Consider the following 139,036-nt stretch of genomic DNA (forward strand, 5'->3'; position numbering starts at 1 on the left):
AATTGAAAATGGCAATCCTGGGCATTTAGCTAAAGAACTTTCCAAAGTAAACCCGGAGAATGCGGCTTGGCTTCTGCTTGCAGCATTTAGCAAAATGCTAGATGAGCGAGATAAGCTGAGAACCGAATTGTTGGGCACAAAGAAAATAGAAACTGATTCTGAAAATTCCAAGCATCTGGAAATCAGGCTCCCAGATGAAAGTGCCCCATTGGAGGACTTAACTAAACTTGGAACTTGTACATCAGGACTGAAGATGCAGTTATGTCGGAAAGACTTGCGGAAAGTCTTGCTGTCTGATGGCTTGGACCCCTGCTTCCTGCATGCTAAACCAAGACTTTTTGAGAGAGCTGTATGAACAAAACCACTGTCAGCCTGGAATAAGAAGGACATGGAAAGGAGGTATTGAAGGAGAAACAGATTTAAGAGAAAAACCAAAGAAGCTGAGATCTGGAATTAAGACATCACCTTGGGCCAAGAGAGGAGCCCCACCCATGTGTACAGAGAGGGTGAGTTTGCCCCAGCAGTTGAAGAGGGTGGATGTTCCCACCTGATGTTCTGGGAGAATTTTGCTGCCCCAGGGTACAGAGAGAGCACAGCACATTCCCCAAGGATTGGGGCAGTAAGGTCAGCACCCCACAGGTCTGAGAGGGGTGGACCTGTCCCCCAAAGGTTACAGAAGGCCAGGTGGTCAACTCGTTGCTCTGAGACGGTTGAGCCTGTATGCCAAAGGTTAGGGGGAATGCTGTCATCATGTCTGTGCTAGCGGGGCTAAGACTTTAACGCAAAGATTGGGTAAGGTGTGGCAATCACCCCAACACTCTTTAAGGGAGAGGTCTCGAGCTTGGTTGACACCCAAGTGCTTGATGAGGGTGGAATCAAGAAAATGGCCATTGGGCAAGCATGTGGAAAGGGTGGGTCCCCATATGGCACCAAGGAGAAAAAACCATCTTCTTAAGAATGACTCTCAGACTTTGAAATCGAATGGAGGATGCCCTGCAGGTTTACTGAACTGTAGAGGACTCATGACTCATGTTTCCTTCCCAATTTCTCCTTATTGTAATGAAAATGTTTATCCTATGTCTGTCCATTTGTGAATTGGAAACAGATAAATGGTTTTGTAAGTTTCAGAGGTCTATAGCGGACAGGACTTTGCACTAAGACAAACTGTATTTCTTTAAACCGATTATAATATGATTTAGTACTTGAACTGATTACAGTATTCAAAAAAGCCTTAAATAACTTTTTGGAATTCAGAGGGTGGAGTGTAGCAGTTTGATATAATTGATGAATTCCAAAAAGAAATACTGGATTATGTTTGCAATCTGATCTGTGCCTGGACGTGACTGAGTTATCATTAGGGCGTGAAGTCCCTGCCTAGCCCCACCCCTTGGTGGGTGGAGACTCACAGATAAAAGGCATGGCAAAGGACAGAGTTGGAGCTTTTGATGCAAGGGTTTCTGATGTTGGAGTTTTGGTATTGGAGTTTGATGCTGAAGCCTTAAGCTGGAGCCCCGGGAAGTAAGCCCATCGAGGAAAAAGAAGCCAGGCCCAGGAAGAGAGGTACACTGAGCCCAGGAAGAAGCAAGCCCTGGGAAGAAAGGAACCTTGAAGGCAGAGAAAAGCAAGCCCCAGGAACGTAGGAACCCGGGAAGCCTGAACCCTCACAGACGTCGGCAGCCATCTTGCTCTAAATAGGCTTTGGTGAGGGAAGTAACTTATGCTTTATGGCCTGGTATCTGTAAGCTCCTACCCCAAATAAATACCCTTTATAAAACCCAACCAATTTCTGGCATTTTGCATCAGCACCACTTTGGCACCTTGCAATGGCCAGGCTCCAAGGGAAAGAGAAGGCATCACCCGTAGGAGTGTAAACTGGTACAGTCTCTGGTGGATAGTTCGTGATGTGTCAGAATTAGAAATGCATCTTGGGAAGCAGACTTGGCCCAATGGATGGGGCATCCGCCTACCACATGGGAGGTCTGCGGTTCAAACCCTGGGCCTCCTTGACCCGTGTGGAGCTGGCCCGTGTGCAGTGCTGATGCGCGCAAGGAATGCCATGCCATGTGGAGTGTCCCCCACGTAGGGGAGCCCCACGTGCAAGAGTGCGCCCCATAAGGAGAGCCGCCCAGCGCAAAAGAAAGTGCAGCCTGCCCAAGAATAGCGCTGCACACACAGAGAGCTGACATAGCAAAATGACGCAACAAAGAGAAACACAGATTCCTGGTGCTACTGATAAAGATAGAAGCGGTCACAGAAGAACACACAGCGAACAGACACAGAGAGCAGACAACTGGGGTAAGGGGGGAAATAAACAAAAAAATAAAAAGAAATGCATCTACTCTCAGACCCAGAAATTCATGCCTAGGAGAACGGCACATGTATGGAGTAGGAAAAAACAGCTGAATGTTTCGTTGTAGTCCTGTTTGAAATAGCAAAAGATGGGGAAGAATCCAAAAGTCCATCAATGGGGGCTGGTTGAAAAAGTCACGATACTTCCAAATACAACATAAGGTGCAGCCGCGAGGAGCAAATCCATCGGCAGTTCAGCAAGGTCACCTGTAGCCTCCATGCTGCTAAACCCAGAGCTCCATCCTCATTCCCAACATCTTGCCCTCGCAGCAGCGTGCAACGTGGTGAGGCTCTGCATCCTTCCTTTCCTCTTGGCTCCTTCCCAGTCTCCAGGGGCCGGCCCTGGGTCCCCTCCTCCTCCCATCCATACCCCCTGCCGTGGTGCTCTCAAGGGGTCTCATGGCTCCCAAATCTCTCTCCCCAGCCTAACCTCTCCCCTGAACTCCAGACTCCTTAACCAACTGCTTCTTTGACATTTGACATCTCCTTTTGGTGAAAAATAGAATTCCTGATGTTCTTGACCAAGTCTTTTCCATTTCCTATCTTAGTAGGCAACTTATCCTTCCTTTCAGTCCAAAGCCTCGATGGTGCCTTGGCATCTTCTGGCAATTTGACATCACATTCTGGCATCTCTACCTCTAAAATCTTTCTAAAATGTGATCACCTCTCCCCACCTCTGTGCTGCTCACCTAGTTCCGTCCACTCCCACCTCTTGCCTGGACCAGGCCGCAGCCTCCTCCCTGGTCTCCCAGCTCCTGCCCCGTCCCCCTCCCTGTACACTCCTGTGCCCACTACAGTTGATAAAAATAGACCCTTCCCAAGACACTTCATTGTAAAATTTCAGAACCCTGGGGACAAAAAGATTCAACAGGCTTCGAGTAGGGGAGAAGGAGACAGATAATAATAACGTACAAAGAATCAAGAATCAGCATGGTTTCAGACTTCTCAAAAAACAATACTGCTAAGAAGAAGACAAGGGAGCAATGCCTTTGAAATTCGGAAGGAAACTGCTGGCCCTGAATTCGATCACGAGTCAACCTATCAACCAAGAGGGGAGGTTAAAGACATTGCCAGATGTGTAAGGTCTCAAAAATTTACCTTCCTTGACCCCTTCTCAAGAAGCTACAGGATGTAGCGCCACCCAAACGACAGCATCGCCAAGAAAGAGGAAGAAATGGGATCCAGCAGCCGGGGGGGGGGGGGGGGCCACCACAGGTGAGAAGGGAGGGGGCTCAGCATGACGGTGGAGGGCAATCCCAGCATGCAGCTGGGTGTCACAGGTGGAAGGCAACCTGTCCAGAGGACCGCGTGACCCAAGGGACAGATATCTTGGGGTCAGCAGCAGCCTGCCCACTGCCATTGTTCTTTTCCTCCTTTCTTTTTTTTGTGTTTTAACCTGAGGAGAAAACAGCTGGATGAACATGAACCACAATCTTGTCTCTTCTTGACTTGCTTCTGTAACTGAGAAGTTAAGAATGAACAAATGACTGTGATTACTCAGTCATTATATAGATGCCTTTTTACTTTCCAGTATACTGTGGAATAGCCAAAAGTAAATACCTGAAATCACTAACCCAGATACCTTGCTCTTTGATAATGACTGTAAAACTATATAACCTTTATCTTGTGATGGCAAAAACCCAGTGACTGGTTCCCCTTGTATCCATTATCCTGTTTTACAACTTTGGATTCTCGTGATCACTAGACAGCCCCCTAATGCTTATGAGTGAAGGAACTTGAGGTAGCCCGGTACTAAACTATCTTACTGTTCAAGATAGATCTAACCAAAATTGGCCTGCCTGTTTTAAACCTTAACCTATAAATGACTGATACCTCATTTTAATACTAAAAATCACACAATAATTATCATATTAAGGTTGCCATTTTCTTACATACATTCTGTGACTAGGCACATAATTAATCAGCCTGTGTGTGCTCAATAATTAGATCGTCTCCAACTTTGTCATCTCAAGCCATTATACTCATTACCTAAAACCTGTCTGTCCTTGGATACTATAAAACTGCCAGAGTTACTGCAGATTTTAGACCGATAGGCCATCTGATCTCCTTGCTTTGCATTTGGCAATAAAATCTTTCTTCCTTTGAATCCCCAGTTTCTCAGGAATTGGTCATTTGGGTGCATCAGGCAGAGAACCCCCTGCTTTGATGGTACCATATCCAGATGGAGATCCTAGCTCTCCCTCCATGTCTTACTGCTGGATCACTGAGGATCCTCACTCCCCACCCACCCCCCAGCAGCTGGCCCACTCCTGGCAGCTCGGGGAAGGCTGGGGTGTTCTTGGAAGCAGACCCGGCCCACATTCAGCCTATCAGATGCCTTGCGTGTGGGGAGCCATGTGCTTTCTAGGGCCCGCTCACACCCCTGCCCACTGAATTCTCCAGAAGGGGCTTGTGTAGACTCTCGGGGAAGCTGAAAGCAAATCTTGACCCAGACATGCTCCAGCACACATGAGAGCCGCCAGACTGCCTTTTCCTTATACATCTGAATGGCCCTTGCTCTCTAATCATTTTTTTAAAAATTCAGTCAGATAATGGAAAATCATAAAATCCAAATAGTCTGTAGCCTAGTTAATACTATTGTACCAACATACATTTCTTAGTTTTGACCATGGTTCTATTCTATAAGATGCAGAACTGGGCAAGGGGTACATTGGAACACTCTGTACTATCTATGCAACATTTCTGTAAATCTAAAATTATTTCAGATTAAAAGGTTTTTAAAATCTCTTCAACAGTATACTATCAGGGAAGCCATGCATGGGTGATAAAATATTAAAAAAATAAGAGAATGATTAACAATGAAGTCATGACAATGATCCCAGAGGACTTGGGAGGGGTGCAAAGGCAGTGTCTAATACATATGGATTTTATATTCTGTTCAGAATACAACAGAAAAAATTAGGGGCAATATCTTCCTCAATGCCCAGAGTGAGTACGCAGCATCACAAGTACTCACTTCTGGGTGCTTGGGGAAAAAATCCTTCCTTCTAAAACAAAACCAACTCTCAACAGGCATTCCATTCAGTAAGCATGTGTTCCATGATTTTGTCTTTCCTTCATAGGACCTGTGGTCCTAATATATCATGGTATGTTTAAGATACCATGGCTCCTAAAGGCAAGCCAACCACAATCATTGTCATTCCATCATTGTTCTCAGAATTTTTTAATAGAGAAGTTGTAGGTTTACAGAAAAATCATGTATAAAACAGAGTTCCCATAAACCATCCTATTATTAACTTCTCCAATTATTGTGTTACACTTGTAGCAAATGATGGGAGCACCTTCTTATAATTGTACCATTAATTATAGTCCATGGTTCACTTTAGAGGTCACTGTTCTGTTGTACAGTCCCACGGATTTTCTTTTTTTTTACAATTTTATTCTAGTAACTTATACAATCCCAAATTTCCCACATTTAAACACATTCAAATCTATATTTCAGTGTTATTAAGTACATATACAATATTGCGTACCATTGTGTTCTCAGATTCTTAACCCCAACTCTAGCTTCATCCAAACCACCATTCTGTGATCAATTCCAACCCTTGAGGAAAAACAGATCTCTGTGTGCAGCCTACCCAGAAATGGGAACTTTCTGCATGGCTTTCTTTGCCTGTGAAATGGGTGTAATAAAATCCCTACCTCACAGCCTTGTTATGAGGATGCATAAAGCATTTAAAACAGCACCTGACACTCACTGAATACTCTAGAAATGTTTATTTTTCTAAAAAAGACATTTAATGGAATTTTTTCCCAAAGGTAATTTTTAATAACATCAGCTTTTATCCCTTATATATTGACTTCAAAATCCTCTCCCACCCCTCCACATGACTCCAATGGAAAATACAGCCAAAACAGTACAATAAACAGTTGGGCACATAAGGAGAGCTCACGTTTGTTTAGGGTTTGTCCTTCCCAAGGCCTCAATTCCGGATCTTATGGAACCTTCACACCCACCCCACGATAGGACAGTGCTGGGTGATGTCACGGGGGGCAATCAAGGATGTGACGGCAGATGTCCCTGGGCAGGGGGATGAATTAGAGGCAGTGGAGCCCAGCGGTTAAGGCCCCAGGGGCATAGGGTCCTGGGAGTGAAGCCCAATTCCTCTTCCAACAGTGTCATCTCAGGGAAGTGAGTTCACTTCTCTGAGCCTCGGTTTCCTCTTCCTGAAAATGGGATAAGGGATCCACACAATCCTGTGTGTCATTCCTGACACACAGTGAGCACCCAACTGGCTGGGGCCCTGACACCGACAAGGAGGTCCCAGGAGGGCGGAAGACTGAGTGTTGGTGGGGGCTGCCCTGGGTCTGTCACTGGGAGCTTCCGTCTCTGAGAAGGTGAGTCAGTCTTCCTCCCAGGACGACGTGAGGCAGGGTGGCATCACTCTCCCAGGAGGTGAGCTGTGCCCTGGGCACGCCCCTCACCTCCGGTGGCTCATGGGTCCCCTGATGTGTGACATCACAGACAGTCAGGACAAAGCCATGGAGCCCAAAGGTTGGGATGAGAGAAAATTGTTCTCTGCTTCCCTCTTCCTCCTTCGTCTATTTTAGGAACCAGCGCTTGGCAAGGCTCCTCCGGAAGTAGAGGGGCTCTGGGGTGTGGGCCCTGGCCGCAGAGACCCCTGGCAAAGAAGGTGGTATAAAGGGGCAGTAAATCAAGAGTGAGACCATGTTTCTCATAATTATTAGGATTCATTCATTTATTCAATCATTTAATAAATCTTTATTACACACCTATGGCGTGCCAGACACAATCGCTGCCTTGCTGAAGCTGACAGTCTAGTAGGGAAGTTGGGTAATAAACATAATAAATAAGTGAATATTATAGTCTGTAAGAAGGTGATGAGTGCCATGGAAAAATATTGAGCAGGGTAAGCTTTGGGCAGCGGCTAGCAAACTTGAGCCTGGGCATCTAATCTGGCCATTATCTGTTTCTGTAGAGCCCGCAAGCTAAGGATGGTTTTCACCGTTTTTTTTTTCTAACGGTTGGGGAAGAAAATCAAAAGAAGAAGAATATTTTGTGACTCGTGAAAATTACATGAAATTCAAATTTCGGTCTCCATCAATAAAGTTTTGTTGGAACACAGCCACGCCCATTTGTTTACGTGCTGTCTGTGGCTGCTTTTGTGTGATACAGGCAGCGGCGAACACCTGTGCCAGACAGTCTGGCCGGCAAAACCTAAACCAGCTAATCTTTATGGAAAAGGCTTGCCTGGCTTAGGGCGTCAGGAGAGGGGAGGGGAGGCAGCTGCAATTGTATGTTAGGTAGGGAGGGCCTAACTGAAGGGAGAGCATTTGAGTAGTCTTAAGGAGGGAGGCAGGGTTTGTTGCTACTAAATGTTGGACTTGGGGCCGACCCTGGGCCACCTGACTCCAGAGGCCTGGCTTTTACCCATGAATGCCACTTCTCTCACGCGAATGGATGGTGTAGACCGCACAATGGGAGGTCATGATAAAAAAATGTGCAGGAGAGTCCAGTAAAAATCAGGTCAACCACAAATAAAATTGGGCTATAGTATGATCATGATATGATCATCCAAATCCCATATTTGGGAAAAAATGCTCCAAGAAGGGGTATCCACTATTACCAAAGGTACATGTACACTGAGTGGTTGAGTAAAATCCTTTGTTAGAATAAGTGCAGCTACCATTTTTGAGCCCTTTCTTTGCACCTCGTCCTGCACTAACCATTTTACATGTTGCATCTTTCCAAACCCTTACGGGGCAGGCACTGCTATGCCCATTTTAAAGATTAGGATACTAGAGCTAAGAGAAAGGGAGGCACTCATGCAATAAATGGGAGAACCAGGACTCAAACCCAAGCTTGTCAATTCCCTGAGCCATTAAACCTCCATGGCTCCTTCTACTTTTTATTTTTTCGATAATGGGGTGATATTTCTTTTGTTAGGGAAAAATGCTTCAAAAAAGAGGTCTCCTTAAGAAAGTAGGCTCATTTATCTACAGTTTATTAATTACTTTGATAAAACTCAAAGCTCTACCTCATACCATATTAAAAAAATCAGTTCCAGTTAGACTGCCAACCTAAATGTATTGCAAAATAATAAAGTTTTTGGAAAATAATACAAGAGAAAGCCAGCATATTTTTGAGGTATGGAAATATTTCCATAAGACATAATTTTTACTTCAATAAGATGTAAAAATAATTTTCTATTCAAGAAAAGCTTGATAAATTGGACTACACGAAGGCCCTCTGCTCATTAAAAAATACCATTAAGAGGGTGAAAAGGCAAACTAGAGAGTAGGAAAAAATATTTGCAGGATATACAACTGTTGAATGGTTCATGTCTTGAATATATAAAGAACAAATCCATTCTAAAAAATGGACAGCCCAACAGAAAACTGAGCAAGACACCTGAACATACACATCACAGAGACAGACACACGTAAGACCAATATACAAATGAAAAAAGGCTCAATTTAATTATATCAGAGAAATGGACATTAAAACCACAATGAAATATCACTACACATCCACCAGAATGATTAAAAGTAAACTCCTGACAATGCCAGACATTGGTAAAGATGTGAAACAATGGAAATACCCAAACATGGTAAGTGGGAGGAGAAGAAATTTTTATATCCACTTTGGAAAACTCTTTGGCAGTATCTATAAATAAATAAATAATTCTCCTTTGACCTAGCCATTCTACCCGTGGGTTTATTACCCCCAAAAAAACGTGTGCTAGAAAGTTAAGGGCATCACTATGCGTAAGAGTCAAAAAAAACCAGAAGCAACCAAAACTTCTAAAACAACAATTGGTATATAAATGAACTGCGGTGTATTCACACAATGGAGTAGTACTCATCAGTGAGTAGGAATGGGTTGCATTTACATGCCCAGCCTGGATGAATTTTGCAATCATGACATTGAGCAAAGAAGCTAGACACAAGAGTGCACGCTAATTCTATTTACATCACGTACAAAAATCGGCAAAATGAAATTACTGCGCAGAGGGAGGCACACGTAAGTGGTAAAACCTGTCAGGTAAAACTCAGGATGGCGGTTACATTCTGAAGGAGGGAGAAAGTGCTCCCGGGAGGGGCCTGAGGGACTTGCGGGGAGCTGGCAATATTTTGTTTCTTCACCTGGGTGGGGATTACACAGGCGTGTTCACTTTGTTGTAATTTGTTAAGCTGTACCTTTAGGTTTTTATGTACTTTTTGGTACGGATGCCCTATTCACAATAAGAGAGGTTGAAATAATTTTGAAAAAGCTATAAAGAGTAGGGTCATCATAGTTTTAGCTCACAGACTATGGATAGACCAGATGTTTTGGATATTGTAATAATTCGCAGTGACATGTTTGGCACGTGCCTTGCACTAGGCACTGCTGTCAGTGGTTTTTTATCTATCACCTTATTTAATCTTCACAGCCACCCTCGAGGTAGTTACTATCATTATCCCCATTTTATAGATGGGAACAGAGGCAGTGAGGTTAAGGAACGTGCCTGAAGGAACAGGCCATCTGGCCCCAGAGTAGAGCCTTTGTTCACCACAAGATTATTTTCTCTAGAGAGTAGAATAAAAATAGGGAAATGGAAGTATATTTCTTAAAACGCAAAGGTATCCAAAAACGAGAAACTAGAAATAGTGCTACAGCTGCCCTGAGAGTAGGGAAAGGTGTGTGTGTGTGAGCTGGGGTGGATCCTGCGGATTCCAAGATCTTTTCTCAAAGCCTTTTTCAGATCTGTTTTCATGTATGTGTCCTTTTCACACTCCAGAAGCTGCCTGTGTGATGGCATCACCACTCTGATGACTAATGGACTACATCCGCGTGTGTTCTTGTGCTTTAAAACTTCAGTTTTATTTCTTCCATGGCAAATATTAATAGATCTAACCCATGGATATAAAAGCTCTTTGGGTTCCTCAATAATTTTTGAGAGCATAAGGTTTAAGGACCACAGCTGTAACTGAAATTTACCATTTCCTTCTGACACTAACAAGGACAACAAACAATCTTATTAGCAAAGCCTGAGGCTTTGTAAACACAAGAAACCACAGATGTTTTTAAATCCCATTAGAGTTGCTTCAGGAATCTCCAATATCTTCTGCATGCTTATGGAAACTTCTAAATTCCCGTCATTTTTGGACTTGCTGCTAGATCTTGAAACTTAATGCACTAATAAAGAAGCACATGTATTACTGTAGCACAAATTTGTTCCTAAAAATACTTTTATCTCTGTCTTTCAGTATAAATGGTTTCTTTTGCAATCCTGTGTATTTATTTAACGCATGTAAAAACATATTTCTGAGAAGTGTGTCACCAGCCTGCCATAAGGCATCTTTAAGCACAAAAAAAGGTCAAGAACCCCTGATTCTGGAACACCTCCGGAAAAGCTACAAATAAGGGGCGGTTACAATCGGTGGCCGCTGGGGCTGGAGATGGGCAGTCCTTGAGTGTGGTTAAGAGTTGCTTTTTATTACCTTTTAAGCTGTAATGGAGATTTCTAGGAGGTGGAAAAAAGTCTCATCTTGAATCCCCCCTCCTGCCTGCCGCACCCAGTGCCAAGCTGTGAAATCAGGGTCCCCAACCCACAGACTCCCCTAAACTGTGAGTTCACAAAGTCAAACATTTGGACCCTTGCCTCTGCCAGCATCCCCGCCCCACGGGCTCTGGACCCCGGAGCATATCCAGGCACAGGCCGTTCTGGAGTCCTCAGCGCTGGAAGGGCTCACCGAGGCTCACACAGGAAACATTCCCGCTCGCTCCCACCCAGGCCCCTTGCCCCAGTAGCTTCTGGAGTTGACGCATTAATAATAACAGCTGATTCTTATCCAGCCCCTGCTCTGGGCCAGGCCGTGTTCTCAGACACGAATGTGTCCCCCTGTTAATCCTCGCAGCTGCCTAAGGGGTCTGCACCATTGTGTCCATTTTACAGACGAGGAAACCGCGGCCAGGCAGGTGCAGCAGCGCGCTTAGGCACGTCGCTGGTAAGCCGCCTGTCATCCGTGGATTTTGATTTTGTGTTTCCAGGATGCCCCGGGGGAACCTCGGGAGGGGTCCCTGGGGCCGGCTTGGAAAGCGAGGAAGCCAGAGGCCGGGCGAGGAGGACGCCGGCGCGCGGGAAGGCACGGGGACTCCCCGACCGCACACCTGGCAACCCGGGGTCCGGGAGGTGGGGGCTGGTGTCCCTGTCCTGAGGGCCCTGCAGCTGCGGGTGGGGCGCCTGGGGCACAAAGCCCGGCCTTACCTGTCCTCGCGCTCACCTGGTGGCCGGCGTGGAGGCGACGGCGGCGGCGGACTGAGCCTTCCTGAGTCCCCCTTGCCGCGCCCCGCCCTCGGGGTGGCGGGCGGGTGGGCGTGGGGCGCCCGGGACCGGCCGGACCTGTGGGACCCGGGGCCCTGGCTGTCTGGGGAGCCCGTCACCCCGAGGCGCCCCGCTCTTCCGGGGTTGGGACTGCTGTGGGCGGCGGGAGCCTGGGCGCCCTTGAACTCATAAATACCGCGGCGGCGCCGGCGGCGGGAGACGCGTGCCGGGCAGCCGGCGCCCCAGAGGGTGAGCCCGGGTCGCGGAGGGCGGCCCCCGCCCCAGCTCCCGGCCTCGGGGCTCTCGGCAGGTCGGCGGGGAGCTGGAGCCGGCGGGGAAGGGATGGGCGGGGAGGCGGGGTGCAGGCGCGGGAGGGGGCGCGGAGAGGGGGCTGCAGGAGACGAGCCGCGGCGGGCAGGACGCGGGGCGGGCTGCGCGCAGGAAAGGGGGGGGTTGGCTTAGTGGGGGCGGGGGAGGCGGGGAGGGCGCCCCTCGGGGCAGGGCGGGGTGCTGGGACTGTGGGGATGGAGCGGGGCTGCGCGTGGAGAGAAGCGAGGGCCCTGCGGCGGGCGCGAAGGCGGGAATCTGGGGAACAGGGTCAAAGCCACCGGGTCACCGCGCCGGTCTGGGAGGCAACTTCCTCCGCGGCCACTCCCCCTCCACCCCCAAACCTCTTTCCTGGCCGAGTGACCTGTGGTTGGAGCTCGGGAGCCAGGGCGCCCCGGCTTGGGCTCCTGCGCACCCCCTCTTGTGCACATGACTCTGCCGGTCCTCAGTTTCCTCGCCCGTGAGGTGGGGGTGACGAGGGCGGCAGCGCCCGCCTGGCGGGGCCTGGAGAGGCTTCCCCGAGTTCGTCCACGTGAGGCTCAGGGAGGGTCTGGCGCCGCGGAGGGTGCTGAGTGCGGTCTTCTCCCTCAGCCTCTGGATATCCAGCACCCTACGGGAGCTTCCCATCGCCCTGCCGCCCTTCCCGGGACGTCGCCGGCCCCCTCCCTTCTCCATCCTCCCGGGCCCGCCAGCGGCCCCTGACCCCATCTGCTCTTCCCCAGACCCTTCCCACTCTTTGCCACGCCCCCCCACACCCCCCCTCCCCCCGCTCCAGCCCCCAGCCTCCCTACCATGCGCCCCCTCGGTCCCTGCGCGTGCTGCTGCTGCCTGCTCTTCTTCCTGGGAGTCCAGGGGGGCCCAGGCTCCCCCAGCGCCGCCCCTGAGCAAGTCCATCTGTCCTACCCAGGTGAGTGTCTGTGAACCCCTCCCCACACCCCCCAGAGAGAGCCAAGGGTGCTTCCTTGGTCGAGGAATCACACGTAGATTGCAGGGGGCCCTAGGCAGGTGGCCTGCCCTGCCCGAGCCTCAGTGGTCTGCCTCTGGTAAATGGGGATTACAGTGGGGCCTCTGGCTCTGCGAGAAATGATTATGGTGCCCAGTCTTAGAGTAAGTGCTCCCCACTGGGGTCTGCTTGGTCCTTGCCCGTTGTGTCACCGACTTATCTCTAGGACCTGACATATTTGCTCTCAGTATGCCCAAAATCAGTTGTGGAGGAAACCAGTGAGCAAATGGTTACAGCCTAGCCTTTCCACCATCTCTCCTCACTTCCTTCCACCAAGCATGCTTTTGGTGCTTGATCAAGAGGCAGTGGTGGAGGAGCATGGCCTCTGGACCCTCTGGACCCAAACTGCCTGAGTTTGAATCCCAGCTTTGCTATTTACCTCCTGCATGACCTTGGGCAAATGACTTAACGTCTCTGGCCTCTTTATCTGGACAATAGGCTAATATTAGCCTGATCTTACAGTGGTGTGGGGAGAATTAGGTGGCAGAACAGTGCTTGGCATGTGGCAGCAGTCTCAGGACCTCTGCTAAAAATATTGAGACCCTCAAAAAGCTTTTGTTTATGTGAGTTATATCTATCAATATTTGCAAATTAAACTAAAACATTAAAAAATATTCACTAAAAAGTCATTTTAAATTAGCATTAATAAACCCATTATGTATTCTTATATGTGATATTTTTAATGAAAAGCAACTATGACTTACAAAACAAAAGAAATTTTGTGAGACGTGTTGCCGTCAATTTCCATTTTAGCAAATCTCTTTCTTGGCTGGCTTAGGAGGAAACTGCTGGATTCTCTAATCTGCATCTGCATTGGTTTTGTTGTGATGATGAGGCTTAGGTGCTTTAGAAAATGTGTATGAAGAAAATTTCTCCATCGTTGAAATGGAGAAATATTTTAATAGCAGTTTCAGATAATTGTGGATATTCTTTGATACTACACTAAAACTTGACAAGCGGTAATTCCTCCTTCTTCTTTAAAAAATTATTTTGCCTTTTTATTCGGGAATAACTTTAGGCTTACAGAAGGGTTGTAGAGATAGTACAGGATTGCCATACTCCCTCACCCTGCTTGGCCTGATGCAAATCTCTTTTGGAACTTAGTGGTCAAAACTAAGAAATTAACCTGGATGTGAGGTTATTGGCCAAATGGCGACATAATTCCAACTCCACCCGTGCTTCCCCTGATACCTTTATTCTGGTCCGGGAGCCCAAGCAGGAGCCCATGTTGCGTTTAGTTACCCAGTGTCCAGTGTCCTCCCGGCTGCGACGGGCCCTCCGTCTTTCCCTGCCTTTCACGTCGCTGCTCCTTTTAGAGGTCATTTCTCGAAGGTTAGCTGCAATGTGGAATCCGAAAGCCCAGCCAGGAGCTGCTCTTGCCATTTGCCAGCCAACTGACCTCGGACAAGGCCCTTGGCCCAGAGGCCTCTGCAAAATGGAAAAGACAATAAAACCCACAGCAGCGGCTGCTGTGAAAGTCTGGTGCGATCACAGCTGTCCTTTGTTTGGCCTGGGCAACCACAATAGCAACTACACTCCTGCCAAGTGCTTTCTATGGGTAACTCTTTTAACCTCATATCCACCTCAAGCTGTAGGTGCTACCGTTAATCCTATTTTACAAAAGAGACAACGGAGGCCCCTTCAGGTGGAGAGACCTACCCCAGTCGCACAGCCAGGCAGAATTTGAACCCAGGTAGGCTGCCTCGGCATGCCGTGGCCTGTTTTCAACTTTTTAATTTTGTTCTAATTTTAGATTTAGCAGAAAAGTTGCTCAAATATTACAGAGAGTTCCTAATGCTAATGCTCTACCTATCCATGTGGCGTGATTAGTAAAGCCAGGACGTGAGCATGAGCACGTTACCGCCAACAGAACTACAGACCTCATTCGAATTTCACCACTTTTCCCACGGATATCCTTTTTCGGCTCCAGGAGCCAATCCTGGGTTCCCTAAGGCATTGAGTTAGCAATCCCTAATCTCCTTCAAACTGTCATTTTCTCAGTCTTTCATTGTCTTTCATGACCTTGACATTTTTGAAGAGTACTAATGAGTTGTTTTGTACAAGATCCCTCAGTTTGGGTTTGTCTGATGCTTTCTTGTAATTGTGTGTTTCGGACAAGACCTTCTCAGTCCGTTGTATCAGGGGGTTCACCATGTGGACAATGGATTTTTACTGTTCCTGGTGATGTTGAACTTGATCGCCCGGGTTAAGCTGTTGCCTGCTGGGTTTGTCCACAGTAAAGTCACTCTTCTTTCCTTTTAGTTAATAAATGTCTTGGGAGAGATTCCTTGAGACTATATAAATTCTGTTTCTCCTCAAACTTTCGTCCACTAATTTTAGCATCCCTTGTGGATCTCGTCTGCAACAGTTATTATTGGGGTGTTGGCCTCATTGTGATTTTCTAATTTTCGAATTTCATCTTTCCATATAGTTGAAGTTTTATTGTAAGGAAGTGCTGACCTTCCCCTTTCCATTTATCCATGTAATTAATTTTTATCTCAGTGGGGACTTATGGGTATTTATCTTATTCTATGGGTTAAAGTCTGGTACTACTGTTATTTAGTTTATTGCTCAAATTTACCCAGATTTGGTCTTTGGGAGCTCCTTCAGGGTGGCTCCTGTGTCTTTCGACAAGTCTCCATCATTTTTGAACCACTTCCTTACTTTCTGACACCACAATTTTTTCCCTGCCCCAGCCCTGCAATCAACCACTTCTCCAAGGATTTTTTATTCCCTTTATTAGAGAATAGATATTTAGAAGTGAAGATATGAGCACTAGGTGTGCTAATTGCTGCTAAGGTGTCATTGCTTCTAGGCCCCCTCGGCTATCAGAGCCAAGCCATCACCACGTGTATGATTGCCGACAGCCACAGACGCAAGTCTGTGTTTCCACAGCTATCCATATATTAAATACTGTGAACGCTCGCTGCTCCCTCTGGTTTCAATCCAACACCAAGGGTTTATTTTAGGCTTCCTCTTTTTTTATTTGTAACTGCTTTCCCAACACTGAGAAACCTGGCTCTCGTTTCTCCTTTGTCTGTTCAATGCTAGTAAAGCAGTTTCAGAATTGTTTATGCGTCTTCCTGCGAGAAACGCTTTCTGGCTAGTGACAGAATTTGTGTCCAGTCTTTTAATCTCTAGCCTCAGAGTCCCCAGGTGAGACACTCTTCCCCACAGCCCCCTTCAGTGTGGTTGTGGTATTCTTTTTTTTTTTAAGATTTATTTCTTTATTTCTGTCTCCCCTCCTCCTGTCCCCAGGTGTCTGCTCTCTGTGTCCATTCGCTGTGTGTTCTTCTGTGTCCGCTTGTATTCCTGTCAGCAGCACCAGGAATCTGTGTCTCATTTTGTTGTGTCGTCTTTCTGCATCAGCCCTCCGTGTATGCGGCCCCACTCCTGGACAGGCTGCGCTTTTTTCACACGGGGCAGCTCTCCTTATGGGGTGCACTCCTTGCTCCCCTACGCTGGGGGCACCCCTGCGTGGCACAGCACTCCTTGCACGCATCAGCACTGCACGTGGGCCAGCTCACCACACGGGTCAAGGAGGCCCTGGGTTTGAACCCTGGACCTCCCATGTGGTAGGCGGATGCTCTATCCATTGAGCCAAATCCACTTCCCATGGTATTCATTTTTAATAGAGGTATACCCACCTTTTAGTGTTTGTATTCCAATTTTGGGATTCCCTCACAACCTAGTTGAAATTTTTTCTTGTTGTTGCTAATTTCAATTTTTTAAAATATATTTTTTGTTTATTTTTCAAAGATACATAGATTACATAAAATGTTACATTAAAAATATAGAGAGGATTCCCATATGCCCCCCCCTCCACACCTCCCACCTTTCCCACATCAACAACTTTTTGTTGATGTATGGTATATTCATTGCAATTGATGAACACATTTTGGAGCATTGGCCACCCAGCATGGATTATAGTTTACATCGGAGTTTGTACTCTCTCCTACTCCATTCGGTAGGTTATGGCTGGATATATAATGTCCTGTATCTGTCTTTGCAGTGTCATTCAGAACAATTCCGAGTCCAGAAAATGCCCCCATATTACACCTCTTTTTCCCTCTCCCTACCTTCAGCAACTCCAGCGGTCACTGTCTCCATATCAATGATAAAATTTCTTCCGTTGCTCAAATCACAATAATTCTATAGTAGAATACCAGTAAGTCCACTCTAGTCCGTATTGTATCCCTCAGTCCTGAGGACTCTGGGATGGTGATGCCCACCCACGTCTAACTGGGAGGTGGCTTCAGCCCCTGTGGCCGATGCATGGGACTCTCTTGCTGCAGCTGTCGGCTCTCTCAGTCCCTTGGTGTGGTGGTGGTCCATCCTCACCGCCTTGGCAGTTGTCCTGGGAACCTGGTTGATTAATTGTTCGTTTGCTTTGGGGTACATGAGGGAAATGTGAAGGCTGACTGTGGTTCGACGCGTCAGACCTCTTCCCCCTTCCCTTTTACTCACCCTTTCTCAGCCCCCACCTCCCGTAAGTAATCTATCTCCTTAATGTCTGGTATGTCCTTCCCGTATGTCCATGAACAAGTGAGCAGACCCCTGTGTAGTTTCTTAAATCCCCTTACATGAAGGGCAGCTGATTATAGACACTCTTTTCCACTTTGCTTTTTTTTTTTTAATAACATGTCCTGGAAATCGCTCCTGATCCATTTTCCTCAGGCTTGTCATCATTCTTTTTCACAACGGCATAGCGGCCCACTGTGCGGCTGTAACACTCTTCTATGTCTGGGCGTTTAGATTGTTTCTGATATTTTACAGTTCCAAGTAATGCTGCAAAAATTACCTTGTGCAATATGAGACGCGCATATTTTCATATTGCTGGAGGAAGAATCCATGGTCTTAGAATCACATATCCCGCGTGGCATTTTCACAACCTTGATTTGGTTGCTCACATTGAAGAATTTGGAGATACCACTTAAAAACCTGGGATATAAAGTGACTGTGTAAAGATTTACTCTAGAAAAGTTGGCAGATTTGGCAGCTCTGGGCCTCTTGCTACACGACAGCTTCCAGCAGCGCTGAGCGAGAGCCACTGCTTTTAGACAGGGCAGGGGCTACCATTTGCCATACTCTCCGCAACTGCCTGCTGCCTTATAGCTGGCCCTTGTCCCTCTTTATATCACCCAGCTGACCTCCAGACTTCTGAGAGTGCGACCCCTAAATGTGTAAAGTATTTGCCACAAGATCTGCACACAGTAAATAGTGATATTTGTGATGATTTTGAGCACTCATATAACCCTCACTATGTACCAGACACCGTTTCAAGGGCTTTACTTACATTTATTCATTTAAGCCTCAGAGCAACCTTATGAGTTTGGTACTATGATTCCATTTTACAGATGAGGAACCTGAGGCTCAGAGAGGTGCAGTGACTTCCCCAAGGAAAGCACAGCTTGGAAATGGTTGCGCTGGGAAGGTGTGCCCTTAACTACTGAATGTTCAGGAACTCTTATAGTTTTTGCTCCTCACTCCCTCTCTTTTTTTTCCCTTTTAACATTAAAAAAAAATTTTTTTTTTATTTCTCTCCCATTCCGCCCCCCTCTGCTCCCCCAGTTGTCTGTTCTCTGAGTCTATTCGCTGTGTGTTCTTCTGTGACCGCCTCTATCCTTATCAGTGGCACGGGGAATCTGTGTTTCTTTTTGTTGTGTCATCTTGTGTCAGCTCTCTGTGTGTGCAGTGCCATTCCTGGGCAGGCTGCACTTGCTTTTGTGCTGGACGGCTCTCCTTACGGGGCGCATTCCTTGCACGTGGGGCTCCCCTACGCGGGGGACACCCCTGAGGGGGACATCCCTGCGTGGCACGGCACTCCTTGCGCGCATCAGCACTGCGTGTGGCCCAGCTCCTCGTTCCCGCTTCACACCCTGCCCGCCCCTGCCTCCCTGAAGGCCCCCGCTGTGCCTTTCTCCCCAGGCGAGCCCGGCTGCATGACCGTCACCTGGACCACGTGGGTCCCAGCCCGCTCCGAAGTGCAGTACGGGCTGCAGCCGTCGGGGCCCCTGCCCCTCAGGGCCCTGGGCAACGCCAGCCTCTTCGTGGATGGGGGTGTTCTACGAAGGAAGCTGTACATACACCGTGTCAGGCTGCGGGGGCTGCTGCCCGGTGTCCAGTATGGTGAGAGAGGGGTCCTGCGCAGAGGTGTTGAGGGGGGACAGGGAGAGGAGTGGGGCATGAACCAGAAGCCACCACCGGCAGGTGCCAAGGGCTGGGCTGCGACTCTTCTGCTCTTTCCAAGCCTGTTTTATGAGGCCCTGGGACGGACGTCAGAGGGACTTGGGGAGCTGGAGAGAGGTGGCCAGAAGGGGCATGGGTCGGCCCGTCCAACCCCTTCTCACGCCCACCAACTGAAGACGGGCGGGGGTTCAAGAAGGGCTCCGGCTGACCGTGACCGTCTCCCGTCTCCTCAGTTTACCGCTGCGGCAGTCCCCAGGGCTGGAGCCGTCGGTTCCGCTTCAGGTCCCTGAAGACGGGGTCCAACTGGAGCCCCCGCCTGGCTGTGTATGGGGACCTGGGAGCTGACAACCCGAAGGCCCTTCCCAGGCTGCGCAGGGACACCCAGCAGGGCATGTACGACGCTGTGCTCCATGTGGGTGAGGCATCGGCGAGGGTGCGCCTGGAGTGTGGGGGCCAGGGCCGCGGAGGGGGGGGGGGGCGGCATTGGCCGTGGCGACTGGTGACTGTGGCTAACCAGGCTGCCCAGGTGGCAGTCCCCCCTCCAGCAGGGCTGGGCACGTTGCCGTTTTCCTCTGTAGTATTATTAGAGATGAGGCGGGTTTGGAATTCACTGTGATGACTAGATAAGTTAACATGTGCCCAGCTCTTATGGCGTGGCCTGGCATGTCCTAAGCACTAAGTATGTGCTCGTCATTATCACCAACGTTGATGACGTTGTTCGAGGAGACAAGGAATGAGGGGAGATGGATATGGGGGCTGGTGGGGCTCCAAGCACAGACTCCGGGACCAGAGCCCCAGGGTTTGACTCCCGGATCATCCCAAACCAGCTCTGCGACCTTGGGCGGGCTCCTAACTGCCCTGGCCTCAGTTTCCCCATCTGAGATGGGGGCGATGATACCCTCCTCGTAGGGCGCATTGAAGACTCAGGTGCTCGCGTGCGAAGCAGCTGGAACCGGAGCCGGTGTCCAGGCGGCGCTAGATTAGTCTTACTGTTGTTTGGGGAGAGGACGGGATGGCGGGCGCAAGGGGAGGCCGACGTGGTTCTGAGGGGGTCTCGGGACCCGGGGCTCGGGCTGGGTTCTGGGAGCACGCGTGGGTGGGTGTGGGGCAGCGGGGTGGTCGAGGCCGGGGGCGCCCGGCCCCACGCCTGAGCGGCCTGGTTTCTCCGTCCGGGTCCCCTCTCTCTCCCCGCCCCCGCCCCTCCAGGAGACTTCGGCTATAACCTGGACCAGGACAACGCCCGCGTCGGGGACAGGTTCATGAGGCTCATCGAGCCCGTGGCCGCCAGCCTGCCGTACATGACGTGCCCCGGGAACCACGAAGAACGCTAGTGAGGCCCGGGGGCTGGGCGTGGGTGGGTCCAGAAAAGCGGAGGGTTCTCTGACAACTTCTTGGTGTCTACCCTTAGTCCCTCATACTGCAGCATCTCATCTGTGGTAGGGAGAAGAGAGGAGAAGCCACGGGCTGACTTGTTATCTCTTCCTCTGGGCCTGAGGGTGGGGAAATGGCAGGGGGCCGGGAGCTGGCTGCCAGTCCCTCACCCACCCTTGTACTTGCTTTTATCCAGTAATTTCTCTAACTACAAGGCTCGCTTCAGCATGCCGGGGAACACTGAAGGCCTGTGGTACAGGTAATCTGGGGCGCGGCGGAGCTGGCCTCCCTCCCCTGACGGATGGGAAATGTGGAGACCCACCTCTGACCCCTGCCCTTTGACCCCTCCAGCTGGGATCTGGGCCCAGCCCACATCATCTCCTTCTCCACTGAGGTATACTTCTTTCTGCATTACGGCCGCCACCTGGTAGAGAGACAGTTCCACTGGCTGGAGAGAGACCTGCAGGTACCCGGGTGGAGCCCCCTCTGTCCCTTGGCCCGCCTCCCTCCCCCACCCCCCCCTGCTCCTCACTCTAGGCCCTTCTCTCCAGGAAGCCAATAAGAATCGGGCGGCCCGGCCGTGGATCATTACCATGGGTCACCGGCCCATGTACTGTTCCAACGCCGATCTGGACGACTGCACGTGGCACGAAAGCAGGGTGAGGACCCCTCCCGGGGGTGGCGGGGGTGCTGAGAGCCAGGCGGGGACAGCCTGGGTCACCCCTCACCTCCTTGCTCATCCTGCCCAGGTCCGCAAAGGCCTCCTCGGCAAGCAATACGGGCTGGAGGATCTTTTCTACAAATACGGTGAGTGACCCTGGGACCCCCAGCCCCATGCCCTGCACCCTGGATTCGGGGGGCCTGACCTCCACCTGCTCTGTCTTAGGGGTCGATCTGCAGCTGTGGGCGCACGAGCACTCCTATGAACGGCTGTGGCCAATTTACAACTACCAGGTGAAGCACAGGGCAGGCTGACGGCCTGGGGCTTCCGGGGACATCTGGTTGACCCCTGGGCCTGACTTGGCATGACCTGTCCCCTCTGTCTCTTCCTCCAGGTGTTAAATGGCAGCAGGGCGATGCCCTACACCCACCCTCGAGGCCCCGTACATATCATCACAGGATCTGCCGTGAGCAGGGCGGGAAGGGTGCTCTTGACTTCTCTCCTCTGGCTATTTATCAAGGGCTGAGCTTATACCAGTGTGGGTGCCCCATGCTCCAGACATTGGCTGTCATCTAACCATAGAGGTTAGGTACTCCAGTAGCATGCCCATTGTACGGGTATGGGACAGAAGCCCAGAGGGGATAAAATACTTGCTCAAAGACTCGATGGACTAAGAAGCAGAGATGGGGGAGGGGGAGGCCAGGTCTTCTGGCTCTGGGAGCCTGGCTCAGTTGGACTCGCTTGCGCTTCCAACCAGCCCCATCCTTTTGTGACACTTCCTGATTTGCTGTCCCTGGCTTGCTTATTATTATCATTTTAACTGAACTACACACTTCATTCAGAGGAAGTCACCAGCTTTTTCAGTGATGTCCTTTTCTTGTTCTAGGAACCCATTTTCCATTTAGTTTTGGTATTTCCTTGTTCTCTTCCAATCTGTGAAAGTTCCTCAATCTTTATCTTTCATCCTTCATCCTTTTAAGAAAACACTGGTCAATTATTTCGAAGAATGTCCCTCGATTTGAATTTTTTTTTCAACATTTTATTTATTTTATTCTCCCCACCCCCTCATTTTGTACTTGATGTGTCTGTTCATCTTTGTTTTCTTTAGGAGGCACCAGGAACCTAACCCGGGTGTCTAACTCCAATGTAGAAAGGAGGTGCCTAATTGCTTAAGCCATCTATGTTCCTTGCTTTTGTTGTGTCTCTTGTTAAGGTTTTTCCTCTTGCATCTCTTGTTGCACCATCTTGTCAAATCAGCTCACTGAGCCTGCCTGTTGCACCAGCTTGCCGTCCTGCTCATCCTCTTTAGGATGCACCGGGAACCTCGCTTCCTGCTTTGTTGTGTCTCTCATTATGTTTTTCATCTTGTGTCTCTTGTTGTGTCATCTTGTTGTGTCTGCTTGCTGTGCCTGCCTGTCGTGTCAGCTCACTGTCTTCTTTAGGAAACACTGGGAACCAAACCACAGACCTCCCATGTGGTAGGCGGGAGCCCAGTCACTTGAGCCACATCCACTTCCCTCGATTTGAACTTGTCTGATGCTTTCTCAGGATGAGATTTGGGTCATGTGTTTTGGGGAAGAAAATCCCATAAGTGGTGTGTCCTCCCCAGTACTTCATATACTGATAATACCCTGTGACTGGAGACATTTATCTGGATCACCTGGGTAAGGAGGTGTCTGCTGGGTCCCTCTACTCTAAAGTTACTGTCGTTCCCTTTTTAATAAGTAAATATCTTGGGGGAGGTACTTTTTAGACTATGTGAATATCCTGTTTCTCCTCAAATTTTACCCCCTAATTTTAGAATTCATCGGTGGGTCTTGTCTACAACAGCGATCACTGTGGTGTTCTAATGGTGATTTTTAAAAAAATTTCCCTCAACCTTCCTACGTTTAGTAGTCGGAATCTTCCTATAAGGAAGAGTTGTCCCTTCTGCCCATTTATTTATCTTTCTGCTGTCTGTTTGTATCTGTGTGGGCTTATGGATAATTTATTTTTTTCTGTGGGACCTAAGCCAATATGACTGTGATTTATTTCATTGCTCAAAATGCTCCAGCTTTGACCACGGGGAGGTCTTCAGTTTGGCTCCCGTGCCCTCCCCAGAGGCCCCATCTTTCTGTGACCCTTCCTGACTTGCCATCCGTGGAGTGCTCCACGCTTGCCTTGCATTTCCCTGCCTCGTCTCGGAAGCAGCCACTTCTCGAAGCTGATTCTTAACAATTTATTGTCCAAGTAATAACCACTTGTGGGAAAAATTCAAACGGCCCTGGGGGCAGAAGGTGAAGAACAGGCGCCCACACTCCTCAGCCTCTTCTCCGCGGGTGGCGTTTTGACATGACGGCGGCGTGTGCACAGGAAGGCTCAGCTGGAGGGAGAGGCGCTCCCGGATCACCCGCTTCCAAATCTACGTAGATCCCGCTTCAGACCTTGAGGCTCTCAACCTCGGCTGCACATTACAATTCCCTGGGGAGCTTTCAGAACTCCCACGCCCGGGCCCCAACCCAGACCGAAAAACCAGGCCCTCTGCGGGTTGCCGCTGGGCACCTCGGGTAGCCATTAGGGAGCAGGAAATCGATGCCTTTCAGCACCAGATGGCTTCTCCTGCCTCTTCCCCACCAGGCAATCACTATTCTGACCTCGCTCGGCACAGATGAGGTTTTTTCTTTAAATTTTTATAATACAAAGAGTTTCCATATTCCCTTCACCAAGATTCCCCAAATGTGAATATTTAACCACATTTGTCTGGACCTTCTCTCTCTTTCTCTGTCACTCTCTCTCTCTATACACAACACGTATAATAGTACCTCTTCATGTCTACACACATGTATTTTATTTCATCTCTCTCTATTATATATATATACATGTCTCCATGTAAAGATTTCTCCATTTGTTTTATATACAAATGTATATTCTTCCTATATATTATATATATTATACCATTTATATGAACAAATTATATATGTCCATAGATAATATGAACTGCTTTAAGTATTTTATTATTTTCTGATTCAATAGAGAGTAGGTTGTAGACATGATGTCCTTTTACTCCTGAATACTTCTGTCTGTCCATCCTAAGAAAACAAGGGCATCCTCTTACATCTCTACAGCATAATCATCAAATTCAGTTGGTTCGCTCTGCTCATATACTTTTTTTTTTAAGATTTATTTATTTTTATTTATTTCTCTCCCCTTCCCCCCCCCAATTGTCTGCTTTCTGTGTCCATTCCACTGTGTGTTCTTCTGTGACTGCTTCTACCCTTATCAGAGGCACCAGAAATCTGTGTTTCTTTTCGTTGCGTCATCTTGTTGTGTCAGCTTACCCTGTGTGCGGCACCATTCTTGGGCAGGCTGCGCTTTCTTTCACGCTGGGCAGCTCTCCTTATGTGGCGCACTCCTTGCGCGTGGGGCTCCCCTACGTGGGGGACACCCCTGCGTGGCACAGCACTCCTTGCACGCATCAGCACTGTGCATGGGCCAGCTCCACACAGGTCAAGGAGGCCCGGGGTTTGAACCGCAGACCTCCCATGTGGTAGGCAGATGCCCTATCCACTGAGCCAAGTCCGCTTCCCATCTGCTCATATACTTTTACCTCATCTACAGACCTTATTCAGCCAATGGTCCCATTGGATTCCTTTAAATCAAAACAAAGAATGTTTCTTCTGTTCCCCATCTACTCTAAGATTGCATGCTGTGTTGAGGGTGTCGTGTCCCTTTAGCTTCCTTTAATTGGAAACCTTTCCCATTCTGACTTCACTTCCCATGATCTTGACCGTTTTGACAGGGACAGAAAAGCTGTTTTGCAGAATGTGGTTTGGTCCTGTGGGTTTGTCTGTGCGCATGATGGGACTGTGGTTTTGTGTTTTGGGTGGGAAGGCACGAGAGCAATGCTGTGTTCTTCTCTTGTACTCTCCCAAGCATCCCAGGTTATCTCCTGAACCTCTTTGAGCTCAGTTTTCCCACCTGTTCACGTGGAATCTGTCTGCTCCATTCCTGATGACGTTCGCTGTGACCCCTTGGCCACGGCCTGCCAGGCTTCTCCACCATAAAGTTCTTCTTTTTCCAAACAACAAGTGTCTTGCGGGAGACACTTCGGAACGATGTAAATTTCCTGTTATTTCTCAGACTTCCGCCTGCTAGTTTGGCCATCCAGCGCTGATGCTGGCCTCAGTCAGTCACGGGAGGAAGGCTGAAAGGTGGCGACTCTTTCTGGCTGCATCATCGCCTCGGCCCTCACTGCCTGGCTTTCTACAGCAAAGATGACCACTCCCTCTCCCCGCAGGCACAGATGGTTTTAAAAGGCTTCCCTTGAAGGGCGTCTGGGCAGCCAGGCCGAGACCCACCAGTGTCTTTTATTCGCAACTTGCCTCTCCCCTTAAAGACACGCCTCAGCCGTCTTTCCGTGTTGTCCTCTTTGGCGATGGCTGTGCTGGGATTTACTCAGCTGACCCCCACCGATGGGCACTGGGTGGCTTCCGGTTCAGGGCTTCTGTAGAAACTGCTGGGCGGAACAGTCTTGTGCAGTGTGTACACTTTTCCAGAAGTCAGAGACCCCGGGCAAGGGAAGCCTGGCCGGGTCAAAAGCTCAACGTGACCGTTTCTGAGACCAGGTCCTCACCGGCTTTGTCTTCCATGGGCGGGAGGGCAGGGGCCAGGGCACTGACCGCAGGTCCCGTCCACCTCCCCAGCCCCGGGTCTGACTCGTTCTCCCTGGCAGGGCTGCGAGGAGCGTCTGACCCCATTCACCCTCTTCCCGCGGCCCTGGAGCGCCCTGCGCGTGAGGGAGTATGGGTACACGCGGCTGCACGTCCTCAACGGCACCCACGTCCACATCCAGCAGGTGTCCGACGACCAGGTCAGTGAGGGGCGGGCCCGGCCCTGCCTGTTCTGAGTGCTCCAAAGTGTGGACTCAGGACTCAGCCAACCTGGGTTCAAATCCTGCCTCTGCTACTTACCAGCTGGATAACTTTGAGCAACATATTTAACCTCTTTGAGCCTCAGTGTTTCTCTCTGTAAAATGAGAAAAATAGTTTCTATCTCACCAGATGACATAGGGACTTTATGACTTTTTACATACAAAGTGCTTAGAATGATATCTGGAACATGGTAAATTCTGCAGGTGTTTATCTTTGCAAGGAGGGGGAAGGAAAAGGCGGGTGGTGGGAGGCAGGTAAAGGGGAAATAATATGATGTGTGTGTAGGAAGGGTGGCTCAGGGTTAGATGGGCTTATAATAATGCCTAACCTTTATTTTTGCCACTGTAATTTGAAAATAATGGTAACAATGAGGATTCACTGAGCACCTGCTGTAGTCCAGGCACTGGACTGGACGATTTATATTTACCAACACTTCGACAACTCCACAAGGGCAGGTTTTCTTTCCTTTTTACAGATGAGGGAAGTGAGGCTCAGAGGGGAAATAACTTTCCCAGGGTCACAAGCTAGAGGGTGCTGGGAACTGCCCAAAGACCATGTTCTTTTCGTCACCAATAACGACCATTTACTGAGCAGCACATGTGCTGGCCACCCACATTTGCATGCATTATCCCTTTCGGTTCTCGTGATGTCCCTGAGATGTTGTCCTCTGCACTTTCTAGAAGATGGAAGTTAGGCCCAGAGAGTCGGATCACGTGCTTAAGGCTGCACTGGGTTTGTGCTCTAGTGATAACAGCCTGTGCGTTTACCATCCTTGCCGTGTGGCAGGCTCCATTTTAAGCCCCACAATGTCTATGAGGTAGGTACTATTACTAACAACCCCATTTCTCAGATGAGGAAAACTGAGGCTCAACTTGCCCAAGGTCACATGGCCTATCAGCGGCGGAGCTGGCGTTTGAACCCCCGGCTACCTGGTCCCAGAGCCTGGGCTTTCAGCCCTGACTGCCTCCCCTCCTTGTGACCCTCACAGGATGGGAAGATTGTGGATGACATCTGGATGGTGAGACCCCTGCGGAACCGAGCCATGTACCTCTAGGGATGGGGGCAGCGCTCATCAGGACCCCCGCACCTTGCCGGCTTGACTGCTGCCACCAGACACTGCCCAGGCCCGGCCGGGGGCTGTCAGGGCGGGCCGCATCTCCCCTGTCTTCCGGGGCCCCGTGTCGGGTGGTCGCAGCTCGGAGGCTGCCGGGGGCCGCTCACCCCTCCAGGAGAGGTGGGAGTCCTGGCTGCCCGTGGAGGGACACAGAGTGAAGCGGGAAGGCTCAGGCAGTGCCGCTCCGCCCTCCGGCATAGCCCTGACTGCCGCGGCCCCGGGAATAAAGCGGCGTGTGGCTGTGGCTCCGCAGACTCCGCATTTCTGCTGGGGATGCCCCCGGGGCGGCCTCCTCGTCTGCCCACCGCCGAGGGGCATCGGGCGGGCCCGGAGCCAGGCAGGGGGCACAGCCGTCGTGCCGCCACGCACCAGCAGGTGGCGCCGTGGCTTTCTCCTCCTGGCCCCGCTGGCAGAGCCAACCGGAGGCCTGGTTGGTTTTTGATTTGCCCAAGGAGTGCTAACTAATCCCTCGCTGTTCCTCAGTTTCCCGGTCTGGCACTGTCTTACTTATCCGGGAAGGGGAAAAGTGGGGCAGCTGACAAGCCTCATGGGGTCACAGACCTGCTGTTTTCCTCCCTTCCTTTTCTCCTTCTCCTTCCCTTCTTCTTTTCATTCATTCCATTATTTATTGAGCATCTACCGTGTGCCAGCGCCTGTTCTTGGCACTGGGTAGACAGCAGTGAACAGAGGTCTCAGCCCTCGTGAAGCTGGCAGCAAACAAGATAAAGACGTGAAAACAATAATGAGCAAAATAGTGTTAAAGGCTGAGGAAAGGCAAGGGTGGGCATGGAGATGGGGAGCAGTTGCCGTTTTCACTGGGATGGTCAGGGAGACCTCACCGAGAGGGTGACATTTCAGCCGAAGGAGGGAGAGAAGACGGGAGCCGTGTGGGCGGACATCTGGAGTAAAGCAGTGCAAGCAGCACTACCAGCCAGTGCAAAGGCCCTGGGGCAGCAGCGTGCCCGCTCTGTCTCACTGTGGCTAGAGCAGGGAGAGCGACGGGGAGAGCAGAAATGAGTGCAGGGAAGTGATGGGGGTAGGGTAGAGGGCAGGTCGGGCAGGACCTCATGGCCCTCGAAGAGGACTTTGTCTTTTACCCTGAATGACATGGAGGTACCGAGGGCTCTGAGAAGAGGAGGCCCGCGCCTGACCGCAGTAGTCCTGGCCGAGGCTGGGCTCTGGCCCCAGAGGGCTTTGCTCAGGGACCGCACCTCTGCTCCCCCACCGTGCCAAGCCGCGTCTGCCTCCTCGCAGCTCGTTCCCACCCACCCCTGTGGGCTCCAGGCACTCCAGCCCGGGCGGTTTCTCAGCAGCCCAGGAAGAGTCTCTCCTCACCGTAGGGCCTCGCGTGGCTGTTTGCCCTGCCCCGAGTGCTCTCCCAGCTCAAGCCGGGGCTCCATCTTCTGAGCCTCTCGTCCCTGCCCCCAAGGCCCCTCCTCAGAGCTCATCCCTGACGACCCTCGCTGGAATAGCCTCATTCGCTCTTGTTTTACTTCAGTAGCTCTAGGCTAGTACACTTCTCTTATTAATTTATTAGCATGTCCCTTGTCTGTCCCCCCCAGTGGACTGGGGGTCTGTGAGGGTGGTGATCAGGGCCATGTGCCTTCCTGCGAAGATCAGCTCCTCCACGACGCCCTCCCAGATCCCTTTTCAGGCAGGGTTGGGGCCCCGGGCTCTTCCCTCCATGCTCCCCTGCCCACTCTGGGCTGTCGCCGTCTGAGGATGGGTCTGTCACCACTGGGCGCCCGCCCCAGAAGGGTGGGGCCCAGGGCTGCACCGCAGCTTTGCCCAGTGCGAAGTAGATGCTTAATAAATATTTGTTGCCTTAAAGAAGGCCGCCACGTGCCAGGCTCCAGCTGGGCAACGCCAAGGACAAGCGTGATTCAGCCCCAGTCATGCTCCCCGGTTGCTCACCGGCAGGCAGGGAAACACAGTTACCCAACACAGGTGGCGAGCAATGAGGAAATGCCACCGAGGGACCGACCAAGGCCGTGAAGTCACAGCGGAAAAGTCACTGCATGCTGTGGCCAAGGACCTGAGGGGGGGTGCCCCATGTGGGCACGTGCTGAACATGCCAGGGGGTGGGGTCCACGGAGAACCGAAGCCTGGCTCTGGAACCAGACAGAAACTGTTCAAATCCCAGCTCTGCCACTTACTGCGTGACTGTCACCAGCCTCTCTGAACCTCTGTTTCTTCATCTGTAACCTAAGGATGTTAATACTTGGTGGGGTTGCCCTAGGGATTAAATGAGCCTGAAAGTCATGGTACTGTTCCTTGACTCCTTTTTCTCATGCTTCCTCATCCAATTAGGTAGTGAGTCCTGTTGGCTGTGCCTTTAAGATCAATCTCGAATCTGTTTATTTCTTGTGCCTCCAAGGACCCAGGTCCAGTCCCCATCATTTCCTGCCTCCTCTCTGGTCTCCTTGCTCCCAAACTGCCCTCACAGTCCATCTCACACAAAATAAAAGTTGAGGTCTTCCCTGAGGCCACAGGCCCCCACCCAGTTACAATCTGTGTGCCTCACTTCCCTGCTCCAGCCACGGTAGCCTCCTCAAACACAGTAGCTTACCCCCCTGCATTTGCACTGTCTGTTCCCTCTGCCTGGGATGCTGTTCCCCCCAATGTCCCCATGGCTCCCTTCCTCTCCTCCCTTGCTCAAAGTCACCTCAGTAAGGCCTTTCCTGACCCCCACCCTTCACCTTCACCTCCTCCCCACACACACAACTCCCATCCCCCTTCCCTGCTTTATTTTTTTTTTCAGGGCACTTTGACCATGTGACCTCCCATACAAATACATGTTTAATTATTTATCCTTTGTCTCCACCAGAAAGTGAATTCCATGGGCTCGGGGGTTTCTACCCATTCTGTTCACCCGTATAGTCCTAGTACCTGGTATGTAGTAAGTGCGCAATAAACATTAGCTGAAGGAATGGTAAATACAGGTAAAATGCCTAGCCCAGCACCTGCCCCAGAGGAGCATTACAAACGGGTGGAATGATGGTGATTTAGGGGAACCAGATAAAGGCCCAGCGCTGGGAATTCCTACTGCAGGGTGCCCTGGAGACGGGCAGGCACAGCAGAAGTTCAACAGCTGTCACGTGACATGCAACAGGCATGGGGAGCTAGAGGCTGCAGAGCCGGTGACCCTGAGGCTTCTGGGAGGCAAAGCTGAGCGAGGCCCTTGCGGGCTACACAGATGCCCCCCTGGCAGGCTGGGGTGTGTGCTCCCAGGAAGGGCAGCAGGCCGAGGGGCAGCTCGCGGATGCTGGGGGTCTGAAGTAGCCTGCCTCAACTGCATGTCTGTGGAGAGACAAGACGCGGGATGCTTATGGGTCTCAGGATCCATTCATTTAACAATACTTATTTACGAAAGTCCTCTGTTGCTCAAAGCAGTCAGGACTGGATTCTGTTGATTCTGACTAGGAACCATGAAACATCTACACCAACCCAAGTGCTGGAGACGTTGCGATGGCTAAGACGGCGTTTCTGCCCTCCTGAGGCTTCAAGTCTGCTGGGGGAGGCAGAAAAGAAGCCACAAAGTCATCGGCTAAGCCGTACCGAGATACTGTCGTATGAGAACTTCAGGTGGTCACCAATGCTATGAAGAAAACACGCTGGAATAACATTGTGGGGTGGCAAAGGGGGTCCACTTTGGGGGGGGTGCTCAGGAAAGGCCTCTGGGAGAGGTGACATTTGAGCCAAGGAAAAGAAGTCAGTGAAAGCAAAGACCTAGAAGAGTGACCCAGGCCGAGGACACAGCAGGTGCAAAGGCCATGAGGCAGGCTGGAGCTTCTGCACTTGAGGAGCAGCCGTGAAGCCAGAGTGGCTGTCGTGGTGTGAACGGGGCTGCCAGATAACACGAGCCCAGTTAGGCTCGAACTTTAACTGAACAGCAAATAAGTTTGGCTATAAGTATGTCCCAAATATTGCATGGGATATACTTATGCTTTAAAAAAATCGGTAAATGTTTGTCTGAAGTTGGATTTTAACTAAGAGTCCTGTACCTTTATTTGTTACATCTGGCAACCCTAGGAATAAGCAAGGGGACATGGGGTCCCAGGAGAGGAGGGAAATCAGACTAGAATACCTGGAAAGGGCAAAAAGTTGAACAAGGAAGATACCAGTTCCCCTCCGGTCCTCCAGTGCCCAAGGAGGCAGGATGCTCTCGGGATTCTGGGGGACGGGGTGTCTGTGAATGGGACTTTTCCTCCCTGGGCAGGAGCGCGGCCTCCCAGCCCCTGCCCTCCTGCCAAGGCCTCCCTCCAGATCTTTGCTATTTCTTTGCAGCAAATTTCAAAATTGATAATATGTTCATTTCAAATGAGAAAACAGCACACTTGCTGTTCAAATAAATAAATAAAACAATGCAAAAGAGAATAAACCAGAACTGAAAATGTCCCTGCTGCCCCTTCCTGCGTTTGCACTGATTGTTAAAACTGCTTCTCACTTTTAATGTCTTAATATGTCTCCTCCCAACCCCCGTTTTTGTTTTTTTTCCAAAAAACTCTCACATGATACAGATGAGTGTGCAAACTGTTGTCCTTTCCTGTTTAAATTTAAAAGGGCATAAAAATCATTTCTCTGCTGCGATTTTTTTTAATCACTAAAAGTAAACCTGATATTTTAAAACACTTTTAGGTTTACAGAAAAATTGGGAAGATAGTACAGAGTTCCCATAAACCCCCTGCACATGGCTTCTTCTGTCTTAACATCTCAAATTAGTGTGGTATAATTGCTACAACTGATGAACCAATATTGATACATGATTTTTTTTTCTTTTTTTTCTTTTTTTTGATACATGATTAACGAAAGTCTGCACTTTATTCTACTGCATTTGAAAAACCACTTCAATATAAGTCCAGTAAGATATAATTTAATACAATTTTTTTTTAGATTTATTTATTTCTCTCCCCTCCCCATCTGTTGTCTGCTCCCTGTGTCCATTCGCTGTGTGTTCTTCTGTGTCTGCTTGCATTCTCGGTGGCACCGGGAAACTGTCTCTTTTTTGTTGCATCATCTTGCTGCGCCAGCTCTCCATGAGTGCGGCACCACTCCTGGAAGGGCTGCACTTTTTTTGCATGTGGGGTGGCTCTCCTTGCGGGGTGCACTCCTTGTGCAAGGGGCACCCCTGCATGGCATGGCTCTCCTTGCATGCAGCAGCACTGCAGATGGGCCAGCTCACCACACGGGTCAGGAGGCCCTGGGTATCAAACCCTGGACCCTCCATATGGTATGGCAGACGCTCTATCAGTGAGCCACATCCACTTCCCTAATTTAATACAATTAACTGCACCCCTTAAAGGGCGTATTTGATGAGTTTTGACAGATAAGTGTGAAACCACCATCCCACCATCGACCCCCTCTCCCTCCTGCCTCCACCACCCACCACTTGCCCTCTCTCCGTTATCAGGACATTTCCATCCTCAGAAAAGTTCCCTCCTGTCTCTTTGCAGTGAATCCTACCCTTTGTCCCCAGGCCCGGGGAAACACTAATCTGTTCTCTGTCACCATAGATTAGATTTCCTTTTTCTAGAATGACATGAATGGAATTGTACCTATGTAACCTTTGAGACTGACTTATTTCACCCAGCCCAGTACATCTGTGATTCACACATGTTGTTGGGCTTTATCAGCAATTCCTTCCTTTTTATTTATTCCATAGCCTGGATGTACCTCGATGTGTTTATCCAGCCACCCGTTAATGGACATTTGGGGTCATTTTTGAGTTTCTGGAAATTTTGAATTACGGCTGCTATGGCCTTTCCCGTATAAGTCATTGTGTGAATATACGTTTTCATTTCTCTTGAGTAAATACCCAGGAATGGGATTGCCAGGTCCTGCATCTTCCCTCATTCATTTTATGGCTGTGTAGATGTGTTCCATGGCACAGGATGTTTTTCCCTCGCTCTGCCTGTCACCTTAATTTTGTTTGTTTGTTTGTTTAGGTACCCAGGCCAGGGATTGACTGAATTTGAGCAGTCTTTAAGAGCATCAGCTTTGAAGTCAGACTTCCTGGTTCAAGTCCCAACAGAGTTGCTTACAAGTAGTGGAACTTTATGTCATTTCCCACCCAATTCCCAAGCCTCAGTTTCTTCATCTGTAAAATGGGACCAAGGATCCCATTTTATAGAAATGTAGTGAGGATTAGATAAGATCATGTTGGGAAAGTGTTTAGAGAGGGCCCGGCATAGGGAGCAGTGGAAAAAATTGGAAGCAACTTAAGTGTTCAACAATCGGGGATTTGTTAAGGAAATTATGATACCTCAGTAATTAAAAATATAGCATTTACTAATGATGAATATTCTCCTATATACACCTTTATCTATGTCTTTCTTTTTCTTTAAGATCCATCCCTAGAAGTGGAATTGCTATATCAAAGGATAGTCAATTGTTAAATTTCCTGATCACAGTCCTTCAAGTGGGTTATGAGAGTGGCTTTTATCTTATAGTCTCGTCAGCACTGATTATAATACTTAAAACATATTTTTCCAAAAGGCCAGGGAAATAAAATTTTCAGTTTAATATCCATTTCATTATTTTCTTGTTTGCCAATTCCATTTTTTCTTATTCATTATTCACTTGTATTTTTTTCTTCTTGTTCATGTCCTCTGTCTATTTGCCTGTAATATGGTCATCTTTCTTAATGATTTGTAAATGTTCTTTACATATGAAGGACAGAACACTTGGCTTGTCATACATATATTGTAACTTGCTGTTTCCCTTGATCTCCTGAAGTTTATAATTTTTACATGGCCAAATCTGCCTCTAACCTTCCCTTCCTTCCTGTTTCCATCTTTTTCCCTACAGGACTAAATTTCCTTTTTCAGAGCCTTGAAGCAGCAGGACCTGATTGCCAAACCTGAAAAAGCTCTTGGGACAGGGTCTATTACTGGCTTGTTGCAAGTTTCTGACCTCTGACTGGGATCCCTAATAAAGTTATTACAAGGCGCTTCCCCAGACATGGGCTCTAGAGCCGACTGCCTCTGCAACCCCCGCCCTGAGGCAAAGATTGCACGGTGCCCTCCCTCCATCCCTGAGCTGGATAAGGTGCTGTCATCTCAGCTACTGGTCTTGATTTTTTGTTTTAAAAAGAGAGATTCTGTGAGGTATAAAGATTTCAAAAGAACACAAAAACAAGAATGTTTAGTGCTGGTTAATGCTGGCAAGGATACTTTAAAGGGCACCTTCTCTGCGAACAATGGTGGGAGTGTGACTCGGTCCCCTGTAGCGCGAACTGCAATGTGTGGTCCAGGCCGTAGGGGGGCAGCAGAGGGCAGTCAGCAGGAGCCGAAAGTCAAAACTGGGTTTGAGCCCCAGCTTTGCGCTGTTAGTGCGCGCGACTTCGAGCAAGTGTAGTTACTTCTCTCAGCCTCAGTTTCCTCTTCTGTAAAACAGGAATAATCATAACCCCCATTGTTATTATACAACTTGACACCATGTCGGGAGCACAGAAATGCTTGAAACATGGGGATTGTAACTCTTATTAAATCTTTTTTATTTTATTTTTAAAATATCTTTATTTATCGCCCCCCCCCCCCCTTGTTTGCACTCACTGTCCGCCCTCTGTGTGTTCTTTCCATGTCTGCTTGTCTTTTTTCTTCTCTTTTTTCTCTTTAGGAGGCACTGGGAACGGACCCTGGGATTTCTGGTGTGGGAGAGAAGCACTCAGTTGCATGAGCCATCTCCACTCCCTGGTCTGCTGCGTCTTTTACTGTCTTTCCTCTGCATCTCCCTTTGTTGCATCATCTTGCTGCTCCAGTCTGTATGGCGCAGACCAGCTTGCCTTCACCAGGAGCCCTGGGAATCGAACCTGGGGCCTCCCATATGGTAGACGGGAGCCCAATCACTTGAGTCACATCCGCTTCCCTCTTATTAAATCTTAATATACATTCCATTTTCAGCATTTCTGTGAGGTATAAAGATTTCAAAAGAACACAAAATTCCCAGCATTTCCATTTCTGGTAATCTGCTCAAAGGAAATAATTAGAGATGTGCACAAATATTTGGCTGCATGGATTTATTTGGGGGAAATTTTTATAATAGCAAAATATTTATGACAGCTTAGATGTTCAACAAGCAAGAGTAATAAAACAAATTAGAGTTAATTGACGAACAGCATCTACTACAGCCATTAAAACAAAAGTTCTTGAAGAATATTTAAGGTTATGGAAAAAGATCCTGGTGATATTTACAACATTGCTTTTAAAAGACACAAAACTCTTTATAAATATATGATTCTGATTCTGTTCAATAAAAAACAAACAAACCTGATCAAGGTGAAGAAGAAAATGATCATTTATTGCTTTTCCAGACGTTTATTAAATGACTAAATGCCTGCTATGGGCTAGGTGCTGCTGGGACAGAGGGACCCATGGGACACCTAAGACTATCTCTGAGGAGGTGGGATGAAGATTCATCCAGCCATTCACAAAACAAAGGTTAATTGAGCATCTACCTTAGCAGTAATGTCAGGACAGTGTTCTCAGCACTGGGGATGCATGCAGCAGTGGAAAAATCCTCTCATGGAGCTGACTTTCCACTAGGGAAGACAACGAATGAACAATAAATATGATTAGCTAATTATCTAGTATGTTATGCCATCAGAGCAACCGAAGGCAAATGTTTGCCATTATAGACAGGGCATCAGGGATAGATGGTCTCGCTGAGAAGAGAGAATCCCTGAAGGAGGTGAAGGAGGGAGCCGTGGGGATACCTGGGGAAGAGCAAGGTCCAGGCAGAGGGAACAGCCAATGCAAAAGCCCTGGGGTGGGAGAGTCTCTGATATTTTTCTGGAAAAGCAAGGAGGGTGGAGCCCAGTGAGTGAGGCTATAGAAAAGAATGTCAGCGTTTACTTTTTTTTTTTGGTATTTTTCAATTTTTCACCAATTACTGAAAAAAAATACCAATTTTATTGATACACATTAATAAAACACAATTCATCCAAAATGCACAGACAACGGGTATTTGGTATAATCACACAGTTGTGCACTCATCACTTCAGTCATTACTAGAGCATTTTCATTATTTCAGTAATAATAAACAAAAAAAAACCAGACAAACAAACAAGAAAATTCTTCACCTCTCAATCTCTCTGTTTCCCCTACTGTACATAGCTGCTATGTCTGGCTTTCTTGCACATTTATTTATTAAGCAGGTTTATTGACATATATAAAAAACTTTTAAAAAATGGGGAGTGGGTGTAGCTCAGCGGTTGAGCGCCTGATTTCCATATCCAGGTCCAGGGTTCAATCTCCCTTACCTCTTTTTTAAAAAAAGGATTAAGATGAAATGGGTTCTTGGTCCTTGGATTAGGTTACAGGCTCAGGCGGACCGAAGTTCAAAACTCATCAACTACTTCCTGTGATCCTGAGCCAGCTAATTCGCCCCTCTATGCCTGTTTCTTATGCTGTAAAATGGGCATTAATCACACAATAGGGTCGCTGTGTCAGCGATACGACTCAAGTAAAGCACTTAGCCCAGCGCCTGGAACATCGTAAGTGCCACTATTACCTAGCATTGCCTTCTACACCTAACTCCTTTTAGGGGTAGATGGGGATGGGTGTTATAAGAAACAAGTCATCTCGCCTTTAAGAGCTAAGTTGGGCCCCGCCAGCCTTCCCGCAAGCTTTCCGAATTTTCCAATCACAGCTTAGCGTTTTCCGCCCGAAGGCCTCCGATTGGGCAATCTTCACCAATCAGAGGCCGGAGCGGGCGCTGCCTGGCTCCCAGCTCCGCCCTTTGCGTGAGCCCTACCCCCTGCCCGGTCAGCCCCGTTGCCATGGGGACTGGTGGGCGGCGAGGGGGGAAAACCCCGGATGTTCGTTGGGGATTCAACATGGCGGCGGCAGTGGCCTCGGTGGCGGCGGCGCGAGAGAGCTGAGGGCGGCACGAGGATTCGGAGTTCCAGGCCAAGCAGCTAGGCCGCGAGCGACTGCAGTGCCGAGCCGGTAGGCTAAGCAGTCCGGCCAGGGGATCGGCGTGGGGTGGGCGCTGGCGGTGGCAGGACGATTTTGAGAGTAGGGGGCGGGGCCGCCGGTGTCAAAGTTCACTCTAGGAGGGAAGGGTCGCGTCGCAGGGGCTGGGGGTCAACGCTGAAGGGAGGGAGGCGCAGGAGAGGTCGGAGGTCAAACTCTTGAAAAGGGGGCGTGGTGAAGGGGGAGACAAAGTGCGAAATTTGAAGTGGGGGCTCCTTCGAAAGGGTCGGGGAGAGTCTCCAAAAAGGTGGGGGGGGGTCAAAGTTAATGATTTGAGGGGAGGATGCGCCTGCGAGGACCAGAGCTCAGACCTATGGCGGTGGCTGGTTGGAGGTTTACTGTCGCAACCAGCGGAGCAGATGAATGAGTTTTAGGTTGGGGCGCATCTGTGGGATCAAAAATGGGGCGTGACCAGAGGAGGCTTAGATCAGAATCGGAGGCCCGACCTCTGTTCCTGAGGGTCAGAAGTTAAAACGCAGGGGAGACTTATTGCTAGAGTGGAGAGGTGAGGACATTCAGGGGAGAAATCAAAGGGGCTTCCTGGTGGTGAGAAGGGGACCCCCCCCCCAATGATGATAATAGCAAACACTCATAAAGCACTGACTGTGTGCCAGGCCCTTTTCTAAATGCTTTACATATATTAACTCATTTAATTTTCACCACAACGCCATGAGTATCCCCATTTTAGGATGAGGAAACTGAGGCCCAGAGAGGTTAAGTGATTTGTCAAGGATTGCCTAATAAAAAAAAAATGGTGGAGCTGGGATTCGAATTCTGGCCTCAGAGTCCTTCTGTGCTTGACTGCCTTTCAGATAATCATAATGTTGCTTTAATGTTTAACGAGGACTTAGTGTCTTGTGTGTCTGGTCTTATTTCATCTCTACCACAATCTTATGAAGTATGTACTAGAGATGAACCCATTTTATAAATGGAGACAGTGAGGCCCAGTGCTTTTGCTAAGTGCGGAGGCAAAGTCAACCCTGGGTCTGAATGACTCCAAAGCGCCTGCCCGGTCGCCACCTCCTCTAGATGGCCTCTAGGTCTATTCCTGGAAGCAGAGGGCTGGGCAAGGCCGGGCCACTCCCTGGGCAGGAACGGATTGTCTGTTTGGCCTCTGTGGAAGGGTGTAATCTGGGAGGAAGGTTCCCATGGGCCTGTGGAGGGGGTGGGGTGTGTTTGTGGGTGGCCCAGGGTAGGGTGGATGGTCGGAGTGCGCCTGCTGGGTTTCCGGCTGGGGAGGATGTCCCTGGCTGGTGCCCTGTGCAAAGTCGGGTGTTCTCTGTTCTTAAAACCCCAAACTTTCATCGTGGCCCTCAGTCATTCCCACCTGATTTCCTCCCTCTCTCTGCATAGCTCCCGCCATCCAGCCACACCAGCCTCTTTGCTTTTCTTCAACGGAGGCTTCTGCCTCCCTCCAGGTCTCTGACCTTCCTATTTCCTCTGCCTGGAATCTCCCCACCCCCCCCCCCTCACCCCCTCTCAGCCATTCCTTCACTGCTAACCCTGACCACCCTTGCTCCCACAGCTCTCAGGCACTCTTACCTCGTTATCTCTTCTTCCCAGCCCTTCACTCTGCTCGTACTTGGTTTGTTAGATCAGATGTTTGTATCTCCCTCTCTGGAATGTGGGCTACACGAGGAAGGGCAGGGAAGTTTCCCATCCTGTTCCTGCCTAGAATGTCCACCTGGCACCCAGAGGATGCTCTTTCTATGGTGGTTGAATGTTGGGCCCTGCGGACAAGGCACAGTAGTCCATGGCCTCAGAGGGCCTGCAGGGTCCCCTGGAGGGGCACTCTGGCACCAGGCCTCCAGCTGACCATGTGTGACTCCATCCTTATAAACAGTGACGTGACACGTTCAGAGAGCCAGGAGAATGCCCTTGCCTGACCTGGGCTGGGTTGGTGCCCCGGGAAAAGCCTCTGGGGATGCTCTGAAAAATGAGGAGGAGGGATGGGAATGGGGGCACCAGGCAGAAGGAGCAGGGTGTGAGTGGCAGTCAGGAAACAGGTGCAGAGTTGGGGGCCTGTAGTAGCATGGAGTCTGTGCAGGGTCAGGGCAAGAACCCCAGTGTGCTCAGCCTGGGCAGGGGGCCGGGGGCAGGGGTGGGATGAGAAGCTTCCCCATGGGTTCTAGAGCAGTACTGGGGCGTGGCTCAGCAGCAGATGCTGGGGTGAGGATGCCTCCCTCCATTACAGGCTCTGTGACTGGGCAAGTTGCATAATTTTTTTTGTGCCTCGATCTCCATCTCTGCAAAATGGGGAAATGATAGTGGGTTCTTCACCAAATTGGTGTGAGGGTGCAGAGTATTGATCCATTTAAGGCATTTGGCCCAAGACCTGGTATGCAATAGGTGCTCTGCAAGCATTAGCTTTTATGTGGCGGCCACTGCTGCTACTGATACCTAGAAAGCAGATTTAATTCCCTATTTCTCTGTCTGTCTCTCTGGTTTGGGGAGATGGAATCTTTATGCCTTTTCCCTAATGCCGTACCTGTGCCTTTCATCTGGAAGGTGAACAGGAAGGGCCAGAAGCTAGGGTTGGAGAGATGCCTAAGTCTGGGTAACAGTACTGGGCAAGTGGGTGGGTTGGGTCTCCTTGGCAAATGAGTCTTGTCTCAGGAGTGGGGAGCCATCTCAGTCGGGACTGCTTTAGGTATACATGATTTTAAAAAAGCAACTTAAACTGGCTCAAGCCAGAAGGGGCACTGATGGGCTCATGTAACTGAGCCATGAAGGGTGGTGGCTTCAGGTGGAGCTGGATCCAGACACCAGAAGCTGTTGTCAGAGTCTGCCTGACTGTCCCTGGGCTCTGCATCCCTCCGGTCAGCTCTCGCCAGGAGTTCAGCTAACCTAGTACTCCTTTTCTGGTAGCCTCAGAAGTCCCTTGGACTGACTGACTGCACTTGTCACTGTTTGGAAGTCAGGGATGAAACACCCCGATTGGCCAAGCTAGTCACTTGCCCAGCTGAGCCGTGTGATCCTAGAGTGGGGAGGGGTAGTTTCCAGATGGGTCTGGGGACCACTGGACAAAGGGAAAGGGCCACCCAATTTGGAGAAAGCCTCAGATGGTGGAGACCCTCTCTTGCCACCTGCCCCCTGGCTTTCTCTGGCAACAGCCCCACCTCCACTTGGCTCTAGCAGGGTCAGCGAGCGGGCAGGCTACCAGGCGGCCTGGGGAGGCTGACCCACCTTGCGGGGCCAGCGTGCTCCGTGGCCCCGGGCAGATGAAGAGAGATATATGGCTTTGGCATTGGAGACCAGGTTCGGGTGTCTGCCCTGTCACTTAACAGTCATGGGACCTGGGGCAAAATAATTTCTTATTTGACAGTTTTGTTCCTTATGATACATTTTAGGCTAGTGGAAAAGTAGACTTTTCAGCATAACACCCACATATCTGACGTCCATCTTGGGACTGAACACCCTATGAAGCTTCTCCCTACTTCTTTCCCCTCCCTCCCTTCCAGTGGTAGCCAGTGCCCTGGACTTGGGGTTTTCATACTCGAACCCCCCTTGACTGTATCCATAAACCGTGGAGCAGCCGGGCTCAGCCCTGGCCACGTGCTGGGATCACAGTCACCACTGCGCAGGCCTCATCCGTGGAGATCCTGCTTCGCTTGGTCTGGGGTGGGGCCCAGGCCTTCGTCCTTCGGAAGCTGTTGATTCTAACGGCCAGCCGGAGCGGCCCTCCCCCGAGTTAGTTTGTGCGAGTGGTATTTGATAAGCATGTCCTTCTGGACCTGACTTTTTGCTCAAAAGTAGAGCCTGGCTAGTTCTCCATGTGGACATGTGAAGGTCTGGGATAAGCCATTAGTCCCCCCGCCCGCCTTTAGTGTTTCTTTTTGTGATTGGATCTCTCAGGAGTTCTCGGTTCTCCTTTTGGTGGTGTTTCTTTCGGTGGTTGCGGTTGGGGCTGTAACAGGCAGCTGCGATGAATGTTCTAGGATATGTTTCCTTGTGTCCTGTGGCCGGTTCTCACTGGGGCACACATCTAGCGGTGGCTATACCTTCCAACTTTGCTACCTGTTGTCAGTGCTTGTACCAATGTAGTGCTGGGTGGGGGGGAAGCAATCTTTGCCCCCCCCCCCCCCCCCGTCCTGCTTTGGGCAAGTTTGTGGCCCTCGTTGAAATAGTTTTCTCAGCTATGAGCTGGTGGGTCTTATCAACTCCCCAGGCTGGTTGGGAACAGTTGGGGAGATGGTTCCTGGGACAGGCTTAGGGCGGGGTCTGGCACCTACCAAGCCCTGGCACTAGGAGAAGGAGGCAGGCTGGGGAGACCTTTGACCTTTGTCCTCTGGGATGTCCAAAAGAGGGACTACAGCTTTGTCCCACTTCCCATGGGGAACAGCTCCCAGGACTGAGAGTTCTGGAAAAAAAAAACCTGGACTGATTTGAAATTTCTCGGCAAGGAGGCAAGAAGGAAGGAGGTTACACTTGGAAGAGGATGGCAAAGCCTTGTTACACTCTTTTAATGTGCTTAACTGTTGGTCCAGGGGTGAGCACTGCAGCCCTGGCCCTGCCTTTGTGGAATACAATACAATGAGGGAAACACCCGCCCCCAGAGAGTGACAGCCCAGTGACCTAGGTGTTGTGATAGTGGAAGCACAGGCAGAGGGGTCAGAGCTGAGAAAGGAGAGATACAGGCAGGGGCCGGGCCGGGGTGCAGGAGGCCTGGGTGGTTATGGGGGCACCTGCCTCAGCCTGGGGGACAGGGAGGGTTTTCTGGAGAAAGGGGCACCTGCCGGGGAGAAGGAGCGAGCCAGGCTGAGAAAGGAGGTGGAAAGAACGTAACACGTAGCTGGTACGGAGAGGGACGTTGAAGGAGCATCCGAGAGGCCCACATGTGGCTGAGTAGGGCATGAGGTTAGAGAGGTGGGGGAGGATGTGACAGGGATGGCAGGGGCTGCTAGGCCTGGACCAGGCGTGTGGCTTTCATTCTGTATGTAATGGGAAGTCACTGGAAGGTTTCGAGCAACATCTGGTTTCCCTTTTGTAAAGATTGCTGAGGCTGCTGAGGGAGGCCTGGGAAGGAGACGGTGGGTAGGAGGAAGGTGATGCCAGCTAGGCTGTGGGGCTTCACCCATGCTAGCTCATTTAGTCTTCAGTACAACCTAGCAGGTTGGTACTGTTGCCATCTCATTCTATAGATAAGAAAACAACCCCAGAGATATACACGACTTGCCTAAGATCATAGCAGGCAAGTGGTGGAGGCAGGATTTGAACCCCAGGCATCAGGGTTCCAGCGTCCTTGCTCGCCGTGACTGTCCTCCAGTGTTTTGGAAAGGACAGGACAGGGAGGCTTTCTGCCCAGGCTCTTCTTCAGATGGAGGCTCCTTGGGGCCTCCTTGACCTAGTTGGTTTCTGGGTACTGGCTCCTCCCTCCCTTAGGGCCCCCCACCCCCAGACTCTTCTTCCCTTTCTTGTCCACAGCCTAACCCACCCCCGTCCTGCTGGTTCACAATGAGCCAGACTTCCTGGCCAGACACCGGTCAGGGGTGTCCCCAGCAGCTGTTTCTCCCATCACCCGAGCTGAGTGGCCACAGATGCTGCCAGCAGGAAGCAGTCACCTTCCAAGTCCCGGCCAGGAAAATGGGACCCTTCCCGCCCTAGCTGCCCATCCCCTGCTGGGGCTTATTGTCTGCCAGAGCCTTGGCCCACAGGAAGATGGGGTGGGAAGGGGGGGAGGGAGGGTCAGAGGGGAGCTCTCTCAGCTCCCAGGGGAGCCAGCTGTGGCAGATGCGACAGAAGCCACCACTCACTGCAGCCCGTCCCCTGGGCCCTCTGGTCCTGCCTTGCCCTTCCCCAGGACGTGAGGCGCTCTGCTGCCGTTCCCTGTCAGGGCGGCCCAGTGACACAGGGCCCTCAGCCTGGCCCCACTACGCTCCTGTCAAGGGTGGGTAATGGTAGCTACCTCTTGTGGCTGTTGGGAAGATTCGATGAGGTCCTGCAGGTAACGGGCTGAGCACGTTGCTGGCCCGGGGAAGCTCTTGGACAGTGCTAAACTTAATGATTTCAATCATTTCAACCTTCTCCAGGCCACAGCCTCCTCTTCACCTACTTCCAGCTGTAGTGATGCCTTCACAGCCTCAGCTTCTGCCATAGCTGCGACTCCGCTGTACCAGGGACAGGCTCTTTACAAGCAGCCTCAGTGGTCCTTCCCAGACGCCCCGAGGAAGAGGCGTTATTTTATTAACCTCATTTTTCTTTTACTGCATTTTAATCTAAAGGAGGCACTTTTTTTTCTGTATTACCTATTCCCCTAAATCGGAATGGAAAAAATGCACACGGCACAAAAGAGGATATAGTGACAAGGAAATCTCTTTCACATGCCAGCTGTCGGCCCCCCCTTCCCAGGGACAGCCTTTGTTCTCAATTTCTCTTATTTCTTTCTTGAGATGTTTGTTCATTTACAAACTGTACATGTTCTCCCCTAGTGTTTCAAACGGGAGGAGACTCACATGATTTCTGTTGTGCCCTTGCATTTTTACTTTTTAGTTTCCTGTCACTACATAAAGGGCTTCCTCACACCTTTTTTGTGTGTGGCTGGGTGCCACACTGTTTTCCTCCCTCCTCTGCTGATGGGGCACCGAAGCCATCCCAGCTGCTCCCTCTAGGCAGGGCCACACACACCTGTGAGTGTAACTGTGGGGAAATCTCTGGAAGTGGGGTTGTGGGTTTGAGGCTGAGCCCCGTTACTTTTGCCAGAAGTGTTCCATCTTTCCAGAGCAGGTGTGCCAGTTTTCGCTCCCACCCCCGGTGTCTGATGACACCAGGTTCCCCACCACCCTCGCCAGTATGGACGCTTTGATCCTTGCTGGCAGATTGATGACAAATGGTCCTCGTCGTGGTTCTGGTTTTAATACGAGTAAAGCGGAGCATCTTTGTGTTTGTTGTGAGCTGTCTGGGCATCCTTTTCTGGGAGATGTCTGTGCATGGTACTTTTACTTTCCCTGAAAAGGGGAAACTGAGGCATAGGCTTAAAAAACCACAGCAAGTAAGTGGCAGATCAGGGACTTGAGCCCAGGTCTACCTGACTCCAGTGTGGTGCTTTAAACCTATCTGACACAGCAGAGGCCAAGGGTACAGACTCTGGGACCAGATGGCTCGGCTTGCAAGCCCAGCTTTGCACTTACCTGCCTTGTGACCTCAGGCAAGTCACTTCCCCTCACTGTGCCTCCATAATGATGGTACTGCCTCATTGGGTGGTTTTGGAGATATAAGTGCATGTCCAGCAGGGAAAATACAGAGTAACTGCTCAAAGACTGTTAGCTGGTAGTGTTAGCTTATGCTTTTAAGAATAACAGACCTCATCCTGAGCGTGTTCTGTGACTGACTTAGTGAATCCTCCCAGTAACCCCAAGACACAGATGTTATTGTGCCCCTTTGGGAGCCTTGCCCAAGCTATCGAGTAAGCAGAGCTGGGATTTGGCTGTGGTGGGGCAGGCGCCGTTATCTGGGGCGCAATCCCCCCATAGAAAGCCCCCCTCCCCCCCCCCCCCCCGCCCTCTCTGCTTTCATCCTGGGTGCCCAGCCTGGCTCCAGAAACTTCTGATAAAGCGGCCTTGTGCGCAGTTTCGGCTTGCTTCCCTAGGCCAGTTTCAGCCACTCCCACATTAGGGGAAGCACCTACCATCCTGGGCCCCTCCCCGTCCCCCTCCTCCCACCCCCCTCCTTTCCCCTCCTGCCCTCCCGGGGCTGGGAATGGGAGAAAGTAGGACACTGCTGGCTGCTTTGTACCTGAAGAGCCCGGCTCCTCCTCCACAGAGCCCACCCCCCCAGGTGGGGCTCCCGCAGGCAGCCCTTGCCCCTCTCCCCAGGGACCCCTGCACCCTAGGTCTCCAAAGCCCCTGCTTTCCTCTCCTCAGATTGTTCATAGCAGCCTGGCCCCAAGTGATTTGACTCTGAAACACTATATTTATGTACATTTATATTTCCATTGCTTTTAATAGTTGCAACGGATGATATGCCTACAGAACATTGCATGAAACACATATGTCAATTTAACAAATAATTATAAGGTGAACGAACTCCTCACTCCCATCTAAGTGAAGCTCGAGGGCATGACACCCTATAACCCCCACCTCCTCCCTCAGTCTCAGCCCCTGTGGTGGCTGCTCTCCTGACTTTGGTGTGGTCACCATGTCCTTGCTTTTCCTGTCTGTTTTTACCACCTAAGTGTGCATCCCTGAATTAGGTAGTGTCATTTTCCCTGCTTTTGAACTTGACATAGATGGAATCCTATAGTATGTACTTGCCAGTGTCTAGCTTCTTTCAGTCTTCATCCATGAGGTTGTGTGCATTTGTAGTTCATTCCTCCTCACTGCTGTCGAGTGTCCATTGTGCAAATAAATGAGCACGCACTTCTCCCTCCCCCGCTGTCTGGGCGAGTGCTCTCTTTGCATACTTCTTCCTGGGCACGTGCACCAGTACAGCCCCGTGGGCCTCAGGGTCAGGTGTTGGTCCCATTGGCAGACGCATGTGGGTGAAAATTTTGTTGCGTCATCACCAACATGGGGTCCTGGCAAACTTTTTAATTGATCTTGGGAACTTTCTTTTTTAAATTCCTTTCTACTGCAGAAGTAACGTGTTCATTATGGTTGAGATTAGTCCCAACTGCTATTTTCTCCTGTCCATTCCAGCTCTTACCCCTTCTACAACTGTGTGTTGAGAGCTTATTCATCTCGGGGCCAGGGGACCCAGAGGGAGCACAAATGACAGGCAGCCTTGCCCAGCTCACAGTCTGGGGCTGGGAACACAGACCTTGACCAAAGAGTGACACAGAGACAGGTAGAATAAAACCAGACGTCGAGTCCCAGCAAACCTGGCTCCTTCTGGTGCTGCCATCCATCCTGACTCTTTTCTTGCTCTCTTACTCCACATCCAGTGTCAAGAAATCTTGGTCTTGACCTTCAGACTATAACCTAGATTCTTCTACTTCATACTTCGCAGTTCAAAGCACCCTCACTTCCTGCCTGGACCACGTGGCAGCCTCTTCACTCCCTGCTCCCACCCCTGTCCCCTACCCCCAGTCTGTCCCCCCACACGGCCGTCAGCCAGAGGGAGCCTGTGAACACCTCAGGTTGATCAGCACCCCCACCCCTACCCCCGAGTCTCTTTTGACCCATTATTGCTACCTTACGTACATTATGATTTGTGGGCCTGTTGTTCATTATCTCTTCCCCCACTCCATAACTTAAGGAAGGGGCAGGGGGCCTAGCTGTGTCCCTGGCCCTAGCCTCAGGGCTTGGCCTGTCAGAGTTGCTCCAGCAACGCTGCTTGACTGGCTGGCTGAGCTGGCATAAGCGGTGGGTGTTGCCAGCAGAGCACATAATGGGGGATCCGCCCTGGGCAGGGAGGCCTGGTAGGCTTTCTGAGGAGGAAATGCCACTTGAAGGAGGAAGAGGAGTCAACTAAGGGAGGAGAGGGAGGGGGCTCTTGAGGCCGAGGGGGCTGCTGTGCAGAAGTCCCCAGGCCAGACAGTGCAAGGGGCTGTCGAGGAAGGCTAAAGGTCAGTTCTCTGGGGTTGCCTGGATTCAAATCTTGACACTCCTTGGGTCTTTCTGTGTCTCAGTTTTTTCCTTTCTAGACTGGGCTCCTTTGGGCATTCTAGGGCGACCCTGAATTCTACTTGTAATTCCGGTGCCTGACATAAATATAAATGTGACCATTTTATTTTTATCCACCTTTGTGGCGTGCCTGACCTGTGCATGCCATGCTGCATGCTGGCTCCAAGGAGCAGAGGAGCTAAACAGACCCGCTGGCTACCCATTTGTTTGGACCTGGTCTCTCTGCCTTAGCCTTGGGGGCACTCCTGCTTGGGGGCAGGAAGCAGCCTGAAATGACCTTAGACCTGAGGAATCCTTATTCTTGACCCTCATTAGCCTGATTAATAGGGAAAATTAATTGAGGGCTTTTCAAGGGCCAGGCCTCATGTCAGACTCAGCACTCCCACACTTCTGCCCAATCCTTCCTGGAACCCCAGAAGTTGGCTGCAACTGTTTCACCCATTTCACAGACGGTGACGGTGAGGGCGATGCCTGTGCTGTGTCCTTGGCCCAGCCTGCCAGCTAGTGCCCAGCAGATCTGTGGGGGCCCTTTGCGTGGATTGGCACTTCCCTGCTGCCTCATCTCGGGAAGCAGCTTTTCATACTCTTCATGTTCCTGGGACAGCTAGGGCTTCTCTGGTGAACTGCCGATTTTTGCCGTTTTGTCACTTGTCCATCTTGCTGTTGGGCTTTCGCCTTTTTCTTTTTTATTTCTTTGGGTTTTTCCTCGATTCTGAAGCACTTATTTCTAATATGTGTAGCACATACCCTCCCCCAGTCTGTGGCTTGTCTTTTTCACTTTCTTTGTTATGTCTTTTGATGAACAGAGATGCTTAATTTTAATGACAGATTTGTCAGTCATTTCATATGTAGTTTCATAGTTTCGCTTTATTCCTTCTGGAATTGTGTGTATGTGCATATGTGTGCGGTGTGAGTTAGGGGCCCATTTTCATATTTTCTGCATGGATAGCCAGTCATCCAAGCACCACTTTACTAAAGACAGGCTGACTTTTCTCCAGTGTTACCTTTGTCATAAAACCCATCTAAGTAGTCTGCTTTGGGGCGTGCTTTTCTTTTCTGTTGCTCTATTTGTCTGCTATCCCTGTATCAGTAAAACCTCACTGTCCTAAGTCCTGATGGCTCTAGTTTATAATAAGTCTTGTTCCTAGGTGGAGCAAGCCCACTTTCTTGTCTTGGCTGTTCTTGGGTTTGTGCAATTCCATTTGTTTCAGACAAGCATTTGTCAGTATATACATGTTTATGTAGTTGCAAATGCATATATACGTGACATTGTGACTCCGTTTGTCATCTTAACTGTCTCTCAAAATGATGTCAGACTTTTCCAGCAGAGGTCTTGCCACCTCTTGTTGGGTTTCCTCTGAGGCACTTCGTGACATGGCAGGGGAAGTCCAAGTCCGAGCCCTCTGCTCCCACCAGGTGTCTCGCCTCCTAGGTTTGGCCTTGGTGGATGAGGTCTCACAGAGGTGGCGGGAGCCCAACCCCCCATTCTCTCCTTCCCCCCTGGCACTGCCCCTGGGCCCTGGCAGAGGGTGGGCAGGGCGCCCAGAGAGGAGCTTGTAATTTTCTGAACAATTTCAAGGGCTAATTAAAGGTTTTCCTTGACTAATCAGCTTACAGTTTAATTATCAGGGAGCATGAAGCAGCTCTGGTGGGGTCTCCCCACAGCGTGACGGGAAGAGCCAGGGCTCAGCCCTGCCCGTTGGGGGTGGGAGGATCTAGGGATACCCTGGCACCCTCCAGTGGGTCGGTCAGTGGGGTTTCCATCCATACGAGGGCATATGGGTAGAGTGCAGGTGCAGTTAAGATTAGAATGGGTCCATCCCCTGCTTAAAACCTTCCATGGCTCCCCCGGCCTGGCCAGGCCGCATCCCCTCCTCCGCCTCTGACAGCATCCCGCCCCCTCTTCCCCTAGCCTGCTCCCTTCCTTAGTGCCCTCACTTTCATTTATTCTTTGGGTATTGACCCTTGGGCCTCTGAAAGGTCACTGCATCTGGGGATCCTTCTCAGGGTGCCCCCAGGCGCCTCAGAGCCTGCGACAAGCACCCCGCCTCTCTCTCACTCACGCTTGTGTTAACTGGTTCACTGGCTCGCCCCAGCAACACTTACGAGAGTGTTTCGTGGTGGCTGCCTGGGCTCCAGCCGTTGAGTTGGGGGAGGGCAGGGGGCCGCAAGAGGAGCTGGGGTATAGGGCTGGAGCTCCGAGACGGCTGGGAGTGGGTATTGAGGCAGAGTTTGGGACCCACTAACTGAGTGCTGGCTGAGGCCTTGCCAGGAAGGGGCTGGCTGGACCCTGGAGGGGTTGGGAGCGTTTGTGGGGGGAGGGGAGCCGGAGCTGGCTGTGCCAGGCCTCGCTTCATTCCTCACATTCCTCAGCAGGCCCCGTGTTGGGGGGGCATGGAGGGGCAGGCAGAAGGGGGCCTGCTGGGTGCTGACACCCCCACCCCCACTGTGTGGCCTCCTTACCGCCTGCCCGCCAAGCTGTTCTCCCTTCTCTTCCCCTCCCCTAGCTTCCTCAGGCTTCCTTTACCTCCTTCCCTTCCCCCACTCCCGCTCCTCTCCTCCTCCCTGGCTGCACCCTAGAATCTCCCCACCCGGGCAGGAATCGCTGCCCAGGCCCAAGCCCAGACCACCTAAGTCAGAATCTCTGGCTATGGGGCCTGGGTGTTGGGATTTTTTTAAAGCTCCTCTGGTGTCTCTAATGGGATTCTGAGCTGGAATGAGAACTACTGGCCTGCAGGAATGATAGCAAACATGTATTGCACTTTTACAAGGTTCTAGGTCCCTTTTTAAACTTCTGACATATAGTGATAAGTCGTGTCATCCCTGCAGCCACACTGTAGAGGATACAGCTGTTATCCCCGTTATAGACTGGGGAACTGAGGCCTGGACAAGCTTGGCCCATGACTTCAGCGCCTGGAGTGCACCTTCCAGGCCTGTCTGGGTGGCTGTCCCTCTGTCTCTCCCTCTCTCTCCATTTCTCCTCTCTGTCTCTTCCTCTCCCTGTTTCTCTGCCTCTTGTCCTTCTCTCCAGCTCCTTCCCGCCTCACTGTCTGCTGCATGGCCTGCTGTTCCTGGCCCTGGAGTGGGGGGTGAAGACAGGCAGCAGGGAAGGGCCCGCATCCAGCCGACAGTCAGGGTGTCTCTGCCACCACACAGGAAGGACCGTCTAGGCCGGCAGACCCTGACACACCCTCATTCCAGACAGCCCTGTGGACCCCAAATCCTGGCATTGTCATCGTTGCCAGTTACCATTTCAAGCTCCTTTGGAACTGGCTGGCCAGTAGTTTAATCTCAGCAAAGGTTTGTGCTAAGATGTGAATATTGCATTGCAAGAGCCTTCATTATTTTCGGCAGGTGAGAGGAGGGGATAGCCCAGAGCGCCCTATGCGTCTGCACTCACCGAAGCCAAAGGCTCCTGTGCCTCTTCTCTCCAACTTTACCTCCCGGCCCACCTCTCCGGAGGAGTCCAGCTCCCCCGCAGGCCTCTCCCTGGCCCTCTCCCAACTCCACCCTGAGTTTCCTCTGTGACCTCCGGCAAGACTCTTAGCCTCCCTTGCCTCCAGTTTCCAGTCCGGCACCAGAGGAGAATGGTTCTTGCTGCTTCCCAGGGTTGCTGGGAGGATGAAGTGAGTCAGAACGGGGGTGCGATCACTAACATGATTTTTACTGCCACTGTTAGTGCTGTCGCAGTTATTAGAGAGGCAGGATATGTGTTTGGATTTAGTAGTAAAGTTTCATAGTGAGTAATACGTAATTCCTTGCTATTTTAATTAGGTTATATTCCCTTAAAATTGTTTTTAAACCTTTATATTATGGAAATGTTCGGACATACAAGTGTACTGGCTTCAGTAGTTGCCAGTCATGGCAAGGCTTTTTCATTTATATCCCCAGACCCCACCTCCCTGATTATTTTGAAGCAAATCCCAAATATCATATGCTTTCAGTCATAATTATTTCAAGTGTTTCTCCTGTGAAAGATAGAGTTTGAAAAAAATAACCACAATATCATTGTCACAGGAAGGAAAATAATTCCTTAATATCCACTCATTTCCCAGGGTGTCTTATAATCAGGCTCCAGACAAGTTCTACTCCTTGCATTTGATTGATAGACCTCTTAAACCTTCCTTGATCTGTAGGATTTCCCCATCAGCTCTTTCGTGTGATTGCTGTTTGGGTCATTCATCTGTTGAAGCCCCTGGTCATTTGTTTTGTAGAGTTTCCCACAGTCTGCATCTGGCTGATTTATCTTGTGGTGTCATATAACATGTTCCTCTGTCCCCTGTGCATCTCATAAATTGTGAGTTAGGTCCAGAGGCTCAGTCATAGTCTGGTTCAATTTCTTCTGCCAAAACACTTTTATAGGTGGTCTATGTATGAACATCAGGTACCTGTTAAACTTTTTTTTTTTTTTTGTACATTTATTAATTGGAAATATAAACAATTAAAAACTAAAAAAGAAAACACAATAAAAGCATACATTTCTCAAATGTACTGGATACCTATAAATTTTTTTTGAGTCATACAATATGTTGCACAATATATTTGGTTCATAGTAATGCAGTCATGCAGTATTTGTCCTTTTGTGTCTGGCTTGCTTCACTCAACATAATGTCGTCCAGGTTCATCCATGTTGTCATATACTTTACGACTCCATTTCTTCTTACAGCTGCATAATATTCTATTGTGTGAATACACCACAGTTTGTCCATTCATCTCTTGATGGACACCTGAGTTGTTTCCAACTTTTAATCATGAGTAATACTGCTATGCACATCCATGTGCAGAAGTCTGTTTGTGTCACTTCTCTCAGTTCTTCTGGGTATATACCCAATAGTGGTATTACAGGGTCTTGTGGCAAGTCTATATTCAACTTCTTTAGGAACTGCCAAAGAGTCCTCCACAGTGGCTGTACCATTCTCCATTCCCACCAGCAGTGAATAAGCATTCCTACTTCTCCACATCCTCTCCAACACTTGTAGTTCTCTGTCTTTTTAATCGTGACCATTCTGATGGGTGTGAAATGATACCTTGTAGTTTTGATTTGCATTTCCCTGATCATTAGTGATGTTGGGCCTTTCTTCATGTGTTTTTTTGCCATTTGTATTTCTTCTTGGGACAAATGTCTATTCAAGTCCTTTGCTCATTTTTAAATTTCATCGTTTGTCTTTTTATTGTCGAGTTGTAATATCTCTTTTTATATCCTGAATATGAAACCCTTATCGGACATGTGATTTCCAAATATTTTCTCCCATTCAGTTGGTTGCCTTTTCATCCTTTTGACAAAGTCCTGTGCGGTGCAAAAGTGTTTAATTTTGAGGAGGTCCCATTTATCTATGTTTTCTTTTGTTGCACGTGTTTGCTTTGGGTGTAAGGTCCAAGAAACCACCACCAACTACAAGGTCTTGAAGATATTTCCCTACATTTTCTTCTAGTAGTTTTATGGTCCTGGCTTTTATCTTTAGGTCTTTGATCCATTTTGAGCTGATTCTTGTACAAGGAGTGAGAGCCTGTTAACTTTAAAAATAATGAAGAAAAAAAAGGGAGGGGTTTGAAAGAAAATTGCTCAGTGGCTCACACTGTTCTGTGCTCCAGCAGGAATAGGGGCAGGAGGGACCTGGGTTTGAGAACTACCCTGGCCTGGTTGCCACTGCAGCCTAAGAGCCTCGTCTGGTGGCTAAGCTTTAGGGACAGAGCTCCACCCCTGCCCTTGGCCAGCTGTGCTGCCCTGGGTAGATGTCTCTGCCCCTCCACCTGCCTCCTCCTCCACAACATGGTGATGTGTGTTGCTTGGAGGGCTGTGGTGAGACTGCGGTAAAAAGCGCCTGGGGTGTGGTGTGTGCTGGCTCTGGATTCCTCTGCCATGTAGTGTAGCTCTCTTGGACCTCATCTGCTCTGAGCTCCCCTCCAGCCAAGCAGCCTCCCGTGCATCCTGGCCTGTAGCAGACTCTTCCTCAGCCCCCACGTGGCTGGCTCCCTCCCTCTCAGGTCTCTGCTCAGATGCTGTCTCTCCCAGAGGCCTCCCTGCCTCCCCACCATCTGGGAAAGAGCAGCCCTGCGCTTTCTGCCCCTTCCCTGCTTGTTTGGGACTTTTGGGTTTGCAGGTGTGTTGTCTGTCTCCCCCACCAGAATGGCAGAGAGAACAGGGACTCTGTCCTATCCTCAGGGCCTAGAGCAGTGCCTGGCACATACCAACTGCAAATAAGGTGTTGGATGAATGAGTGAATCGAGAGTGCACGTGGTAAAGTGGGTAGACTTTGGACTGAGTCAGATCTGCCCTGGACTCCTGGCTCCAGTTTGCGCTGTGTGAGGCTGAGCTGGCCTGGTCCTGCGCGGAGCCTCCCTTTCCTCTGCCAAATGGAACTTCAGCAGCACCCTCCCCCTGCCTCGTTTCGTGTTAGCGTGGGGCCTGCACTGCACTGAGTGCCTTATAGATGGGGCTGTCCCTGCTGTGGGGACAGGTCTTAAATAGTTCTTTCCACTCAGGGAGCTAAGCTGTAGTGGCCCCAGGGCTCGGGGCCTTGGGCGGGTGCCTCAGGCGGCCAGGAAGGCATCCTAGGGAATGTGATGTGGCCCCAGGGGCCGAGGGCTTGCGTTTCTGTTCTGCAGAAACAGGCCTCCTGGCCCCTAAAAGACCAGTGGGCAAGAGCTGCAGGGGTCCCGGGAGGACTGGGGCTCTCATGACGGGCAGTCACAGCCTTGGGGGGGCAGTGGTGTGTGTGCTAGAGACTGAGGGAGAGCGAGCAGAGGGTCTGTGGACAGAGAAGGAGACAGGGAGATGAAAGTGAGAGAGATTGTTCGCAGGCACCTGGAGAGCACTTCTGGTTGTCAGAGTTGCTAACCCTGATTTTTCCTGCATTGTAGTATAAAATGACATGGGTACAGAAAAGTGGATAAAACCCTTGTGGCAGTTTAATGAATACTTATAAAGTAAATGCCTTTTGTAATTATTTAATGAATAATGATAAAGCCACCACTCAGGTCAAGAAGTAAAACATTACCGGCCCCTAAAAGCCCCTCCTCCCCGTGCTCTTCCTAAGAAATTCATCCCCCTTCTTTTCTTTTTAATTTTAAGTTCTCTTTTGTTTGTTTTTGTTTTTGGTTAATCATGAAAGATTTCCGAAATCCTCAAGAGACCAAGAGAATCAACTAAACCTCCTTGGACCCACACCCAGCTGAGAGAAAGCGTAGTTGAAGCCCCAGGGGCGCCGTCCCCTGTGGGCCCCTCGTTCGCGCCCCGCACAGTGCCCGTCCTGGTGGGCAGGCTTTGAAACCAGGGGCGGGAGTCTTCAGGCCCAGCTGCAGCGCGCTTTCAGTGTTCCGCTCTTGACGTTTCCCTGGGTCGTAGATGCGGCCCCCCTCGGAAGTAGGAAGGCTCCCCACGGGGTCCAAGGCAGGGTCCCAGCTGGCAGCCAGGTGAGAGCAGCCTGCCCTGGGCAGGCTCAGGAGGGGCCGGGGCTCCTCTCGCCCAGCCCTGGTTGCAGCCAGTGCTCCACATGGATGTGGGCATTTTCTGTCCACAGGGACACTGCTGGCTCCCCGGGTCTCCAGGTGGGACTTAGTCATGGGCTCTTGATGCCTGAGCGACCTCCCCGATCCCCTGCAAGGTATAATGGTGGCTCTGGTGCCAGCCTCAGGTCCTTGGGCCACGGAGGGGCCTTCCCTGGCTGAGCGTGAGACCCCCCTGTGGGGATGGATTGGGACCTGGGGCGGGAATGCCCCTTCTCTTCCTCTGCCCCCTCCCTGCTCCCATCTCCCCATTTTCCCTCCAGGCCATTACCTAGTCTTCCCCGGCTTCCAAGGAGAGGCCCTCTGGGATGGAGGCGACCAAACAAAGGTTCTGGATCCAGCTGGCTTGGGTTTGCCACCCAGCTCCGCTACCCACGTGACCTCACCTCCCCAACCTCTGTCCGCCTCAGTTTTCTCATTTGTAAATGGGGTGAGACCAGGGTTAAGTTATTTCGTCCACGTAAAGCACTCAGAAGAGAGCTGGCACATAGAAACTGCGCAGTGTTAACTGTCAATATTATCGTTGTTTATTGCTATTCATTTGTTCATTCATTTTGTAGTTCCCCACTAAGCACCTCCTCCGAGTCAGGTAATACCTGGGACAGGGTGAGGGAGATACATAGCACCAGTGGCAGCCCAGAGTGGCCTTGGGGAAAGCAGAGGCAAGGGTGTCACAGCCGCGATGGGGGAAGCCCAGAGGACTGAGGAAGGCTTCCTGGGGGGTGAGTTGTATGAGCTGAGACCTGAAAGATCAGCAGCAGTATGTGAAAGGGTGTTCCAAGGAGAGGGAGCAGCATGCACAAAGGCTGAGATGTGAGAAAGGCCTGGCATTTGGAAAAGTGTATTACTATTTTTTAATTAACCTTTTTATTTTGGGGTAATTACAGATTCATATGCAGATGTTAGAAAAAAATAGAGCTCCTGTTCCCACCACTCAGTTTCTCAATGGTAACATCTTGCAAAATCACAATGTATCACAGGATAGTAACCCTTATGCCATGGAGATACAGAACATTCCATCCTGAGGATCCCTTCTGAGGCTTCTTTCTAACCACACCCACCTCTCTCCCCATCCCGGTCCTTAACCCTGGCTACCACTCATCTTTACCATTTCTGTAATTTTGTCATGTCAAGAATATTTTATCAATGGAATCACACAGCACATAGCCTGTTGGGATTGGCTTTTCTCACTCAGTGTAATTCTCTGGAGCTTCAGGGGGGCAGTCACATGGATTAATAGTTCATCCCTTGTCAGAGCTGAGTATTATTCCTCGGTATGGAGGCATCAGTTTGTTTCCTCATTCACCTGCTTAAGGAAATCTGGGTTGTTTCCAATTTTTAGCTGTTACATATAAAGCTGCTAGAAACAGTTGTGTACAAGTTTCCATGGGAACACAAGTCTTCATTTCTCCGGGATAAATGCCCCAGAGTAAAGATATGGTAGTTACTTGCTTCAATTTTTAAGAAATTGCCAGACTATGTTGCCGAGTGGCTGTGCCCCTCTTCATTCCCGCAGCAGTGTCTGAGCGAGCCAGTTTCTCCATATCCCCGGCAGCAGCGTCACCGTCTGCGAGGCGTGTGGTGACAGCTCCTTGCATCCCTGATGGCTAATGATGTTGAGCACCTTTTCCTGTGCCTATTTGCGTGTGTGTCCTCTTTGGTGAAATGTGTCTTCATGTCTTTTGCTCATTTCTAATTGGATTTTTTTTAAACTGCTGAGTTTTGAGAGTTCTTTATATATTCTAGATACTAATCCTGTGTCAGATACGTGCTCTGCAAATATTTTCTGCCAGACTGTTGCCTGTCTTTTCATCCTCTTTACATGGACTTTCCCAGAGCGAAAGTTTTTCATTTTGATGAGGTCCACTCTATTAATTTTTTCCTTTAATTCAGGGATCCTTAACCAGGGGTCCACGAACCTGGGGTCCACTGAAAGATTTCAGGGGGTCTGTGAGTTTGAATTGAAAAAAATGAACATACTGTTTTTATTTTCTCTGACCTCTAACTGAAATCTAACATTTCCTTTGCTTACGAATGTATGCAATTAATAAATTTCAGTAGTATTCATTTCATCTGACTGGCAAAGGGGTCCATGAAACAAAAAAGATTAAGAACCCCTGCTTTAGAAACACAGATTCCCGTGCCACTGACAACAGAAGCGGACAAAAAAGATGCAGCAAATAGACACAGAGAACAGACAACCGGGGGGCGGGGGGAGAAGTAAATAAATAAATCTTTTAAAAAAACAAACCCTGCTTTAATGGATTGTATTTTTGGCATCAAGTCTAAGAATTCTGGGCCTAGCCCTAGGTCCCAAAGGTTTCCCCCTCTGTTTTTTCCTAAAAGCTTTATTTTATTTTTTTTTTTAAAGATTTATTTATTTATTTAATTCCCCCCCTCCCCTGGTTGTCTGTTCTTGGTGTCTATTTGCTGCGTCTTGTTTCTTTGTCGCTTCTGTTGTCGTCAGCGGCACGGGAAGTGTGGGCAGCGCCATTCCTGGGCAGGCTGCTCTTTCTTTTCACGCTGGGCGGCTTTCCTCACGGGCGCACTCCTTGCGCGTGGGGCTCCCGCACGCGGGGGACACCCTTGCGTGGCACGGCACTCCTTGCGCGCATCAGCACTGCGCATGGCCAGCTCCACACGGGTCAAGGAGGCCCGGGGTTTGAACCGCGGACCTCCCATGTGGTAGACGGACGCCCTAACCACTGGGCCAAAGTCCGTTTCCCCCTAAAAGCTTTATAGTTTTACATTTTACATTTAAGTCTCTGATCCATTTTGAGTGAGATTTTGTCCAAGGAGTGAGGTTTAGGTTGAGGTTCATTTCTTGGCCTTTGGAATTCCAGGTGCTGCAGCACTCTTTGTTGAAAAGGCCAACCTTCCTCCATTGACTTGCTTAAGCTCCTTTGTCAAAAACCAGTTGCACATATTTGTGTGGGTCTCTTTCTGGGTTTCCTGTCCTGTCCCATTGATCTGTGCCTCTCTTCTACACCGTCTTGATGACTATAGCTATAGGATAGGCCTTAAAATCAGGTATGGCAATTCCTCCTGATTTATTATTCTTTTCCAGATTGGGTTGAGATAGTCTCGGGCCTGGGCTTGGAGTCTGGAGAACTCCTCTGAGGCTCTCCTATGTGGAGGAGGCTCTGTGGTGGACCCAGCTGAGAGCAGCCCTTGACCCTCCCTGGTCCTCAGCCCTGGCGTCTGATCATCAACAAGTGTTGATTTTCCCTGGTTAGGTGTCGCTCAGGGCTGCCCCCCTCTGTCCGTGCCCAGCTGCCCAGGCTGCCATCTTCAGTTGCCTAGACCTTGGCAGTCATCCCCACAGCCAGTCAGGCCCCCTTGAGCCCACCCTCTGTCTTTGCACCCCAGGCCTGCCCTCAGCACCCTCCTCGGTCCGCCTCAGCCATAGGCCTGGCTCCACCACACTGTCTTTCCTTCAGGCCAGTATGTGCCCATACCCTCCAACCAGCCTGCCTTGGCTGCACCTTCACCATCCATGTGTGTGATGCTCTGCCTGATGCCTGCCAGCCCACTTGACTGTAAGCCCCATGGGGCAGACACTGCATCCCCTGCTCTGGAAGGCACCACCTGTGGTGGACATGCCCTGAATTTCTGTTGTTGGAATCCAGCAGTGTGGGAAGGAAGCTGCAAGGGGACTGTGAGAAATGAGACTGTCAGTTCAGTTTCCAAGGTGTCTGACCCGGTGGGAAATGGGTAAGGCTTTGAACAGGCCCTTAGCCGAACAGGAAATTCTGATGGCTTTTATAAATCTGAAAGATGCTCAGCCTCCTCTAAGGAGGAAAATGCACATTAAAACCTTCGGGCCCAGTACGTGCCCATACCCAGGGGAGCAGATGTAGCTCAGTGGTTGAGCACCTGCTTTCCTGTACGAGGTCCTGGGTTCAATCCCTGGTACCTCCAAAAAATAAATGAATAAATTAAAACTGGACTGAGAGGGCCCAGCCCCACCTACCTGATCAGCAGAGGCCAGGAAGTCTGACCACACAGCGTGTTGGTGAGGCCATGGAGAGAAGGGCCCCGGCGCTGCAGAGGGGCTGTGAATCAGGGGGCGGATGCCCGGGCAGGGCAGCTCAGCAGTGAAGAGCCTTGCCAGGCAGTTCCACATCTAGGACTCCATCCCGCAGACACACTGGCACTCCCGCGAGGTGCCCTCTGCACAGGGTTATCCTTCCCGCACCATTTGTCAGAGCACAGGACTGGAAACAGCCCACCTGGCTCGTGAGGCCGGGCTCAGCGCGCCACAGCCCTTCCCCACGGCTGCTGACACTGTCAGGAGCGCTTTGCCTAGACGGAGCGCGGAGTGTTCTCCAATCTACAGGTGTGTGCGGGTGCGCGTGACGCGTGTGTGCGTGTCCACATGTATGTTGATATACACACGTGTGAATATACACTTGAGTATACACACGAATGTTTTGTGTGTATATTGTTTCTGTAAAATCATAGTTTTAAATTAACATATACATTGAAAAGTATACAGAACACAAATGTATGGCATACCCAATTATGAGAAAGTGAAAACCCGCACAGCCAGCCCCCTAGTAGAGAAACAGCCCCGGGAGCCCCGTGCATGCCCCTCGCCCAGAGGCGGCCCTCTCTTGACTTCTGAACAGCCACTTCCTGGCTTTCCCCAGTGCCTTTGCTGCCTCTCTGCATCCCCAGTCAGTGCAGTTGCATTTGCCTTAAACGCAGGCCCAGTGTGTGCTGGGTTTGACTCCTCCATCGTGCAGCATAGGTTGTGCGTGCTCCAGGGAGCGAGTGGATCACAGCTCATCGTCCCCCTCTTGGGGAGTAGCATTTGCCTTGCTTCTAGTTTCTGACCCAGCCCACCTGTGCTGCTGCGAGCCTCCCACACGTCTCCCAGGGCCCACTTGTGGCACCTTTGCAGGGATGGACCTGGGAGGCACTTTCCGCATCCTGGCGGTGTATCTTAACCTCTGCTGGACGCTGCTGGACGTCCCCCCCCAGGGGGCAGGAGAGCCCAGCGAGGTGCAGGAGAGTGGCTGGTGTGCTGCCATGTATCTATCTTTTTGAAGTGCACTTGTGCGTGTGTATGCCCTCGTGTGGCGCAGGCACTCCCAGAAAGGAACAACAAAGAAACTCTAGCAGGAGTGCCTCCAGGACTGGGCAGGGCAGGAGGGGCATCGTGCCCCTCTTCACCCTCTGTGCCTTTTGAGCCCTGTGCCTGTATCACCTGTTTGGTAGAGAGAGGGAAGAAGGACAGGGCCAGATGAAGCCCAAACATGGCAAAAATTAATAATTGAGACGCTGGAGATGGGTTTTATGTGGGTTCATGATTTTATTCTCTGCTTTGGGGTGTGTTTGAAGAGTTTCATAATTAAAACAAAAGGCGTGTCTTGGTGCGAGGAGGCCTTGGACAGCTTCTCCTGGCTCTTGAGGCCTGCTGGGCCGCGTCCTCCCCCGTCCCGAGCTGGCCCGGCTCCAGCAATCCAATCCTGGCACTACCACCCACCCCGAGCCCAAACCAGCCTGGCCGGTTTGGGGAGCTGGCCTCTGCTGGCCTCTCTCTGGGTGGCTGCCTGACAGGTGCCCCACCCCACGGGGAAGGGGTGGTCTGGGATCTGGGGCTTCTGGGGTCCCCCAGACCTGCCTGCTGTGGCCCGGGGCACAGTGCGGCCCTGCCCGGGGCTGAGTGGGCAGGAGGAAGGGGAGGGGCTTTCCACCTTGGAGCAAGGCGGGCCTCTGTTGTCAGTGTTGCCTGGGAGGAGATAAAGTCCTTCAGGGAGTTGGCTGGGGCGTGGGGGTGGGGAGCAGCCTTGCTGGAGGTGGGAAGGACCTGGTGCCTCTGTCCAGCTGCCCACTGGCCTCACGCTCACTCTTTTCCCTACTCAGGAACCATGGACAAGGGGCCTGCCCTCCCCCCCAGGGCCCCCCACCCCAGGAGCAGGCAGTCAGCTCCGCAGGTGGGGTGTTTCAGCCATTGGTTCCCTGCTGGGCCCACCAGGTGGGTGTGTTAGGAGCTCAGTAAAGGGTGTGAGTGGATGGGTCCGGTGACAGTGATAGCCTGGAGTGCTCAGGGCTGGATGGGGGTGTCCCAGGGGACTGAAGGGAGGCTTCCTGGAGGAGGTGACCTGGAGCCAAGGCCTGAAAGGTTCACGGGATGACCTTGTCAGCCCTGCCCTCTGCCCACGCAGGCCTTCCAATCCATGGGAGAGACAGGTGCTAAACAGATGTCACACGAGTAACAAATTACAAACAGAGCTCTGACCTGGGGCAGGTAGGTCAGGGAGGAAGTGAGGTCTGAAAAGGGAGGGAGGTGGGAGGTGGCCAGGCCCCAGGGGGCCTCCAGGGAGTTGCTGAGGGCCCAGTTAGGGGGGCTGCAGGTGGGGTCCTGCCCAGGAATCCCTGTGTTAGGTACCTTAGGCTAGTGGCTCAGCCTCTCTGGGCCTCAGTTTCCTCCATTGTAAAATGGGCCTGCTAAAGTGCCTATTCTTTTCCTGGCAGTGGTGAGGGTAAAATGACTTAAGGCATGGCAAGTGCTAAGAGGCAGGCCGGCAGTGAGGTCTCTTGAAGCTAGGCTGCTCATTTGCAGAAGGGTCAGACAGCTCACCCTCCCCAACTTGCCACCCTCCTGCCTCCTGCTGTCTAGAGATGGCCACGCCCCCATTAGGCTGGGCGTCTCCCATTCACGCATCTGTGGGAGGTGGCACCTTCATGCGGTCAGCTAAGAGTATTTGCTCACAGGATGGAGGAATAGGTATGGATTAGAGTGGACTTACTGATATTCTATTTGTGAACTATTGTGATTAGTAATCGAAGAAAATGTGGCATTGATGTGGAGAAAGTGGCCATGGTGGCTGCTGGGGTAGGGAGTGGGAGGAAGAGATTGTGATGTGGGGGCGTTTTTGCAACTTGGAGTTGTCCTGGGTGGTGCTGCAGGGACAATTACTGGACATTGTATGTCCTCCCATGGCCCACTGGGTGGAACGTGGGAGAGTGTGGGCTATGATGTGGACCATTGACCATGAGGTACAGCGGTGCTCAGAGATGTATTCACAAAGTGCAATGAATGTCTCATGATGATGGAGGAGATTGTTGTTATGGGGGAGGAGTGGGGTGAAGGGGGTGGGGGGTATATGGGGACCTCATATTTTTTTAATGTAACATTAAAAAAATAAAGACAAAAAAAATACTGGCAAAAAAAAGAGTATTTGCTGGAATCCACAGCCCAGGAGAAGGGAGCACATTGAGCCCCACGTCTCCTGCAGCCACCCCTCCAGATCGGAGAGTCTGCCATCCACTGTCCTGTTCTCCAGCCCACTAGCCAGTGCCCCAGCTCTGTCCTTGCCTAGGGCTCCTGTCACTGCAAACCTGGCTGCCCCCCTAGCCACCCTGCCCCCATGCTCTCTGGCACTCAGCCCTGCTCTATGTGGCCAAGGCCGGCCAGGCCTCTGGCACCAGCCTGGCCTTGGGGAGCAAGGTGGGAGATGTGAGGGGTTGGGAGCCCACTGCTCCCGTCCGCTCCCAGCCTCTCCCTCTGCCTGGGCAGTTGTGGTCTGTGTCTCCAGGCCCAGCCCCGCCTCCTTCCCCTCCCACCCTCCGGCGGGAGCCACGGCTCAGTTCCTGCCAGGGCAGGCCTGCGCCACCACCCGCTGCCAGGGAGGCCGGTGTGCAGAGCCAGCCAGCTCTCCGGGGAGCGCCCGAGTCGAGGCCAGGGAAGCCCCTGAGCCCCCCTCCCTGCGGGGCCTCTGCCCACCAGCCCGCCCCATTGAGGGGTCCCAGGAAGTAGGGAAGAGGATGGTAGAGGTGAGCTGGGCTGGGCCTCAGGCAGGAGGGTGCGCAGGAGGGCTGCCCTGGCACCCTGCCGCCTGGCCGCCCACGCCTGTGTGGGCATGTGTGTGAGCAGCCGCGCCTTCCTGGGGGCCCAGCTCAGGATGGCCATGCTTCTTTGTATGTGGTGGCAGGTGTCTCTCTGCTGGGAACTTGCCAGGTGTCTCAGAGCTGTCCCTGAGCGTCCCTGGGATGGGGGTTCTGTGGGGTCTCGTTAGCCTCAGTGTGGATCTGGGTTGGATAGGTTTTACAGTCTAACTTTCTATCTTGGGGTATTCCTGGGTGTGTGGTCAACAGAGTGGGGGGGTTTGGGGGTTTTGTTCTAGGCGCAGCTGGCAGTTACGGTGCATCCACGGGACTGCAAGGGTGCACGCATGCCCCTGTGTTCCAAGGTGATGGCTGGGTCTGTCTTGCCTGTGTGCTACTTGGGTCCCTGCCAGAAGTTCCTGCGTCTCTGGGTGGTCATCACTGTAAGTTTGTTGTGTAGTCTTTTTTTTTTCTTTTTTTTTAGGAGGTACGGGGGATTGAACCTCAGACCTCATATATAGGAAGCAGGAGCTCAACCACTAAGCTATATCTGCTCCCCAGTAAGCAGGTGTGTGATTTTTTTGGTTTTGTTTTTTTATTTATTTTAAAGAAGCTTTAGATTACGTGAATATAGGGGATTCCCATATGCCCCACTCTCTACCTCTCTCACACTTTCCAACATTAGCAACATCCTTCATTAGTGTGATACATTTGTTACAATTGATGAACATATATTGAAGAATTGCCACTTACTGGATTATAGTTTACATTATAGTTTACCCTGCCTGGTGCAATTTTGTAAGTTATGACAATATGTGGCCTGTACCCATCGTTGCAGCATCATGCAGGACAATTCCAGTGTCCCAAAAATGCCCCCATATTACACCTATTTATTCCTCTCCCTCCCCTCAGAACCTCCAGTGGCCACTGCCCCCTCATCAGTGATAAAAGTTCTTTCATTGCTAGAATAATGTAAGTCTATAGTAGAATAATAGTAAGTCTACTTACTTACTTTTGTCCATTGTCCAATCTTGAGGATTTTGGGATGGTGATGCCCACCCTGTTTCTAATTCAGAAGGGGCTTAGCTCCCATGGGGCAGATGGATGGGACTCCCTTGCTTGCAGTTGCAAGCTCTCTGTTCCTTGAGGTGGGCATTGTCCATCATCATCTCCTTGTTAGTTGTCCTGGATGAGTCCATTGAACTAGAGAGTAGGTATTGCAGCTCTGTTGAGATTTAAGGATGAACTGACACATGGGTGGACCAAAGATTTAAGTCTTTGGGACATCCACCTACCAAGTTTAGTACTAACTATAGGTTCAAATAGCAGGGGCAGAGCCATGTACGGGGTCTCGATTTAAGAGCTCCCCCCACATTCTCTCACCAACGCCTCAGAAGCTCCCTCTGGGGCAGGAATGGAGGCTTGGAGGGATGACATACCCATGAGTCCTCACCCCAAGCAGGGCACGAACTTCTACTGTGCCAGTGGTCTCCCATGCCCACTCCTCTATGGCCCACGCTAGGGTGGTTGGGAAGTTATGAGGGTGTGGGTGGGTGCTGTTGCCTCTGGGCTGGTTGGTGAGTTTTCTGTGTGACCAGCTGCTCGTGTGCCCGGGGGCCTGACAGCTGTGTGCTGCAGGGGGGCCACGTTGCATGCCTGTGTGTTGGTCTCTGGGGGTCTATCTTGTGTCAAGTGGCAGCTGCAAACATCCTGTGCTCTGGGGAGCATCTTCGTGCACGTCTGTGTGCTCCTGGGCCTCTTGTGGTGCATTACTGGCTGTCTGTGCTTGTTGCTGTTGTAATGGGCCTGTGGGTGTGCAACAAGTGCCCTGGTTGCTGGGTGGGGTCTCCCAGTGCCCATATGTTGCCGTGGGGGAGAATGCCTTGCATTGCAGGAGGAGAGATGGAGGGTAGACAGTGTGGGGGCTCGGAGTCCAAGGGCCAGGAGGGAGCCTAGAGCCTCCTTGGTGCCATGGCACCCCACCCTCCAGCCCTGCCCCACGGGGAGGGATGAATCAAGCCCAGTCTGATTTCCTGCCATTCGCCCCACTCTCAGGTTTGTTGTGGCATCCATCACCCCTACCCTGGAGAACGTGGGCGGGAGGGGGCAGCAACAATGCTCTTTGCATCCGTGCCTGTTGTGCTGGCCCAGAATGGGGTAGGGGACCAGGAGCTATAGCCAAGGCCCCCTGCAGGCTTCTTGAGCCTGCAGCCTTCTGACCTCCCTGGGGACCCCTAGCACCCACTGGGCGCTGCCTGCTTAGGGAAGTGCCATCTCTTCATTCAGCTGCCTACTTGAAGTACTTATGCCAGGCTGGGCTGGGGACACTGGGTGGCCAAGATGGCCCCAGGTCCTACCTTGTTGGGGCTCCGAGTCCAGTGGGGGAAGCAGCGCAGGGCTGGGAGGGGCATGATGGAGGAGAGGCTGGCACATCTGCTCAGGCCCCTTAGCATCTCATTTCCTCCCTTGCCCATTCATTCGTGCAGCGGCAGCTGTAGAGCAGCAGCAGCAGCTTGCCTGCAGCGAGGGCTCACCTGGTGCCAGGATCGGTTCTAAATGCAGTTGTCAGAATGTTCCCGGGGGGTGGGGACTGTCGTTACCTTCGTTGGCAGATGAGGATGCTGAACCCAGGGAGGTGGAGTGACTGCCCAGGGGCACACAGCCTGGATGTGGTGGAGCTGGGGTCGGGGCCTGGGCAGTTTGCTCTCGGCCATCCACTGCTTACCAAGTCCTGGTACTGGTACCAGTCCCGGCCTATGCTTGGGACATGGCAGTGCCAGGAGAGACCAGGTCTTGCCCTTTGGGGCTGCCAGTCCACTGGAGGAGACAGATGGTAATCAAAGGCCCACATAGACAAATGTAAAATTACAATTGTGATGGGTACCCATGCGCTGAGGGCAAGGGATGTGCAGTTTGAAGGAAGAGGAAGGGGTGAGAAGACGAGGGCTGGAATGGGAGGCATTCCGGGTCCCAGGCCAAAGGCACAACCCATGCAGAGGCCTGGTGGCGGGAGGGGTGGTGCACCCAGCAGGCACGTGCGCCTGCCTTCCCAGACGGCCTCACTCCAGGCCCTACTCCCCAAGGCCAGGGCAGCCCCAGATGTTGTGTCTTTTATACTCCTCCCTAGATGTCCCCTGCTGTGGAGACAAATGGATTTTCGGCAAGACTCCCCTCGAGGGCTGATGCCTCCCCCTGTCTCCTGATTTGTCTCCTGCCATAGTCCAAATATGCTACCACTTCCCCAGATTCCCAGCTTGGGCCACGTGGCTGTGGGGTGGGGGGTGCTGCCAAGGAGCAATTCCTGGGGAGGGCAGGGGAGCTCATGACTGGGCCTCTCGTAGGGCATTCGGGAGCCACACGTGCCAGGTAACTTACTAAATAGGAGACTTGGTTTCTAAAGGCTCATGTCCCACTTCCTTTTCAGGCAGCCTGGGAGATGCCCTGGAGACTCTTGTCTGCCCTTGGCCCTGAGCCCCCTTTCCTGCTCCCCCTCAGTGTCCAAACGCATTACTCCAGCAGTAGCATCATTCATTCGTTCCACAGGTGTTTATGGAGTTCCCTGTGAGCCAGGCCCTGCTGTAGGTGCTGCCACCACCAAAGGTCCCCGCTCCCAGGGAGTCCGCATTCTTCTGGGGGTTGGCGTGGACAGCAAGCACCTATGCTGCCAGCTGGTAAAGAGGGTGAGGGGATGGGGTTCAGATTTTATTAGGGAGTCGGGGGGCGTGTGCTCTGTGAGGTTTTGTTTGCACTAAGATTCGAGTATCGAGAAAGGGCCCTGCCTGGGCCGAGGGAAGAGGAGGCGCAGAGGCCCAGCAAGGGCGGGACGAGCTTGGTGTGCCCAAGTCAGAAAGGAGGCCAGCACGGCTGGAGGAAAGGGCGGGGCGGTGACGAGGCGGGCAGCCCTGACCGAGCCACCTTGTAAAGTCACCGTGGGGAGTTGAGCTGGGCAGGAAGCTCTTGGAGAGTCCTGTCTGTTGAACATTTCTTCCAGTTACCTTCTAAGAAAGGCAGCCTTTCTGATCTTGGTTCTGGTCATTGGTGGAGTCGTCTGGGTCCTGGTTTTTGTATCCTAAGCCTTGGGGTCCTTTCTCTGGCCTGGAGGCCTTGGCCGGGGCCTTTGGGAAGCAGGAAGCCAGGCCTGCCCAGTGGGTCAGAGTGGCACTTTTGTGCCTGGGTGCTGGGCGGCCTTGGGCAGTGACTTCCCCTCTCTGGGCCTCTGTTGCCTAGTCTGGGAAATAGGAAGGAAGAAGCCCTCCCATCCCACGCACCCAACTGGAGCTGGGGCGGGGTCTGCGTTTCTGGAGCCCCACTGGGCCAGGATGGGTGCTGAAAGATGGGTGCTGCCTCTATGCCTTCTGCAGACATGGGGGGCGCCCTCTGTGGCCACGCCCCCATCTAAGTGCAAGGGCGCAGTGGTAACCAACCCCAATGAGGTCCCCGCCATTTTGTGAGGAAGGCAACCATAGACAGACTAATAAACGTGGCACGTTAGGTGATGCCGTGGGCTCGAGAGGGGACTGAGCGCCGGTATGTGCCAGGCACTGGGGGGCAGTGACCAGCGAGACCCAGCCTCACTCCCATCCTGCTACGAAAGTGGCACGGTCCTCGGCTGGCCCTGCCCTCTCTGCCCAGGAGCCGCCACTTCTCCCCTCCCAGCTCCACCTGGTCCTATGCCCCTTTCCCTCCCTGAGCTGCCCTGTCTCCTCCTCCTGGTCTCCCCCCCGCCTGCCCCCACCCCCAAGTCTGTTCCCAAGTGAATCCAGAGGGAGCTTGTGAACTGAGTCAGGCCCCAGCCCTCCCTGCCCAGCACCCTCTCTGGCTCCTTTGCACCCAGGGGGAAAGGCACAGTCCTCCCTGGGACCCGCAAGGCCCCACGCCATCTGCCCCGGCCCCTCTCTGCCCTTGTCTCACCGCGCGCTCCCTTACACCCCCCGTACCAGCCTCACGGCCCCTTGGCTTGCCTCAGCCCATGGCACATGTATTCCCATCCCAGGTTACCGCACCCGCTGTCCACACTGCCTGGCTGCTCCTCCCCCAGGGACCCTCCTATGTCAGTGTCACCTTCCCTGACCGCTTCGTTGAAAGTTCCAGCCCCCTCCCGACCCCCTTCCCTGCTTTGTTTTTCTCCGCAGCACTTACCAACCTCCTAGACATTCTTCTGATGGTGTCATTTATTGACCGTCACTCTCCCCTTAGGTATGGGCTCTGATTCACCTGTCTGTCCACTGCTGTGGGCCTTGGCACCCGGCCAGGCAGGGAGTCAGTCCTCAGCAGGTACTGATGCGTGGGGGAAGGGGAAGCTCGTGATGGCATAGGCGTTGCCGAGGCAGGGCCAGGCGGGTGTCCGGCCCGAAGCTGAGGCAGGGTCTGGGGAAGGGTCCCAAGGATTCCTGGAGGGAATTAGGCCCAGGGCGGGGGACGTGAAGAGAGGCGTGGGTGGGCACGGGGAGGGGGAGCTAGTGCAGGTGCGTGGTGAGTGCTGGCCAAGGGCGTGGGGTGGAGTCATGGGGCTTGTTGGGGGAGCAGGAGGAGCCAGCTGTGTCCTGGGAAGGTAACCAGACTCCCCTGCCGTCGTTAGAGCCCTGTCCAGGATGGGAGGGGTAAACGGAGGCCAGGAGGGAACTTCCAGAGCTGGTAAGTGAAGATTATAGCAGAGGGTGAGCTGCCTGAGGCCAGTGGTGGGGGGTCAGCGAGCACGGCGTCACTGCCACCTCCTGGTGGAGGCGTCACGGCGGCGAGTGGGAAGGACGGCTGCCGGCCCTGGCCGCTTGCTAGGCCCCTGCACTCCAGCAGAGCCACTCACCCGGGGGCTCTGGAGACCGGGGGTCAATTTGGTCCACTGCCGGGGGCAGCAGGTTTATTTTCTTTTTTCCCCACACCTCCTCCCTGATATTTCGTCACGTGCACACAGCAGATGGTGCTTTTCTACCTTGGCCGATCTCAGGGTTGAGGACAGGAGCCTTTTTCTTCTCATGAAAGGTCGGAGGGCAGAACAAGTGAGGGTAAGGGGTGACTGGAAAACTTGGAGCTTTTGTCTCGGACAGGTCAGAATCAGCCAGTCCCACATTTACAAGCTTGTTTTGTTGTATTGAAATAAAATTTTAGAGTAGGATGCAAACTGCGCCCAGCCTTTTAGGGGCCCACGCTGGACTTCACAAGCGGTCTGGGCCCAGCCGGTTGCCTGCATACCATCCTCCATTCCGTTCTCTGGGGCTGCCGGTTCACCCTCTGCCCCTTTGAGCGTTTCTCTTTCTCTGGAGAAGTTTCAGGAGCGCTGCCTGGGCAGAGGGGAGCCAGGGTAGGTGTCTGAGCTGGAGCGTGGCCTGGTGCATATTAACGAATCAGTTCGTTCACCAAATGTTTACTGAGTCCCTGCTGTGGGCAGAGCAGCGTCGGAGGTGTTGGCTACAGCAGGCAGCAAGGCAGATGACTGTCCCTGCCCTCGGGGAGCTGACATTCTAGTAGGAAAGGCAGACACGGGGGCGCTAGCCAAGTTCACGTGACATGTCATGCGAGTGCGGTGGGAAAAGTAAAGCAGGGGTGGGGCACAGAGGGTGACCAGGGGCCTCTCTGAGGAGCTGACATTGGAGCACAGGGCCAGCAAGGGAAGGGAGGGAGGGAGCCCAGTGCAGATGGGTGAGACGTGTGCTCCGGGCAGGCAGGCAGCTGTGCAAAGGCCCTGAGGTGGGAACATGCCTGGGGTCTGAAGAACAGCTGGGAGGCCATGAGCGAGCGGGGGACACAGAGGAGGGGGCAGAGAGGCAGCGGGCAGATCGCACAGGGCCTCGGCAGCCACCGGGAGGCGTTTTAGGGGCCAGCGCAGTTCAAGAGCCTTGGCTCTGGGGTGGGTCAGGCCCTCTTCTAGGCCCAGCTCTGCTGGGGGAGCTTGGCGAGAGAGTCCACCTTGCTGAGCCTCCGTTTCCACATCTGCAAAACGGGGATCAGAGTAGCCGCCCCACTGACGTGGTGGGGAGCCAGTGAGCAGAGTCGGGGCCTGTGCAGGAGCGTGAGTCCCCCCGTGCGGGGCAGTGCTGGTGTGAGGCTTTTAGCTGAGCCTCGGGAAGCCCGTTTGTGGCGGGCACGGGGTTTCAGGCATCTTTTCTGCTGCGGACTGTCCTGCACAGGCCTGTGGAAGAGGCAGAGCGGAAGCCCCGGGGGCGTGGGACCCGGCAGCCCACCCTGTGCTGCCTCTGCTACCCCTGGGGTCTGGGACGGATCGGAGCAGCAGCGGGCATCCCCCTCCCAGGAGAGGCCTGGCAGCAGAGCAGTCCCAGGCCTGGCATGGCTGGGGAGGAGGCAGGGAGGGAGGAGGGCGTCGGCAGAAGCAGCAGCAGCACCACAGCCTCAGGGGCACACAGGCAGGCTCCCTCGCGCCAGCTGGGTGGGCTTTCACCTCTCCGGGTCTCAGTTTCCCCATCTGTGAAGCGGGAGCGATGAGCGTGTCCCTCCCACAGGGGCTGGTGCTGTAACTGTCCAGGGTTGTCTGCCCGTGCTCCCGTGAACTGGTTTAGGACACGTGCTCTGGGCTGGATGGGCTGGACTCTTGACGCTCCTGGGCCACACCCTGGCCGTGTGACCTGGACAGGTGGGTGCACGCTCTCTGCCTCATCGTCCTTGTCCTCTTGTGGGCTCGTGACAGCCCCTCCTCCTGGGCCAGGTGTTCTGACTAAACAGGCAGCTGGATCCAGTGCTGAGACAGGCCAGCACACAGCAGGTACTTGGTAAGCATTCCCTGCTACTGCAGTCGGGGCTGACCTTTGAGCACTTGCTGTACACATGTTCAGTTCTGCTCTTTGCTTTGGCTTCTGGCCTCAGTGGCTCTCTTGCAGCCAGAGCAACAGTGCTTTATGTTCTCTTTGACTCCTTATCAACACTCCAGGAAGTAGGTACTCTGGTCCCTCTCTTAACAGAGGAGGAAACCGAAGCACAGAGTGGCTAAGTTGCCGGCCTAGGATCACAGCGGGGGCTGCTCAGGGTGGGCTGCATCAGGTCCATGCCACAGATCCAGACAGTGAGACCCATGGCACGGGGCAGCAGGGCCTGGGCTGGAGCGTCGGCTGCCTGGACCCCCAGCACCCCGTCGCCCACCTGCTTGCCTCTGCTCCTTCTTCACCACCGCTTTCCCCCAGGCCTGGCTCTGGCTCTGTGTGCCATGAGGTCAGGAGCTTGGGAACCTTGAGGGGAAGGCCTGGCGGAAGGGCAGGCAGTGCCTGGGGGAGGGCCCAGGGCGGAGCTCCCATCTGGTGGATATAAACACGGTCAGTTCCTCTGTTTGTCCTGCTCTCCCCGAAGTGCCCAGAGGAAAGCGGGCCCCGGGCAAATTTCCGGAGGTGTGCCCCTCTGCCTCTTTCCCCTACTGTTCACAGGTGGGGGTGGGGTGAGCTGCAGGGTGCAGAGGTGACCTAGGAGTTTGTGAAGGGGTCTGATCTTGGGGAGGGGGACAGACCACCATGAGAACCTCCCCCCACCCATTACTGGCCAGGTGGCTTCCACAGTTCCTGGCCCCTCCTGCCAGACCGCCTCTGCCCACCCCATCCTCAGCTGGAGCGTCTCCTGCCTGGGCATCTTCCCCCACCCCCAGAGTTCATGAGGGGTCACCTGACTAATCCGATTCCTGCCTTGGGCCACGGGAGCCCAGGCGGTGTGCTGGTCTTGGGAGGGGGACTGGGTGGGCAGAGTGGGGGCGGCCAAGGTGAGGACCAGGGCTGGGGGTTCAGGAAGGGAGACAGCAGGGAGGACAGGAAGTGGACAGAACCTCAGGCGCCGAGCTGGGGTGATAGAGCAGGGGAGGGTGGGGGGTGCAGGGACAAGCCTGGAAGCTGGAGCTAGAAAAACAGAGAGCCAAGGGCATAGGTGCCTGGAGAGAGGGAGCAGGGTGGGTGGGGCCGCCAGGATGGAAGTCAGGGCAGGGTGGGCCCTGCACAGGCCTGGATTGGGGAACGGCACCAAAGTGGCTTCCGGCTGGCAGGGGGCAGAAAAGGGGCAGGGGTGAAGGGGGCCCCCTTCTGGCAGGGGCTGTCCCTCCCCTCGTCCAGGCAGCCTGGGCCACTGAACAGACAGGGAGCTTGGGCCAGTGCGGGGAGCCCTGGCCACCCCACCCACCCGCCAGACAGGTTTGGCTGCTCTGGAGCCCCCACCCACTTCCCTGGGCTCCCTGGGGCTCCACTACCAAACCTGTTCCCCTGGATGGCTCCCCACAGATGGGCTGGGGCGGCGTCCTCCCCTCACCGTGCTGCTGCCACAGGAAGGAGCTGGAAGGCTGCACCCAGCCGCATGTGGTCAGCGCTCCCTCCGGCCACGTGCTCGCTCAGACCAGCGTGACAGAAAGCAAGACAGAAAAGCCCGCCCAGCACATTTCCCCTCACCCTGTGGGCACTTGCTCACCTGTTCCTCTTTTGGGAAGCCTCCCTTTATCCCCAGCCCTGAGCACCTGGGCTGTCCCTGGTGTGAGAGCTCCATGAGGTCAGAGGTTGTCTCGGTCACCAGTGTGTCCCCAGCTGGGCATAAAGGAGGCCCAGTGGTGAGTTATTACTAAATGAATGAGTGAGCGAATGGACGTTTTCTTCCCATTTTACAGATGAGTAATCCGAAGCCCAGAGAGGAGACGTCACTTGTCCGAGGGCCCTTCTAGCAGAGCCAACATCAGTCCAGGTGTGTGTCCCCAGGGCCCACGTGTGGGACGGCTGAGGCAGGAGGAGTGGGAGAGCAGGACCTGGCTCTGCCCTCCTCCCTGCCCCGCCTAGGCTGAGCTCTTCACACACGTTAACCCTCCCAGCAGCCCTGGGAAGAAGGCACGACGTCCCTCTCCAGTATAGACGGGGAACCCAAGGCCCAGAGAATTCGTGGGTTCCCGTGCAGGGAATGGCAGAGGGGCGTGAGCCCCAGTCCCCTCCCACCACGCCTCTGGTCTCCCCTCTGGCCCCGCTTCCTGCTCTAGCTTCCTGGGCTCTGACTCTGCTGAGGCCGAGTGGGACCACGGTCCTGAGGACAAGGACTGTTGTGTCTGCTGTTATCTGTTATCAAGGGCTACTCCTGGGTGTCCTTGGCGAGGAACTTCCCCCCTGAGCCTCCGTCCTCTATAAAATGAGTGCTGCAGAGAGGGACGGGCGCTCAGTAGCCCTCTGCTAGGCGGATGTTGAGCGCAGGAGAGGTAGGTGGCATTCCAGCACTGGCTGGGGGTGGTGTTGAGGGTTCTGGGCGCTCAGACCCTCATTTCACCCAGCTCGGGCCAGATGAGGCTCTGAGGTGCTGATTTTGGGGGGAGCAAGTAGCCAGTGAAATAGTAGACACAAGAAGGAACGAGAGAATTTCCCAGAGTGCTGTGCTGTGGAGGGCGACGTGATAGGGCTCTTCTCTTTCACATGGGGTGGTCAGTAGGGGGGATGGGAGGGAGCCCCGTGGGGATCTGGGGGAAGAACCAGGGCAAAGGCCCTGAGGTGTGAAAGGCAGTGAGGGAGAGGAGAGCAGGGTAGGGACATGACAACTCAGGCATTACAGGGGAGCCCGGAGCCAGCGAGGACGCGGCTGTGATGGTCCAGGAGGGAGAAGAGGATGCACAGGACGGGAGGGATGGCAGGGCGGGTTTCCAGTGAGGGTCCGTCTGCCCCTGACCCTGGCCGGTGGTTTCCCCTACAGGCCCGTCCCCGGGCTGAGGCCCTCATCGCCATGTTTGGGAAGAAGAAGAAGCGGGTAGAGATCTCAGCACCGTCCAACTTCGAGCACCGCGTGCACACGGGCTTCGACCAGCACGAGCAGAAGTTCACGGGGCTGCCTCGCCAGTGGCAGAGCCTGATCGAGGAGTCGGCGCGCCGGCCCAAGCCCCTCGTCGACCCGGCCTGCATCACCTCCATCCAGCCTGGGGCCCCCAAGGTAACGCTGGCCCCCCACCACTGTGACCCGCAGCTCCTAACCCCACACGTGACCCCAGCCCTTAGCCCCACACCTCCTCGTTCTTTTCCCTCCAAACTAGCCCTGACCTTGCGAGATGGCACACCTCAGCCTCTGCCCCAGGCCTCACCCTCCACCCCCGACCACTTACTCTGCACTGACACCAATCCTGAGATCCCCTCTCTTGCCCCAGCCTGCAGCCCCTCCCTGGCTCCCTGACAGCCTCCCACCCCAGCCGTCCTCCGGGTCCTGGCCCTGCCACACCCTGAGCTCTGTGCCCCTGTGCCCAGTCCACCCAGGCCCAGCCTTTTCAGAACTGCCATTCCAGTGGGGGACACAGGCCCCTCCCCAGACTTTGACGGCTCCAAGGGGTCAGGGCTGGGTGGGGGAGCCAGGGTCTGTGGAGTCTCGGGTGCTGTGGAGAGGAAGAAACCTCTGAGCTGAGGTTGCAGGGTGGAGGAAGAGGGAAACTGAGGCAGATGTGGGGGCAGGGACTTCAGTGGAGGAAAGAAATGGCTCGTGTGAAGCATTGTGTTGGTTTTTTGTTTTGTTTTGTTTTTTAATTTTGAGGTGTTTTCCTGCCACCCTTGAGCAAAGCGGCAGAGGGTTTGAACCGAGGTCTGAGGCTGTCTCATGGCCAGGGTGAGCCCACGCCTCGGAGCGTGAGCTTTATCCCGAGGGCGGTCAGAACCAGGAAGGGCTGTGGGCCAGCGGGAACGGGGCCAGGCTTCCGGCTGGATGGAGTGGGCGGGCCAGCGCTCCGGGCCGGGCCTGCGGCTAACTCATCTCCCTGGAGTCCGGCCCGGCCTGGCGTGGTGAACGCCCCTCCTTGGACGTCAGTGAGAGTGGCAGAGACCTGGCCTCTGACGTTCCACACCAGAGCACTCGAGTGCTCTGTGTGTCCCACGCGGGATGGCTTTGAATCCTTTGAATTCTTTGTCACTGCTTAAAAAACAGACTTCACACCCGAATCTCTATTTCTGGCTTCTCTTGACAAATCGACTGGTGGGGTGCTCTGCTGTGCCCACGGGGCCCTCTGACTGCCCAGCGCATCCCCCACCCGGCCCCCGTGGCTGCCCATGCACACCGCGCAGGTTGTGCCTGCACGAGGGCGTCTCCTAAAATCCAGCCCCTGCGACTTACCAGCCATGAGCCCTGTCTGGGGCACCATGTCTTACCTCACACAGAAGGACCTCACAGACGAGCGCTGTCCTAGTCCCCTGGGCTCTTGGTTTGCTGCCCTTGGCCTGGCATCTCCCCACTTCTCTCAGCCTCTCCCCATACTCCAGTGTCCTCTCTCCTCCCACAGCAGAGTCTGCACATGCGTCTGCCTGGTTGAAACCCTTCATGGGCCCCTGGGCGAGGCCGGGCCTCCAAGCTGGCAGCCAGTGCCCAGGAGAGACGGGGGCAGCGCCGGCCACACGGGGGCCGTCGGGGCCTGTAGGTGGCTTTGACGGGGTATTTCCCTGTGTGCCAGCAGTTGACAGCAGGTGGGGTGGGGGCCCCTGATTCTCTGCTGAGCTCAGCCTCCTCCCCACCCCTCTCACACTCACTCACGCCTTCCCAGTGAGCGCCTTCCATGTGCCAGCTGCTGCTCTAGGTGCCGTGGTGGCACAGGTCCAGAGGCACGGAGGACCGAGACAGTCCCTGCCCTGCTGAGCCAGGCCCTGTGCAGATAGCCACACGCTTTATGGCAGGGGGTTCCCAGTACCCTTGAGCAAAAGAAAGCAGAGAAGGGGGCAGGGAGTGCTGGGGCTGGCATATAAGATGACGAGTGGGGGCAGCCATGGGGGAGCGGCCAGGGCAAAGGCCTGCGGCGGAGGGCACGTGGGTGACTGAGCGTAGGGAGGAGGCTTGTGTGGCTGGAGCTGAGGGAGCAGGCAGTGGGTGAGAAAGCTCTGGAGGCTGTGGCACAAGATCCCAGGAGATTTAGATGGAGTGTATGGTATATGAATTGATCTCAGTACAACTGCTTTAAAAAAAAATAAACTCCAGGAGAGGGTGGCCATGGAGGGTGAGGACTGGGTAGATTTGGGGTGCACGTCTCACTCTCCCTGACTCCACGGGCTTTTGCATTTGCCACCCTCTCACAGGGCTCTCTTTGCCCTCGGCCTAGGGCCCAGGCACTTTCTGGCTCTCCCTGTACCCCACCCCAACCTCCCCAGGAGCACAGTGCTTTGGGGTTGACGCCCCGGCAGGCCTGTGGAGAGGATGTGCCTGGTCCTGCTCTGGCCCCAGTGTCCTGTCATTTGCCGCTCTCCAGAGCTGATTAGGGGCAGAGCAGGGAGGCTGGGGCTCGGGCCGACTCCATCAGCACCCCCTTCTGTGCCGGCTGCTCAGCTGCTCGGCTGGGGTCAGGGGCTGCAGAGCCGCCCTGGTCCCGCCCCACCCACCCACCGCCATTACCACCCCATGGCATTTCTTCATTTCGTCTCTGTCTTGTCTCTGTGTGTGTTGTGTCGTCCTGTCCCTGTTCGTTGGCTGCACATCATGTGTCCCCTTCCTCCTCGCCGCCCCACCTGCCCTTGCCCCGGACCCCAGACCATCGTGCGGGGCAGCAAACACGCCAAGGATGGGGCCCTCACGCTGCTGCTCGACGAGTTTGAGAACATGTCGGTGACGCGCTCCAACTCCCTGCGGAGAGACAGCCCACCGCCCCCTGCCCGGGCGCGCCAGGAAAACGGGACGCCTGAGGAGCCACTGCCCCCAGCCAGAGGGGGCCCAGAGAAGGCAGGCGGCCGGAGCCAGATCGCCGGTCGCAGCGAGGCGGGTGGCAGCAGTGGTGACAGGCGGCGGGTGGGGCCAGAGAAGAGGCCCAAGCCTTCCAGGGAGGGCTCAGGGGGGGCCCAGGAGTCCTCCCGGGACAAACGCCCCCTCTCTGGGCCTGACGTCGGCTCCCCGCAGCCCGTCGGTCTGGCCAGCGGGGCGAAACTGGCGGCCGGCCGGCCCTTTAACACGTACCCGCGGGCCGACACAGACCACTCGTCCCGCGGTGCCCAGGTAACTGCTCCCCCAGGCCCCCACACTCCCCCTCCCAGCGCCTTCCCCGTCCCCTGCCCCAGCTCCAGCCCGCGCCCAGCCCACCGTCCATCTCATCCTGACCACCATGTGTCTGTCTGGCCACCGGTCCCCTCCCACCCAGGGAGCAAGGCTGGACCTCCGGCCACCTGCCCTGACTGCCGCCTCTCTCTCTTCTGTTCCAGGGGGAGCCTCGCAACCTGGCCCCCAATGGGCCATCAGCGGGGGGCCTGGCTGCCCCCCAGTCCTCCTCCTCCCAGCCCCCCACCCGAGCCCGCGGCCCCCCCAGCCCCGGAGTGCTGGGCCCCCACGCATCCGAGCCTCAGCTGGGCCCTGCGGCCCGTGCCCTTGCCGCCCCTGGGCCCCCGGGCCCACGCTCACCCCAGCGCGAGCCCCAGCGGGTCTCCCACGAGCAGTTCCGGGCGGCCCTGCAGCTGGTGGTGGACCCAGGCGACCCTCGCTCCTACCTGGACAACTTCATCAAGATCGGCGAGGGCTCCACAGGCATCGTGTGCATCGCCACCGTGCGCAGCTCCGGCAAACTGGTGGCTGTCAAGAAGATGGACCTGCGCAAGCAGCAGCGGCGCGAGCTGCTCTTCAATGAGGTGGGCGCGGCCCGCTGAGGCCCACGCCACCCCGCCGTTCATCCCACGTGGTTTGGGGGGCCTGTTGGAGGCCAGGCCCTGTGAGGGTGAAGTAGGCCGGTCAGGGCTGGGGTTCCCTGTCTCCTCTCCTCATTCCCAGCCTGTCTCGTCTGTCCTAGCGTAGGGTCCTGCCTCCATCCTGACAGCGCCCCCCTTGCCCTCCCTGTCCCTGGCCTTTCCCAGAGTCCCTCCATCTCCTGAGCACCTCCCCCAGTATCCTTCAGACCCCTCACACCCAGTGAGCCCCAAACTCAACCTCTGAAGTGTCTTCCCCAAACCTGTTCCTCTGTGTCTGTCTCAGGGAGGACCCCCCCGCCCCAGGCTCTGGCCCCCGGTCCACACCCCTGGGCCTGGCCCCTGCCTCTCCCCTAGCCCTACTCTGGGTGCCACTGCAGCCTCCCCTGCAGGGCAGCCCAAGGGAGCTTCCGACAGCCCACGTCTGGCCACAGCCCTCACCCACCTTGCAAAGCCCTGCTCAGCCCCTCAGTGGCCGCAGGTCAAGGGCCCCTCTACCTGGGGTCTGAGGGCCGTGGTGATCCAGCCCCGGCTTGGCACTTGGTTCTCTCCAACCGCAGGGCTTTGACTCTTGGTGGCCGCTCCGCCAGGGAGGTTTCTGGGCTCCTTCCCCAGAAAGGAGTCTGTTGTGAGAAGCCCACAGGGACTCAGGAGGGAGTCGCCTGCGGTTGTGAGACCTCAGGGCTGTGCAGGGTTTACCCAAACCCTCCCCGCTTCCTCAAGCCCCCTGCCCCCCATACCCCAGTGCTCCAGCTGCACCGCGGCGTCTCCTTAGCTCAGCTTCCCGGGCGTCCATGCTGCCCGGCTGCCCCTGCGCCCGGCCCTGCGCCTGGGGGTCTTCACTGTGCCTCCTGCCCCACCCCCTGTACTTTCACCTTGGCTGATACCTGCTGCTCCTCCTTACCTCGACCCCCTGCCTCTTCCAACTTCCTCTTCCAACTCCACCTGAGCTCCAGCACCACGCGGAGGTCAGGAGCAGCACGTGGGGAGTGGGCATGGCGTGGGGCACAGTCCCAGCGGTGCCAGGCCTCAGGCTGGCCTTGCGGTCTGGGGGACCCCGCAGGGGTGGAGGGCAGTCAGGGTGGTCTTGAGGAGCAGGAGAGAGTTGGCGCCAGGTGGGCAGGGTGGTGGGGCCTCCGCCAAGGCAGGACCAGGAGGCTGGCGCCGGGTGTGGAGGCGGGGCAGCGGCTCCCCCCTTACCCCTGCCGCCCCCACGCAGGTGGTGATCATGAGGGACCACCAGCACGAGCACGTGGTGGAGATGTACAACAGCTACCTGGTGGGGGACGAGCTCTGGGTGGTGATGGAGTTCCTGGAGGGAGGCGCCCTCACTGACATCGTCACCCACACCAGGTACTGGGCTGGGGCGTTGGCCCCTCAGACCTCCTCCACAGCAAGACCGTGTCCCCTCCAGACCCCTTGGGGCAGGGCCGGGATCCATCAGACCCCTGGCCCGCAGCTCACCCCCGCCCCATGCAGGATGAATGAGGAGCAGATTGCCGCCGTGTGCCTGGCCGTGCTGCAGGCCTTGTCTGTGCTCCACGCCCAGGGCGTCATCCACCGGGACATCAAGAGCGACTCCATCCTGCTGACCCACGACGGCCGGGTGAGGAGTGGGTCTGGGGAGGCTGGGGCTGCACTGCGCTGCCCCCACCCCAAGTTAGGGTAGGCTCAGGAGCAGGGCCCAGCCTTTGGGACGATGGTGGGACAGTGATGGCTACTTCATCGTCATTATCATGTCCCTTCATCGCAGCGATGGTGGCAGTGGGCTTGAGCCAGCCACCCGGAAGCAAACCCGGCTCTGCCTCTCCTCATCTGGGGGGCCTTGGGCAAGGCGCTCCACCTCTCGGGGACACTGCTTCCCCATTCAGCAGACAGGGACACCAGCAGACCCCGGGAGGCACTGTCAGGGCCCTGTCAGGAGAGCAGGGGTGTGTCCTGGGGCCCGTGGACTTGGGGCTGCGTGGTGGAGACCCAGCGTGTTGCTCCCAAGGATTAACTAGCCCCTCTGACCCGTCCACCTTGCCCGGCCACAGGTGAAGCTGTCAGACTTTGGGTTCTGCGCCCAGGTGAGCAAGGAGGTGCCGCGGAGGAAGTCGCTGGTGGGCACGCCCTACTGGATGGCCCCGGAGCTCATCTCCCGCCTTCCCTATGGGCCAGAGGTGAGCCCAGGCCTGGCCCCTTCATACCCCTGTTGGCAGAGGTTGATGCCAGGTCTGGGGACAGCTGGGTGGGAGGGGACAGGGACTCGGTCTGGAAATGGGTCCCCAGGCATCGTTTTGTGGAAGAGGAGGTACCCAAGCTTAAACTAAAAGAAGAAAAGGCATTCGCTCGTTCCCCAGTTGTTGCTAGAATACTAGTTCTGGACCAGAACTCTGTTCCTGGTGCCAGCTGTGCTGATCGGACAGCCCCAGCCACTCACCCACCCCTGGACACTGTGTGGATTAGGGGGCAGGGGAGTTTCACCAGAGGACACCCAGGTGGTTAGCAAGGAGTGGGGGGCGGGTGCTGCGTAGGCAGAACCCCAGAGCTGCCCTTCCCAGGGCTTCCGGGGGGGGGGGGGGGGGCGGGCCGCATGGGGTCTGGCAGGCTGGGCACAAGATTGTTCTGGGCCCGAGGACTCAGGAGCGAAGGTGGAGAGCGGGACTGAGGCCACCCCTCGCTGGGGCATCCCTGCCCTCGCCAGGGCCTGGACAGTCCTCGCAGCCCAGCCCTGCCGCCCTGCCCCCGCCCCAGGTGGACATCTGGTCGCTGGGCGTGATGGTGATCGAGATGGTGGATGGGGAGCCCCCCTACTTCAATGAGCCACCCCTCAAGGCCATGAAGATGATTCGGGACAACCTGCCGCCCCGACTGAAGAACCTGCACAAGGTCGGCCCCTCCCCACAGGCGGGTGACGCGAGGGCCCCAGGCAGGCAGGGGGCAGCCACCCCCGGCCTAGCCCCAAGCAGAGGCTGGGCGCTTATATGGCCCCTGGTGGGTGAGCGCTCATAGCTCTGCTGGGGCCAGGGCACAGGACAGAGGGACCCCTGGCTCTATCCCAGGCCAAGCTCTTGACCCCTCCCTGGGCTCCAGATGCTGGCAGCCCGTTTGACAGAGGAGGAAATCGAGGCCCCACAGCAAGGACCCCCTCCCCCTGCCCCCAGGTCTCGCCGTCCCTGAAGGGCTTCCTGGACCGCCTGCTGGTGCGGGACCCAGCTCAGCGGGCCACGGCAGCCGAGCTGCTGAAGCACCCGTTCCTGGCCAAGGCGGGACCTCCCTCCAGCATCGTGCCCCTCATGCGCCAGAACCGCACCAGATGAGGCCCGGCTACCTGCCTGAACCAAAGAGCCCCTCTGCGCCCCGCCCCGTCGGAGGCCTGGAGGGGCCCGCCTGCCGCGCTCTACCCCGAGACACTCCGTGTGGCACCGCCCTCCGGGACCTACTACTGAACTACGGCTTTGATTTTGTAACTTTAAAAAATCATAGGCACTCGTGGGAGCGAGTGAGGCTCCCAGCACCCCACCCCCCTCTGGGACTGGCCCTCAGCTGTGCCCCATCTCCAGGAAGGACAGGTGGCTCTCCCTTCCCTGGAAATCTGCAGCAGGGGCATGGCGGGGTGAGAGAACACTATGAAAGCAGTGGTGTGAATGTGTGTGGTGTGTGTGTGCGCGCGGACAGGCCAGCTCTGTCCTCTGGCCTGGAAGTGGGTGTCTCTGAGGCTCTAACATCCAGCCCCCCTCCCCATCCTGAGCCATTGTGGGGGTGGGTCGTGAATGTCTGAGAGTGGCCTTTTCCCTGCCCCCTGCACTCTGTGCGGACAGACAGGGTGGCGGGCAGGGCTCCCACTACCCCTAGTCTCTGCAGAAAATGACTACTGCTCCTGGGCAGCCTCCTCTTTTCTAGAAATCTATTTATATTGTCATTTTATAACACTAGTCCTTGCCCCACCCACCCTGCGGGGTGGCACTGGGTTCAGAACCCTTGCTAGGCAAGTCAGGTTCCTGCCCCGGTGCTGCTGCCCCACCCTCAAGTTAGTTTTACAATTAAAATATTTTTCTTGTTTTGTGTGTGTGTGGTGTGTGTAGAGGCCCCTTGTCAGACTGTCTTGGGGTGGGAATTGAGGGCCCTTGAGCCAAGATTGCAGAGCCTGGTTACCAGACGGTCATGGGATTGACCTCTCAGCCCAGGAAGTGGCCAGTTTGCCAAATCTGCCATTTGCCAGAAACTTGTTTTAAAGATTGTTTGTCTCAAGTACACTGTGGGGATAGGAGCTGGTCCTTGGTGAGTTGACAGCAAATTGGCCATCTGGCAAAGCGGGCAGTGGGCAGAGGGGCTTGGGGTTTGACCTGGAGCTGCCAGCTCCTGAGAGGAGCCCCGTGTGCTGAGGACGGGGGAGGAATCTGGGCTCACAGCGAGGGCTTCCTCCCGCCAGGCTCCGCCTGCAGGGGGCAGGCGACAGGCGACAAGAGAGCTCCCCCACCCCCAGACCCTTAGGGTCCTTGGCACCCAGGAGCCTCAGCCTGGTTGTGTTGGTGGAAAGTGTGGGGGTGGAGGTGCTGGCTTTGTCCACGCCTCCCACCACCCTCACTGCCACGGAGCCCACCTCCCAGCCCACCTCTGCGTGGGCCTGACTTCCCCCAGGAATTGGGTGCTTTCTGTGACAGGGCGGGTGCCGAGGACACATGTGATCTCAGGAAACAACACAGGGCAGTCAGAGATTTACACATAATTTACACCACCAGGTGTGTGTGAGGCCTCGAGGAAGTGGCTACGTTTCTGGGGTGGGGGGGAAATGTGCCAAAGTTGCCTGGAAGAAATAGAAAACAAGGGAGAACCAAGATAACCCCCATACACACCAAAAAAAAAAAAAAAGGCCTCAGGCTTGAATGCATTTACAAGTGAGTTTTGCCAAACTGAAGGATCAGGTAAATCTTATTGTGTACAAGTTGTTCCAGAAAATAGAATATGAGGCTGGTAGAACCATGATTCCGAAGCTAGGTAAGGCCAGTAAGGAACAGATTTCAGACCCGCTTCACTGTAACCCGTGGGCCGTGGGGAACTCTTGGGGCCCTTGGGCGGCGGTTGTGAGATGCACATTCCATAGGAGAAGAAACAGACTCGGGCCACTCGCCCAGGCACTTGCCGTGGGGGTACATCTGGCTGTTTTTGCCACCTTTGCTCCCAGCCACTTAGCAGTTTGTAGGAATGGTTTTGGGTTGGCGTGGGGCAACTTCCTTGAGGCCACAGACCCTGAGACCTCAGCATTGCCTCCCAGCAGAACCTTCGTCCCAGCTGGGAAGGGAGTCTGTGAAAGTCTCAGCCTTCCAGCCTTGGTGGAGCAGCAGAGCGTCTAGAAGGGCAAATGTGGGCCAGGCAGCAACAGACAGGGAGACGTTGCTGCTGGGTAGGATTGGGTGGAGGACTCCCTTTGTCCCGGTTTGGCGGGCCAGACTTGGCACTCCACAGGAATGGATGTCAGCAGGGGCCAGAGGTGCAGTGAGTGACAGCTCAATGCCAGCGGCTCAAGAAGGAATCAGAGGTCCTCTGCAGAGACCCAGGATGAATGACTTAAATGACACAAGCTGGAGGGTCTCAGTGTGGTCCCCAGGCCCCATACCAGACTGAATCAGAAGCTGGGTGAGGCTCAGCAAGTCCTGCAGGAGATTCTGATGCCTGCTCAAGTTTGAGAACCACATTCGCTGTCTCATGTAAAAGGCTGAAGTGAGTGGTGGTGGTTCAGCAGTTCCAAGTCACCAGGCCCCAATTTCCTCCCATCTCCTTGTTCCTCCAATCCCAGACGGTTGCCTCTCCCATGTGGTCCAAGATGATACCACCATGAGAGGGAGCGAGGAGGGGCTGTCCCTTTCCCTGTAGGGGCGGGACCCAGGCATTGCACCATTATGTCATTGGCCAGAGCTTAATCATGTGGCCACACCCGCAAGGGAAGTTGGGAAATGGAGTCTTTATTCTAGGTGGCCACGAGTCTAGTTAAAAATTCTATTATTATAGAATCATAGTTCTGTACCCTGACTCTTCAAGATTCGCCAAGTGTCACCCCAGAGATTCTGATTTAATGGCACAGGAAAGAACCCAGAGGCAGACCCAGGTATACACAGGAGCTTAGTATTTGATGACCATGGCCCCACAAATCAGTGGGGGGAAATAGATGGCTTAATAATAGTGTTGGGAAAATTGGCTCATTTTATGTTGGGGGTCGGGGGGGAGGTAAGGAAAACGGAATCCCTACCTGATGCAAAAAACTTATCTGTGTCACCCGGTACAGTAGCTACTAGCCACATGTGGCTGTTTAAATTTAATTTGAACTTAAATAAAATTAAGCATTCAGTTCCTCAGTTTCATTAGCCACATTTCATATAAACCATTTCCATTTATCACAGGTCTATTGGACGGTAATTCTCTAGATGGATTAAAGCTCTAAACTGAAAGATAAACTACAAAGTCGGTAGAGGAAAACACTTGATAACTTCAAGATAAAGATTTAAGACCCCGGGGGGGGGAGGGGGAATAAATAAGCTGTTTTGCTTATATCAAATTTAAGAGTTCTTATTCACAGTTGGACATCATAGGCAAATTTAATAGACAGGTGTCAGAGTGGGAGAAAGTATTTGCAATCTCTATCGTAAGGTATTGCCCTAATCAACAAGAAAAAGAGCAGTATTACTAAGAAAATGGGATATGAACTGGCAAGTTCAACTGGGATATGAACTGGCAAGTTGAACAGGTGCTCAAACTCAGTAGTAATCAGAAAAATTGCTAATTCCAATATGACATCATTTTATACTATGAGCCTGGCCAAAATAAGTCTGAATCTACCAAACCAAGTATTGCGCATCTGTATTTCCCAGCAATTCCGCTCCAGGGTGACTTCTCAAAGCGGCTCAGGACTGCTTGGCAGCAGGCATGAGGATATTCACTGCAGCATTTGGGGTGGGAGCTGGAGGCAGCCTGGGTGTCCACCCCAGAGGAGGGGGTGGTAAAGGAGAGGGACAGACACACGCCAGGGATTCCTGGACCGCCGTTGGGAGCCAGGACTGTATTAGCCAAAGGGGTGCTGATGCAAAATACCAGAAATCGGTTGCTTTTCATAAAGTGTATTTATGTGGGGTAGGAGCTTACAGATACCAGGCCATCAGCGTAAGTTACTTCCCTCACCAAATCCTATTTCACTGTGTTGGAGCAAGACAGCTGCCAATGTCTGCCCGGGTTCAGGCTTCCTGGGTCCCTTCCTCAGGCTTCTTTTTCCTGGACTCAGGGTTTCTCTTTTCCTGAGGCTTTCTTCTGTTTCCTCTGTGAGCACACTTCCCATGGCTCCAGCTTAAGGCTTCAGCATCAAACTCCCAACATCAAAAAACCTCAACTCTGTCCTTTGCCATGCCTTTTATCAGTGAGTCCCCACCCACCAAGGGGTGGAGACTCTGCCCTAATCATAACTCAGTCATGCCCTGGTATAGATCAGATTACAAACATAATCCAATATCTATTTTTGGAATTCATAACCATATCAAACTGCTACAGACTGGGTGCACCCAGAGCCACATTTGGGGGAGGGGGAGAATCTAAAACAAAAAAAGGAAAAATCAAGAAGCTCTACAATACAGTGCTGGGTGTGTACATTATAAATTATGGGCATAAAACAATAGTCCTCCTTTTGCAAAACCAAAGTGCTATTTACACATTAGAAGACTACTAATATGGAGGAAGGGAAAGGGAGGGGGATGAAAGGGAAAAAATGAACAAGAAAAGTAGCTGGGGAGAAATTAAGGGCTTGACGGCCACACCGAGGCTTTGTTCTGGAAGGCGAGGGCACCTGCCTTTGGCGTGGGATGGAGCCCGGTCAGAAGTATTTAAAATCAAAATGTCCCAGGTGACTGTAACGTGCCGCCAGGATTGGGAGCAGGAGAGTGGGTATGGGGACCACCCACAGTTTGTCCCTCACAGGTGGGCAGCTAGACCTCGGGCCCATGCCTGGTCCCGGAAACGTCCTGCCGCTTACTGGGCAGGGCCCAGGGAATCATCTCACACCTGCTGTTCCCAGAGGCGGGGACGGGGCGGGCTTGCCCAGGGCGGAGGAGGGCCGGGCATGAAGTCGTGGTCCTGCACCGGCTTCTCCTCAGTGGTCTGGGGCCAGGCAGTGGGGCTGCAAAAAAGAGCAGGGCAATCCCAGGCCTCCGCCCTCACCCAGCTGGTGGCCTGCCCCAGGGCCTCCAGCTCAGCTGGCCCCAGGGCCAGGCAGGCGCCATCGAGGAGCAAGGCGGGCAGGGCAGGGCAGGGAAGTGCTGCAGGCTGCCGCATTAAAGGAGGGTCACCTCGTAGGCAGCTTTGGCCTCGGCCCCCCATGTTCCCTATATTCTGATTTTTCAGGAGAAACCTCCCCTTTCGTGCGAAGGCGCTTGAATCTTAAAGGAAGACAACTAATTCAAACAACTGAAAGACACCATGCGAGCCGAACAAGAGAACAGTGGTCAAAAGTGTACTGTGTTCCAGGGACTTTCCTAAGCCGCTAGGTGTTTTAACTCATTTAGCCCCTTGCAGGGTGTGCACTCTCTCCACCCTCCAGAAAAGAGACAGGTCCACCCAGAGCCTGTGATTGTGACCTTATTGGAAAAAAGGAGTCTTTACAGATGTAATTAAGTTCAGGATCTCAAGACAAGAGCATCCTGGATTATCCAGGGTGGGCCCTAAATCCAATGGCCAGTGTAGAAAAGTGTACTCACCAAGAAAGGCCAAGAGACTTGAGACACAACACACACAGAGGGGGAGGCGCAGGGCCACAGGGGCAGAGATGGGAGAGAGGGGACCACAGGCCAAGGAACCCCTGCAACCCCGGAAGCCGGAGGAGGCCGGGAGAGCTGCTCCCCGGCGCCTCGGGCGGGAGCCCTGCCACACCTCCGCTTTGGACCTCTGACCTCCAGAACCGTGAGAGAAGAAACGTGTCTGCTCTTGAGCCCCCGGGTCTGTGGCCCTGTGTCACAGCAGCCCCAGGAAGCAAACTCAGCCCCCTAGCAGGCTTCTGGGGAAGTCCCGTGGGTGCCTGCTTCACAGAGGAACAGAAACACCAAGTCCCCAGCCCCAGGCTCCGCAGCGGGAAAGGGGCAGCGCAGGGACCCGAAGCCCGGCCTGAGGCCTCCGAGCCCGGGACGGGGTCACTGCGCCCCCTGCCGCCCGAAAACCCAGCCCGAACTCCCGTGGCTACGCCACCCGGGGTCCCAGGGGAGAAACGTCTCCCTCTCGGGGGCCAGGCCCCGAGGACGGGCCCGGGGTGAGGGAGGCGTCTGACAGTGGAGAGGAGATCCTGGCCTCTGGGGGGCCTCGTCCCAGAAGACAAAGGCGCCCGCGGAAGTTTGGGTTAAAACAAAGTCTAACTCCCTCCTCTCTTCCTCCGCGCCTCCCTCTCTTCCTTGCCCCTTTAGTTATCTCTTGTTTTTCTCTGGCTCTCTCTTTCTACCGCTGAGTCTTATTTGTTATTTGAACAGGTAACTACACAAGCCCATGGTACAAAATTTTAAAGATCCCAAAGGGAAGAAATTGAAAAGTCAATCTCCTTCCCTCCCCCATCCCCAGCCTCTCAGCGCCCGCCCTCCCCGGGCAGCGCCTGGTAAGTGTTTGTGGAAAGAGTTTACACACATACCAGGAAACAGCTCCATGCATATACATATATATGTTTTACCCTACACAAATATTAGTTTCAGGTGCACACCCTGCCACCCTCTGCTCTTTCCTAACTGTGCCTTTTGCCTCCAAACCCCGCCCCCCCAGGTGGCTCCTTCATCTTTCTGCTCATTGTCTGCTTGCTATGTCTGCTTGTTGGGTCCACTTATTGTCTGCTCATCTTCTTTAGGAGGTACCAGGAACCAAACCCAGGACCTCCCATGTGGGAGGCAGGTGCCCACCTACTTGAGCCACATCTGCTCCCTGCTTGTTGTATCTATGTTCATTTGTCTACTCATTGTATCTGCTTGTTGCATCAGCTCATCTTCTTAAGGAGGCAGTAGGATCCAGACCCAGGACCTCCCATGTGGGAGGCAGGCACCCAATTGCTTGAGCCACATCTGTGTCCCCTAGCAGTGTACCTTGATGGCTGTTCCCCCTTGATAATGAAAAGCAGCCTTATTCCTGTCCACAGGTGCTAGTGGTCCACTGAGCCGGTGACCTGCTGTGGTTGATCCAGCAGCCCCTGCCGATAGACATTCAGGGGCTGGCAGCAGCTTGCTGCAGGGGAAATGTCGTGCATATCCTGTATTTGGAACACGAGCGAAGGTAGCTGCTACTATCCCGCCATCCACCTCCCTGCTCCCACCCTCCCACACCTGCCTCTGGGCTCCCACCTACCCTCTGCCCCAGGTGATGCCATCTGGGTCTCTCTGACCCTCTGGTCCCTCCTTCCCTGGCTCTGCCAACCCCACTCTAGTCCCTTAGACTCTCTCTGTCTCTGCCTCAGCCTCTCTTCATCTCTCTCTCAGCTGAGGTCTCTGTGCCCTCTCTTTCACGCTGGCTTCTTCTACCTGCCTCTCTCTCTTCCTCTCCCCCCTCTCCTCACCGCCCTCCTACCCCACCTCATCCCAGCCTCCTTGTCACCCCTGCAGGGGTGCTCCCACCCCACCCCCACCCCAGAGCACCCAGGCAGCACCCAGCCGTCCCTCCACCTCCCACAGCCCTCGGGATCTGGCTGGGGCCTCCAGGACCCTCACGCCTTCCCTCTCGGGACCCAGGGCAGGGCCCTCCTGGGGCTGATGCTGGCTCGGCAGCAGGAGCAGTGGGCGCCGCCGCCTGGGCAGGGCTCTGGGCTCACTCAGCAGGGCACAGCCCGGCCTCCTGCCCCAGGGCCCAGCCTTCTCACCCTCCCTGCCTAGGAGGCCGAGCAGTGAGTCCAAGTCAGCCCTGTGCTGGGGACACTACAGTCAACAAACCCACCCGAGGCCCTGCCCTTGGGAGGCTGACATTCCCACGGGGTGAGACAGAGCATGAACTGGTCCAGTAGTTAGATGTATTGACAAATCAGGCTCCTCCCTGCAAGAAAGGAAAGAACAGGGTGTGTGGCCGCCAGAGCAGGGAGCTGGGCCCCAGGCTGCTGCCTACCTACCGAGAGGGAGCAACCACCAGGAAAGAAGCAAGGTGCAGAAGGGGCTGTGACTGGCAGGAAGCGGCATGTGAGAGGAGAGCCTTTCGGGCAGCAGGGGTAGCACGTGCAAAGGCCCTGAGGTGGGCAGGAAGTTGGAGGACTCAAGGACCAGCCCAAAGAGGGGCCCCATGAGTGAGGGGGAGAGCAAGGGCCATCTCAGGCCACCTTGAGGCAGCACTAGGGGGAGGAGTTAGCCCGCCCCCACCACCCCAACTCAAACGGCTTCCCACCGTGGGAACGCTCTTCCCACAGAAGACAGACTCTTCTGTCACCACAGTCTCTTCCCCTTCAAACCACATCGTGCTGCTTGTGAGTCGCTCGTTACCTGACTTCTTGAAGTCCAGCCTCCCCGGGCCCCAGACCGCAAGCCCCACAAGGACAGGGGTCATGTCTGTCCTTTCACCATCATGTCCCTGATGGAAAGGATGAGAGACAGAAAAGGCCACGGAAGGCACGGACTCCTTGCTGGCTTTTCTAAAGCAATTGTAGTTTTGTAGAAGATTGAATACACATCCAAAAGGGCACAGAATGACAGGTCATTTTCCATCCTCGTCTGTCCCAGCCACCACCAGGACACTGTCCAGAGGCTTTACCACTTTGTGGGCTCCCCTTCCAGGGGAGTCTGGCAAATACTTACATATTTTTTCCTTCACACAAATAGTAGCATGTGAGGCCCACTGTTCTCCATCATGCTTTTTTCACTTCCCAGTAGGCCAGGAGAGATTTCTTTATTAGAATAGACAGAGTGCTGCATTTGGTTTTGTTTAGTCTTTCTTATTGAGGTTTAAGTTACCTACAATAAAATATACCCACTGTAAGTGTTCAGTCGGATGCGCTTTGACCCTGTAACTGCTGCCACAATTAGGAGAGAACTTTTCATCACCCCAGGAAGTCCACTCCCTTGCCTCTTTGCAGTCAGCTGAGGATCTGCTTGCTTTGCCTCCAGATGAGTTTTGTCTTTTCCAGAATTCTATATGAATGGAATCATACAGATGTCCTCTTTTTCCTTGGTGCCCCTGCGGGATGGCGCTCAGGCTCTCCATGTCGGTGCGTGTTTCGCTAGTTCCTTTTCCTGAGTAGTAGTCCACTCGCCTCTCTAGGGGCATTTGGGTTGTTTCCTGTTCAGAGCTAGTATGGAAAAAGAAAGCCCTGTAAACACGGAGCCCAGGTTTTCATTTGGATGCACGCTGGCCTTCCGTTTCTCTTGGCTGGATACTTAGTGGTGGGATTGCTGGGTTGTAGGGTGGGCGTAGGTTTGGTTTTAGAAGAAATCAGCCAATTGTTTTTCAAAGTGTGCGCACAGTTGCTCAGGCTTTTTGACATTTCATGACACGGGTGAAATGGTTGGGGGAGGGCCGCTGTGTCAGCCCCTCAGCCGGCGGCCTGTCTGGAAATTGGACTTTGGGAGGCCGATGATGTTCCCACACTGGCACCTTCATCTGCTTCTCACGTGGAGCGAGGGCGGGCTCGAGAGCTAATGCGGGGATCCCCGGGGCTTCCCGGGGCCCGGGGGCTGTTCCTGAATCCCTCAGAATTACCAAAAAAAAAACCCACAAAACTGTAGTAACAAAATATGCAACTCAAAATGTCCTACTTCAAACCATCGTTCAGTGTCCGCTCCAGCGGTGTGATCACCTCCACCGTGTTGGCTGCCACTCCCATCCCCCGTTCCCAAGACTTTTTCATCCCTCCCAACAGAAACTGCGGCTTCAGGCAGCGGCTGCCCGCCCCCCGCTCGCCAACCCCGCCCCTGGAGGCCTGTCCCCGGCTTTCTGTCTCTGAATTTGCAGACAGTAGTTATTTCATAGAAGTGGGATCCCACAATGTTTGTCCTTCTGTGTCTGGCTTATTTCACTCCGTGAAGTCTTCGAGACCCAGCCACGCTGTGGCAGGTCTCGGCACGTCGCGCCGCTTTACGGCGGAACATATCCCATTTCTGCCCTCCCCTGGCTCCGGGTCACTGCCTGCCCTGGATTCTGACCCCGGAACAGCCCTGACTCACCCCTGACCCTCCTCCTCCGGTGACAGGGTCAGGGGCGTGGGTTTGTGTGCCTCCAGGGGCCAGGGGAGTGTCCCCGGTCATTGTGCCATGGGCTCTGGGAGCGCTCGTCTGGGAATCTCCTGGGGACTTCCAGGTGCGGCGAGGCTGCTCTGGCATTAGTCGGCTTGTCACCTCCCCTGGGGACCCCCGCCTGCCAGAGCCCTGGCTCATTCGCACCTTTCCACGGAGGCCACTTCACCTCTCGTGTGTCAGGGGAGGTACTATTATTACCGATTCCCACCGGCAGGGTTCTTGGGAAGTTAAATGAGTCAACGACTGACAATAAACACAGCCCCACTCTCCCACCCGCTTCTCTAAGAGCCAGTGTTCCTCCCGGGGCGATCTCAGGCTGCGCCCCTGTGTATCTGACCTGGGTGAGTTCCTAGACCTGTCTGTGCTTCACCTGCAAAATGGGTATCCTAACTGTCCCTCCTTCCCAGGGGGGCGGTGGAGGCTGAATCGATTACTCTGCCCCCAGACCTCAGAGCAACGCCTGGCGCGCAGTCAGCGCTCGGGTACGCGAGCCTCGTGGCTGAGGTGTGAGTCCCACTTCCGAGGAGCCGTCGGGAGCTTGTGTCTCTCTGTGTCTTGCATGCTTTGGAATCTGGGGCAGGAAGCACCTGGGGCGGCAGGTGGGGCTGCCTGGGACCTGTGGCACGAGGCCTGTGAGGGCGGCCTCTGTTTCCTCATCTGTAAAATGGGGCTGCAGTAGCGCCGGCCACGGTAGCAGAGCACATGGGGCCGTCGCACGGTCCTCTCCCGCGCCCCCTCGCCGTGGGTAGGGTGAAATGAACGACCCTCTCAGTGCTTAGAGCAGAGCCGGGCAGAGAGCCTTCCCGCCGAGACTGCTCTGGGTGACCGTGCGGGGCTCGCGCTTGGCGTACCTGGGCCAGGTGTGGGATGTGGCCATGGGAGGGACGTGGCCGTGGGCATCTGGCCCGACAGGTTCCTCCGCCACCTCACCTCCTCCTGCCCCCACCGCTGCCCCAACCCTCACCCCGAACTCTCCATGACCGCCGTGCCAGCCCCTCCTCCTGGCGCCCAAAAAAAACCCAGGTGGGGTGCTGCTCCCTTCCTGGCTGCTCTCTGGGTCTCGCCCCGGCCCCATCTCTGTGACGCCCCGTCTCTGCTCTGGGTTTCTTCTCTCTGCTCCGCAGTCCCCGCTGTGGTTTCCAGGACAAGAAATGCCGGGGGTCCCCAGGGGTGTCCCAGTGAGGGCAGCCGAGTTGGTGGCAGAAGCGGGACCTTCCTCCCCCTGCGCTGAGCCGGCAAGGGGGGGGCGGGGGTGTGTCTTCATTACTTAACCTCAATTCCCGGGCTGGCTCATTAGCAAGCACCGAGCCCCGGCATTAGCGCATTTGTCACACACCCCAGGCCCGGCGCCCGGTCCTCAGTGGCCCTGGGGAAATTCCTGGGCCAGGAAGCCCGGGGACCTGTGGAGGGCGGGGGGAAGGGCGTCTGGACCTGAGGGAGGAGCCCCAGGCCCGCGATCCTCCCCCCAGCCCGCCCCTCGATCAGACGCCGACCCAGGGCGCCTCGCCCTCCCGCCCCCAGTTCACCCGCAGCCCCGCGGAGCCCGCGACAGTCGCCCGGACCCGGCGGATGGAGGAGGTGCCGCAGCCACAGGCGCCGGGCGCCGGGATGGAAGGCGGCAGGCCCGCGCGGCCCCTGGAGCCGCCGCCCTCGCCGCCGCCGCCGCCGACCCCCGAGCCCCCCGAGCCCCCCGAGCTCCCCGAGGCCTACGCGCGGCAGCTGCTGCTGGAGGAGTGGGGGCCGCCGGGCGGGAGCCTGGAGCTGCCCCCGCGCCTCACCTGGCGGCTGCTGCTGCTGCGCCGCCCGCTCTACCGCAACCTGCTGCGCTCGCCCAACCCCGAAGGTGCGGGGCCGGGCCGCCCGCGCGTGAGGGGCCGCGGGACCTGGGCGGCGCCGCTCCTGGCCCCAGTGTCTCTGACCCAGACCGTCGGTCTCTTCTTTCCGTCTCCAAGTTTTAGTGTTTCTCTGTCTGTTTCTCTCCATCCCTCTTTCTTTCTTTGTGCCTTTCTTTGTCTCTGGTTGCATCTCCTTCTCAGTTTCTCCATCTCTTTATCTTTTTCTGTCTCTCTTCCCCAGGCTCTGTCTCATCCCAACCTCCTTCTTTTTCTGTCTTTCACTGTCTGTCTCTCCGTCTCTGTCTCTCTCCATGCCTGTCTCTGTCTTGGCTCTCCCACCCCCAATCCTCCCTCTCCCCCAGGAACATTCTCGGGGCTCCCCCCATGGGCCCTGACTCACTCTGTCCCTGCCGGGCTGGCCTGGGCAGGCACAGATTCCTGCCCCAGGAGTGGAACCCCGCGGGGAGGGGGTGGGGGGCTGCGGGGAGGAGGCCGCCCCCACCAGGTCTAATGGGCTCTCACCCCTGCACTTCAGGCATCAACATTTACGAGCCAGCACCCCCTACTGGCCCCACCCAGCAGCCCCTGGAGACTCTGGGTAAGTGCCTGGGGCTGCAGGGCTGGGAAGAGAGGAGTCCCAGGGCTCTGGGAGGATCTAACCCTTTGCTCCCTCCACCTGCCAGGGAATTTCAGCGGGTGGCACATCAGGACCGAGAAGCTCCAGAGGGACCTCAGGTGAGTGGCCAGGACCCGTGTGGCCTGGGTTGGAATCCCAGCTGCAGCCTTCTCTGCTGTGTGGCCTGGAGGAATTGACCTAGGCTCTCTGGGCCTCAGACTCCTGGTCTGTAAACAGAGTTGGCCACAGGTGAGGGCCAGCCGGCACTGCGGAGGTGCCCGATAGGTGGCAGTCAGCATGACTGTTATTCTTCTCACCTCCTTTCTCCTGGAGGGAAAGAGCCATCCCAGACCACAAGCCACCCTCCCTCGGAGCCTGGCGTCTGCGCTGCGGACAGATGGGGTGATTCGGTGGCTCAGGGTTGCTCACGCCGGGTTCGAATCCCACTCTGCTGCTGCTTTGCCGCTTGCCTGGGGCAGGCCATTCCCCACCTCCACACCTGGCCTCCTCATCCGCAACTCGGGTTCAGAATGCATCGTCCTCGGAGGGCTTGGGGACCGAGACGTCAAGTGGGCACGAGCACCCAGCACCCCCTCTGCGGGTGGCATTGGTGTCACCATGACCGGGTGTCTCTGTCCCCTCTTCGCAGCTGGACGGTGAAGCAGCAGTGCGTGGACCTTCTGGCCCAGGGCCTGTGGGAGGAGCTCCTTGACGACGAGCAGCCAGATGTCACCGTCATGGACTGGTACGTGCCTCTGCTCGCCACCGAACCCCGCCACACACAGCAGCTCCCCAAAACACGAATCTTGACCCGTCCTCCCCTTTGAGCAATTCACCAAGCCCCTCGTGGTCCCGCCCACCTCTCTGGCCCCTTCTCTCGAGGCTGTTAGTTCTGGAAAGGTCATGTCTTTGAGACTTTGCCAAGGCTGTTCCTTCTCCCTCGGACGCCTGTCCCGCTGCTATTGAGACTAGTTTCTCCTTATCCTTTAGGGGTCAGTTACACGTGGCTCATGGGCCGCCGGCAGCTGGCTTAGGCGCCACACTCCAGGGCCCTGTGATCGCCCCCCTCGCCCAGCCCCGACCCCCCTTCCTGTGCCTCCCACCTGGCCCCTGGCCACCCCTGGCTACCACCGTCTGCTGATACACCTGCCCCCCCCCTTGCGCTGTGGGCTCTATGAGGGCAGGCATGGGCTGTCTTGGTCTCCACTGTGTCACCAACACTGCCCGGCCAGTGAGGGCGTATGGAATGGCCGCCGGGGCCAGGGTTGGGGGCTGGGCTCCTGGGGCCGTGGCAGGGGCTGGAGGCCAGATCCCCACCCCCAGGTTCGAGGACAGCCGGCTGGACGCCTGCGTCTACGAGCTGCACGTCTGGCTGCTGGCGGCCGACCGCCGCACGGTCATCGCGCAGCACCACGCTGCCCCGCAGCCCTCTGGGAGAGGCGCCCCTGGCCGCTGGGTGCAGGTGAGGCTCCCGGGCCCGGCCCCCACCCCCCCGACAAGCGCTCACGGCCCAAGGCCTCCCAGAGGGAGGGGGGCGGAAAGCAGGGTGCGCGGGGACCTCATAAGGACGTCCTCCTAACCCGCTGGGGCCACAGGTGTCCCACGTGTTCCGCCGCTACGGCCCCGGCGTGCGCTTCGTCCACTTCCTGCACAAGACCAAGAACCGGATGGAGCCGGGCGGGCTGCGGCGGACTAGGGTGACCGACTCCTCGGTGTCTGTGCAGCTGCGGGAGTGACGCACGGGCCGCGCCTGCGCTGATGCTTGCCACGTTTATCACCCCCCAGCCCTCCCCGCCCTCAGCAACTCCCGACGCTCAGCATCGCCCTGACCCTCGTTTTCCCCCTGAGTCCCAGCTCCTCCCTGTCCCTTAGCACCTCTCTGACTCACCTTGACCCATAGGCCCCCCGATCCTGAAGCTTCTTCCTATTCTCTTATCACCTCTCTGACCCCTCGGCCCCTCCCTGATCCTTAGAAGCCCCTACCCCCTAGCAGCTGCCTGGCCCTCAGCAGCGACTCTGTCCTTTAATGCCTTTTGCGACCCGCCGGCCTCCCGGGGTCGCTTACCACCTCCTGGGCGCCTTAGTTCTGCCTGGACCCTCGGCTTCTCGTCTGACCGCTTTGCACGCGTTCTAGCCTGGCTGACCCTGTGGCACGTCCCCCGCCTCCTCCAAGCTCCACGGGGGCGCGAGTCACGCCTTCCCACTTCAGGGCTTGTCAGCGGGTCAAGCCTCCTTAGAGCTTCATCAGTTCACGTCCCATCAGCACTTGCCCTGATCCTCGATCTTCTAGCACCTCTCACAGTCCCCGATCCTTCCCCCCGCCCTTGACCTCTGACCTCCTCATAGTCACTTGGTGACCTCTTGGCATCTCCACCTACCTCTTCTCCTGTATTTCTTAACTCTCAGTCTCCCTACGTTCCCTTTCTCCCCCCAATCCCAAGTTGTCATCCCCCCCGCAACAGTCCCCTCACCTTCCCCTCCCCCCCCATTTCTCTTCATCGGCCCCTGGGACCCTAAACCCAGGTATCCATCAAGGACTCTCACCCACGGGGGTGGGGATCGTGGGAGGAAAGATTGCCACCTGAACAGAAATACACAAATTCCAATTACAGTGCCAATCCTGTGCTGGGGGTGGGATTAAATGTACATGGTTTCCCGTAATGCCTGGACTCTGGCCAGACCCCTCAGAGACCCTGGGCTCAGGCTGGGCAGGCTCCAGGAGGCCCCCGAGCGCCCGGCAGGGCCAGCCTCTGGTGTGCTGAGCCCTGAGGTCCGGAGGCCTCTGCGCGGCCAAGCAGCTGGGGAAGCAGCTCAGGAGTTAACCGTCAGCCCGTGGCACCCTGCGCGCTGGCTGAACATACGCCACGCACGTGTCCTTCTCTGGGTGCACGGCTGCCTTTGCGTGTCCCCATCTGTGGGCATGTCTTCTGACCATCCTCCTGTCTCCCCCCGTTTTTTGTGGATTTGTTCCCAGACACAAGCAGATGGCAGACAGGACAACTTCAGAAGGGCTGTATTGTGGGGAAGGAAGGATGAGGGGGACAGAAAGCTCTCTCCTGGGGCTCTCTGTAGACAAGGCCAGGTGAGGGGCTCCACGCCGTGTGGGGTTTGGGAATGAGGGACCTCCAAGGTGTCAGTAGCACCTGCAACAGAATAAAAAATTATCACCAGAGGCTGCGTGGAGAGCTGGGAAAACCGGGTCTGAGGCTCCAAGTTCAGGAGCGTGGGGTCCCAGCCTGGAAGAGTTCAGAGCTGGGGGCTCTTGGGGCTGTTGCAGGAGAGGGGCAGGTGGGGCTGGTTTGGGGGTGTTGAGGCTGGATCCGGGGTCCCAAACCCTGTGCGCTTGGCTACGCTGGTGCAGGGTGGGTTCAGGGGGCCTTGGGTAGGAAGGTTCCAGAAGCTGGAGCAGGGGTTCTGGGCTGGTTTCAGGGGCTGAGGCCCACTTAGAGGGTCTAGGTGGGGTGGCGAGCTGAGGGTTACATAGGGCGTCTCTACGTATGAGGTCTGGGTGGGCTTCTGAGCCTGGGAGTCCAGAGTTGGTTCTACGAGCTGAGGCTCCGTGGGGCATGGGCCGGTGGGGTCCAAGGGGAAGGGGGGTTGATGATGCCAGAGTCGGCCTGCCCCCTCTGGGAAGAGCCCCTGCGGGGGCGCGGGGCAGCTTCTGCACCTGGGAACCCCAGAGCTGAGTCTGAGAGGCCCGAGGGCAGCGGGGGGGGGGGGGGGGCCGGGGCGCGGGGGCTGCGGAGGCGCGCGGGGCGCGGGGGCGCGGGGGCGCGGGGCTGCGGGGGCGCGCGGGGCGCGGGGGCGCGGGGGCACCTGCAGTAGAGCGCGGCGATGGAGTTGGCCCAGTCGCCGAAGATGCCGCGGCGGTACTCCTCCAGGCGCGGGTAGGCGCCCGCCGAGAACTTGCGCGTCTTGCCGGCCTTGCCGCGGCGGGACCACACGGTGAGCTCGCAGCGCTGGGCCACCACGAGCGACGAGGCGGTGTTGGCCCAGTCGGAGGGCAGGAAGGGCAGGTCGGCGCCCGGCTCCACCGACAGCTCGGCGCCCGCGCAGCAGTTGTCGTAGTAGGGGTCGCTCTTGTCGAAGAGCCTGGCGCACGTGCGCGTGCCGTCGGCGTTCTTGAGGTCGGCGGGCACCGGGCAGGCGCCCCGGGCGCCGGGGACGGCCGCCAGCGCCAGGGCCAGCAGCAGCGCGCACAGCGGGGACATGGCGACGCTGCGCGGCCGCCCCCCCGCGCGCCTATATGCTCCCGACCGTGGGAAGGGCGAAGCTGCGCGATAAGGACCCGGGAGGGGGGGGCACCTTCTCCCCCAGGACCCGGGAGCCCTTCCTGACCCAGGCAGGACAGCGGAAATGCAGATGGACGGGCGCTAGGAAACTGGCCCGCTTACGTTTTAAAGTGGTAAAGAAAGTCGGCCCACAAGACCTGAGGACGAGCCCCGGCCAGGGCAAGGGCTGTCTGAGGTTACTGGCTGCAGCACGGGAAGAGCTTTCCGAAATTGAAGAGCAAACAGCCTCCTTTGCAAATAAGGGGAGACCGGGGGAGGGAAGAGGCAAGCTGGGGCATCCAGGGCTGAGCAGGGGTGGGAGGAGGTGCAGGGGGCCCCTCAGGAGGAGAGCTGAAGTATCTCACTTTAATCTTCTCTTTAGAATAAATTTATGTCACCTTTGGTTGTTCTTTGTTCCTTTTCATAAGCTAATACAACTCTAACATTCGGTTTTTACTAAGTACCGACAAGCAGGCTTTACCGAGTAGTCGCACCCAGTTTGGCATCCAGGGTACATGCTGCTGATTATAACTTTTTTGCTTTGAAGTCAAATAAAAAGTGCACAAGTTATAAATGCAGAAGAGCAATCTAGCACCCCTAACAAGGACCCCCGAAAATTTTCATGCTGAGACTGTGTATAGATTTCAGTCTTGTGTTTCCTGTAAATTGATCAAAATGTCTGGGCAAAAATGACTAACGCTGTTTGCATCTTTGTACGTATTTATTACTTGATGTAATAATAAAACCTATTTTCATTAAAAAGAAACAACAAAAACAAAGCCAGAATCAGTGAAATACAAGATGGACATATTTGCCTAATACTTAAAAACCTTTGCAAGTCAATATACAAAAAGCTTAGGGGAAATTTTTTTGTGACACTGAAGGCCGCGTAGAGTTAATACGTATAGCAGACAGCGTGCTTACAAACTGACAAAGTAGCACCTAGAAGGACAGGCTCTGGGGGGGTTGGGGGTGGGAGAGGAGGCTGCCACCCCCGTCCCCACCCCTCAGTTACCTGGAGCCTCTTCACCAAGGGTGGAAATCCTGTATCTATAAAATAAAAGCTGAGTCTGTTGAACTGTATAAAACTTTAAAACTTTTGTATGGGGGAAAAAACTGACGTATTAGAAAATTCATCTAATAGACAACGACGTCTTAGGAATTGGCGAGCAGAAATGACACAAGCACAGGAGGCTGGGGTCCCCAGGGCTGTACAGGGCCTCGGCTGCTGGGAGCCTGGCCGGAACCCTCCAGGGGGCTCTTTAGAACTCTCAGCCCCCCACCAGACAAAATCAGGGGTCAGGGGTGTGGACACACCCATCACGCAGCCAAAGTTCAAGTCCCGGCTCCGTGAGCAAGTACCAGTCCCGGCCTCAGTTTCCTCATCTGTAAGGCGGGTGCTAGTTATTCCTGCATCATAGGTTTGTTGTAAAGATTAGAAAGGATGGTGGAGAGTTTGGGAGGCCAGGAGAACAGCCCTGGGGGCGAGGCCATTGTTGTGCCTCCGAGAACTGGGCTAAGGAGGGTGTGACTTGCCGCTGTAACAAACACCACAAGCCAGCTGGCTTACAGCGAGAGAAATGTATTCTCTCATAGCTCTGGAGGCCAGAAGTCCAGAATTCAGGTGTCGGCAGGGCTGTGCTCCCTCCGTCTAAGGAAGACTCCTCCCGGTGACATCCCGTTCCCAGCGGCTGCCGTGGCGTTGCTTGGCCTGTGGAGGCTTCACTCCCATCTCTGCCTGTGTCGTCACATGGCCTTGACCCTGGTGTCCCTGAGTAACCTCTTCTGAGGACCGCACTGCCCCCCAGTATGGCCACACCTTAACTAATCACGTCTGCAAAGACCCCATTTCCAGATAAGGTCACGGTCAAGCACAGGGGTAGGCTCTCCGGCATATATTCTTGGGGGACAAAATTCAACCCACAACGAGGGTGTGGCAGCTTGATAATATTTATAAATTCCCAAAAGAAATATAGATTATGTTTGTAAATCGGTCTGTGGCTCTGGGTGTGATATCCTTTGATGGATTTAAATTCAAAGATTTTAAGTTTACTCATGAAAACCAGTTCAGGGCCTTTGAACCTACCACATCAGTAGGGTGTGGCTGAGCGCCTGCCCCCTTGGGCTGCCTAAACAGACAGTCCAGACTCTCAGGAGAAGACCCAGAAGAAGGGAGAGAGAACTTCAGTTCTGACCCTGCAGTTCCCCGGGGGAGAGACGAGCCATTCGCCTGACAGTTGCCAGCAGACCTTGTGAAGGGAACAGAGCAGCTGAGAAGCGCTGGGAGACGAGCCCTTGGCCTGCCTACCGCTGAGATCAGAAGAAGCGGCGCCCTCGAGCCTTAGGGGGAAGGCGCAAGGAGACCGCCCGCCATCTTGCGTCAACACATGGCCACAGAGTTTGGTGAAGAAGTAACCTTGGGTTGGTCCTCCTTAGAGCCTTGTAACTGTAAGCTCCTTCCCCAAATAAATACCCTCTATTTATTTTTTTTAAGATTTATTTTATTTCTCTCCCCTTCCCACCCCTTCCCCCCAGCTGTCTGCTCTCTTGTGTCATTCGCTGTGTGTTCTTCTGTGTCCACTTGCATTCTCGGCGGCACCGGGAATCTGTGTCTCTTTTTGTTGCGTCATCTTGCTGCCTCAGCTCCCCACGTGTGCGGCGCCACTCCAGGGTGGGCTGTGCTTTTTTTGCGTGGGGCGGCTCTCCTTGCAGGGTGCGCTCCTTGCATGTAGGGTTCTCCTACACGGGGGACACCCTAGGTGGCATGGCACTCCTTGTGCGCGGCAGCACTGTGTGTGGACCAGCTCACCATAGGGGCCAGGAGACCCTGGGTTTGAACTCTGGACCTCCTATATGGGAGGCGGCTGCTTTATCAGTTGAGCCACATCTGCTTCCCTACATACCCTTTATAAAAGCCAACAGATCTCTGGTACTTTGCATTAGCACCTCTTTGGCTGACTAATGCAAGGGGTAAATGAATTACTCCATGGGGAATCACTCAGGGTGGGGTCTGGCTCGGTAAGTGCCACCCGTGCATGGGCTATCGTTATTACGTCCAGTGCCCGGAACACAGTGAGAGCTCTGTAAGTGGAAAGCACACAACAAAACCACACCAACACAATGCGTGATTGCCCACAGCCACCCAGCTGACTCTAAGTCCCGACTGTCCCCAGACACTGTGTCTTCCACCTTGGACAGGGAAGTCAGGGTTAAGAGCTTTAAATGCTGTGCTTGCTCGGTGGCACATGTACCAAAACTGGAAAGATATAGAGAAGTTCAGCATGGCCCCTGCGCAAGGATGACACTCTAATTTGTGACGTGTTCCGTATTTTTGATGATTTTGAAAATATGACTTGCGAAGGAGTTTCTTAGATCTGAAATTTTCAGGAGTCTGAGAAGTACTAAAATAGTTACCTTTGAATAATCATAAAGTAGATGTCTAAAACAAAGGGGATATGAAAAAATATTTTGTCTATTGTAAAAAAAAAAAAAAGGCTTAAATGCTAGAAGCACCCAGAGATGGGTTCAAATTCTTACTCTTCCACCTGCTTGCTGAGAACACTTGTGCAAGTGAATTTACCTTTCTGAGCTTTTGCTTCCTTTTCCCTTCAATAGGATAATAGAAGTGAGGTCACTAGATAAAATGCCTTATAACTAATATAATAAAATATTATTCATAAATAATCCACATCATTGTTATTTATGAATATTTATGTATTGGTCATTTATAATTCTAAATTAATACAATAGCATAACATTAAGCATCTAAAGCACAAAGCACAATGAACAGGAATGATTATGATTCTTTTATTTTTGACATTAAAAAAAACAAAAGTGTCAGGAAGCAGATGTGGCTCAAGCAGTTAGGGCCCACCTACCACAGGGGAGGTCCCAGGTTTGGTTTCTGGTGCCTCCTAAAGAAGACGAGCTGGTGCAACAGGCTGATGCAACAAGGAAACACACTGAGAGACACAACAAGCAGGGAGTGGATGTGGTTCAAGTGATTGGGTGTCTCCCTCCCTCATGGGAGGTTCTGGGCTCAGTTCCCGGTGCCTCCTAAAAAGAACACGAGGAGACACAGAGAACACACGATGAGTAGACAGCAAGTGCAAACAACGGGGGATGGGGGATGATATAAATAAATAAATCTTTTTTTAAAAAAGCATCTTGTGGTAACATCTACAACACAACATTTCCCAGGTTGACCACTTTCAAGTCCATGATTCAGTGGTGTTCATCACAGTCCCGGTGTTGAGCTGCCATCACCGCCATCTGTTACCACGATTTTCCCATCACCCCAGACAGAAACTCTGCACCCATTACGCGTTACTTGCCCATGCCACAGCCCCACCCTGGCTATTTTTACCAGGATTCTGAGTCCTGCCCCCTGGCCTGGCCCTGACCCCAGATCAGACCTGGACCACCCTTCCTCCTGTGCCCCCACGAAATCTAATCTCCGGCTGCTCACTTCCCAGCAGTCCCGCTGGGAAGCTCTGCCAGGGGCGCCGGGCACATGGTGGCAGCCTCGGACCTGGAGCAAAGCCGGGCACAGTCCCCTAGAGCCCCCCCCCCCCCCCCCGCAGAGGACCAGGAGCCTCAGGCACGAGGGCGACGTGGGCATGGAGACCCTGATGGGGAGGGGCAGGGCCCGCGGGGCCGCAGTGCACACAGCCAGCGTCAGACGGACCCACGGAGACCGGGAACCGGGGCCAGCCGCGATGGCCTCCAGGGCTGGCGGCAGATCCCCGGGGACAGCGTATCTAGCGCGGCACAGGCTGGTACACGGCCACCCTCAGCATGCTCGCAGCCCCCACCCCCTACAGAACCCCACCCCCACCTTCACGGCGAGCCCCCAGTCCCCGACCACCTACAGCCCGTGCCATCTCACGTGCACAAAATCCCACACAAACACGCATTTGATGCCACGCTCTCAACTCATAGAAAAATAAACATCTCCTTATTACACAATTTTTGTTTTAATGGAAAAATGTCCTGCCCTTGAGGAACCCCTGAGTCCTTGAGAGTGTCAGATGGTAAATCAATAATTCGAACACAATGTGCAGAGAGTTAGAACAGGGGCTGTGCAAAGGACTCTGGGAATGTAATGGGAAGGAAAACAGGGTGTTTTTCAAAGAGCATATATCCTCTGATATGTTTTGACTCTTATGAAAGAAATCCTCTTCTCCCAACTTCGAGTCCACATTTTTCACCAGATCTTAAAAAAGGAGATTGCTGGCTCCCCGTGAAATTGCCACGGAAAGAAAAAAGAAATTATTTGTCATTACTGGGTACCTGAAAATAAACATTATGGGTGGCACATAATTAAATGTTGCATAAATACATGAAGATACTCACATCAGTACTTAGGCTGTAATGATGTCACTGAACGGGGTTATTTCCATAGAATTGGAAGCAGCCAGGGCCATGTGGTTTGGAAGCGATGCTTCTCAGAATGTGGTCCCTGCGCCCGGAGCATCAGCATCTGGTGAAAACTGGTCAGAAATGCAAACTCTCAGGCCCCACCCCAGATCTACAGAGTCAGAGTCTCCGGGTTGGGGGCCCCACAGTCTGGGTTTTGGCAAGCCCTTCTGCTGGTTCTGATGTCCATTCAAGCTTGAGAACCATTTGGGCTTCTGAAGCTTCATGTGACTGATTCTTTCATCTAGAATTTTCTGTATTGAGAGCTCAAGTTTCGTAGCTCCTATAAAAAGTGTATTTTGGGGAAGCAGATACGGTTCAAGTGATAGGGCCTCCGCCGCCTACCACATGGGAGGACCCGGGTTCAATCCCTGGGGCCTCCTGGTGAAAAAGAAGAAGAGAAAGCAAGCCAGTGCCCATGTGGTGAGCCGAGTGCCCACATAGGTGCCCGTGTGGCGAGCTGAGTGCCTGCGTGGTGAGCCGAGTGCCCACGTGAGTGCCCGCGTGGCGAGCCAGTGCCCGTGCGGCAAGCTGAGTGCCCGTGCGGTGAGCCAGTGCCCACGCAAGTGAGTCACGCAGCCAGAAGATTACACAATGAACGAGAGGCGAAGGGGAGAGTCAAGGTGAAGCGCAGCAGAGATCAGAAAGTGAGGTGGCACAATTGGCAGGGAGCCTCTCTCCACATCAGAGGTCCCCAGGATCAAATTCTGGTGAATCCTAGAGGAGAAAGATAAGAAGAGAAGACAAAAAGAGAAATAGATACAGAAGATCACACAGCAAATGGACACAGACAGCAAAAACAGCAGGACAGGGAGAGGAAAGGGAAGGGGGAAAAAAGTGTATTTTGTGCAGTTTTCCTGATTAAAAAATTCCATTGTTATTAATATGTATCAATAAAACTGATTTTTTTAAAAAAATTCCATTAGCAAGAGAAAAAGGAATATCTCCTGGGGTTCCCAGATGTAGCCTCATAAAACAGTGCCTGAGAATGTGGAGAAGCGTGGGAAAACCACCATTGGTGTGACCTCTAGACTGTGGCTAACAGCAGTACTATAACATTCTTGCATCAATGCCAAGCTGTACTGTGATGATAATGGAGGTGTATGGAAAAAGTGTGCCAAGTGTATGCTATGGACAATGATTGGTGGTAATGTCTGATGATATTATCTCATAATCTGTAACAAATGTTCCACCAGGGCGTGGAGTTGTATGGGAAATCTACACATCTGTATGATTGTTTTGCAAGTGCACAACATCTGTAACAAAAAAATATGGGTTTTTTAAAGATTTATTTTTTATTTATTCCCCCCCCCCCCAGTTGTCTGCTCTCTGTGTTCATTTGCTGTGTGTTTTTCTGTGACTGCTTCTATCCTCATCAGCAGCACCCGGAATCTGTGTTTCTTTTTGTTGCGTCATCTTGCTGTGTCAGCTCTCCGTGTGGGCGGCACCATTCCTCGGCAGGCTGCACTTTCTTTCGCGCTGGGCGGCTCTCCTTACAGGGCACACTCCTTGCGCATGGGGCTCCCCTACGCGGGGGACACCCCTGCGTGGCAGGGCACTCCTTGTGCACATCAGCACTGCACATGGGCCAGCTCCACACGGGTCAAGGAGGCCCGGGGTTTGAACTGCGGACCTCCCATGTGGAAGATGGACGCCCTATCCACTGGGCTAAGTCCGCTTCCCTGTATTTTTAAAATAGGGTGGGTTGGGGGAAAATACACTAAATGTAAGATAAGGACTATACAACTATAGTTGGTAGTAGTATTTTGACAATGCTTTTGCATAGTTTGTAACAAATGTTTCACAACGATGCAAAGTGTTGGTGGCAGGCTGATGTATGAGACCCCTGTGTGACGTTATGTATGTTTATTTTGTAAGTTCACAATCTTTACTATACACTTGTGCATGCATGTTCATGTATGAATGATATACTTCAATTTTAAAAAATATGAAAAAACAAAACAAAACAGCGCCTGAAAGGCAAATGCTGGGAATGGTCTTGACTCTTCGATGCAGACAAAAGGTCGGTCATCATCTGACTTCTGGACCATTTTCTCAGACACCCCCACCCTGGGGGGAAGTGCCTTGTCCTAAAGGTTCCCGGGGCCCTCAGGGTCTCCTCATCATCTAGGTGATTTTTTGGGGTGTGTTTTTTAATTTGTTTTATTTTCCCTTAATTTGACTTTGTTTCATTCATAATAATAGTCATCTGTTTCCATTGCACATTTGGTTTTTTGTTTTTAAGGTTGATTTTATTTGTTTCACACAACACCCCTCATTGTTTAAGCTCTCTGTCTGCTCTCTGTCTGTTTGTTCACTGCTCTCTGTGTCTACTGTTCTTTTTAGGAGGCTCTGGAGCCAAACCCAGGATCTCCCACGTGGTAGGTGGGCACCCAAGTGCTTGAGTCACATGGTAGGCCGGTGCCCAACTGCTTGAGCAATACCCGTTTCCCTGGTTTTTAAAAAAGTTTCTTTTGTTCTACTTTGAGTTTATTGCTCTGTTCTTTTCCTAATATTTGAGATAGATGCTTAGCTCGCTAAGTTTTAGCCTGTTTTTTTTTCTTTTCCCACATTTGCGTTTAAGGCTTTCCATTTCCTTGTGGGGTTGTTGTGTGGTTTACGTAAAATAAGTGTGAGAGGTTTTGGTAATGGGTGGTGATGCTGGTAGCACAACACTGTAAATGTAATTAATACCACTGAAGTGTATACTTTAAAGTGGTTAAAATGGGAACTCTTATTTTGTATGCATGTTACTAGAACTTTAAAAAATTTAAGGTAATTGGCGTAGTGTGCCGAGACTGTGTGGGAACTGCAACGCGCTTAGTATGGGAACAACTAAGGTTGGCATCGGCTTTGATTGCTCTTATTAATCAGGGCCTTAGAGACAGAGGCAGGGGGAGAAGGCTGTATCAATTATGTATTAGTTTTCTGTCACTGCTGTAAGAAATGACCATCGCTTCAGTGGGTTTAAAATAGCACAAAAAAGGAAACGGACTTGGCCCAGTGGTTAGGGCGTCCGTCTACCACATGGGAGGTCCGCGGTTCAAACCCCGGGCCTCCTTGACCCGTGTGGAGCTGGCCCATGCGCAGTGCTGATGCGCGCAAGGAGTGCCGTGCCACGCAAGGGTGTCCCCCGCGTAGGGGAGCCCCACACGCGAGGAGTGCACCCGTAAGGAGAGCCGCCCAGTGTGAAGGAGAGTGCAACCTGCCCAGGAATGGCACCGCCCACACTTCCCGTGCCGCTGAGGACAACAGAAGCAGACAAAAGAAACAAGACACAGCAAAATGGACACAGAGAACAGACAACCCGGGGGGGGGGGGGGGATTAAATAAATAAATCTTTAAAAAATAAAATAAAATAAAATAAAATAGCACAAAAATATTATCTCGCAGTTCCGGAGGCTAGAAGTCCAAACTGGATCTGCGGATTCCTTCCAGAGCCGCTCGGGGAGCCTGCAGCTCCTGCCTCCTCCAGCCCCAGGAGGCCTCCCGCGTTCCTTGGCTCCCTGCCCCTCCCTCCGTCCCCAGAGCCAGCTGGTAGCACCTTCACGTCTCTCCGACTCTGACCTCTTCTGCTTTCCCCTTCCACTTGGAAGGCACCTTCGATTACCTTGGGCCCACCTGGATAAACCAGGAGAAGATCCGAGGGAGGGCCCCACTGAACCAGCCACGCAGTGGTGGCGATGGGTGGGTGTGCCAAGGGCAGCGACTTACTCGATGCGCGCTCATGACCGCACTTCCTGGGAACTCACTCGTGGAGAATAATTGCAATCTCTGTTCCCCATCCCGAGTGGGGTGCAACGGGTTACCCACACCTGCCAGCGTAGGTAGGCGCGTGCTGAGCCGGCAGTGGAGCGCGCGCAGCCCTGCACGTCCAAGGGCATCACGGACCTGGCATTGCTCGATCGCGGGCAGCTGAGCTCACCTTAAGCCACCTGAAGCCTTAACTCCCGCTTGCCGTGTAACATAACCTCTTCTCAGGTTCTGGGGATCAGGACGTGGACGCCTTTGGGGGACCGTTGCTCTGCTTAGCATGGGATTTTGTGGAGGAAGAAGGGAATGCCCTGTCCTTTCAGACTCCTTCCCTGAAAAAGTGATCCACGACACCCCTGTCTACACCCCATGGTCAGAACTTAGCTGAGTCTTTTTTGTTTTTTTAAAGGATTTCTTTCTTTCTTTCTCCCCCCTCCCGCCTTTGTCTGCTCTCTGTGTCGACTCGCTGGGTGTTCTTCTGTGTCTGCTTGCATTCTCATCAGGCGACACCGGGGATCTGTGTCTCTTTTTGTTGCGTCATCTTGCTGCGTCAGCTCTCCGTGTGTGCAGCGCCACTCCTGGGCAGGCCGCAGTTTCGCTTGGGGCGGCTGTCCTTGCACAGGGGCCACTCTTTGCATGGGGGCACCCTTACATGGGGGCCGGCACTCCTTGTGCACAGCAGCACTGCTCATGGGCCAGCTCACCACACGGGCTAGGAGGCCCTGGGTTTGAACCCCTGAACCTCCTATATGGTAGGTGGACGCTCTATCTGTTGAGCCACATCCGCTTCCCTATAGCTGAGTCTTGATTCAGCTTGGTCATATGTCTGGTGAAAAATCAAATTTCTTATTACTGAAGTAAGAACAGATATTGAGGTATTGTCCCGGGGGGTGGGAGGCAGGCTGAGGGCAGGAGGGGAATCAGGGGACCACAGGTCCCGGGGGAGCGGGGACTCCAGCCTTCCCCAGCTCTGGTGCCACGTGGTGGGAAGGGTGGCTGCGGGGCACTGAGTCACGGCCCCTGGAGCCTGCGGGCGTTACTTCTGGGGGATTTTGCAGAGGGGATTAACTTAAGGATCTTGAAATGTGGAGTAGTCAGGTATGATCAGAGTGGGCCGTGACCGTAATTCCAAGGGTACTAACGAGAAGGAGGCAGAGGAGAAGGCACAGGGTGATGGAGATTGGGGTGATGCACTTTGAAACGGAGGCATCAGGCAGTCTCCAGACGCTGAAAAAAGCAAAGAAGCAAATTCTCCCCCTAGAGCCCCCAGCAGGAGCCCGCCCCGACGCCGTCTTGATTTTAGCCCTGGAAGTCTCATCTTGGGCTTCTGGCCCTGACACTGCAAGGTAATACACACGTGCTATTTGAAACCACTTCCTTGGAGGTCATGTGTTACAGCAGCAATAGAGTAGGAGGCTGGTACCGGGACCTTGCCCTCAACTCTCCCATATTCCCTGGGAGATAGACCTGGGGGGCGAAATCCCTTGAGAAATTCAGGGAATCAAAATGATTATGGGGAGCTTTGGGAGGGGCTTCCAGAAGGCAGGGGCTGGATTAGGTTGATTGGTGTCCATACCCTCAAAAGTCGTAGGAGTAATACGAGGAGCGGAGGTCGCTCCAGCGGTTGAGCTCCTGCTTCCCACGTACGAGGCCCTGGGTTCAATCCCTGGTACCTCCTAAAAAAAAAAAAAGTAGTAATAAATAATAGTAGCATTAATAAAAATACTAGCAGCGAGGCAGGGGACAGTGCTAACACAGCCTGCCGCCTTTCCTGGGGACCCACAAACACGTTCTGTGCTCAGGGCGAGGGGTGTCAGCCTGAGAGATTAAGCACAAACCCCCAGGAGGTACGGCCTGCCGGATGGCCCTTCCCTGCCATCGCAGTCTGCCTCTGGTGGGCGTGTTTGGCAACAGAGCCAGCCCACACCCTGCTGGGGTAGCTTGTCCTGGCCGGGAGGAAGTGGGGTCCCTCCAGTGCCGCAGCGCGGTGTCACAAGAGGAGCGCTCAGATCGTCTCCCTGCTTCGGCCACATGCTGAGACTCGCTGCCCGATGGGGAAGCTGCCCCTGCTGCCTCCTCTGTGTGAGTAAGACGTCTCTCCGTCCGAGCCTGTGTGAGTCGAGCTTCCCTGGCGACCCCGACCCCTGTGCTGGAGTGGCCGGACTCTTCTTTAGGTGTCTCACGTGCTCTCATTTAATCTTCATAGACACTCGGGGGAGGGGTACGATGAGGCAGTCAGGACAGACGGGGGTTTGCCGCAGAACAAACAATCCCACCTCTCAGGGGCTCACAACCGCAAGGTTCCTTTCCCGCTCCGCCAGCACGCCCGCGCAGGTCTGTTTCGGGCTCTGCTTGGCCCTGTCCTCCCCTGGGACACCTGAGGGAGGCGCGACCACCCGGATCATTGCCAACCTCTGGGGAGAGGGAGAGGGCGAGTGAAACATGTGCCGGTCCTTAAAGCTCCAGCCCAGAAATGGCACAGGCCTCAGTCACTTTGTGTGTGTGTGTGGCTGAGGCATGTGGCACAATTCTGTCCAGTGTGACAGACTTCATTCTTTCGACAAATATTTTCTGAGCACCTACTCAGTGTCAAGTACTATTCTGGGGGCTGGGGACACAGAGATGAACAAAACAAACAAGAATTCCTGCCCTGGTGGAGATTAGAGTCTAGCAGAGAAAAACGGGCAATAAAAAAACAAAAATAATAAGCAAATTTATGTTCTGTTAGAAGGTGAAACAGGGAAGTGGGTTTGGCTCAATGGATAGAGCATCCGTCTACCACTTGGGAGGTCCGCGGTTCAAACCCAGGGCTTCTTGACCCATGTGCAGCTGGCCCATGTGCAGTGCTGATGCGCGCAAGGAGTGCCCTGCCACGCAGGGATGTCCCCTGCGTAGGGGAGCCCCATGTGCAAGGAGTGCACCCTGGAAGGAGAGCCGCCCAGCACAAAAAACGTGCAGCCTGCCCAGGAATGGTGCCGCACACACGGAGAGCTGACACAGCAAGATGACACAAAAAGAGACACAGATTCCTGGCGCTGCTCAAGAATATAAGCAGAGACAGAAGAACACACAGCGAATGGACACAGAAAGCAGACAACTGGGCGGGGAGAGGGGGAAGAGAAGAGAAAAAAAAATCTTAAAAAAAAAAAGAAAGTGAAACATGGTATGGAAAAAATAAAAAGAGCAATGTAAGGAATATCAGGAGTATTGGGGGGTTACAATTTTTAATGAGATTTCAGGGTAGGCTTGAAGGAAAGTCTACAAAGGGGTCCTGGGGAAGATTTTCCTTAGTGACAAGAAAGACACATGGTTAGAAACTGTCTCCTTTCTTCCTTTTTGACTTGGGATGCAATGTTTGGAACTGTGGCAGCCACCTTGTGACCATGAGGAGAATCAGCTTGAGCATGTGGCTGAAATGCTGAGGATGGCAAACCTGAAAGATGGGAAGAATCCGGACCATTGATAACATTGCTGTGAGCTCTTTAATTAGCCAACCCCTTATCTGTCCTACCTCCAGACTTCTTGTTATGTGAAATTACAAGTTCCTTACTGCTTATGCAAGTGGAGTAATTCAAGCAAAAAAAAAAAAATTCTTGATTCGTGAACTTGCATTTCATATACAACGGGATACTTTTATTTTTTCTACAGCTATATATGCAATGACAATATTTCATTAAAAAAACAACCCAAGAACTCTAAGTACGGAAGAAGTAAGCAAGCGTTCACCGAGGTCCCAGGAATGAAAGACCTCACCCCACAGCCCTCAGAAGCGTTCAGACCACGGAGAGCAGCCCAGGGGTTCTAGAGACCTTTGTTCAGAAATGGGAAGGGAGCCTTTCTGAGCACCGTCTTTGTTGTTGGTTTTTCAGGTAGTGCAGCTTGGTTCTGAACTTGACTTGGGTTCTATGCACAAGAATAAAGCTAATTTGTTCTTGACCTTGACACCAGAGTTGGAGATATTAGGATGTAGTAGACTGCATTATTGTTCAAAATATTTTCTTCCTATCCAAAGTCGAGAAACCATCTCTTGGGGAGGATTACACATCTCTGCCCATTGACCTCAAGCTTGGCCATGTTACCTGCTTTGGCCGTGGAAGTGGCGAGTGTACCACTTCTGAGCAGGAGTTTAAGAGCCAGTGACAAGCCACCGTGTCCTCTGATCTCTGCTGTGAGACTGGCAATGTTCCAGACAGGGGCTGCCCCTTCCTCCTGGACTCCAGTGAGGAGCTGATATTCCGCTTACCCAAGCGACGTGATGCACGAGTGAACAATAAACCTTTATAGTTACAAGCCACTGAGATTTGAGGGTCATTTGTTACTATAACATAACAAATGACTGACACAGGAGTAATCTGTAAGAAGCTTGCTGCTGAATCCACAGGGATGTATGAAATGACCTGCAAAGTGGGAAGGGAGAAGCCAGTGAGGAGAGAAGAGGTGCTTCAGTATTTAAGGGGTGGGAAGAAGAGAGAGACCCAGGAACTGTGAGTTAGAAGCAGAAGCCGGAGGTTGAAGGAAAACTGGAAGAGTGGTGATGGCACAAATTCAAAGTAGGAGAGAGTTACAAGAAGGAGCTGGTGAGGAAGAAAGCTGGATGCTGCCGCGAGGTCTTCTGGAGTGAACATTAGAGAAGCAATCCTTGAATGCAGCCATGAAGAGATATTTGGGGAAGCGGATGTGGCTCAAGCAATCGGGCTCCCATCTACCGTACAGGAGGTCCAGGGTTCGATTCTCAGGGCCTCCTGGTGAAGGCAAGCTGGCCTGCACAGCGAGCTGGCCTGAGCAGAGAGCTGGCCCCACACAGAGAGCTGGCCCACACAGAGTGCTGGCCCACACAGAGTGCTGACCCTCGCAGAGAGCCAGCGCCCAAGATGATGCAACAAAAAAGAGGCAGAGGAGAGGAAATAAGAGACACAGCAGACCAGGGAGCTGAGGTGGCTCAAGAGATTGAGTGCCTCTCTCCCACTCCAGAAGATTCCAGGATCCATTCCTGGTGCTGCCTAAAGAGAAGACAAGCAGACGCAGAAGAACACACTGAGAATGGACACAGAGAGGAAACAGTGGGTGCAAAACATTGAGGGTGGGGGGAGAAATAAATAAATAAATCTGAAAAGAGAGAGAGAGAGCTGGTGTCGAGGGGCCCTTTGGGGAAGAAGCCCCCTGCAGGAGTTATGGAGACTAGAGTGGGGAACGCAGTAGAGCCAGGGGCACTGCTGGGAGAGAGAGGTGGAAAGCCAGCTGCAGAGGAGAGCACGGGTTAAGAAAGGGATTTTAGGGGGTGGGTGTAGCTCAGTGGCCGAGCGCCTGCTTCCCATGTACGAGGTCCTCATACTTCCAAAAGGGGGGGGTAGTTTATAAAAGGAGAGACTGCTGATGGGTACTTTGAGAAAAGAGAGGGGAAATTTGTGGAGGAATGAGATAGGAGGGTCAGGCTCAGGGACCGGCCCGAGTCAGGAAGAACCAGCTCATCCATCCAGACAGGGGGGAGGGGAGTGTGGAGCCGCCAGGAGAGCAGAGCAGGCGTTGAGGAAGAGCTACCTGTGGCTTCTAGAAGTCGAGGGAAGAGCAAAGTTTGGAGGCGGGGGGAGGTGATGGAATGATGGATATGAGCAAGCAGAGAAGGTGTGAAAGAACTGGGGTGACACTTTCAAGAGATGGAAATTTGCATAAAGAGTGACGCTCTGTAGATAGGGGCAGAGGAGCCGGCTTGCCTAGATTTGGCGCCCTGGGATCGTGTCCATCTCCCACCTGCCTCCGCGGCTGCTGAAAACAAGGACAGGTTATCGCTGCATACCAGTGACAGCCTCAGGGAACGGTGGAGGGAGGGCAAGCCCAGCTAGTCAGAATTCTTCATCCTTGGGGGAAACTCACCTTTCTTTTCCATACGTATCAATAAGGATGCCTTTAGCTGCAAGTAACAGAAAGCCCTGACTCAATTACATTTACAAGTGAGTGCTTTACTACCTCACACAGAATATAGACACAAAAGCCCTTAGCAAAATATTGGGGGAAGCAGATGTGGCTCAACTGATAGAGCGTCCGCCTACCACATGGGAGGTCCAGGGCTCAAACCCAGGGACTCCTGACCCGAGTGATGAGCTGGCCCACGCGCAGTGCTGCTGCGCGCAAGGAGTGCCGTGCCATGCAGGGGTGTCCCCTATGTGTGGGAGCCCCATGCACAAGGAGTGCGCCCCGTAAGGAGAGCCGCCCCATGCAATAAAAGCACAGCCTGCCCAGGAGTGGTGCCACACACATGGAGAGCTGACGCAGCAAGATGACACAACAAAAAGAGACACGGATTCCCAGTGCCACTGACAAGAATGCAAGCAGATACAGAAGAACACACAGCAAATGGACAGAGAGAGCAGACAACGGGGAAGGGGGAAAGGGGAGAGAAATTTTAAAAACAATAATAAATAAATCTTTAAAAACAAAACAAAATATTGGCAGATAGAATTCAGGATTATATAAAAAGAATTATATACCATGATTCAGTGGGGTTCATTTCAGGGATGCAAGTCTGGCCTGATATCTGAAAATCAATCAATATAATCCACCAATCAGCAGACCAAAGATGAAAAATCACAGGATCATATCAATCAATGCAGAAAAGCATTTGGTAAACTTCAATGCACATTCATGATAAAAATTTCCAGAAAAGTGGGAATATTGATCAAGAGAATCTATGAAAAACATTCAGCTAACCTCAAACTTACTGGTGAAAGACTGAAAGCTTTCTCCCTAAGATCAGGAAAACGGCAAGGGTATGCTCTCTCACCATTCTTATCCAACGTAGTCCTAGAAGTTCTAGCCGGTGCAACAAGGCAAGCAAAAGAAAGAAAAGGCATGCAGATCAGAAAGAAAGAACTAAAACTGTTTCCAGATAAGATAATTGTCTGCGTAGAAAATCCCAAGGAATCTAGAAAAATACTTCTAGAACTAATAAATGAGTTCAGCAAGGTCAGAGGATAAAAGACAAACATACAAAAGCCAATTTTATTTCTACATATTAGCAATGAACATGAGGAAACTGAAATTAAAAATACAATACCACTTGCAATTGCTTAAAAGAAAATGAAACACTTGAGTATAAATCTAACAAAACATTTTTAGGACTTATATGCAGGAAACTACAAAACCCTGATGAACAAAATCAAAGGAGATCTCAATAAATGAAGAGCCATACTGTGTTCATGGATTGGAAGACTCAACACAGTAAAGATGTCAATTGTCCATAAATCGATATATAGGTTTAATGTATTCTTATCAAAATCCCAGCAAGATTTTTTACAGATATAGGTAGGATTATTCTAAAATTTAAATGGAAAGCCAAAGGAAAGAAAATAGCTAAAACAATTCTGAAAAGCATGGCTAAAGTGGGAGGAATCAGTCTACCTGACTTCAAGACTTACTATATCATGTAACTTCTGTCATCAAGACAGTGTGGTAACGGCGGAGGGATTGACAAACAGATGAAGAGAACAGAATAAAGAACCCCAAAAGCAGACCTGCATAAATAGGCCCAAGTAATTTTTGACAAAGGTGCAAAAGGAATTCAAGAAAGGAATAGTCTTTTCAACAAATGGTGCTGGAGCAATTGGACGTACACAGATAAAAACAGGAAGCTCAATGTAAACTTCAGATCTTACACAAAAATGAACTTGAGGGGAGCGGATGTAGTTCAAGCAGTTGAGCTCCCACCTCCCTCATGGGAGGTCCTGGGTTCGGTTCCCAGTGCCTCCTGAAGAAAACAAACACAAACAACAAGCAAACAAACAAAAAAACCACCTCACAGAAGCCAAAATGGCTCAGTGGTGGAGCACAGGCTTCCCACAGGAGTTCCTGGGTTCAATCTCTGGCCCCCAGTACCTAAAAAAAAAGAACTTGAGGGGAGTGGATGCAGCTCAAGTGGATGAGCGCCTGCTTCCCGTCTACTAAGTCTTGGGTCCGATCCCCAGCACCTCCTAAAAACAAACAAACAAACAAACAAAAAATGAAACACCACCCACTCTCCCTTGGGAGATGCAGCACGGTGGTTGAGCACCTACTTCCCACGCTCAGGGTCCGCGGTTTAATCCCTGGTACCTCCTTTAAAAAAAAATGAACTTGAAATGGATCATGAACTTAAATGTAAACTGCAAAACTAGAAAGTTTTTAGAAAAGAACATAGGAAAAAAATCTTCGGGATCTGTGGGCTAAGCAGAGTTCCCAGACCTGACACCAAAAAGGGAAAAACTGACAAGATGGACTCCGTGGAAATTAAACATTTTTGCTCTGTTAAGGATTGAAAGACAAGTTACAGACTAGGAAAAAACATTTGCAAAGCTCATAGTAAAAAAAAAAAAATCTAATTAGAAAATGGGCAAAAGACATGAAGAAACTTTTCACCAAAGAGGCTACACAGATGGCAGATAAGCCCATGAAAAGATGTTCAACATCATTAGCCATTAGAGAAATGCAAATTAAAACCATGGTGCAATAATGCGATATCACTACACACTTACCAGAATGACTGAAATAAAAAATAGTGACAACACCAAATGCTGGTAGGGTTGTGGAGGAGTTGGATCACTCACGCACTGCTAGTGGAATGCAAAAAGGCATAGCCGTTAGCTTGGCAGTTTCTTTAAAAAAAAAAAAAATTAAATCCAGAAATTGTGCTTCTGGGCATCTATCCCAGAGAAATGAAAACTTATGCTGATACCAAACTATACACAAATGTTCACAGCAGCTCTGTTCATAATTGTGAAAAGCTGAAAACAACCCCGATATCCTTCAGCAGGTGAGTGGTTAAACAAATTGTGGTACATCCTTTTTTTTTTGTACATCCTTTTCATTTGATAAAAAGGAACAAATTATTGTACACACAACTTAGAGCTGCATCTCCAAGGAATTATGCAGAATGATAAAAGTCAATCCCAAAAGGCACACTGTACAATTTGATTTATATGACCTTCTCGAAACAATGGAATTATAGAAATGGAGAACAAAGCAGAGGCTGCTGGCGGTTCAGGATGTATGGAACAGGGGAGATGTTGCTGCGGCTGTAAGTGCCACAGGAAGCCTCCCCGACGTCATCTGGCTGTTCTGGATCTTGACTGTGTCAAGGTCAATATCCTGGTTGTGATATTTTTTTTTCTTTTTTTTAAAGATTTATTTATTGGGAAACGGACTTTGGCCCAGTGGTTAGAACGTCCGTCTACCATATGGGAGGTCCGCGGTTCAAACCCCGGGCCTCCTTGACCCGTGTGGAGCTGGCCGTGCGCAGTGCTGATGCGCGCAAGGAGTGCCGTGCCACGCAGGGGTGTCCCCCGCATGGGGTAGCCCCACGGGCAAGGAGTGCGCCCGTGAGGAAAGCCGCCCAGCGTGAAAAGAAAGAGCAGCCTGCCCAGGAATGGCGCCGCCCACACTTCCCATGCCGCTGACGACAACAGAAGCGGACAAAGAAACAAGACGCAGCAAATAGACACCAAGAACAGACAACCGGGGGGGGGGGATCTAAATAAATAAGTAAATCTTTAAAAAATAAATAAATAAATAAAGATTTATTTATTTATCCCCGCCCCCGCCCCGGCCCCGGCCCCGGCCCCACCGCCGTTGTCTGTTCTCTGTGTCTGTTGGCTGCGTCTTCTTCTTTGTCCGCTTCTGTTGTTGTCAGCAGCACGGGAATCTGTGTTTCTTTTTTTTGTTGCATCATCTTATGGTGTCAGCTCTCCGGGTGTGTGGCACCATTCCTGGGCAGGCTGCACTTTCTTTAGCGCTGGGCGGCTCTCCTTACGGGCGCACTCCTTGCGCGTGGGGCTCCCCTACGCGGGGGACACCCCTGCGTGGCACGGCACTCCTTGCGCGCATCAGCACTGCACATGGCCAGTTCCACCCGGGTCAAGGAGGCCCCGGGGTTTGAACCGTGGACCTCCCATGTGGTAGACGGACGCCCTAACAACTGGGCCAAGTCTGCTTCCCTATATATATATTAAAGATATTATTCCATGTCCCCTGCGCAAGACGGCTCCCTCATCTGTTTGTTCATTTTTTTTTTTTTTTTTGCTTGTTGTCTGCTTATTCCTTCTTTTAGGAGGCACTGGGAACTGAATCCAGGATCTCCCATGTGGGAGGTGGGCACCCAACTGCTTGAGCCACATCCACTCCCTGCTCATTTTTTGTTTGCTCATTGTTTACTTGTTGTCTTGCTCATTGTCTGCTCGTTGTTCATTTGTCTTCTTTAGAAGGGACTGGGAGCTGAACCCAGGGCTTCCCATGTGGGAGGCGGGCGCCCAACTGCCCAAGCCACATCTCCCCTGGTTGTAATATTTTACTATAGTTTTGCAAGATATTAGCATTGTGGAAAACTGGGTAAAGAGTGCAAAGGATATCTCTATGTTATTTCACACAACTGCATGTAAGTCTATAATTATCTCAAAATCAAAACTTAAAATAAAAGAAGTCTGGTGATGGGGGAAGCAGACTTGGCCCAATGGATAGAGCATCCGCCTACCACATGGGAGGTCCACGCTTCAAACCCTGGGCCTCCTTGACCCCTGTGGAGCTGGCCCACATGCAGAGCTGATGCACGCGAGGAATGCCCTGCCATGCAGGGGTGTCACCCCCGTGTAGGGGAGCCCCACGCGCAAGGAGTACACCCCGTAAGGAGAGCCACCCAGCGCAAAAGAAAGTGCAATCTGCCCAAGAATGGCGCCACACACAGGGAGAGCTGACACAAGATGACACAACAGAAAGAAAGACAGATTCCTGGTGCCACTGATAAGGATAGAAGCGGTCACAGAAGAAAACACAGCGAATGTACACAGAGAGCAGACAACTGGGAGGGGGAGGGAGAGAAATTAAAAAAAAAAAAGAAGTCTGGGGGTGGGAGTGGGTCTCCCAACCCAGAATGTTTAGTAAATGAATTACATCATCATAGACCCAGACACATTCCAGCTCTGCTCTGCCATCTTCAGATTGTCAGATTGTCAGCTGGGGCTTCAGCCTGGCTCCCACTCATGCTCACAAAATGGCTGCCATCATTCCAGGCATCACATGCAGAGAGAACAGCACTAGAGGAGGTTACAAAACTTTCTCTTTCTCTTTCTTTGGAGCTGGGCTTTGAACTTATGGAGTCTTATTCCGGAGACTAGGCTTGCAACAATTTTGCCATATTGCAGAAAGGACTGGGAATAAGAGGCAAAATCTAATTGATGTTCCCATCCTTGGACCCAGGCCCTTCCTCACGCCCTTGGGTATTTTTGGTTTCAATTTTGACATAAAATATTTGATACTCACAAAAGAATATTTGAAATGCCCATGTGAGTAGTGCATCTCAACAATAAAGCCGCAGCCATCACCCATCACCCACCGTAAAACCTCAACGGTCACAGCACCACTGCGCCGCCCCGGTGCCCCTCCTGACCCCAGCCGCCTGGCTCCCAGATGATCGCCGCCCCGGTGCCCCTCCTGACCCCAGCCGCCTGGCTCCCAGATGATGGCCGCCCCGGTGCCCCTCCTGACCCCAGCCGCCTGGCTCCCAGATGATGGCCGCCCCGGTGCCCCTCCTGACCCCAGCCGCCTGGCTCCCAGATGATCGCCGCCCCGGTTTTTGTGTTTATCACTCAACGCTGGTCTTGCCACACATGTGTGGGTAGTTTGCTTGTTTTTGAACGTTACAAAAGTGTTGCCTTATTACTCGTCATCTTCTGTAATTTGCTGTTTGAACTCAGGGTTATGTCCCTGTGTCTGCTGGAAGTGCTTGCTGAGACAGTTAGCGAGGCAAGGGGTTCATGGGTAGGTAGGTGATGGCCGTGGAGGCTACAAGGGGCAGGAGGCCGAATTTGGCAGGGAGCACCCGAGACGGTGCTGCAAATCTGACCCCCGGAAAGGAGCCCAGCGGTGCAGGACCGGGCGCGGTGAACACTACGCAGTTCTGACCAACTCTTGACAACCCAACCAGGAGCTCGGGAGCAAGTGTCGCCCCTTAGAGAGACGCCCCGCTGGACAGCCGCAGCCTGGCTTCGCGGCCCTGCCAGGCTCGGGAACGGGAGGGGCGCCTGGGAGAGCGTGGTCTCGGCGCAGAGCGGAGGCAGCGCCTCGAGGCCCTGCGGCTGGAGGCCTCGGCCACCGCGCTCCTGGCGCCTGAAGGGCAGGTGCGTCCGCCCGGGGCGCTCTGGCAGCCCTGCGCTGGCACCGCCGTGGTGTCTAAGGTTGATCCGCGTCGAGCTGCTGCGTAGATTTCCACCCCCCAGTTTCACTTGTCCATTCTACTGTCAGTGGCTCTTCTAACTTTTTGCTTTTACCAACGATGCTGCGAGGAAAATTCTTGCGTGTGTCTCTGGCGCGTGAGTGTAAGAGTTTCTCTTAACGTATCGGAGGAAATGCTGGATTACGGGATCTGCACATATTCAGCTCTGCCAGCTAATGCCAGAATGTTTTCTCTTGTTTGACGCTCGCTTTGTCTTTCAATTTCCCTTCAAGAATAGATAGCCTGAGCGGGTTTCCGCTGCTGGCAATCAGATTAGTTCTAACCCACAAGAGACCTTCCCTGACCTTTTGATGGCCGCTCTCTCCGGGACCCCCTCCCAGGAGCCGCTGTGCTGGGAGCAGTCGCTCCGCGTTTAGGGCCACGCTGACCTCAGGAAGTCAAAAGGGCGTGAGCCTCAAATGCGCGTTCAACACGTACGCTTAGAAACGCACACACTCACAGCGCACGCAGCGACGATCCGCATCTCTGCAGGGCACCCGCCTGATGGCAGACACTTAAACAGGCACTGCCTCAGCCGGGATGCGCAGGGGTCCTTGCTCCACGTCACGGGCCAGCCCCTTCTCTTTCTCGGTGCCCCCCACTTCCCAGGGCGTGACCCCCAGCTGCATCTTCAAGGCCAGCCCGAGTCCTCTTTCTGATCCACAGAGCGGGAGGAGCGGAGGCAGAGAGCCCGCGGCCCCGTGCAGGCGTGTGCCCTGGATATTGTTGGCAGGACTGTGGCCCCGCGCCGATCACACGGCCTCAGCTCATGCAGGGGACCCGGACCGACGTCCTCTCCAATGCCAAACGCGCTCCTGCTGCAATGGGGGGAGGCGCCATTGCTTAAAAGATAGACGAATAACGGGGACAATCCGCTCGAGTGGCTTCCCAAAGGCCAAACCCCTTCCATTTCTTCTTTACCCGCACACCCAGTGTCCAAATTTAGAAGAGACAATGCCAGAATAAAGTACCTTCCCAGCCTCCCTTGCAAGTAGGTCATAGTTGTGAGCCTGGATCCTGGCAAAGGGACCTGATGTGGAGGAAGTTAGACAAGTCGTTCCTCCACGGTGAAGGAAATGAGCTGCCAGGAGGAACCAGCCGCCAAAATAGGTAGGGATTTTGACGCTGCGACTAAGATCCACACAGAATGCTTTCTTTTTTTTTTTAAGATTTATTTTTATTTTTTCCCTCCCCTTCCCCCACTCCCCTGCCCCAGTTGTCTGCTCTCTGTGTCCATTCGCTGTGTGTTCTTCTGTGACCACTTCTATCCTTATCAGGAGACCCTGGAATCTGGGTTTCTTTTCGTTGCGTCATCTTGTTGTGTCAGCTCTCCATGTGTGTGGCGCCATTCCTGGGCAGGCTGAACTTTCTTTCACGCAGGACGGCTCTCCTTACGGGGCACACTCCTTGCGCGTGGGGCTCCCCTACATGGGGGACACCCCTGCGTGACACAGCACTCCTTGCGTGCATCAGCACTGCACATGGGCCAGCTCACCACACGGGTCAGGAGGCCCTGGGTTTGAACCCTGGACCTCCCATGTGGTAGGCAGATGCTCTATCCATTGAGCCAAGTCTGCTTCCCCTAGCAATGCTTTCTTAAACAAAATAGAGATGTGGTTCTCTCTCAAACAGTAGTCAGAGTGTGAGCAGTCTAGGACTGATATGAAACTTCACAGTATTAGGGACCCAGACTCCCCCTTGTTGCTCTGCCATTCTCAGTAAGGGGCCTCAAGGGTCTAAGATGGCTGCTCCAGCACTTGCCATTTTATCTGCATTCCAGCCAGCAAGAAGAGAGAAGGGGAAAAAGGAGTAGAATCTCTTTCCAATTAAGGGAATAAGCCAGAGGTTGCACTCTTTATTTCTGCTCATTTTCATTAGCCTATCCTAGCCACATGACCACAGCCAGCTGCAAAGGAAGTTAAAAGGTAGTTTTAATAGAGCAACTGTGTATTCAACTAAAATATAAGAGTCTATCAATAAAAGAGAAGGAGAGAATGAAATTGGGGGACAAACAGCATCTCTGCCACATTGTCCTCCCACTTCAGACCACCTTTGTGTAATGATATATGACTGGAACCCTGGCAGCCATCTTGAGGTCATGAGGCGAGACAGTACTGGTGCAGTGAGGATGGGAAAGTAGCAACATGAAAGATCCTAAGTCCATGAGAGTATAGCTAATGTGGTCAGGGACAGCAGACAGGTGAGGGAGTTCTGGTGAGGAAGAGGGACAGGGGGGAGGAACACATGAGAAGGAGAGAGTGAAGGAGCTGCCTAAAGAGCCAGCTGCTGGGGGCCAGGTGATGGCAGGGGAAGTCCTGACTCCCAACTCACCTGCAGCTGCCTCAGGCCCCGGGAGCTGGGGAAGAGGCGGGAGTTGCAGCTCCAATCCTTCAGTAAGAGCGACTCTTCCTAGGGAGCAGGGCAGAGGTCAGCTCGCAGCAGGAGGGGTGTAGGCTAGACCACTCCAGGGGGATTGGAGGATGGCAGCAGCAGGAGGGCCCCCACTCGGAAAAGGACGGTAGATGCACCTCTGCTGCAGGAGGACACGAGGTGGCCACTGCAGGAAGGTGGCAGACAGCCCGGGGAAGGCGGGTGCGGGTCCGCTTCAGCAGCATGCAGCAGGGCTAACCCACAGAAGGAGGGGTAGAGGCTAGCCCACAGCAAGAGGCACGGGGAAGGGGAGACTGACAAAGGCGCCCCTGGCCTTCCTGACAGCCTGCAGCTCACCAAGATCCATCCCTGGCCCCTGAACTTCTTTCCCCCAAAGCGGGACGTAGGGTCCTCCCTTGCGCCGTTGCCCAGGGGCTCTTCTTTGGGACGTGCAGCCTCGGCCTCCTCTTCGGGGTCTCAGGCCAGGGCGGCGTCTCTGAACTTCCCGCGCAGTCTGGGGTGTAATTCCTGCCTGAGCTCCACGGGGCAGCGTTTAGCTGGCCAGCTGGGCAGGCAGTCCCGGCTGACCTAGGAAAAGTGAAAACACAACTAGAGCTTGACCCCTGCCGCCAGGGGAGGCCCCGGGCTGGGCACGCCCGCAGCAGGCCGGGCCGGGAGCCGGGGAGCAGTGGATGGAAAGAGAAACCCCACGGACCCGGGGTTTGCCCCAGGCAGGCGCGTCGGGAGCAGGGCAGCGCTCAGGGCTGGGCCGCCCGGCGGGGATGGGGGCTGCCAAACGCCCACGAAGGGGCTAGGTTCCTAGAGGGAGGTGCTGGAAGGAGGGGAGACAACCAGGGAAGGACGCACGGGGGCGAGGGGGGAGGTCAGAAAGGCGGGGACAGCCGGGTCCAAAGGACAGGACCAGGCGCCCCTCCCCCAGCCTGGCATCCAGGGGAGGGACGTGGGGACAAAAGTGTCTGCTGAGGAATTCACATGCAGCTGAGGTCTTCCGAGGAGGGTGTGATGTGCCTCTCCCTCCCTCCCTTCTTTCCTTCCTTCCGTCTTTCTTTCTTATTCCCTCCCCCCCTTTCCTTCCATCATTGATTCAACGAGCATTTATTGAGCACTTCCTATCAGCCAGGCACGTTCTAGGCACTGAGGAATTCAGCAATGAACAAAACCCACAAAAATGCCCCCGTGGAGCTGACATTCCAGCGGGAGTCAGACAATAACAAGGTAATAAATTAAATATATATGACGCCAGATAGTAAGAAGTGTGCTTGAAAAAATGAGGCAGGGGGTGGGGCCAGGTGTGCAGGGGCGGGGGCTCTTCAAGAGGGCATTGGAGAAGGCGACAGCTGAGTGGAGACCTGAAGGAGGGGAAAGGGACAGAGGGATAAAAGTATAAGGAGCATGAATCCCCCCCAAAGAACTATTTGAATAATAATAATAATAATAATAATAATAAAAGAAGCACTGGACTCACTCAGGACACCTGAATCCAGGGTGGACTTGTGAACCTGGAAGAGCAAAAAAATTACGTCTTTATTTTCAACTAACCTCTAAAAGAAATTAGACACTGCCTTCCTGTATTGGGTCCTGCTGCTGCCAGAACAAATGACCACAAATGTGGGGGCTTAAAATAACACGCATTTCTTTTCTCCTACCTCTGGAGGTCAGAATTCTGAAATCAAGATGTCTGCAGGGGGAAGCGGATGTGGCTCAAACAGTTGGGCACCCACCTACCACATGGGAGGTCCCAGGTTCGGTTCCTGGTGCCTCCTAAAGAAGACAAGCAAGACAGCAAGCTGGCGTGGTGAGCTGACATAATGAAGAGACGCAACAAGGAAATACAATGACAGACGCAACAAGCAGGGAGCAGGGGTGGCTCAAGCATTGTGCTTCCCTTCCAGATGGGAGGTCCCGGGTTCAGTTCCCCCAAAAAAGATGTCTGCAGGGCTGCCTGTGTTCTTTTGGAGGTAATAGGGGGAAATCCATTTCCTTGCCTTTTTCATCTTCTAGAGACCACCTGCATTCCTTGACTTCTGGACTCTTCCTCATATCTCTCCAACCCCTTGCTTCCAACTTCGCATCTCCTCCTCCTGACGCTAGCCGTCATACGTCCCTCTTAGAAGGACCCTTGTGATCACATTGGGTCCACCCTGATATTCCAGGGTAATCTGCCCATCTCATGATCCTTAATTTAACCACATCTGCAGATATAATCGTGACCCTTCCGCCCTTTGCCATATAAGGGGACATAGTCATGGGCTCTGGAGTGGGACGTGGGCATCTTTGGGGGCCGTTATTGGGCTACCACATTCCCCTGACAAATGTAGGCAACAAATCACAGTCGGGTTAGCACACATGTGACTTTGTCACTGAAAGAAATCAGATATTTTTATAGCACATTCTTTTCTAGCAGGCATCTTAAAATATCCTTCAGGTTCATCGCTCTGTTTAAGCTGCAGTAGTTACTAAAGCAGTCACTGGTTACTTTTCATCGAATGCATTAATGTAGGAGCACTGTATCAGAGTTTTAAAAAATATTTTGATAACTGTTACAATGAAAAACCAGATTCCTTTGTCCCGTGCATTTTCTTTTATTTTGAGAAGGATCCATGGGCTTCGTAAGAATGCCGTGAGGTCCAGTACAAGAAAATGGGGAAGAGCGCCCCGTCTTTGGGGATTGTGGAGCAAAAATCTGGAAGGAACCTTGATCCCCGGATGACTGAGTGGAGTAGCATCATCCTGCCAGTGGATCCCTCACCCTGGGACTGTGAGGTGGTGGCCAATTACATGTCTGTGCTTTCAAAGCCACTGTATTTACGGGTCTCTTTTGTTACAGCAGCTCAGTCTTTATACACAATCTATACTCATCATGGATTGACTGATTTGAATTGTCCCTGCATATGGGGACAGATTCAGTTTAGTGGGGCCTGAAACTCACACAACTTAGGGGTTCCTTTTAGGAAAATATTTTATTTTGCTGACTTTGCAAAAATGTACAACCAGGTGAATACGTTGATGCAGTGGAGAGGTCTAGAGCTCCAGCTCTGTGGGAGATATGATTGTCCCCTGCCCAAGCCCCCTTCCCAGAACCCACACGCTCAGATCCCTGCTGTTAACGGCTAGTTGGAAGCACCGTCAGCCACGGGGAACCGCCTGGCCTCAAAATGGCCAATGATTGGCTGACACAGAGGTACCAAGCCTGGGACCCTGGTGCAATTTGGGACAACTCTAAGGGACCGTCTAAGTGGCAGAGCTCATCGTGGGATGGGCTAACTCTCTGGATTGCCCTCTGCTTCCTCGCCTTCTCACAAGCCCTTGGTTAGAGACCTTCCCAGTAAACCTTCTGGAAGCTGATCACCCACTTTATGTGGAAAGAGAACAACCCCAAGGTGACGCTTGCATGAGCTCATGAGCAGTGGCAAAGGGCCCTGGTCCATGGTCAGCGGCCAGGACGCTAACGGATGAGCCTGTGAGGACATTTGGGGAAGAGGTAGATGGATGGACATGTGGGAGAGGACAGGCACAAAGCATGAAGATTCTTGTAAATGCAATGCCTTCCCCCCAGCGTGGGACATGACACCCGGGGATGAGCCTCCCTGGCAACGAGGGACCACTATCAACTACCAACTGATGATGCAACTGGAAAATGACCTTATACGGAAGGTTCAATGCGGATCAGCAGAATATCCATGTCTACATAAAATACCATGACTTTAAAATGCTGTTTGACCTAAAGTAAGGGGGAAATGGAAAGGAGAAATGAGTTTATATGGCTACGAGTTTCTAAAAAAGAGTCTGGAGGCTGGCAGAAGGTTTGCCCTCATGCACAACTGAGCAGAGTCAGAGAGACAGATAAAGCAGATACAACCCCCAGATATTGGTTCCTTTGAGGGCTAAAGAGACCCATGGGAGTTATGGTCATGGCCGATGGGGTTAACTACCAGGGCAGATGGCCCCTCTTTGGAAATGGTGTTTATGTGTGATGAATCTGGACTCAGATGGGATCTCCCTTCATAAGACTTTCATGCTAATGTGCTGGAGGTGCAGTTAATGTTGGGGTTTAAGATATATTTAGGGGATTTGAATCTCTGGACTGACAATGTGATAGCCAGATCCTGAGCCTCAACAGACTCCAGCACCTACAATCTGATTTATTGGACTTACCACACTCAGCTAAGATGGAGGTGAAGAAGGACAACCACCACACCATGGAGCCTAGAGTGATTACAACTGAAAATGGGAGGATTGCATCCAGCATCCAGGTGGAATCTGAGCCTCCTCTTGACATAAAGGTGCAATGGACACAACCAATCCAGTGTCCACATAGAAGAGGTGGCATTGGATTGGGAAAAGTGGACATAATGGACAAAGGGTATGGGGAAAGGCAGGAAGAGATGAGAGGTGGAGGCGTCTTCGGGACATGGAGCTGCCCTGGATGGTGCTTCAGAGGTAATCACCGGACATTGTAAATCCTCACAGGGCCTACATGATGGAATAGAGGAGAGTATGGGCCATGATGTGAACCAATGTATATGAGGTGCAGAGGTGCCCAAAGATGTACTTACCAAATCCAATGGATGTGTCATGATGATGGGAACGAGTGTTGTTGGGGGGGGGGAGAGGGGGGGGTGGGGGGGTGGGGTTGAATGGGACCTCACATATATATTTTTAATGTAATATTATTACAAAGTCAATAAAAAATAAAAAAATTAAAAAAAAAAAAAAAAAAAAGCATGAAGATTCCTTCATTAACTGCTGGAGAGATCCACTACGAAATGGAAATGGTGACTCGGCCAGGGGCTCAGGCAACCTCTGTCATCGGCCGCCCTGCTCCTGGCGCAGGAGAGGCCCTGAGAGGTGGGACATAGTCCACGCGTGGTCCCCACGGCCTGAGCTCCCACTCACCACAGCCGGCCCAGCAGCTGCCGCTGCTGAGTGTCCACCTGCCAGCCACCAGCACCGTCCCCCAAGACGGCCACCCGCTCCGTGGTGGGGAGCTGACTGCTCGCAGCCCCCCTGCCCCGACAGGCTGGAGACTCATCTCGACTGCGCCGTTCCAGCCGTGGTCTGCCTTTCCTGCCCTCAAGGTCAGAAGGATTACAGAACTTTGATCCATCAACAAAGGATCTGGTGGACCCAGGGACACACTTTACAGCAAAGGAAGTGCTGAAGTGGGATCCCCTGTACAGACCCCACCATCCAGGAGCTGGGGGCCTGCGGGGCACGAAGAGACCCTAAAGAGCTGCAGGGACAGAGACTCTGAGGGGGGAGCACCATCTGTGCACGTCCCCCCACCCAATCAGCCGCCACTCTGTGGTTTTCCAAGAGGTAGAAAAACACTGTGGGAGCCATGGGATGGGAGCTGAAATGCCGGGATTTGCCATCACGCCCACTGGAGCAGTTTGAAGTAATTGATGAATTCCAAAAAGAAATACTGGATTATGCTTGTAATCTGATCTGTACCTGGGCATGACTGAGTTATGATTAGGGCATTGAGTCCCTACCCCTTGGTGGGTGGGAACCCACGGATAAAAGGCAGGGTGAAGAACAGAGCTGAGGGTTTCTGATGCTGGAGTTTTGATGTTGGAGTTTGATGCTGAAGACTTAAACTGGAGCCCTGGGAAGTCAGCACGCAGAGGAAAGAGAAGCCAGCCCAGGAAGGAAGGAACCTTGAAGCCAGAGAAAAGCAAGCCCCAGGAACGTAGGAACCCGGGAAGCCTGAGCCCTCGCAGACGTCGGCAGCCTTCTTGCTCCAATAGGCTTTGGTGAGGGAAGTAACTTGTGCCTTATGGCCTGGTGTCTGTAAGCTCCTACCCCAAATAAATGCCCTTTATAGAAACCAACCAGTTCCTGGCATTTTGCATGGGCACCCTGGGGCTGACTGATGCCCCCACTGGCCCGCCTTAGGAGTCGGTGCTTCCTGTCACCAGGCGTGTAGCCCTGCAGCCCAGAGGCCGAGGTGCCCACGGGGGTCTTTCCATCTGGCCTGCAGGGGGAACACCACGGAACCCTCTCCGCGCCCTCTGCCGGCCTCGCGGTCGCCGTGTCCTTCCCGCCAGGAGAGCGCGGCACTCGGCGGGGTGCTGGGCCTGGGCGTGGGAGGAGGGGGGCTTCCGCTACACGGTGGCCCTTTCCAGTTACCCCCCGACCAGTTTCAACAAAAAGCGAGCAGACCAAGGGCACAGGCTGAGGTCGTGGCAGCGGAGGCTCAGGCCGCTCAGGGGTAAGAGCTGGCTCCCCCGTCAGGCCCGTCGCCTGGAGCAGGTGCTCGTCGCGGTGGAGGGACTCCAGAGCGCGTGGTGGCGGCAGGTGAGGAGCATCGGTTACGCTTCTGCGACAGCTGCAGAAGAGGGAGTGTGGACGGGCCTCCTCACCCTTCTCTTGTGAGTTCCCCCTGGAAAGAACCAACCAGGATCCTGAAAAGGCTGCTCCCAGATGGGATGAGTGGGCCGAGTAGCCGGTGAGTAGAGCCACCCAGGCGGGTGGGCCGTAGCGGGTGAGTAGAGCGACCCAGGCGGGTGGGCCGTAGCGGGTGAGTAGAGCGACCCAGGCGGGTGGGCCGTAGCGGGTGAGTAGAGTGACGCAGGCGGGTGGGCCGTAGCAGGTGAGTAGAGCGACCCAGGCGGGTGGGCCGTAGCGGGTGAGTAGAGCGACCCAGGCGGGTGGGCCCTAGCGGGTGAGTAGAGCGACCCAGGCGGGTGGGCCCTAGCGGGTGAGTAGAGCGACCCAGGCGGGTGGGCCCTAGCGGGTGAGTAGAGCGACCCAGGCGGGTGGGCCCTAGCGGGTGAGTAGAGCGACCCAGGCGGGTGGGCTGTAGCGGGTGAGTAGAGCGACCCAGGCGGGTGGGCTGTAGCGGGTGAGTAGAGCGACCCAGGCGGGTGGGCCCTAGCGGGTGAGTAGAGCGACCCAGGCGGGTGGGCTGTAGCGGGTGAGTAGAGTTACGCAGGTGGGTGGGCTGTAGCGGGTGAGTAGAGTGACGCAGGCGGGTGGGCTGTAGTGGGTCTGGGGCCGTCGGAGCAGAGCTGCTGACAGCTCACAGCCGGGTCTCTCCACGGGAATTTTCCTCATCCGCAGGAATCTGCCCAAGGTTCTATCCCAATCCCAGAGGTAAACCCAAACCTGATAACTGACTGACGCGGAGATACAGAGGCCCAACGTGCTCGTGTCAAGTCGGGACCGTTCTCAAGGGCCCGTCAGCGCCAAGCTCCCTCTAGGCTCAGGTGAGACTGGGGTTCCTGTGAGTCAGCATCTCCCGCCTATTCCAGCCTTGCAGGCCCAGCTCCCGGGAGCCCCTGTAAACCCTCTGCTTGGAAGTTCCTGTCTTAGCCTGAGCTAAGATGGACAAGTCAGCATCCTGGGAAATCGGGCTCACCTCGCTGCCCTCTCCCATCTCTCCTGGCTCCAGGGCTCTGCCTTCCTTCATCTCCCCCATTATCACCAGCCTGGAAGGGGCTGGAAAGGAACTGATGAACTATCAGAAACTTCCTGATGGGATGAGCAAGTGGCCGCCTCCCTACTAAACCACAGACATCATAAAGGAAAAGAAAGCAAAAAAAAAACTCTAACTTTAGAAAAAATGCTAAAGCTGTCATTAGAGCATGAGCAATGTAAATGGACTCTAAAAGGGATCGATTTCTTTCTTTTGCCACAGTGTCAACATTGCCAAGTTTTCATCAAGAGGGCAGGGGAGGAAAGTGGACTTGGCCCAGTGGTTAGGGCATTTGTCTACCACATGGGAGGTCCGCGGTTCAAACCCCGGGCCTCCTTCACCCGTGTGGAGCTGGCCCATGCGCAGTGCTGATGCGTGCAAGGAGTGCCCTGCCACGCAGGGGTGTCCCCCGCGTAGGGGAGCCCCACGCGCAAGGAGTGCGCCCCGTAAGGAGAGCCGCCCAGCGCGAAAGAAAGTGCAGCCTGCCCAGGAATGGTGCCGCGCACGCCTCGCACACGGAGAGCTGACACAGCAAGATGATGCAACAAAAAGAAACACAGATTCCCGTGCTGCGGACAAAGAAGATGCAGCAAATAGACACAGAGAACAGACAGTGGGGGGTTGGGGGGGAGAGGAGAGAAATAAAAATAAATAAATAAATCTTTTTGAAAAAAGAGGGCAGGGGAGAACAAAGAATAACTATGAACACGCGGTTACTTTTGGACATGTTATTTAAAACTAGAGCATCTTTCAGTTTCCATGTGGCCTCTTCTCTCTTCCACTCCAGTGACTCCCACTCCCTGTCCCATCGACCCTGATTTACGGTTCCAGTGTCCAGGGTTGGAGACACCACTGAACTCTGGTGTGCAATAGCACTGACGAACCAGATGGAGGGAAGTGTCCCAGGCACCCAGTAACCTCTATCTATTGCAGGGTCCCTATTTTATTTGGAGAAAATCAAGTTGCACAGTGGTCAGTCCTCCCAATTTTCAAATTAGCTTACATTAACTGTTTCCTTTTCTAAAAAATTAGAGTCCATATATCAACATAGAATTATCATATGACTCAGCAATTCCACTCATAGGTATGTATCCCAAAAAACTGATATTTATATGCTCTTGTTCACATCACAGCATTATTCACGGAAGCCAAAACGTGGAAGCAACCCAAGTGTCCATCAACAGATGAATGGATGAACAAAATGTAGTATTTAAAAATCCCTCTGAGGGAAACGGATGTGGCTCAAGCAATTGGGCTCCCGTCTACCATATAGGAGGTCCAGGGTTCCATGCCCAGGGCCTCCTGTGAGGGCAAGCTGGCCCATGCGGAGTGCTGGCCCATGCGGAGTGCCGGCCCATGTGAGAACGCCAGCCAGGCCCAGGCTGCCCCACGCAGGAGTGCCGGCTGACACAGCTGGCACAGCAAGATGATGCAGTAAGATGACACAACAAGAGACACAGAGGAGAGACAATAAGATGTAGCAGAAGAAGGAGCTGAGGTGGCACAAGAGAATAATTGCCTCTCTCCCACTCCAGAAGTCCCAGGACTGGTTCCCAGAGCCACCTAAAGAGAAGACAAGCAGACACAGAACACACAGAGAGCAGACAATGGGAGGAACAGGGGAAGAAATAAATAAATTTTTAAAAAATAAAAATAAAAATCCCCTTGAATCTTTTTTTTTTAAAGAGGTACTGAGGGGAAGCAGATTTGGCTCAATAGATAGAGCATCCGCCTACCACATGGGAGGTGCAGGCTCAAACCCAGGGCCTCCTGACCCGTGTGGTGAGCTGGCCCACGTGCAGCACTGATGTGTGCAAGGAGTGCTGTGCCATGCAGGGGTTTCCCCCGTATAGGGGGCCCCATGCACAAGGATTGCACCCCATAAGGAGAGCCGCCCTGCATGGAAAAAGTGTAGCCTGCCCAGGAGTGGCGCCACACACACAGAGAGCTGACATAGCAGGATGACCCAACAAAAAGAGACACAGATTCCCGGTACCGCTGACAAGAATACAAGTGGACACGGAAGAACACACAGTGAATGGACACAGAGAGCAGAGAACTTGGGAGGGGGGGGGAGAAATAAATAAAAAATAAATCTTAAAAAAAAAAAAAGAGGTACCGGGGATCAAGCCCCAGACTGTGTACATGGGAAGCAGGTGCTCAACCACTGAGCAGCAGGCACTCAACCACTTGAGCTACAACTGCTCCTCCCCCTTGAATCTTTAATGTATTGAAAGAAAACTATTAACACAAGTCTATATCCACCAAAAATATCATAGCAAATTGAAGACAAAATAATTTGGCTTCTCCCACTTCTGTCATCCAAAAGAAAGGAGAAAGAGAACATTCGCATTCATTTATTTTTATTTATTTTTAAAGATTTATTTTATTTATCTCTCCCTACCCCCTCATTGTTTGTACTTGCTGTGTGTGTTTGTCTTTGTTTCTCTAGGAGGCATCAAGAGACTGAACCCGGGACCTCCGATATGGGAAGGAAGCTCCTAATCACTTAAACCACCTCCACTCCCTGCCTTATTTTGTCTCTCGTTAGGTTTTTCTTCTTGTGTCTCTTGTTGCGTCATCTTGTTGTGTCAGCTTGCCGAGCCTGCCCGTTGTGCCAGCTCACTGTCTTCTTTAGGAGGCACCAGGAAATGAACCAGGGACCTCCCATGTGGTAGGCAGGAGCCCAATCACTGGAGCCACATCTGCTTCCCCCCATTCACTTTAATAAATAACTTACAAGGTGTTCATATTCACTGACCATAACTTAGTCTCATAGTCACTCTTAGGTACAGGGGAGACTGGGAAATGTAGTGTTTAGTCGAGCATCCACAAACCCACTTACAACTTAGGGGTTCTGTAAGCAAAGGAAGAGTGGAGAAGGGGTATGGAAGAGCAGGGGAGAACAAAAAATAATTATGAACATGTAGTTGCTTTTGAAAAGTCTCCACCACTCTGCTCTTCCTGCTTTGGAGACAGTTATATGATCATGCAATGGCAGGAGCTGCAGCAGCCATATTATGATCAAGGGGTGGGGGTACAAAATTTGTACAATGAGGATGGAGGAACAGCCTGATGGAAAGAGCCTGAGCCCACTGTGACAACATTCCCTCAAAAACAGCACTGTATAAGATTACGTCAACTACAAATGTGAGTCACACATGTAATTTAAAATTTTCTAATAGGCATGCTTAAAAAGTAAAAAGAAACACATAATATTAATTTTTATATTTGGCATAGCCCAATATATCTAAAACGTTGTCATTTCAATATGTGATCAATATAGAAATTATTCATGAAATATTTTTAATTTTGTTTTTCCCAGCAAATCTTCAAAATCCAGAGGATATTTTCCTCTTGCAGCACAGCTCATTTTGTACTAGCCACACTTCCCGCGCTCAGTGCTGTGGCCCCTCAGCACCACACTGGGCAGCACAGCTTCCGATGGGCCCCGCCGGCTTTGACCTCTAGACTTCCCATCATGTGGGGCAATAATTGCTCTTCTTAATACGGCAATTTTACTTAATATTATTTTATTTATAACAAAATGCTTCTAAGTGATCCCCTGACACACCTGCTGGGGTGTCACACACAGACCGCACACAATCACATACAGACCGGGGTAGGCCAAACAATGCCCCCCCAAAGATGCCTACACCCTAGTCCCAGGAGCCCGCAAATGTCTCCCATGACATGGCAAAAGGCCTTTGCAGACGTTGCAGAGGTAGTTCAAGTGTATGGACACTTAAAAACTACTACAAAAACAAATAAAATGTGCGAACTTGAAAACAGGGAGACAATCCCGGATTATCCAGCTGGGCCCAATCTAATCCCATAAACCATTAAAAGCAGGGAGCTGACGCAGCAAGATGACACAACAAAAAGACACACAGACTCCTGGTGCTGCTGACAAGAATAGAAGCGGACACAGAAGAACACACAGCGAATGGACACAGAGAGCAGACAACTTGGGGGGGGGGTTGAGAGAAATAAATAAAAAATAAAATCTGCAAAAAAAAAAAGCGGAGAACGTTCTCCAGCGGGAGGCAAATGAGAAATAGGGGGTGCTAAGCCCGAGAAGGCTGGGGTGCACCATTGCTGGCTCTGAGATGCGGGGCCCATGTGGGGGCGCAGGAGGGAAGGATGCCTACCACCCCCTGCAGCCAGCAAGGAATTGGAACTAAGGAACGAAATTTTGCCAAGCAACCTGACCAGGTCCAGAGGCAGCTTCTTTCCAGACCCTCCCGATGAAAGCCGGGGCAGCCGGCCTCTCGATTTTGGCCCTGCGACACCAGAAGCTGAGAACCAGCTGAGCTGGCCCAGCCTTCCGGCCCCGAGCACCGGCAGGTCACAAATGTGCGCGGTTTGCAGCCGCTAAGTTTGTGGTCATTTGTTATGGCAGCAAGAGAGAAGTCATGCACACAAAAACATCCATAGCCTGACAACTGTTTCTTCTCCTCAGTGTTTATTTGCACAGTTTGAAAAATAAAATAAAATAAAAATATTTTATTGGGTCTGAGTTTGAGATTTATTTATTTATTTTTTATTTCTCTCCCCTTCCCCATGCTCCCTCCCCCAGGTGTCTGCTCTGTGTCCACTCGCTGTGTGTTCTTCTGTGTCTGCTTGCATTCCTGTCATCGGCATCTGGAATCTGTGTCTCTTTGTTGCGTCATCTTGCTGTGTCAGCTCTCCGTGCATGCGGCGCCACTCCTGGGCAGGCTGAGCTTTTTTCACATAGGGCGGCTCTCCTTATGGGGCACACACCTTGCGTGTGGGGCTCCCCTACGCGGGGACACCCCTGCGTGGCAGGGCACTCCTTGCGTGCATCAGCACTGCTGTGGGCCAGCTGCACACGGGTCAGGAGGCCCTGGGTTTGAACCCTGGACCTCCTGTGTGGTAGGCGGATGCTCTATCCATTGGGCCAAGTCCGCGTCCCTGGGTCTGAGTTTGAGACTCCACGTACATGAATGCACAAATGGCACTTGGGATTCAACAACTTAAGAGAAGTCGTGGCTGAGTGTGTCATACCTCAGGGGTGAGGGTAGGCTGGAGGCTGGAACGAGGCATCAGGCACACAGGTCCCCGCCGGCCACGCACTTCAGGTCCCACAGGAGGAGGCGGAAGAGGTTGAAGGTGACAGAGGCTTCCAGGCAGCTCGGGGACTCCTGGGGAGAGGCGAGGCGGTGGCTTCCCGCTGCCCGGCCACGGGCCCCTCCCCACACAGGACCTCGGCCCCGGCCCCGCCGGCCACTCACCTTCTTCGGGGCCTCGTGGAGCCGGCGCAGCCAGTGGCGGAGGCGGCCCTGGGGCCTGAGGCCTGCTGCGGGCCCAGCGGCGACCTGCGGGCAGAGGAGGGCGGGGGTGAGGCCGCGACAGCGCGCAAAGCGGGGGTGTCCCAGCCCACAGGCCGCAGCCCGGGCGCCCCGAGCGGAGCGGACGCCGGCGCAGCGTGTGCAGGGGCTGGTCCAGGACGGCCCCCAGGGCCGAGTCGGTCGTGGCCTCCAGGACCTGCAGCGTCAGGGCCAGCTCAGCCTCCAAGGCCACGGGGCGCTCCCACCTCTGAGGACAGGAGACAGCAGGCAGGTGAGGGGAGCAGGTGAGGGGGACAGGTGAGGGGGACAGGTGAGGGGGGACAGGTGAGAGGAGACAGGTGAGGGGAGCAGGTGAGGGGGCAGGTGAAGAGGAGACAGGTGAGGGGAGCAGGTGAGGGGGCAGGTGAAGAGGAGACAGGTGAGGGGAGCAGGTGAGGGGGCAGGTGAAGAGGAGACAGGTGAGGGGAGCAGGTGAGGGGGGACAGGTGAGGGGGACAGATGAGGGGAACAGGTGAGGGGGGACAGGTGAGGGGAGCAGGTGAGGGGTCAGGTGAGGGGGGACAGGTAAGGGGGACAGGTGAGGGGGACAGGTGAGGGGGAACAGGTGAGGGGAGCAGGTGAGGGGGGACAGGTGAGAGGAGACAGGTGAGGGGAGCAGGTGAGGGGGACAGGTGAGAGGAGACAGGTGAGGGGAGCAGGTGAGGCGGCAGGTGAAGAGGAGACAGGTGAGGGGAGCAGGTGAGGGGGGACAGGTGAGGGGGACAGGTGAGGGGAACAGGTGAGGGGGACAGGTGAGTGGGGGCAGGTGAGGGGGACAGGTGAGGGGAGCAGGTGAGGGGACAGGTGAGGGGGCAGGTGAGGGGGACAGGTGAAGGGGACAGGTGAGGGGAGCAGGAGCAGGTGAGGGGGGACAGGTGAGAGAGAACAGAGAAAGGTGACAGATTGGGGGGTAGGTGAGGGGCTAGGTAGAAGGAGGCTGGTGAGCCAGATGAAGAGGCGCAGGTAGGGCCAGGAATGGCCCCGAATCCCAACTCACCTGTGGTTCCCTCAGGCCCCAGGTGCTGGGGAAGAGGTGGGAGTTGTGGCTCCAGTCCTTCAGCAAGAGCGACTCTTCCTAGAGAGGAAGGGCAGAAGCCAGCTCGCAGCAGGAGGGATGTAGGCCAGACCACTCCAGCGGGACTGGAGATGGCTAGCAGCAGGAGGAGGGACACTCACGAAAGGATGCGCCCCTGCTGCAGGAGGACGCGAGGTAGCCACTGCAGGAAGGGTGGCAGATAGCCTGGGGAAGGCAGGTGCGGGTCTGCTTTCAGCAGCGTAAAGCAGGGAGGGGTAGAGGTTAGCCGGTAGCAGGAGGGACGGTGGAGAGACTCACAATGGCATCCCCCGCCTTCTTGAAGGTCTGCAGCTCCTGCGGGGACAGAGACTTGAATAGGGCTTGTGGCAGCCCCTTGCCCCTGGTAGGGATAGGAACGGCTCCTGGGCAGGTCAGCCCCACGGCTTGGTGCCAGGGCACGGCCCACGGCCGTGACTGTGTGATGGAAGGATAGAGAGATGGGGGGTGCAGAGGGTCGGGATGAAGGGGGCTGTGGGGAGGAAAGGTCAAGGACTCTCCTGCGGGAGGCTCGCCCAGCTTCAGCCAGCGGGCTCTGGTCTCTGTCAGCAGGAGGCAGATCTGGGTGTCCACACAGAGGCTGTCACCGGGGGCTCTCTCAGGCTAGTGTGGCATCTCCAGCCTCAGTCTCTTCTGGTCTCAGCCGGCTGCTTGGTCCTCGGCTATGTCTCTGAATTTCCAGCTCCACCTGGGTCCAATCCCTGCTTGAGCTCCATGATGCAGCTTTTAACCTGAACAGATGGGCAGTCCCAGTTGATGTAGGAAAGTGAAAGAGCAGTCTGAGGTCAACACCTGCCACCAGGTGTCAGGGCCCCCCCCCCCGGGGGGGCTGGGGAAGCATGGAGCAGGGTGGGGCAGGTGAGCCAGGTGAGAAGCTGGATCAAAAGAGACGGACATGGACTTGATGATGGCCTACATGTAGGTGAGTTCCTGAGCAAGGCAGTTCCAGGGCCAGGGCAGGGACCGCCTGACCAGGAGGGGACATTTAGAGGAGGGGAGAAGACACAGGGAGAGGGATGCTGCGGGCGGGAGAGGAGACCAGCTCTCCTCTACCTTTCCCCACCTGGAACCAAGAGAGAAAAAGTGAGGGAAGTTTGCCCCCAAATCTTAATTTTCCAGGCATAGAAGGATCCAGGAACTCTAGGCTCTGCTAAGGAATTGGGGCATGGCCAAGTACTCCAACAGGAACAGATTAGTTTGGGACAAACATTCGTTCATTCAATAAGTATTTTTCAGCCCCTATTTTTCATGCCAGGAACTGTACAAAATGCCAAGAACAGAGCAGTGGAGAAAAAAAGAAAAGAATCCTTCCTGTAACTTATTTAAGATGTCTAGGCATCTCATTAGGATGGTGAGTTTACTCTGATGTTCAGTTTCTCTTTCAAAGGGATTTAGTGGAAGGAGGCTACGTATTACTGCTGTTCTTTGATTCTTGGTTCAACCTGTTCCAGGTTTTTAGGATTGCCCCTGTTAGTTGCTCATATCCAGGCCATGGACCCAGTAACGGGTTGCAGACCCACTTCCAAGGACCTTTGGATATAAAGGCAGGAAAAAGCCTCTCTTAATTCTTTCAATTTCCTCACATGCACTTCCTTGGCCTGCCAGCAGGTGGTGATCTTCAGCAGCCCTCTCAATTCAAACTGTGGTTGGCGTGTGTTCGCTGCAACACCCACCACACCACCACACCAGCGTGAGCGAGGATTCTGCCTCGAGGCTGCTCAGAGCCTCTCAGACCAAACTTCCTCTGAGGCTGTTCTGCAACCTTTGCCAGCAGCCCCCTCCCTTTTCCCAGGCAGGAAATAATCCCACTCCCCTCTGCACCCCTGCAACCAGTCCTGGTCAGGAGGGAGGCTGCTCGTGAGAGCTGGATCTCTTTCATGCCCTGCCGGCTCCCAAGGCACAGAATGATGCAGCGCCATTCCGCCTGAAAGTGCTCACGGGACACAGTAGACCGAATTTGTTGGCCAAAAGTTAATCAGCCTTAGCCTACATCCCTCTCTCTCCCCTTTCCTGAGGTGGTAGAACCCTGGAGTCCCCTCTGTCCGTAGCCTCTGGCCAGAGGATTCAAGCTGTCTGCTCTGAGGGTGGGGGATGGGTGCCAGCAGCTGCAGCTTTTAACTCACAGTTTTGCTGTCGAGATTCATTTCCTTTGACCTTCTCTCTTCTGGGTGGTGTCCAGCCTTCTCCTGATGTCCTAAACCCTAGACCATTATTTTCCAGACTGTTTCTATCCTCTAGCTATTTTTCGGGGAGAGAAGTTAAGTCCTGTGTCCCTCTAATCTGCCATCTCCCTGGAAGTCTGAATTTCTTGGAGAGGAGAAAGTGCTAAATCCTTTTTGACACTTGACTCCCACCTCTTTCCTTCACCCATACTGGATGGAGTCCTCATTGTCCCAGAGATTTGGAAAAACTTTTAAGCTGTGATACAAACTAATGTTTCAAAAGCAGGGATATGCCAAAGTCCCTTTTAAAGTATTTGTCAGTTTCTGCCAATCGCAGGGACTTAAATCAGGGAAGTAAGAGACAGTGCAGCAATGTTGCAGCAGTGGTGAATTTTGCAAATTGACACACTTTCTCAAAATCCCTGAACATCAAGGCTTTTTTACTTAGAAAGGTAGTTTAGTCAAGTTGTTAAGAACATGGATTCTGGAGTCAAAGGGTTTGTGTTCTAACCTGACTCCGACCCTCACTAACTATGACCTTGGGAAAGAGATGTGCAGCCAGCAATAAAGTATCTGCTCACTTGCTAACCCACAGATTTGGACAAGAAAACACAATACAGCTGTGTATTCATATATGTGTGATTATTTAATGGAGACCATTTATTAAATTCACATGTGCTCTGGGCTGGAGGCTTCACAAACACTATTTCAGCCTGCACTACTCATTTGCAAGAGAGGTATAATAACCAAAGTACAGATGTGGTATAGCTGAGGACACAGGCTCAGAAAAAGTAATCTGCCGGGAGTTACACTGTAACTAAGTAGTAGGGTCAGAATGGAAATTCAGGCCACCTGGCTCCTTGGCTCAGCACTGTTTTTCTGAGCCATGTACCTCAGTGATCACATGAGAAACAATAGCTGCCAAAAGAAACACTATTCAGCAATTGGTAACAAATTAAAAACAGAAGACAGAATAGCATATAAGCACAGCAAATTGACAGAAAAAGTCCATATAAATAACAGAATCAAAGAAATATTACATTATTTTAGGGACTCTTGGCCTGTTCAGTACCAAATCCCTCAAGGAACAAGGCTTCCTCAGGTGGGGGTGATCCAAGAGTCAGATTCAAAGACTCTCAGAGGAGGCCGTCCTGATATCTACAGAAGCAAAGTCTGGTCCATGGCCACGAGGGGGTCAGAGGCCAAGGAGGACCAAGGACTCAAGTCTTCTCCTGCCAGACCCGACCCCCGGAAGAGTTTCGGGCAATGCTTCCCATGGAAATAAAGCTACTTCCGGGGAACTGAGTTTCCCATCTGGAAGCGCCTCTTGCACCCAGCACAGGAGGCTCCAGGCCTGGCCATTAACGGTGGAGAAGAGCTCGAATCTCCCGCCCATCGGCCGAGAACCGACTGACCAGTGGGGAAAGGGGGGCCGCGCGCGGCAGCCAATGGCGTGGAGCGTTTCAGATCCCAGGACGAGCCGGGCAGGATCAGAGACGAGGCCCGGGAAACGCCACCAGCCCGAGCTCCCACGTGAGCAGGCGCAGGAGGTGGCAGATGACCGCGGCTTCGTGACACCGAGGCCAGCGCTGGGCCCGGGAAGGGGAGGACTGGGGCTGCGTCCGGGTTTTCCTTACGAGGAACTCCCCCACCGGCACACCCACCCAGAGCCTCAGCTGCTCCAAGTGTCTCGTCCCGTGTCCCCTCGCACGGTCCTGCCTGCGGTCTAACCACCCTCCCGCCTGCTGCGCTCGCGGCTCTGTGTGCTTTGTGACGCCTCCCAGGGGGCCGGAGGGGCTTCCTGGAGGAGCCTGGCCGGATCCGCTCCAGCTGGAGGAGGAGGAGGAGCGCGGTGAAGACCGCGCAGAGCGGAGCGGCGCCGCGGCGAGCGCGCGGGACCCCGCACCCTCCGTGCCGCGCACAAGTCCCGTATTCGGTGGACGCCCAGAGGACGCGAACCGAGCCAGGACGGGTCTCTCCGCCAGGCGGGGCCCACTCGCAGAGGCGGGGGCCTGGCTGGGAGGCGGGGGCGCTCCCGCGCGCCGCCGCGTCCCGCCCCGCGGCCGCCTGCCACCGCACGGTCCGGGGGGCGCGGGCAGCCGTCGGGGCTGAGCAGGCTCCGCAGGGCCGGGGCGTCGGCGATGGCCCGAGACGCGAGGCGGAGCGGCGCGCGGGGCTGGGCCGGGGCCCGGGCTGCAGTCGGGGGCGCGCCGGGCCTCGCCGCCGCCGGGGAAGGTCGTCCTTGGCGGCAGGAGCGTTCCGCGGCCTCCCGCGCGGCGTCTCTCCCTCCTGCGGGCCAGCGTCGGGGTAAGGCCGGACCCCAGAGCCACGACCCCCGACGCGCTGGCGGGTCTGGGACCCGGGGCCTCGAGGCGGGCCTGGCCAAGGACGGTTGTGCTTGTTGCGCACCGACCCAGGGAGCGGCCTGCGGGCGCTAGTGGGGCTGGAAGGAGGCGGCGCCCCCCTGGCCAGACCCTGCCCCCGGCACGGATCGGACTCCTCCCGGGGGGTAGCGCCCTTTGGTGTTTGGCACAAAGGCCGTACCTGTGCTTTTGGGGGACAGGAAGGACCGGCGGGAAGATCTCCTGGTCCAATTCTGCACCTGAGAGGCGAGATGCGCCTGCAGCACAGGGACGGTCTCCTCCGAACCGGCGGGTGCAGGGTG

At 53.5% G+C, this 139,036-nt stretch overlaps 5 protein-coding genes and 1 non-coding gene across 12 annotated transcripts in view; 4 read left to right on the forward strand and 2 right to left on the reverse strand.

The window, feature by feature from the left end:
• Positions 1-12,157: 12,157 nt before the first annotated feature.
• Positions 12,158-29,476, forward strand: ACP7 (acid phosphatase 7, tartrate resistant (putative)). Its single transcript, XM_004481444.4, has 12 exons — positions 12,158-12,873; positions 18,898-19,098; positions 19,392-19,574; positions 20,365-20,488; positions 20,726-20,788; positions 20,881-20,995; positions 21,081-21,188; positions 21,279-21,336; positions 21,416-21,483; positions 21,585-21,656; positions 25,902-26,039; positions 27,089-29,476. Exons 1-12 carry the CDS (start codon positions 12,759-12,761, stop codon positions 27,152-27,154), a joined length of 1,311 nt encoding a protein of 436 aa, XP_004481501.1. The 5' UTR covers positions 12,158-12,758; the 3' UTR covers positions 27,155-29,476.
• A 7,508-nt stretch (positions 29,477-36,984) lies between these two features.
• On the forward strand, positions 36,985-80,699 carry PAK4 (p21 (RAC1) activated kinase 4). 7 transcript variants are annotated; one of them, XM_058280222.2, is made up of 10 exons: positions 36,985-37,161; positions 71,668-71,741; positions 72,726-72,959; positions 75,519-75,977; positions 76,181-76,600; positions 77,874-78,007; positions 78,134-78,260; positions 78,691-78,816; positions 79,391-79,525; positions 79,801-80,699. In XM_058280222.2, the coding sequence occupies exons 3-10, from the start codon at positions 72,756-72,758 to the stop codon at positions 79,954-79,956; spliced, it is 1,761 nt and encodes a 586-aa protein (XP_058136205.1). In that variant the 5' UTR covers positions 36,985-37,161; positions 71,668-71,741; positions 72,726-72,755; the 3' UTR covers positions 79,957-80,699. The 7 variants fall into 7 exon arrangements, with proteins under 7 accessions (XP_058136205.1, XP_058136206.1, XP_058136209.1 ...); XM_058280223.2 differs by lacking the exon at positions 36,985-37,161 and adding an exon at positions 46,595-46,690; XM_058280226.2 differs by lacking the exon at positions 36,985-37,161 and adding an exon at positions 60,215-60,237.
• Positions 80,700-89,361: 8,662 nt separating this feature from the next.
• On the forward strand, positions 89,362-95,495 carry NCCRP1 (NCCRP1, F-box associated domain containing). The gene is made up of 7 exons (XM_058279120.1): positions 89,362-89,532; positions 91,372-91,693; positions 92,221-92,283; positions 92,369-92,420; positions 92,951-93,046; positions 93,625-93,763; positions 93,897-95,495. The coding sequence occupies exons 1-7, from the start codon at positions 89,362-89,364 to the stop codon at positions 94,035-94,037; spliced, it is 984 nt and encodes a 327-aa protein (XP_058135103.1). The 3' UTR covers positions 94,038-95,495.
• A 348-nt stretch (positions 95,496-95,843) lies between these two features.
• SYCN (syncollin) lies at positions 95,844-96,512 on the reverse strand. Its single transcript, XM_071208993.1, has one exon. The coding sequence runs from the start codon at positions 96,510-96,512 to the stop codon at positions 95,844-95,846; it is 669 nt and encodes a 222-aa protein (XP_071065094.1).
• Positions 96,513-99,799: 3,287 nt separating this feature from the next.
• On the forward strand, positions 99,800-99,905 carry LOC111761378 (U6 spliceosomal RNA). Its single transcript, XR_002794762.1, has one exon. It is a non-coding gene; the product is annotated as a U6 spliceosomal RNA (small nuclear RNA).
• Positions 99,906-132,243: 32,338 nt separating this feature from the next.
• The window catches only part of LOC101437604 (uncharacterized), an 8,368-nt gene continuing 1,575 nt past the window's right edge, over positions 132,244-139,036 (reverse strand). Inside the window, exons 2-8 of the mRNA XM_071208994.1 lie at positions 138,916-139,036; positions 138,368-138,660; positions 134,471-134,812; positions 134,135-134,212; positions 133,187-133,345; positions 133,042-133,125; positions 132,244-132,951 (exon numbers count right to left, since the gene is read on the reverse strand). The exon at positions 138,916-139,036 is cut by the window's right edge and continues 246 nt beyond it. Coding sequence (XP_071065095.1) covers positions 132,853-132,951; positions 133,042-133,125; positions 133,187-133,345; positions 134,135-134,212; positions 134,471-134,812; positions 138,368-138,660; positions 138,916-139,036 — 1,176 coding nt within the window. The 3' untranslated portion in view covers positions 132,244-132,852. The remainder of the gene's footprint in view (positions 132,952-133,041; positions 133,126-133,186; positions 133,346-134,134; positions 134,213-134,470; positions 134,813-138,367; positions 138,661-138,915) is intronic.

Source organism: Dasypus novemcinctus, chromosome 18, assembly GCF_030445035.2.
Source record: "Dasypus novemcinctus isolate mDasNov1 chromosome 18, mDasNov1.1.hap2, whole genome shotgun sequence".
Classification (NCBI taxonomy): Eukaryota; Metazoa; Chordata; class Mammalia; order Cingulata; family Dasypodidae; genus Dasypus; species Dasypus novemcinctus.

Excerpts from the sequence above, each read along its gene's own strand:
- NCCRP1 (XM_058279120.1), top strand. The coding sequence starts at position 89,362 with ATGTCCTACTTCAAACCATCGTTCAGTGTCCGCTCCAGCGGTGTGATC. Across the intron at positions 91,694-92,220 it reads GCGCTCGCCCAACCCCGAAG|GCATCAACATTTACGAGCCA; the intron begins GTGCGGGGCCGG and ends CCTGCACTTCAG. Across the intron at positions 92,421-92,950 it reads AAGCTCCAGAGGGACCTCAG|CTGGACGGTGAAGCAGCAGT; the intron begins GTGAGTGGCCAG and ends CCCTCTTCGCAG.
- PAK4 (XM_058280222.2), top strand. The coding sequence starts at position 72,756 with ATGTTTGGGAAGAAGAAGAAGCGGGTAGAGATCTCAGCACCGTCCAAC. Across the intron at positions 75,978-76,180 it reads ACTCGTCCCGCGGTGCCCAG|GGGGAGCCTCGCAACCTGGC; the intron begins GTAACTGCTCCC and ends CTTCTGTTCCAG. Across the intron at positions 79,526-79,800 it reads GACTGAAGAACCTGCACAAG|GTCTCGCCGTCCCTGAAGGG; the intron begins GTCGGCCCCTCC and ends CCCTGCCCCCAG.
- SYCN (XM_071208993.1), bottom strand. The coding sequence starts at position 96,512 with ATGTCCCCGCTGTGCGCGCTGCTGCTGGCCCTGGCGCTGGCGGCCGTC.
- ACP7 (XM_004481444.4), top strand. The coding sequence starts at position 12,759 with ATGCGCCCCCTCGGTCCCTGCGCGTGCTGCTGCTGCCTGCTCTTCTTC. Across the intron at positions 12,874-18,897 it reads AGTCCATCTGTCCTACCCAG|GCGAGCCCGGCTGCATGACC; the intron begins GTGAGTGTCTGT and ends CTTTCTCCCCAG. Across the intron at positions 20,789-20,880 it reads ACTGAAGGCCTGTGGTACAG|CTGGGATCTGGGCCCAGCCC; the intron begins GTAATCTGGGGC and ends TGACCCCTCCAG.